Below are 141,401 nucleotides of genomic sequence, written 5' to 3'. Positions count from 1 at the left end.
GTGATGACAGTACAGGTAATATGAAAAAATTAATGAGTGCCACTCCCCCCCCCCCCGTACATCCACAGAAGTACTAAATTTAAAGAATGATCTCTTTTTTTTAAAAACACACACAATTTTGATGGGGAAATTGGGCCTCTTGGTAGCTTGTAAATGGCACTTCCTCTGATTTGTAACTTTTGGAAGTCTGGGAAATCTAAGACCTTGTGTTGGGAGTTCCTGTTCTGCATAAAGAGGCTTCCCATTCAGACTTTGCTCGGCTTGGGGAGCCAAAGAAATTGTCTGAATGCTCCAAGAGCGCTGGGAGAGACAGCGAAGCCACAGCAGCACAATGGCATGTTGCTTCGCAAAGAAAGCCCAGCCTATTTTGGCTTGCGGTGGAGCTGTTTAAATGTGCGGAGACCAACTCCGGTTGCTTTGCCACATCCCAGGGAGCAAAGTTCTTTTAGCCTCTCTGTTTTTGCTGCTTTCCAAAATGTGCAGTGAAAGCTAACTATGTGTGGCAGGCATGCTACAGTTCACAAGGTTTTCTTTCACCATCAGAAAGCTACACTAACCTGGACATTTTTTTGTACTCTGCTTATCACTTTAAGCCGCAAAGCTCAGCTGCATTGGGAACCATAGAATCACAGATAATGCACAGCAAAATTCTGCTCAGCAGAAATTAATTCCCAGCCCTCGCAGATTCCAGCCCATCAGTCATACTGTTGCAGGCAACCATGTTGGACCTAAAGTCGTCATAATTCAGCAGAGAAACATTGGTCCGAGCAGTCAGAGGAGAGTCCTACCACCGGCCTGAAGATCCTACAAACCTGAAGTCTGTGCACTCTTGGCTTAAGGGTCAACAGAGTTTTTAGAGCTGGTCTAACATGGTGACTAATGCTGCAGTCATATGCACACACCTAGGAGACAAGCCCACAACTGGGCTGAATTCTGTGTAAATATGCCTAGGAGTACAAGCTAAAAGGTCTGCTTTTTGCACCCAGCATGCCATTTGAAATCCTTCACCAAGCTTATTGTTTCTCAGCTCCTCCTGCCCCCATATCTGCAAAATGGAGATACTACTAACTTACATTAAGGACAAAAAATAATAATCCTTCCAGTAGCACCTTAAAGGTAAAGGGACCCCTGACCATTAGGTCTAGTCGTAACCAACTCTGGGGTTGCGGCACTCATCTCGCTTTCTTGGCCGAGGGAGCCGGCGTACAGCTTCCAGGTCATGTGGCCAGCATGACTAAGCTGCTTCTGGCGAACCAGAGCAGTGCACGGAAACGCCGTTTACCTTCCCACTGGAGCAGTACCTATTTATCTGCTTGCACTTTGATGTACTTTCAAACTACTAGGTTGGCAGGAGCAGCGACTGAGCAACGGGAGCTCACCCGATCATGGGGATTTGAACAGCTGACCTTCTAATTGGCAAGTCCTAGACTCTGTGATTTAACCCACAGCGCCACCCGCGTCCCGTTAGTAGCACCTTAGAGACCAACTAAGTTTGTTATTGGTATGAGCTTTCGTGTGCATGCACACTTCTTCAGATACATTAAGGAGATCATGTAAGGATTAATGAGTGCTGGAATATTTTGAAATATGCCACCTGAATACTGGGTCATATTATGTTTTCCAGGGATGTTAGTTGCTATTTCGAGATGAGGAACCTACGGTCCTCCAGTTGTTTTTGGACTATGGACTCCCATCATCTCTGACCATACTGACTGGATGATAGCTCAGTTGGTTGGAGCAGGCATAGGCAAACTCGGCCTTCCATCATCCCTGACTACTGGTCCTGTTAGCTAGGGATGATGGAAGTTGTAGTCCCAAAACATCTGGAGGGCTGAGTTTGCCTATGTGTGCGTTAGGGCATGGTGCTGATAAAGCCAGGGTTGCAAATTTGATCCCCATACGGGACAGCTGCATATTCCAGCATTGCAGGTCTGGCTTGGACTAGATGATTCTCAGGTTCCTTTCCAACTCTACAATTCTATGATTCTGAGATTAAAGTTGGGAGTCCAGAAACATCTGGAGGGCTGCAGGCTCCCCATCTCTCTGCTGTCCTGAATGCATCATATTTAAAAGAATCTGCAGAGTGACATTTGCTTCTCAGTTCTGCAGTTTTGTTTTTACTGAAAGTGCTGGCTATCCACAAAACAGCAGGATTTTCTGCATAGCTTAACACCCACTTGAGCCTCTGTTTACGCATACTAAGGTATAGGACAGGACTGGCCAAAGTCCCAAAGCTTAAGAAATATGAATCCAAAAATCTGATGGCCAAAAGTGTCCATCAGTTCTTCCTCTCCTACAACTGTCATATACTCAGTGAGTTCTGCCTGCTGCCATTATTAGCAGCAGGTAACAACATCTCTTAACTCTCTGGCATTTGACAGGTATTGATGTTTTTGCTGTTTGTTGGTTGAATATTTCAGCTGCTGCAGTTGTTGCTGTTTTATTGGGTTTGTTGGCTTTTATTGCAATGTTCTTTTTTCCAACTTTATGCCATGTTTTATGCTTTTAAAATATTGTACTTTGCTCGAAGTCTTCTTTTTTTAATCTTGTATTCGTTCCTTTATATTTTATACATTTATTTACATTTTATACATTCTTTTTAATTTATTTTTTACAAAGTAATAATAATAAATAAATAAGAATAAAAATGTGCACCCCACCACCAAGACCATTCCATTGTAACCTCCCAAAATTTCAACACCTCTTGCGATGGTTTGACCCCTTTCCGTTTTAACAGTACAAATTCTACAAACACCCTCCATATCTCCTCAAAACCATTTCTCCTGCTTGGAGCCTCCTTAGGTGGCAAGTGACTAAACAAACATAATAAATAATTATATTCCGGCTTCATTTCCTCTCTGGCCAGCCCAAGGCAGCTTGCTGCAGAATGGCACTCCCCTCTCAGTCATAGTGGATAATAATAATAGTACCAGTCAAGTTATATTGGCTGAAAATCTCACAAGGACCAGTTTTCCCCCTGACCCCCCCCCCTGTAGTAAAAATACACCAAGAATAAATAAAAGGACTGGCAACTTGCTGCTACTCCATGACACCTGAAACCAGCTGTCTGATGTTACATTATGTAAAATCTTCCATTGTCTGCCTTGCATTAATTGCCTAAACTCAATAACAAATTGTGGGGGTGAGGAGGGAATCAGCTATCTGAGACTCTTGCCTCACTCTGCCTTTGGGGAGGGCCAGCCCAGTACTTTTCACCTCATTGGTCAGAACACCCCAGCCCCTTTTATCTCTTACCTTATAATAGTGTGGGCACAGAAAATGGTGTGCTTCTCTATTAATCTTTTCCTGTGCCAGCTTGTAGCTGAGAAAGTGTGCGTTTGCACTTCCTCAAACAGAGAGCCTTGCACTAGTGTCTCCACCAGTGGCGTAGCGTGGGGGGTGCAGGGGGGGCGGCTGTACTGGGCGCAACATCCGGGGGTTAGGGTTAGGGGCGCAAATCCACGGGTTAGGGGGCGCAAATTACTTGCCTTGCCCCGGGTACTGACAACCCACGCTACGCCACTGGTCTCCACCATCTGAAGTGGGCACAGCTGGCTACTGAAAAGAGGGGCACCTGAATTAATGGGACTTCTCAAAGATACTTGCCCTCATCTTGTTATTATCAGGCAAGGCTCTCCTTATTTTCCCAAGCCTTTTGTTTTGTTTTATACCACTTGGATTCTACTGCTTTATTAGTTTTTTTGCAGTTTCTTTTACCTGAATTTGGGGTTTTTCCAAAGGAATGTTTGTAAAAGGCAGCATATAAATAGCCATAATAAATAAGATGGACTGCATATCCTTAGCTGTCTTTTGAAAACATCGTTGTCACCAAACCCAGCGACCTTTCTTCTTCCGGAAGTGGGAGATTTGGAGCATGAGAGCTCATGAATCAACAAGATCAACCCAGGTGCACCAAGACCGTTTTCAGTTGTGGCTTCAGGGTCACAAAAGCAGTCCATCCCCATTCCATTCCTGGATAAGGCCCAGCACATGCGCAGCCACAGCACCTGCAAAATGAGCATTGGATGCTGCCGAACATCTATGGCTCTAGCAGTGTGCAGTAATGTGCCTCGGGTGCCAAGAACAATCACTCTGTCCCCAAATAAATCCAGCAGCTGGCATTATAAAGACCTCTAAACGTATATTTGAAATCAAGACAATACACTATTTCAGGTTTGTCCTCCCCCATCCCTTCAAAGCAGAATGGGGAATCTGGGACTAGCTAGATGTTGTTGAACTACAACTCCCATTATCCTTTACCGTTGGCCATCTTTGCTGGGGCTGATGGAAACTGTGGTCCAAGAATAACTGGAAGGCCACAGGTTCTCAACCACTGCGTTGAATAAGGTTTGAAAACCAGAGACCGGGCCTTTTCTGCAGTGGTACCCAGACTGTAAAACTTCCTCCCTGAGAAAACCCATCAAGCCTCCTTTTTATGAAATCTTAGGTGTGATCAGAAAGTATTTTTAGATTCTGGACTTGATCGTCTCATGTCTCCGTACCCTTGAGATGGCAATATGTATTGCTTCAGCTACTTGAAAATTTGGCAAGTCAGCCTCAGAAGGTAGGGAAAAATTCGAAACAAATGTTCCACAGAAGAGACCACTATGCATGTTTAATATACAGTGGTACCTCGGGTTAAGAACTTAATTCGTTTTGGAGGTCTGTTCTTAACCTGAAACTGTTCTTAACTTGAGGTACCACTTTAGCTAATAGGGTCTCCTGCTGCCACCACGCCACCACCACGCAATTTCTGTTCTCACCCTGAAGCAAAGTTCTTAACCCGAGGTCCTACTTTTGAGTTAGCAGAGTCTGTAACCTGAAGCGTCTGTAACCCGAGGTACCACTGTATATTCTAATAATACAAGGAGCATGTCACTTGCAGCTGGGCAGCAATCCTGACTAGAAAGAGGGTGGTTAAAGTGCAAACTGCAAAAAAATAATCCATCTTCTCTGGCCACCTTTTCCTCATCAGAAACCTCTGGTTCAGATTCCCCTTCTTTTTCACTTTGTGCCCCTGGAGGGAAAAAAAAAGATTGCATCACTGAAACATGACCCAGGGGAGAGTGGAGGAGTGGTTTCCGGTCAGACTGTTACAAATTACGTTTGTTTATCTCCGGTATCGGTTATCACTGGCTCACCAGGGAGAGGAAAATTCCTTCTTTGTGCAAGAGCCAACATTCTCCCCCCTCACCCCCGGGTCTTCCAGAGCAAATGGTGCAACACCTTCTCCACCCCACCACCCCAAGGCTCCTAGGGCATTCCCAGGAAAGGCCTCTGATTTCTCCCCACCATGTCAGCACAAGGGAGGAAACGTTGACAATGTCTCCTGCTGCTTTGGGAGGTGTGGGTATGTGTGTCTGCTGCGGTGGTGAGGAGATTTTGGTGAGATTTTCACATGTGGGAGCTGGAACTTTGCACTTAACCCATTTAACTTTGTGAGGTTGCCATGGCATCTCATCTTTTAAACACCAACATCACACACACAAAGCCTTGTTTTGTGTCTGCTTGTGAGGCTCTCCAGAACCTCTTGCCTGATCACACTTCCTAGAATATCCGCAATACAACATCAGACCTTCCAAGTCTATTTTCCAGGGACAACCCTGGATTTACAGAAGCTGTCCCAGCTTCTAATTTGATCCTGGAATGTCCCCCTTGGAAAGGTAAAGGTAAAGGATCCCTGACAGTTAAGTCCAGTCGCGAATGACTCTGGGGTTGCGGAACTCATCTCGCTTTACTGGCCAAGGGAGCCGACGTTTGTCCTCAGGCAGCTTTTCCGGGTCATGTGGCCAGCATGACTAAGCTGCTTCTGGCGAAACCAGAGCAGCACACGGAAATGCCGTTTACCTTCCCGCTGGAGCTGTACCTATTTATTTACTTGCACTTTGATGTGCTTTCGAACTGCTAGGTTGGCAGGAGCTGGGACTGAGCAGTGGGAGCTCACCCCGTCGTGGGGATTCAAACCACCAACCTTCTGATCTCAGTGGTTTAGACCACAGCATCACCCCCTTAGGACACCCCTATTTTCATCAGAGAAATGTTGGGGGGTATGGAGCTATCTTACCCCTGAGCCATCTGAAGGCAGCCCTGTATAGGGAAGTGTTTTTTTAATGTTTAATGTTTTGTTATGTTTTCATATACATTGGAAGCCTCCCAGAGTAGCTGGGGCAACCCAGTCAGATTGCTGGGGGATAAATAGTAAAATTATAATTACCACCATCATCATTATGGAATACCATGTCCCTATTTTCATCGGAGAAATGTTGGAGGGTATGCAGCATTACATCATGACACAATGTTGTCCCATGGAATTGCACCCAGGAATTGTGGTTGGCTGAGAAGCTTTGGAGAGTCTACCAACTTTTATGTACAGAGGCTCTGTGCCTTTAAGATGAGTTGGAAACCCATGACTCTCCTGACTCCAAACTCCCATTGGCCTCAGCCAGCATGGTTCATGACCAGGGATTATGGGACTTGGAGTCCCACAATACCTGAAGGTCCACAGGTTCCTCACCCCTTGCTTTATGAGAGGCACCACAGTCCAAAATCAACAGGGGAACTTTTTCTTTGTTATTGCAGGAAATAATTCATCCATTGTTTTCTACTTGTTGTGACATCAGCTTTTACGTCACGTAGCTTCTGTGGAGGAATTGGAGACAATTCCAGCAAGAACACGAGAAGATGCTGCTGGATCAGGCCAACCAGATCTAGCTCAGCATCCTGTTCTCACAGTGGCCGACCAGATGCCTATCAGAAGCCTGCAAGCAGGACCAGAGTGCAAGTGCAAGCTCCCCTCCAGCTGTTTCCAGCACCTGACAGTCAGAAGGATACAGTACTGCCTCTGACCAGGGAGGCAGCTGATAGCCATTGTTTTAGCCATTGATAGTCCAATTCCCCATGAATTTGCCTAAGCCTCTTTTTAAAGCCATCCAAGCTGGTGGCCATCATTCCATAGCTGAACTGTGACACCGCGTGAAGAAATACTTTCTTAATTCTTCAATATTCAGCTTCATATGATGTCTGCAAGTCCTATTGTTATAACAGGATAAAAAGTTTCCTCTATCCACTTCCTCCATGCCATGCAAAATAATTTTGTACATTTCTACCATGCCATCTCTTACTTGCATTTTCTCTGAATTAAAAAGCCCCGGATGCTTGTGGAGAACTTGCTCCATACCCTTCTTATTCATTACAGTGGAACCTTGGGTTACATACGCTTCAGGTTACATACGCTTCAGGTTACAGACTCCACTAGCCCAGAAATATTACCTCGGGTTAAGAACTTTGCTTCAGGATAAGAACAGAAATCGTGCTTCGGCAGTGCAGCGGCAGCGGGAGGCCCCATTAGCTAAAGTGGTGCCTCAGGTTAAGAACAGTTTCAGGTTAAGAACGGACCTCCGGAACGAATTAAGTTCTTAACCCGAGGTACCACTGTATATACATTTAATAAATAGTAATAATATCGCCCTTGGTCTGGAAATCTCAGGGCGGTTCCCAAGATTTTTCGTTTTGGTTGCCCTTTTGCAACTCTGCAATATCCTTGAGTTGAGGTGTCCAGAACTGTACACAGTATTCCGAATGTGGCTGCATCCTAAATCTGTGCCATGATATCAGCAGTTTTGTTTTCTGTTCCTTTCCTAATGATCTCTAGCGTGGAATTTGCCTCTTTCACAACTATGGCACACTGGGGTGACATCTTCATCAAGCTTGTTTTAACAAGTTGGTATCCCCTGCGAACTTGGCCACCTCACTGCGCACCCCAGGCATTATTAATTCCTGGTGTTGTCATTCACTGGCAACATGGGCCCAGCTGTGCAAATTCCCCTTCAGAGAGAACCATGGCAAAGGGCTTCATCTCAGTGGTAGGGTACATGCTTTGTATCGAACATGGGTGGCATTGTGGTCTAAACCACTGAGCCTCTTGGGCTTGCCAATCGGAAAGTCGGCGGTTCGAATCCCGGCAACAGAGTGAGCTCCCGTTGCTCTGTTCCAGCTCCTGCCAACCTAGCAGTTCGAAAGCATGCCAGTGCAAGTAGATAAATAGGTATCACTGTGGTGGGAAGGTAAACTGCGTTTCTGTGAGCTCTGGTTTCTGTCACGGTGTTCCGTTGCGCCAGAAGCAGTTTAGTCATGCTGGCCACATGGCCCGGAAAGCTGCCTGTGGACAAACACTGGCTCCCTCAGCCTTAAGCGAGATGAGCGCTGCACCCCATAGGCACCTTTGACTGGACTTAACCGTTCAGGGGTCCTTTTATCTTTTACATGCTTTGTATCCAAAAGGTTCCAGGTTCAATCCTGGGTGCATCCAGGTAGGGTCAGAAATGACTTCTGCCGAAAACCCTAGAAATCTACTATCAGACACAATACTGTGCTAGGTGAACCCAATTATCATACTTTGGCTGCATTCAGATAGCAGTTTATTCAATTTCCCAGACATTTCCCCCATTGTTAATTTCTGCATTGTATTTGAGCTTTCACATAAAAAACACTTCTGGTAATCTATTGGAATCTCAAGTTGAGGTTTAGCCCTCATTTCTGTGTATAAAGAAAAGGAAAAAAAAAATTTGTAATGCCAATTCCTGGAGCAAAGTGGCGAAATGTGGGGCAGTATAGCAACACACAGTTCTTTCCCACTGATTTTGTCAGGGGAATATAGAGGGAACAGAAATGCACATGTGCAAAAAAGCATGGCGTGTTAACAACACGTCCCATGATATTTGTCGTTGTGTCATGCTGTTATGTACTGAGTTGACTAGGATCCAAACTGCAGCAGTCTGATTGGTCCTAGAACAATAGGATTCAAATTGCAGCAATCTGATTAGTCCTAGAACAATAGGATTCAGAATGCAGCAGTCTGATTGGTCCTAGAACAATGCAGCAGTATGATTGGTTGGCAGGAACCACCCAATCCTGCTCCAGATAGAAGTGAATCCACAACCTGATTGGCTTACAGTAGAATTCCGGAATTAGTCAATCATGTGCAGCCCATTGTGTAAATAATGTATATAAAGCAGATACTGTGAGGGGACTTTCATTCATTCCTCCTCACCACTATGAGCTGAATAAAGAGCATGAAATCACTGTGCGACGAAGGTGGGATCCCGCTGAGCTGACTGCCACACACAGCACCGCAGCACCGCCACCTGCCGCACCGCTGCCTCGCACCGTGTATCCAGGCTTCAGCTCCGGGACACAAGGAACTCAGAATGGCAGCCAACAGCAGCTTCTCGCCATTCAACCCAGCATCTGGAGACTGGGAAGCGTACGCCTCCCGTGTCACCTTCCTCCTAGAAGCCAAAGGGGTCACCGACGAAGAAGATGCCAAGAAGAGGGCGATATTTTTCAGCGTCTGCGGAGAGGAGACGTTTGAAATCGCCCGGGCTCTCCTTGCGCCTGAAGACGTCGCTACTGTTCCATACAAAACAATAATGGAACAGCTGAAGGGGCACTTTTCGCCGCAGCCCTCAGTGGTGGCTCGTCGAAATGCCTTCTACGCAAAGCGACAAGCCCCTGGGGAAACCATAACTGGGTTTGTGACCTCTCTTCGCCAAGCCGCCCGGTTCTGCAACTTCTCAGAGCTGGAGAACATGCTTCGTGACCGCCTCGTCGGTGGCCTGAAGGATGAGAAGCTGCAACGACGCCTCTACGCTAAGAAGGACCTAACGTTCCAGGTTGCTCTGGAGGAGGCCCTGGCAACGGAAGCTGCCGAGAGGTCGACGCAAGAGGCACGGCCGAGCCTGCCATCCCAACCGAGGGTCCACCACGAAGACCTCACCGACGCCTCAGGATCCAACAGGGAGGAGGTGCACCGAGTACAGCAGCGCACTCAAGCAGCGCACAGACCACAGCTGCCTCGACGAGAAGGAGGAAACTGCGCAAGCTGCGGGGAGAGTCACGAGAGGAGGACCTGCCGTTTCCGCAACGCAGAGTGCAGGCAGTGCAGAAAATTGGGACACATCGCCCGGGTGTGTCGGGCTCGGCCCACCCGACACCAGGCATCAGATGACCAACCCAAGAGCCCCAGGTCCCGGGGCCCAACGCACCAAGGCAACTCGACGGAGCTCACGGACTGCCAGGTATACCAGTTGCCCCACCCCAACGTAGAGAAAATTTATGTAGAGGTACAGATAGAGGGGGCCCCATGCCGCATGGAGCTTGACACGGGTTCAACTCTATCCATAATCTCGGCAAAGACCTTAAGGAAACTGTGTCCTACTGGGGGTCCCAAACTCAGGCCGGCCCCATTCACCCTACGGGACTTCCAGAAACGTAAGGTCCCCACAATGGGGGTGGGGACCTTCAGGGTGCAATACTGAGGGCGAACGCGGCAACTGGACTTGCTTGTGGTCAAGGGCCCCTACATTAGCTTACTGGGATTGGCATGGTTCGGACCACTGGGGCTAGCTGTCACCGGGGTGAACCACACTAGCTTACAAGTGGACGTGGACGCCATATGCAAGGAATTTCCAGGGGTTTTCGACGGGAAATTGGGACAGTATACGGGGCCCCCCATTGCGCTACAGCTTGACCCCGCAGTACGACCGGTCAGGCTCAAGGCCCGTCGGGTCCCGTTCGCCTTGAAACCCCGTATAGACGAGGAATTGGACCGACTCGTGGAGCAAGGAGTGCTGGAGCCGGTACCTAATGCCCCCTGGGAAACTCCAATCGTCACACCCGTCAAGCCTAATGGTTCGGTCCGCATCTGCGCAGACTACAAATGTACCATAAACAAGGCCCTCACGGCCCACGCATACCCAGTGCCAGTGGTCAGCCATGTCCTTGCCACCCTGGCTGGGTCGAAAATTTTTGGCAAGCTGGACTTGGCCCAAGCATATCAACAGCTGCCAGTAGATGAGGCCACAGCAGAGGCACAGACGATTGTGACGCACAGAGGAGCGTTCAGGGTAAAGCGGCTGCAATTCGGGGTCAGCGTGGCACCAGGCATATTCCAGAATCTAATGGACTCTCTCCTTAAAGGGATTCCTGGTGTCACCCCCTTCTTCGATGATGTGTTGATTGCCGGGCCCACACCAGAGGAGTTTGAGGACCGCCTCCGCACCGTTCTGCACCGTTTCCAGACGGCGGGTCTCAAGGTGAAACGGGAAAAATGTCTACTAGGAGTGCCTCAGGTGGACTTTCTGGGATTTATGGTGGACGCAGAAGGGGTCCACCCAACTGGGGACAAGGTACGGGCCATTTGTGATGCCCCAGCGCCCAAGAGCAAGACTGAACTTCAGGCCTTCTTGGGACTATTGAACTTTTACCATTCCTTCCTTCCCCACAAGGCGGCGGTAGCGGAGCCCCTACACAGACTCCTGGACAAGCGGGCCCCTTGGGTGTGGGGCCAGCGCCAGGAGGCCGCATTCCAGGCAGTCAAGGACTTGCTTGTCTCAAACTCTGTCTTGGCACACTTCGACGAGAGGCTGCCGGTGGTGCTAGCATGCGATGCCTCACCCTATGGCATTGGCGCTGTCCTGGGGCACCAACTCCCGGATGGAAGAGAGGTACCGGTGGCGTACTTTTCCCAGACACTCAACGCAACCGAGCGGAACTACTCGCAAATTGACAAGGAGGGTCTGGCAATCGTGAAGGGAGTAAAAAAATTCCATGATTTCTTGTACGGGCGGCCCTTCACCGTGGTGACTGACCACAAGCCGTTGCTTGGCTTGTTTGCCCCCGAAAAGCAGACCCCCCAAGTGCTGTCTCCTCGCGTCCTCAGGTGGTCAATTTTCCTTGCCAGCTACCAGTATGCACTGATTCACCGACCTGGGAAGGCGATGGGCCATGCGGACGCCCTCAGCAGGCTACCACTACCGGAAACAGGCCCTGACCCAGCACCTGCACAAGAGGTTATGAGCCTGGAGCTGCTTCCCGACCGCCCCATTCAGGCACAAGAAGTTGCACACCATTCCAAGAAAGATAGGGTCATCTCCCGGGTCCTAGACTGGGTGTGGAGGGGATGGCCCAGCAGCAGCCCCGGGCCAGAATTCGCCGGCTACACAACCCGCAAACATGAACTGTCGGCCCACAAGGGGTGCCTGTTATGGGGAAGCAGAGTCGTTGTTCCCCAGCCCCTCCGCAAAAGGGTCCTCACAGCCCTACACGAGACACACCCAGGGGTAGTAAGAATGAAGGCCCTTGCCAGGAGTTATGTGTGGTGGCCGGGGATTGATGGAGAGATAGAGGCCTGGGTCAAACACTGCCAGGCCTGCCAAGAATCCCGCCCAGATCCCCCAAGGGCCCCAGTCCAGTCCTGGGAGTCCGCCCGAGCACCATGGTCACGCCTGCATGTGGATTTCGCTGGCCCCTTTCAGGGGAAAACATTCTTCATAGTGGTGGACTCCTACACCAAATGGCTGGAAGTCGCACTGGTACCGTCCACTTCCACGTCCGCAGCCATCCGGGTACTACGCAGGCTGTTTGCAACCCACGGGCTCCCTGACACTCTCGTCTCAGACAACGGGACTGCATTTACGTCAGGAGAATTCCAAACCTTCACAGCACAGAACGCCATCCGCCACATCCGTTTGGCGCCGTTCCACCCTGCCACCAATGGCCAAGCAGAACGCATGGTGCGGACCACCAAGGACACCCTTCGCCGCATGACGCAAGGGGACTGGGAGTACCGCCTTGCCACATTCCTTCTAGCACAGCACAGCACCCCCAGCTCAACGACTGGCCGGAGCCCTGCTGAACTACTAATGGGTCGGCGCCTTGCAATCAGATTGGACCGCCTTCACCCCGATAGAGCTCAGGATGAGGTAGTGGTGGGGGAAGGCAGGAACCCCCGGACCTTCGAGGCCCAGGACCCAGTGTACGCAAAGAATTTTGGGGCAGGCCCAGCATGGGTACCCGCCACAGTCACCAGGGTCACTGGCCCAGTGTCGTACGAGGTGCTAACGGATGGGGGGCAATGCTGGCGCCGCCACTGCGACCAGATACGGCGACGATTCCCGGGAGAAACCCAGGAGGAGGACAGGTCAGAGGAGTCCCAAGGGAACAGCGGGGCAGTGAGGCCCATAGAGCAGGAGGGGCCAGCAGGAGAGGCAGAATCAGTAAATACAGAGAGGACCCGTGAGGCCGAAAGGACACCAGAACCAGAACCACAACTGAGCGAGCCGGTTGCACCAGACCAAACAACCCCATCACAGCCAGCATCCTTGGAACACGAGCCAGAACCTGGAGCCCGGACCAGGGAACACCCCAGGCCGCAACGCACACGTAGGCCGCCGGTGTACCTTGAGGACTATGAATGCGACCTCCCGGGCAGGACTGGAACTTAGAGGGGAGGGGTGCTATGTACTGAGTTGACTAGGATCCAAACTGCAGCAGTCTGATTGGTCCTAGAACAATAGGATTCAAATTGCAGCAGTCTGATTAGTCCTAGAACAATAGGATTCAGAATGCAGCAGTCTGATTGGTCCTAGAACAATGCAGCAGTATGATTGGTTGGCAGGAACCACCCAATCCTGCTCCAGATAGAAGTGAATCCACAACCTGATTGGCTTACAGTAGAATTCCGGAATTAGCCAATCATGTGCAGCCCATTGTGTAAATAATGTATATAAAGCAGATACTGTGAGGGGACTTTCATTCATTCCTCCTCACCACTATGAGCTGAATAAAGAGCATGAAATCACTGTGCGACTCTGAGTATATTTCACATGCCATGTCCACTGGGGTTGATGAAATGCAATGCAACATGCCTGTATATCAGTAAAAAAAACCACACTTTTGGCACTGCAGTGTGGAAAGAACACTGGAAAGTGGGACAGAAGTACTAGCATTATAATCAGGAAAACTAATGTGATATTCTCCGCATCTGAATGTGCCATTGGAATAAGGTGGCTTCCTTGGATGTAGAAAACAAAGCATGCCTTGGTGGATGAGCTGCAGACCCCCCAAGTGTCCCTGTTTTCCAGGGGCATCTCCAGATTTACGGAAGCTGTTCCAGTTTCTGATTTGATCCCAGAATGTCCTGCTTTTCCTGAGGATGTCCCTATTTTAACTGGAGAAATCTTGGAGAGTAAGGAGTTATGTGACCCCTGAGCCAAGGAGATAAGTAACTATACAACCTTTAGAAGACATCTGAAGGCAGCCCTGGACAGGGAAGTTTTTTGTGTTTAATGGTTTATTATATTTTTAGATATGCTGGAAGCTACCCAGAGTGGCTGGGGCAACCCAGTCAGATGTGCGGGGTATTATTATTATTATTATTATTATTATTATTATTATTGAATAGGATGTCCCTACTTGGAACGGGTGGAATGCGGGTGGCGCTGTGGGTTAAACCACAGAGCCTAGGATTTGCAGATCAGAAGGTCGGCGGTTCGAATCCCCGCGATGGGGTGAGCTCCCGTTGCTCGGTCCCTGCTCCTGCCAACCTAGCAGTTCGAAAGCACATCAAAGTGCAAGTAGATAAATAGGTACCGCTCCGGCGGGAAGGTAAACAGTGTTTCTGTGCGCTGCTCTGGTTCGCCAGAAGCGGCATAGTCATGCTGGCCACATGACCCGGAAGCTGCACGCCGGCTCCCTCAGCCAATAAAGAGAGATGAGTGCCACAACCCCAGAGTCGGCCACGACTGGACCTAATGGTCAGGGGTCCCGTTACCTTTACCTTACTTGGAACGGGACTACAATGCAATAATGGTTCTGCTTCTTTGGGCCTTGTCAAACTGGATTTAAGAAGTCCAATTGCCTTTTACTTGATGGAGTTAAATCTATTTGGGGAGGGCAAGCTATGGGGCTGGGAGCGGAGGTGATATGCTCAGGTGTACAGCTGGTATGTGCCTCAAAGGAAGGAGGCTGCGTTTTAGGCCTGATTCCAAGCAGAGATTTCCCCCACCTCTTTTGCAAAACAAGTTCCAGGTGAAGCCAAACAGCTTCGTTCTGAGGTGAAAAGAAAACATGGCAGAGACTTGCGAGCAAGGAGGTGAATAGCCCACGACAAGAGATATTTATTTTGGCCTTCCATCTCCCATCTTATAAACTCCACATTTTAAAACAAGCCCAGGAGCTATCAACTAGCAGAATCGGAATGAAGTATACAAAACAGGCAAGTCTTTGAGGGGTTTTTTTTAAACTGCTTTGAGGTTTGTGCTTTAAACAATCAAAAGGCATATAAATTATATTAAATAAACAAATAAACAAATAAGCTAGCTAGCTTATGGAAATATGCCTAATTTGCATAATTTATAAAGGTTGCAGAATTCATTCTTCGTGGTACAGAATGTAGCCATTTCAAGGCGCAAAATATACAAACTCTTGTACATAACAAGCCCCCCGACTTGTCAGAGCTCCCCCGCCTCCCAACGAGGGCTGTATATCTAAGGCAGTTATGTGGAGACAAAAAATAAAGGGGGGGGGGCTCCACAGAATGTGGCAGTAGTGGGCAGGGCTTAGCTTCTTGAGAATTTCAGCTTTCTTTTCAAAAAGCAAGTTTCTAGATCTCATGGATGCACAGAAGTGCTTGGAAATGTGAGAGCAGAGATACGGTTGAATACGATTTTCAATGCTTAGGAGTTTGACTCCAGTAACCGGCCACTCTGATTTGCAAAATCGGAATAAACATTTACAAAATAGTGTGCCTGTGCCTGTGTGTGTGAATGATGCAGAATAAATAGTATTAAAAATACATTGCATTAATTCAGACTTACATCAGTGTATACAGGTTGCGGAATTCTCTCCCCCCCCTCCTTCTTAGTGCTGAATTTTCTTACATGGATATCACTCCAAACTCTGACTTTTCTTGTGGTTGGGGCTGGGGAGATGAGATTCCTTTGCAGTTTACATTCGTTGCATGAATTGAGGATTTGGCTCCATAGACTACATTTCTTGGTCTGGCTTCATTGTGTCTGTTCCTTGGCCCCACCCCAGCCCTCCTCCCGCTTTTTGCCTTGTCCACTCATTGAATCCAAAGCTATGAATGGCCATGACTGTCTCTTCCTTAAGGCTGTGCTGGCCGAAGTGAAGCTTTGATCTTGGACTGCAATTATATAGGTGTTGCTCAAATAATATGTAATAAAAGTGGTTTTGCAAAGGGATGGGCAGCAATTGTTGTGAGCCCTGGACGAGCCTCCCAGTGTCCCAGGATGTAAACCACAAGTGACAATATTTGGAGGGTGGGGCAGAAATGAAACCAGGGGAAATCAGCAACGTGGAGAACCAGGACGTGGATAAGCTTGTGTAACCGGAGCTTGGGAACCCCTCCCAGAGCTTTGGGAACACTTAAGTGCTCGGCGCATGCAGCCTGCGGCACCTGCTATCTGTGCCAATGCAGGACCAGTTGCACAGGAAAGAGCAGTACAAAGGGGGCACCGCAATGTACAGCTAAACTATGGATTTCGCTCCCATAGGAGGCAGAGATGTCCACCAATGTAGATGGCTTTAAGAGAGGATTAGACATGGCTATCCTGGACCACTGGGACGCTGGTGGCGCTGTGGGTTAAACCACAGAGCCTAGGACTTGCCGATCAGAAGGTCGGCAGTTTGAATCCCCACGACGGGCTGAGTTGCCGTTTCTCGGTCCCTGCTCCTGCCAACCTAGCAGCTCGAAAGCACATCCAAGTGCAAGTAGATAAATAGGTACCGCTCCGGCGGGAAGGTAAACAGCGTTTCCATGCGCTGCTCTGGTTCACCAGAAGCGGCTTAGTCATGCTGGCCACATGACCTGGAAGCTGTACGCCAGCTCCCGCGGCCAATAAAGCGAGATGTGTGCCGCAACCCCAGAGTTGGCCACGACTGGACCTAATGGTCAGGGGTCCCTTTACCTTTACCTTTATCCTGGACCACTAGCCACAATGTTCTACCTCCGCTGTCAGAGCCATTATGCCTCTGAATACCTGGAAGTCAAGGGCATAGTCAGTGTGATGGCCTGGGGCTCGGGCTCGGACTCAGAACCAGAGCAGTCTCAGTCCGCACCGGATCTTTTGCCGCAGGTGGCGTCTGAACCTACTCTGGGGTTGATTCTGAGGAGCCCCAGTCTGCACAGGTTCCCCTGCAACAAGCACCAGCTGGGCCGAGTCAGGGGCCTGAGCCTGCCCTGGCTCCAGATTCGGGGATTATCTCGTTGCCTTCAGCTGGGCAATCACTTACAGCTGCTCCACTATCAGTTGGGTCAGGGGAGGCTGAGGCGGCCCCTGGGTCTAGTAACCCACTGACATCTCCCGAGCTGCAGAGACTAAGGTCTGAAAGAAGGAGAGACCTGAGTGCTCACAGGAGGAGTGCTCACCTTCAGGCGAAACAGGGAAGTGAGTCACCGGGGGATCAGGACCGGCTGTTACCCTGACAGAGATAAAAGGCTGCTGGACCCCGCCACAGGTTGCGGGAGCAACTTTGCTGTTTGCCAGAACCTGCCTGTGATCCTGTGCCTGACTTTGCCTGGTTTCCTGCCTCGTGTCCTGCCTTGGCCCTGTCGGACTGACTCCTCATGAAACCCTTGGATTCAGGACTGGACCTGGACTGCGTTACTCGGGTTACTCCCAGGCCCAGCACAGTCAGAGTGATGCATGCTCTGGTTATCTCCCACTTGGACTACTGCAATGCGCTCTACGTGGGGCTACCTTTGAAGGTGACCCGGAAACTACAACTAATCCAGAATGCGGCAGCTAGACTGGTGACTGGGGGCGGCCGCCGAGACCACATAACACCGGTCCTGAAAGACCTACATTGGCTTCCAGTATGTTTCCGAGCACAATTCAAAGTGTTGGTGCTGACCTTTAAAGCCCTAAATGGCCTCAGCCCTGTATACCTGAAGAAGCATCTCCACCCCCATCGTTCTGCCCAGACACTGAGGTCCAGCAGCGAGGGCCTTCTGGTGGTTTCCTCACTGTGAGAAGTGAGGTTACAGGCAACCAGGCAGAGGGCCTTCTCGGTAGTGGCGCCCGCCCTGTGGAATGCCCTCCCATCAGATGTCAAGGAAATAAACAACGATCTGACTTTTAGAAGACATCTGAAGGCAGCCCTGTTTAGGGAAGTTTTTAATGTTTGATGTTTTATCGTGTTTTTAATATTCTGTTGGGAGCCGCCCGGAGTGGCTGGGGAAACCCAGCCTGATGAGCGGGGTATAAATAATAAATTATTATAATTATATTATTTATTATTAGTTCTGATCCCTCCCTCAAATTTTGCCCCAAAGATCAAGCACCACTCTTATCTCAGCTCCGCAAGCAGAGGAAGAAAACACTCTGCAAAGGATGCGAGCAGATCCAGATTTACAGCGATGTAGGCAGCAGCACTAAAACAACCTAGGAAGAGATTTAAGGAAGAGTCCCTGGCAACCCTCTGGGCAGGGTAGCAGTAATGGGCATTTTCCTTGTGTCACTATTTCTTGGAACTCTGCTGAAGGGAGCATTGTGCAACTTAGTTTTCCAAGGAAGAAAGCAATCAGCGCCAAATCTAGAGCAAAATTAAAAGGAGCCAGAGGCAATGGGAGGTGGCAATAACATTCCAGGGCAAGGATGTTTGCGGATCCAGCCTTGCCAAGAGGCCAGCATCACTCAAGTCCTTACATGTGCCTTGGACCACTTTCTTAAACTATTGATCACACGAGTTACACTGAAAATCATACCTTTCCTTTTTTGGAACGAGCAATTATTTTTGAAGAACAGGAAGGAAAAACCACACAGCAAGGTTACTTATGGAGAGAAAAAGAGAATATTAATTTAGAAAGAGAATAATACTAGCAACAATTATTTATTATATTTATTAAAATTGTACGCCACCCTTCACCTGGAGATCACAGGGCAGTTCGCAATATAGAAATACAAAACAGTAACACAATATATATATATATATATATATATATATATATATATATATATATATATATGCAGGTTTTGGTGTCTTCGGGTGTCTTCCCGTGTAAGAGTTGGGGTGTCTAGGCGACGTTTCGACGAGGTCTCACTCGTCATCTTCAGGCTGGTGCTTTCGGCTTCTTGTTACTGGAACAGAGCAGGATCTCAGTGTTTGAGTTCCTATAAATACTGTTGAGGGGGTGTGGTGTATAGCCTCCAACGTTCTGGGCAGAGAGGAAGTTTCCAGGTTAGTGTGCCTTTTCTTCTTTTGTTCATTAATTACTTGAGGGATATCTTGAGTGATTTCTTGAGTGATATTCTGAGTACCACTTAGGAGGGTCATTAGGTGTGGATTAGTTGCTAAAGCTTTCGTGTCTTGACCTCTTGAGCTTGTGAAGAGTTTTTTCTGAGAAGATGGCTGTACTGCACTTAGTTGTGCTCTGGCTTGGCTTCGTGTATAGGGGCGAGCTGTGGTTTTGTGCCCTGTGCCAGCCAGATCTGTGTAGGGATTGCAGGGGGGTGCAGCATCCGGAGGTGCCACTATGGTTTGGATACTGGATGGTGTCTGTAATTTATCTGTGGAGAGGGTCTGGGTTTGGGTCTGGTGTGGTTGATTGGAGATGGCGTTCTGTGTGCCTCTGGTTCTGGTGTCGGTTTTTGTGGGGAGGGCTAATTTCCAGATGTCTGGCAGGCGGGACGTGTCGTCACGCTTGTTCATGTTGTGAGGGTGTTTCTCTATCTCGATGGCTTCCATGATTATTCTCTTGTGGTGATGTTCCATGTTAAAGAGCAATTTGGAATCTGCAAAATTAATTTCGTGTCCTGTTTCTTTCATGTGTTGGAACACATGAAAGAAACAGGACACGAAATTAATTTTGCAGATTCCAAATTGCTCTTTAACATGGAACATCACCACAAGAGAATAATCATGGAAGCCATCGAGATAGAGAAACACCCTCACAACATGAACAAGCGTGACGACACGTCCCGCCTGCCAGACATCTGGAAATTAGCCCTCCCCACAAAAACCGACACCAGAACCAGAGGCACACAGAACGCCATCTCCAATCAACCACACCAGACCCAAACCCAGACCCTCTCCACAGATAAATTACAGACACCATCCAGTATCCAAACCATAGTGGCACCTCCGGATGCTGCACCCCCCTGCAATCCCTACACAGATCTGGCTGGCACAGGGCACAAAACCACAGCTCGCCCCTATACACGAAGCCAAGCCAGAGCACAACTAAGTGCAGTACAGCCATCTTCTCAGAAAAAACTCTTCACAAGCTCAAGAGGTCAAGACACGAAAGCTTTAGCAACTAATCCACACCTAATGACCCTCCTAAGTGGTACTCAGAATATCACTCAAGAAATCACTCAAGATATCCCTCAAGTAATTAATGAACAAAAGAAGAAAAGGCACACTAACCTGGAAACTTCCTCTCTGCCCAGAACGTTGGAGGCTATACACCACACCCCCTCAACAGTATTTATAGGAACTCAAACACTGAGATCCTGCTCTGTTCCAGTAACAAGAAGCCGAAAGCACCAGCCTGAAGATGACGAGTGAGACCTCGTCGAAACGTCGCCTAGACACCCCAACTCTTACACGGGAAGACACCCGAAGACACCAAAACCTGCATTCCTGTACCCGTGAAAATCTACGAAAGCAAATATATATATATATATATATATATATATATATATATAAACAACCAACAAGCCCCCTTCACACAAACACATTTAAAAGACTGTAGAATATTAATCAACCAAAGGCCTAGTTGAGGAGGAAGGTTTTTGCCTGGCGCCTAAAGATATTGTTTTTAACACTTGATTGGAAGCCGCCCAGAGTGGCTGGGGAAATTCAGCCAGATGGGCAGGGTATAAATAAATAAATAAATAATAATATAGTGAAGGTGCCAGATGAACCTCCCTGGGGAGGGCATCCCAGAAACGGGGAGCCACCACAGAAAAGGTTGCCACCCTCCAGCTCTCTCATGGAGGAGGCACACGAAGAAGGGCCTCAGGTGATGATCGCAGGGTCTGAATGAAACTCACTTATTACAGTATTTAGTACAATATGGATGAGCATGTGAGACAGTTAAACAGTCTGAGGAAAGAACGACTCATTATTGAGATGGTTTAGAAGTCTACATTAATCTGTCAGAATATTAATATCTTTAATTGGGATACGGGCTTCCACATAGGAGATGAATGGAAACTATAGTACTGTAACATCTTTTCAAACACAGATGTGCTTGTTGAATGAGGTTGTACATAACTGTGGTCTCTCAGATTCTAGTAATCCTCTGATGTTTCTAGAACAAGGATTAGGAACCGCAGGGTAGCTCAATAAATATTCTCCAGACAGGCTTCAAAAATCCGAAATGTATTTCTTGAAAAACTAATTGTAAATTTCACAATAGAAACAATAACAAAGATGCCGCACAAAACAAAAGCTCAGTATTTGAAAATGCAGTAAACAGCATAAACACTATTCCGAAGTCCAGTGAAAACGCTGCATAGCCCAGTGGCTTTACCAGCCAAAAGAGCTTATATGATGTAGGTCAGCCCTTACTGACCATCTTAGACATATATGCCTGAGAGGCAGTGTGGTATAGTGGTTAGAGTGTCAGATTAGGACCTGAAAGACCAGGGTTCAAATCCCCGCTAAGCCATGAAGATCACTGGGTGACCTTGGGCCAGTCACTCTCAGCCTAACCTACCTCACAGGGTTGTTGTGAGAATAAAATGGAGAAGAGGAGAATAACGTATAAAGTGGTACCGCAGGTTACATACGCTTCAGGTTACATACGCCTCAGGTTACAGACTCCGCTAACCCAGAAATAGTGCTTCAGGTTAAGAACTTTGCTTCAGGATGAGAACAGAAATTGTGCTCCGGTGGCACGGCGGCAGCAGGAGGCCCCATTAGCTAAAATGGTGCTTCAGGTTAAGAACAGTTTCAGGTTAAGTACGGACCTCCGGAACAAATTAAGTACTTAACCTGAGGTACCACTGTACCACTTTGAGCTCCATAGAAGAAAGGTGAGATATAAATGTTATAAATAAACTAAAATAATCAGTAAGTAGAAGCAGGGGATCAGTACTGAATGTGACCTCATACTCCAGAGAGTATAGTGTTTGCAAATACACACTCCCTTGGCACCTAAATTTTTCCAGCCCTTGTTCAGCAGACATATGCACCCTGAATACTATTTGGGAATCTGTGCCAGGAGACGAGGCTTGCAGCAAAACAATTCAGGTTTTCTTTGATGGACCCATGCAAGGGCAAAAAACCCCCAAGATGCTTGTTTTGCACACATTCTCTCATGTGCGATATTACAGCCACCTCCTGCTATCTAGGCTGGGGTTGATTGAATTATCTCTTTTCGACAGTGGGACATTTCCAGTGACGGGGATTAGGTGAGACCTAACACTCTGCCGGGGTTTAGCTCCTGCTGGGGCTAAGCTGCCTCTGGATGTGACAGAGCCACAAATCACAAGAGGCAAACCTTTGTTTCTTCTAATCCTTTGTTATCCAAGGGTGTCATTGGCCTCTGCACTCATTTTCCCTCCTGCCCGGCTAACCCTGCACATTTTGCCTCTGAGGAATCTTTCGTTCCCTCCTGTTCCGATCCTGACCTTTTTTTCTTGCCTCGCTGCTCCTGCAGCAGCAGCTGAATGAACCTGTGAGTCAAGGGGAGGCGGCTGTCCAAAAGGGCAAGGCCTCAGCTTGAAGATCACGTGGGTGCCAAGCCTGGCAATTATTCTGTTCCACTTGGCACCAGCAGCGAGGCTTTGTGAGCAGCCCAGATTGAAGCAAGCTCTGAATTAGAGGAACTGAAAAGCGAGGGATCCAGCTGAAAAAAGATCTTGCAACATCCAGGGCTTACGCAAGTCTGTCCAACTATAGCGAGTTTAACTAAGGCTGCCTAGACCAGTGTTTCCCAACCGGTGTTCCGCGGCACACGAGTGTGCCGTGAGACATCGGCTGGTGTGCCGCGAGATGCCTGGAGGGAGGCGGGCGAGTCGGGCGGCGAGAGGCGGGGCGGGGGCGGCGAGGAGAGGCCGCGCCTCCTGCTGCTGCCTGGCGCTCCTCCTCGCAGCCGGCAGCGCTGCCTGGGCGCCTCCGCGCGACTCTGCCTCGCTGGGTTTGGTCTCCCAGCAGAGACGGGTCACACGCGCACCTCCCTCCCTCCCTCAGCCTGCGCGGAGGGAGAGCCAGAGAGAGGCATCGCTCCTGCGCGGCGGGAGAGGGAGCAGCCGGAGCGATGCCCCAAACGAGCTGAATTCCGAGCGAGGGACTGAGGGGGGAGGGAAAAAACTTTCACTTTCGTGCGTCCCTCCCGGCGTGACGCTGCGCGCTGACGTCACGGGGCGGGGCTTTAATGGTGGTGTGCCGCGAGATTTTTTTTCAGTAAACAGGTGTGCCGTTGCCCAAAAAAGTTTGGGAAACACTGGCCTAGACAACTATACCTTTAAAGCACGTTCAAATCGCACACACCTCCCTCAGAAGACTGTACTAAGTCAGGGGTTCCTGAGAATTGTACTTTTTAAGGGGTAAACTACAATGCCCAGAATTCTTTGAGGGGGGAGATGTGGTTTGAATGTGCTTTAAACGTACATGTGTGTATGATCAGCCTCGATCAGGAAAACCAATATACTCTAAAGAAGATACTCCCTCCCAGGGGTACACTGTCCAGAGTGGTTTAGCTCTCAATCGCTTTCCCCAGGAAACTCTGGGATTGCAGCCCAGGGGGTCTCCTTATATGTCTCAGGATGCTGAACAAACCACAGCTCCCAGAATTCTTTGGGGGAAGCCATGACTGTTTGAAGTGGTATCATGGAATATGGCCCGTGGAGGGTTGGCTGAGTGTGACTGCCGTTCTCATGTGAAAATAAGGTTGGTCACCCCCACTGTAATAACTGCAGGACATTGGACCTCCTTGGCTATCAAAAGGTTAAGGGAAAGGGAGGATGATCTTTCTTCAGGAGAGCAGAGATGTGTGGGAAGAGGTTGCTGTTTGCACTACTCAGAAATGAAGGAGCTGCTGCAAAGCCAGGCTTCTTGTCTGTGCAGGGTCCTGCCACCATCATTTTGATCTGCCAGCTCCTTTCTTTCTTCACTCTTAAGTAGCAATTCAAAGCAGCTGAGCTAACTCTCTTTTGCTGCTTTGTGAGCACTGTGGCGCAATGTAGTAGCCCTTGGATATTGTGGGCAAAGACAGAAGGCCAAGAAGGAAGACAGACAGACCCTTGCAAGTGCAATGAGAAACTAAACCCCCAAAATTTTAATAATTCTGACAATGAGCAAGCAGCATAGAGGTTCTTGTAAGAATGGTAGCACTGTAGGAGGGATGGGCTCCCTTTGCCCATCATGGGGATCCAGGCAAATCTATAGCCTTACCATTCCCTGCAGCTGGTCCTGACTGTTACTTGGTGAAAACAAAGCTGTACACAGATCAGAACTGGAATAGAAGTCTTATGGATTCATCAAAACCCTACTGGTGGGTTTCTTATGGCTACTGCTGAAGACAGGATGCTGCACTAGATAGGTCTCTGGGTTGATTCAGCTGAGTTTTCCTTATATTCTAAAAGGGAAGGGCTGTTGTTTAGTGGCAGGGCATTTACTGTCAGGAGCTCGTCCTACTCTCAAGTAGGACCCTGGCAGAGACACATGCCCGACTGGCATGTTCTCTCCCTCCTGGTCATTCGTTCGGGAGCTTCAAAAGCTTTCCTCTGCCTGAACATCATAGCGGCCGATGCCAACAGACACCGGCACACTTAGGGATCCGCAGAGTCTTTGCAGCTTGCGTAACAGACCTCAGCAACTCAGCATTTTGGCTAATCTACTTTATTTAAATATAAACACACACGGAGCACTGCAACACGGCTCCCTCTCTCTCTAGCATCAGACAGCAAAGAGGAAAAGAACAAAGGACAATAGTGCCACTTCATGGAACACAGTAACACAAACATCCTGTCTCCGTCACTTCCCATTCTGTGGAGTCAAAACATACACCGTCATGTGATAGATAACAATCCTATGACTGCAAACATGGAGCAGGAATTCTAACATTAACTGTGCCCTGGGTTCAATCCCTGGCATTTCCAGATAGGGCTTGGAGAGACTATTGCCTGTGCTGGAGACACTGCCAATGCAGTGAGCTATATGGACCCAAGGGTCTGAGTACTATAAGGCAGCTTCCTAGGTTCCTATCTCCTGTTGCTTCCAGGGGACTCATGGAATTAAAACCGTCTTCGTCTGAGAGAGACCTTGTGATGCTCAATAGCCTGGAGTTCTTTTCATGTTGCAATTCCTGCACTTTCTCCAAGGAACTCAGAACAGAAGTAGCATTGGACCAGCCAAACTTGCCGTTATAGGAGCTGGTATGCGGTACAAAAATAATGGTCTTTCCATCCCCCAGCCTTCTCTTAAGCAACTCTCCTTTCAAGGGCAAAACCTTTACAGGTTTATAAATTAATCAGTATCGTGTATTGGCAGGCAGTGCTTAGGGCCAAAACTGAAAACAATGCGGATGAAAGGCTTATTATGCAACCGTGAATTCCGAGACAAATTATGTTCCATGAGCAGCGTTATTAGGTTCCCCCCCTCTCTCAGTCATAAGATTCCCCAATGGGCTTTTTAAAAAGAAAAACTAACAAGTGGGAGCTGTGGAAGTTCTGAGTTTGATCAGAGTGGCCAGCTGTGCTAGGGAAGGGAGGTTAATTCTCTCTGTGTTTGTTTTTTCGCTAAAAGCAAGCATGGGCAGGCAGCTTCCTATGTACTGATGCCCACCTCTTAATTTCAAGCCTTTTGAAACCACCCTCTTTCAGTTGAAAAGGCTCTTGAAAGTGGCTTACCTAAGTTCCATAAGAAGGCAGACCCTATTAGGCTGCAGATTTGCAATCCAAAAGGCAGGGGAGAAAGGAGGAAAAGGAGGAGGAGGGAAGAGGAAAACAAGCGTCAATTCTTTAAATGAAAATTCTTTTAACAAGTAATTACACATTTTTGCATTTAACGTGTGTGTTACCTCCTAGAAACTGTGTAAACATTGGAAACTTTGCCTTTTACTGATTATCCACACTTACATTTCCTTTGCTATTTCCAGGCACGGTTAATGTTTTAAAGGTCTGTTGTCGGAGCTAAGCACCCCCTCTTTTTTTGTCCCCCACAAAAACTTGAAACAAACGTTAATCTGCAGAAAACCAGAATTGACATTTGTTCTGATTGAGCATTAAAGAGCATGTTTTCGTGGGGAAAGCTCTGGGATAAAATAAAATAAAATGCTCTGGCTCAGAGGTTTTAAGCATGGACCTGTGCCTGGAAAGAGTGAGGCCAAAGGTAAGTGTGGCTAAGCCCCCAGACCATTGGTCCAGCCATCTCCCTCAGAACTGTCTGCTTTGCACTGCGCAACAGAAGCTCTCCAGGATTTCAGAGAGTGCTCTCTCTTCCAGCCCTTCCAGAAAATCCCAGGCATTGAGAAGCTGGACCCTTCTTCACGCAAGGCAGCTGCTTCTGTCACTGGGCCACAGCCCTTCCCCCTAAATTATGCTAGCAGAGAGATCTGGATGAGATGCCCACGAGCTCCCTAATCTGATAGCCTCCTGCCCTGTGCCCCTAGGGGCACCAGAGGCTCCCACCTACCGCAGCACGCGCGGAAGAACAGCGAAAGCAGCTCTTCGCCCATTCTTCCCCAAGGAACCCGAAAATCCTTTGCTTATATACGGACAGACCCCAGTTGCCTCGCTCGTTTTGTAATCTGCCGCCACCTGCTGGCCAGGTTCATCACCTGCATCCCAGGAAGGTGTTCTGGACAAGGGAGGTTTGAGGAGGGGTGTGTGCGCGCGCGTTTGGCATTGTGTTTCTATTGCATGCTCGCGGCTTCATTATGACCCCCCCCCCGGGGAGGGTGGTGGAGGGCAAGGGCAAGGCATCTAATCCCACTTCATTCATCGGGACCTGGAATCAGCCTGATCGTCACAGATCACAGCCTCTTGCAGCGTCGGGTTGGTGCAGGTAAAGGTAAAGGTACCCCTGACCATTAGGTCCAGTCGTGGCCAACTCTGGGGTTGCGGTGCTCATCTCGCTTTACTGGCCGAGGGAGCCGGCGTACAGCTTCCGGGTCCTGTGGCTAGCATAACTAATCCGCTTCTGGCGAACCAGAGCAGCGCACGTAAACGCCGTTTACCTTCCCACCAGAGTGGTGCCTATTTATCTACTTGCACTTTGACGTGCTTTCGAACTGCTAAGTTGGCAGGAGCAGGGACCAAGCTACAGGAGCTAACCACCTTGCAGGGATTCAAACCGCCGACCTTCTGATCAGTAAGTCCTAGGCTCTGTGGTTTAACCCGGTGCAGGTGTCTGGAGGCAAATATCTCTCTCCCAAGCCAAGGTGCTGCTCCCAACCCAGCGTGGGCGGAGCCAGGATTTTTTTGGGGGGGCGGCGGCAGGACTTTTGTTGGGAGGGGGGACCCAGAATGGACGTGATTGTTCAGTTAGTTAAGTATTTCTGTTGTCTTACTTGATCTGCCCCCCCCCTGCTGCGTCCCTGCACCCCAGCGCACAGATTCTCCGCCAGATGATTCAGAGAGGGACAGGAAGGCGGGAGGGGTGCTTTCCAGACGGGAGTATTAGTGTTTGATCAGCGTCTCGGTTGTGCCCTTTTGGTAAACGGAGAAGAAAGAAGTGAGAGGCGTTTGGTTCCTTTTTCTAGATAACTCTTTTCTCCAGGGCCTTTCCATATAAAAAACCAAGCAAACCCCGAAGGTTACCCAGTTGTGAATCAGCACCAGGAAATTCCTCAGTCTGCAAATGGTAGATGGAGTTGTCCATGCTTCAGGAGAGCCATATTCATATGCAGTTCCCAGTACTCATAATCGTTAATCCTGCCTTCTCCTCTGTAAAACTTAAACTGTAAGCTCATCGGGGCAGGACTCTCCGTCTCTGCATATCCCTCAATAGCTTGGGACCAGTTTACTTGAAGGGTCGCTTTACGCCATTTGTGCTCACTGGCACCAACCTTTATGAGTGCCACATAATGTTCATTCTGCTTTTGCAACAAATCAAAGAGCCAGTGTGGTGTAGTGGTTAAGAGCGATAGACTCGTAATCTGGTGAACTGGGTTCGCATCCTCGCTCCTCCACATGCAGCTGCTGGGTGACCTTGGGCTAGTCACACTTCTCTGAAGTCTCTCAGCCCCACTCACCTCACAGAGTGTTTGTTGTGGGGGAGGAAGGGAAAGGAGAATGCTAGCCGCTTTGAGACTCCTTAAAGGGAGTGAAAGGCGGGATATCAACCAGATTATGGGGGGAGGGAGGGCACCAGATACGTGGAAAGAAGCATTCATCACTCTGATACCTAAAGTGGAAACTGAAAAGACTCAACTTAAGAATTACCGTCCCATCTCACTCCTGAACGTGGATTACAAAATATTTGCAGACATTTTGGCAAATAGACTTAAAAGGGTCTTAAATGAAGTAATTCATAAGGACCAAGCAGGCTTTCTCCCTGGTAGACATTTGTTTGATAACACCAGGAACATTATTGACATTCTGGAACTTTTACAAACAAATATTAACACTAAAGCAGTGTTAATTTTTATTGATGCGGAGAAAGCCTTTGACAATATTTCTTGGAAATTTATGAAGAGAAACTTGGAAGGGATGGGAGTGGGAAGGGGGTTTGAGAACGGAATAGAAGCAATCTATTCCGAACAAAAAGCTAAGTTGATAGTGAACAATGTGGTGACAGAAGAACTTCAGATTGAAAAAGGAACACGCCAGGGGTGCCCCCTGTCCCCTTTATTGTTTATTTCAGTCCTGGAGGTTTTGCTGAACATGATAAGGAAGGATCGGCAGGTACAAGGAATACGGGTCGGAGTGAAACAATATAAACTGAAAGCATTTGCAGATGACTTGGTTTTAACATTACAGGAGCCAGAATCTAGTACAAAAAGAGTTTTAGAACTGATACAGAAATTTGGTCGGGTGGCGGGTTTCAAGTTGAACAAACAAAAAACTAAGGTGTTAGGGAAAAATTTGACACCTACTGAAACAGAAGAGTTTCAGAAGGAAACAGAACTAAACATTGTTAAAAAAGTGAAATACCTGGGGGTTAATCTCTCTTCCAAGAACTTGAACCTATTTAAAGATAATTATGAGAAATGTTGGTTAGAAGTTAAAAAAGATTTAGAAATTTGGTCAAGACTGAAGTTATCCTTGTTAGGCCGAATTGCAGCTATAAAAATGAACGTTTTGCCAAAGATGTTGTTTTTGTTTCAGGCCTTACAGATTGTGGACAGAGTGGAATGTTTTGGAAAGTGGCAGAAGGATATCTCTAAATTTGTCTGGCAGGGCAAAAAGCCCCGAATAAAGTTTAAAATATTAACTGATGCAAAGGAGAGAGGGGGATTTGCCCTGCCGGACTTAAGGATATATTACGAAGCTGCAGCCTTCTGCTGGTTGAGAGATTGGATTTTGTTGGAAAACACTGATGTCCTGGATCTGGAAGGCTTTAATAACTCGTTAGGTTGGCATGCGTATTTGTGGTATGACAAGGCAAAAACACATGGAATGTTTAAAAACCATATTGTCAGGAGAGCAATATTTATGGTCTGGAAAAAATACAAAGACTTATTAGAAAGCAAAACTCCGAGGTGGGTATCACCAATAGAGGCCAAGGCTCGGAAAAAACCCAATATGGAGGCCGGATGGCCGAAATATTGGGAAATAATAGAGAACATTGGAGACAATTGGAGGTTGCAGAGCTTTGAAAGGTTAAAGGGTAAGGTGCAAGATTGGTTTCACTATGCCCAAATTAATGAGGTTTTTAAGCTAGATAAAAAAACAGGATTCCAGGTGGAAAAATCGAAACTTGAGACAGAATTGTTAGAACCAAAGACCAAGCTTGTGCTGGTCCCGGGGTAAGGTACCGTGAGTGTAGCAGAGTCCACACGAAGCGGGGCGAGGTCCGATGCAGAGAGACGGGCGGGGAACAGGAACGCTGGAACAGAAGGCTGAGCAGGTAACAGGAACACCGGATGGTCGGGAACAGGAGGCCGAGCAGGGAACAGGAGTACTGGATAGTCAGGAACAGGAAGCCGAGCAGGGAACAGGAGTACCGGTTAGTCAGGAACAGGAGGCCGAGCAAGGATCAGGATCACAGGAAGGTCCGAAGCCAACAACGACGTTGCTCCCGCAACCTGGGGCCGGGATGAGTGGGCTTTTATCCTCTTCTAAGGTCAGGGGCGGTCCCGACCCCCAGGAGCCCCGCCTACTCTGGCCTTAAGGCGAGCACTCCTCCTGGGGGCAACCAGTTCCCTTCGCCTCTCTGCCCTAAGCCTCTGCAGATCAGGAGAGGCCGAAGGGTTACTGGGCCCTGGAGGAGGCTCACCTGTGGCCACTGAGTCTTCCAGCACCTCTGGGGCCAGAATGGCTTCACCTGGTGCCTGCTCTTGAGTTTCCTCAGCATCTAGGCCTTGCCCCAGTTCAGCCGGCCCTGGAGGCGGGGACTCCTGTGCCAGCTGGGATTCCTCCGGATCGCTCTCAGACTCGGAATCCCAGGCCATCACAAAGCTATTATCGAGAATGTATAACTTGCTGCTTAAATGGAACACACAGGACGAGACAGTTAAATCAGCCATGATAAAATGGGCTCAGGACATTGGTTATAACATCATGTCTGAGGACTGGGAAAGGTTATGGACCACCGGTATGAAGTTTACGGCATGTAATGCCTTGAAAGAAAACATTATGAAAATGGTATACAGGTGGTACATGACCCCAGTCAAGCTTGCTAAGATTTACCATTTGTCCGATAATAAATGCTGGAAATGTAAGGAGGCTGAAGGGACATTCTTTCACCTCTGGTGGACCTGCCCAAGAGTGAAGGCCTTCTGGGAAATGATATATAACGAGTTAAAAAAGGTGTTTAAATACACCTTCCCTAAGAAACCGGAGGCATTCCTCTTGGGCATTGTCGGCCAGAAGGTGTCAAAGAAGGATAGAACTCTTTTCATGTACGCTACTACTGCAGCAAGGATTCTTATCGCTAAGCATTGGAAGACTCAAGATTTGCCCACACTGGAGGACTGGCAGACGCAACTGATGAACTACATGGAACTAGCCGAGATGACTGCAAGGATCCGAGATCTGGGAGAAGAAGCTATGGAGGAGGACTGGAAAAAATTTAAGGATTATTTGCAAAAGTATTATAAGCTATATGAACTTTAAGATGCCGTATGATTTGGAATGTTAGCCCCAGCAACAAAAGTGGATTATATAAGAAATTGGATAACTTTTATGAAAGAATTAAGGTTTAAATGGGTAAAAATGACAATATGCTATATTTTAAGAGTAAATAGAAAGTAAGAGATTTAAACTTAAACTGCAATTGAAAGTAAAAAAGAAACACATGAAACAAGGTTATAATTTGCTGATAAATTTTATTGTTAAGAATGCATTATGCGGGAGATGTGGGGAAGTCCGATGGAATTCTGAAATAAGTTGATGAAATGGTCGAGATTCTCTGTCTTTTTCTTTCTTTTTACTGTTTATGTTCTTTCTTTTCTATCTGTAATTTGGAAAAAACGCAATAAAAATTATTATTAAAAAAAAAACAAATCCAAACACTTCTTATTCTTCTTCAATCCTTCAGAGTGGCAGCACCTACTCTGTGGAACTCCTGCCTGTTGGCATTAGGCAGGCATCTTTGCTGTATTGTTTTAGCGCCTGGTAAAAACTTTTTTGTTTTCTTCTGGCAAGCCTACCCAAGTACAGTGGTACCTCGGGTTACATACGCTTCAGGTTACATACGCTTCAGGTTACAGACTCCACTAACCCAGAAATAGTATCTCGGGTTAAGAACTTTGCTTCAGGATAAGAACAGAAATTGTGCTTCGGCGGCAGGCAGCAGCGGAAGGCCCCATTAGCTAAAGTGGTACCTCAGGTTAAGAACAGTTTAAGGTTAAGAACGGACCTCCGGAACGAATTAAGTACTTAACCCGAGGTACCACTGTATGCAATTCTAACATGCCATTTTATTACATAGATTGCTGCTTTTATTTATACTTTGATAAAACGTTGTGTCTTATTTGTTTGTAATCTTTGCTTTTCTTAGTTATATTTAATAAATGTCTGAGAATCATCAAGTTGGAAGGGATCCCAAGGACATCTGCTCCAACCCCCTGCAAGGCATCCATGACAGATGGCCATCCAACATCTGCTTATAAACCTCCAATGAAGGAGAGTTCACAACCTCTTGAGCGAGACGGTTCCACTGTCAAACAGCTCTTATTGTCAGAAAGTTCTTCCTGATGTTCAGTCAGAACGTCCTTTCTTGTAACTTGAATCCATTGGTTTGAGTCCTACCCTCCAGAACAAGAGAAAACATGCTTGCTCCATGTGACAGCCCTTGAGATATTTTAATATGACTATCATCTCTCCTCTCAGTCTCCTCTTTTCCAAGCAAAACATACCCAGCTCCTTCAACCATTCCTCATAAGGCTTGGTTTCCAGACCCTTGATCATCTTGGTTGCCCTCCTCTGCACACGTTCCAGCTTGTCAACATCCATCTTAAATTGTGGTCCCCACAATTCGACAAAGTTTTCCAGGTGTGGTCTGACCAAGGCAGAATAGAGTGGGACTATTACTTCCCTTGATCCGGACACTAGACTTCTGTTGATGCAGCCTAGCATAGCATTAGCTTTTATTTGCTTCTGCAACCCACTGTTGCCTCATATTAAGCTTGTGGTCCACCAAGACCCCTAGATCCTTTTCACATCTAGTAATCCAGGTGTCCCCCATTCTACACTTGTGCATCTGGTTCTTCCTGCCTAAGTGCAGAACCTTACATTTGTCCTTACTGAAATCCATGTTGTCAGTTGGTGCCCAGTTCTCCAATCTGTTAAGGTCATTTTGAATCCCGATTCTATAATCTGCCTCAGGTGGCAGATGCTGTTCTTGAGCCGCCTAGCCACTCCCCTCAGTGGCAGATCAAAGCTATATGAACTAAGGCCGGTCATGCATCCCCTAAACCAGGAGCAGGGAACCTTGGGCTCTCCAGATGTTGCTGAACCACAGCTCCAATCTGCCGCAGTGTCACAGCAAGCAAGGCCAGGGACGATGGGAGTTGACATTCAGTAATATCTTTTAAAAATCAGCATTTTAAAAAGCAGAGACATCACCTTGCCAACAAAGGTCCATATAGTTAAAGCTATGGTTTTCCCAGTAGTGATGTATGGAAGTGAGAGCTGGACCATAAAGAAGGCTGATCGCCAAAGAATTGATGCTTTTGAATTATGGTGCTGGAGGAAACTCTTGAGAGTCTCATGGACTGCAAGAAGATCAAACCTCTCCATTCTGAAGGAAATCAGCCCTGAGTGCTCACTGGAAGGACATATCCTGAAGCTGAGGCTCCAATACTTTGGCCACCTCATGAGAAGAGAAGACTCCCTGGAAAAGACCCTGATGTTGGGAAAGATTGAGGGCACAAGGAGAAGGGGATGACAGAGGACGAGATAGTTGGACAGTGTTCTCGAAGCTACCAGCATGAGTTTGACCAAACTGCCTGGCGTTCTCTGGTCCATGGGGTCACAAAGAGTCGGACACGACTAAACGACTAAACAACAACAACAAATATCCGGAGGGCCAAAGGTTCCCTACACCTGCCCTAAACTAATCCTGCTACCAGCATTGGAGCAGGATTCAGCTGCCAGTCCAGTTTTTGTGCACGTGGATTTGTGTGTTTGTTTGTCTGTCCACCTTGTCCTTTGCCCCAGGCAGCGAAATACCTTCTGCCAACCCTGACCTTTCACTGTTATTTTCAGGAGACGATTGCATGAGCAATGCAAAGAATAACGAGAATGGGAATTCACAGGAACACTGAGTTGTGGGCGGAACAGAAACAGAAGAAGTTTGTGTAGGCAACAGTAAGTAAGCTAAACATGCCGTGCTCTCACTTCTCTAAAATCACCCCACTGCCCTCCTGGAAAATTTAATACTCTTCTCCTTCCCCGAAAACGTCAGATTTTACTACAATCTACATGTCGGAATACAGGAAACTGCCTTTTGCCAAGTCAGATCATTTGGGCATTTAGTGCAGTATTGTCTCTACCATGATGGACAGCAGCATTCCAGGAATTCCAACGAGGGTCCCCTTCAGTCTGACCTGCAGATGCTGAGTATTGAACCTGGAGCTTCTTCCATGCATAGCAGGCACTCTGCAGTGGAACTACAGGCCTTCCCCACTGGCTCAATGTTATGTTTTGTTTAAAACAGGGACGTGGCTAAAAAAAGAGAGAGAACACGAATCTGCACATCATTTTATATGCTAGCTGATGTGTAATAAATGCAAATTTAGAAATGATTACTGTGATTTAAACATAAATACAATACATGATCTCACCCAGGTTGGGACTCTGTACATTTTGAGCACCCTGCCCTGGCAAAGAATCCTGGGAACTGTAGTTTGTTAAGGGTGCTGGGAATTGTAGCTCTGGGGAGGGCAAAATCCCGTTTCCAAGGTGGTGGTGCTTCAGATGTGTTTTAAATGCATGGTGTGAACATAGACGATTTGTATAAGAACATGCGTTGTAGGGGGTTGGACTAGAGGATCTCGTGGTCCTGTTCCAGCTCTGCAGTTCTGTGATTCTATGATTCTAAGGATCTCTGGTAGATCAGACCAAAGGCCTATCTAGCCCAGGATTATATTCCCAGAATAGCCAAGCAGTTGCCTCTGGAAAGTCTGCAAGTAGGAGGCAATCACAATAGCACCCCCCCCCCCCATAAACACCCAGACATGATTTGGGCAACTGGTATTCAGAAACAGACTGTCGCAAGTTGTAGCCTGAGATAAGAAACTTTCACATTGCACAGAAATCTTCAGGACATTCTTCCCTGAAAAAAAAGAGAGTCTTCTCTCAACTCAAAACAACAACAACAACAACAACAACAACAACAACAACAATTTATTATTTATACCCCGCCCATCTGGCTGAGCTTCCCCAGCCACTCTGGGAAGCTTCCAACAAAATATTAAAATACTGTAATACATCAAACATTAAAAGCTTCCCTAAACAGGGCCATCTTCAGATGTCTTCTTAAAGTCTGGTATAGTTGTTCTCTTTGACATCTGATGGGAGGGCGTTCCACAGGGCAGGTGCCACGACCGAGAAGGCCCTCTGCCTGGTTCCCTGTAACTTGGCTTCTCGCAGTGAGGGAACCGCCAGAAGGCCCTTGGCGCTGGACCTCAGTGTCCGGGTAGAATGATGGGGGTGGAGATGCTCCTTCAGGTATACTGGACCGAGGTCTATCCTATCCTGATAACATTGATGGCCAAATAGCAGTTGGGGCTGGTACATATATTTATTTCCCCCAGCTTTTACAAGTTGTTACATTTAACAAGAGGAAGAGTCTACAATTCTTTTTTTGAAAAAGGGAGCAGGCACACCTTGAAATGTAACTCCTAGCTTGTCTTTGAACGAGGTATGCTAAGTGCTGGGTGGTGTCAGATAGTTTGTCATTGGAGGGTGACTCAGGTTAATTATTATCCAGTTGTCCATAAGGGTGGAAAAGACCATTGTGGCATCTGTGCTTGCCTCAACCTGCCATTGTTGGTAAACATTCACTGCATCTTGACTGTAGGAACGCAGCCAAACCCTGCCCTCAAGCTTCTATAGCCTGTCTAGGTCAAGAGACAATCTCACGGACGGAGGGTTATTCTGGGGCAATCCATAAAACATGTTAACAACAGTTAAAGAGCCATGACCTCTCGGAGCTAGTGTTTGCAAACAATAGATCACATGGGCAAACTGCTGCAATTATAACTAGGGAATGGCTTGACTGAGTTGCTCCTCTATATAAATATATGTATTCCAAATAAAGGAAAATGTGCTTCTGTGTTCTGTGGAAATAGAGCAAAAGGTACACTTGAAGGATATGTTAATTGCATCATTTCTAAAGAAAAAGGAAGGGAAAAACATAGAAAACTAGTGTGGTCATCGGCTCTACTTTATAGAAGACAGTCCTCTGTTTGAAGGAGTCCTGAAGGACTGGCTGGTTCAAGTCTGGGCTAAAGAACAATAAAAACAGAGAGCAGAGTTCTGGAAGTTACTGATCAACAGTAACTCCCAGAGTTACCATTTCCAATGAGCACTGGATAGCTCTGTTGGTTAGAGCATGGTGCCAATAACACTAAGGTTGCAGGTTCGATCCTCATACGGAACAGCTGCATATTCCTTCATGGTAGGGGATGGATGGGATAATCCTCAGGGTCCCTTCCAATTCTACAATTCTATGATTCCCCCCCAGAGCTACTATTCCCAGCACCCTGAACAAACTATACTTCCCAGGATTCTTTGGAGGGAATCATTTGCTTTAAAGCCGCTTTTGATGTGCTTTTAAATATCTGGTGTGGGTCTGCCCAATTGCTCTGGTCCTTTCTAGAAAAACCAGATTTTCTGACATTTGAAAGAGACCATGGGGGAAAAACACAGACCAAACAATCTGATGATGAATCAAATTTTTGAGGATGCCCAACAAAAAGGAAGTAAGCAAAAGTGTGGTTGTTCCAAAAGCAGGCACCTAGTGTGCAGCCAGTCCTTTCCCTGAAAACCAGCGCTAGGTTCAAGGAAAAGCAGCCAAGTTGTCTGTAAAGGAAGAGGAAATGTCCCAAATAATATCATTTTGTTATGGCTTAGGGCTGAGACGGAACAAAGAAACGCCATTCACTGGTTCTTGATTCTCCAACAATATGTGTACAAAGAGTTGCACTTATTATCATCAGCCTGTAAAGGTAGATTAAAGGGAAGTGCTTTAAAAAGACAGTTGCAGGCATGAACAAACACATTGATTGTTTACCAGAAAAGCTTGTTGATCAGGAAGGCTGATATCTGGCTGACAAAAGGAGCATTTTAGCTAAGCCAAGTTCGTGGAAATATGAAACTTAGGAGCGGAACAGGCTAAGCTATCACTGATACAGCACAAGGATTAAGCCTTACTTTCTTCCATACGCAAATGATGGGCAGACGTTCGGTGTCATTAAGTGTATGCAGGGAGGGAGGTGGGGAGTTGTAATGATTCAGATGTCCAGCTCTGCCTTTCCTCTCCGTGTGCCCAATGTCCACACAGAATGTATTCTCAGTGATCAATGCATGCATTGCATAGCCGCCTTATTCTGACTCAGATCAGTATCATCTACCATTGACGCTCCAGGATTTCACAGTTCTCAGGGTCCCCTGGAAAGAGGGGTTGGTGGCTAAACCACTATAGCTCTGTAAGGGAAAAGGGGTCTCCAAACAACTCTCAGCACTCTTAACAAACTACAGCTCCCAGAATTCTGTGCGGGGAGGGGAGCTATGACTATCAAAGCGACATAATAGTAATGTTATAGGTTTATGGGTGCTGAAATTTAATTAAGGTTTGGGGTGTTGAAGCCAATTTCCTTTGATGTGATATCCAATTCAATTTGTTTAATTTAAGCCTGACCTAGTGTGAATCTAAGTCGTGCACTAGACCTTGTTAATTCTTTAATGAAGCTAGTGTAAAAGCTAATTAACTCAGATAATTTCCTTTCGAGGTGCCTGCGGATGAGCCATTCAGGCAACAGAAAGGCTCAAAAGCGAACCTCATTTCCTCCCTCTCTCAACTGAGTGTTTAGTTTAGAAGACAATGGCAGTGTTTTAGGAAATGGCAGCTGGGAGTTAAGTAACAGAGTTACCATACTAAGCAGTGGGCTGGAGAGAGACTCAAAAAGCAGGATGGTGATGTCTGTTTTGAATCCAATGCTGTGGTTAGGGGAAATGCCAGAGCTTCTTGAAATGAACTGCTGGAAATCCCTCCATGGTTCTTTCTTCTTCTTTGGCGATCACTCGTAGCCGAGTAAGATTGTCTTCCATAAACATGGTTTTAACAGTGAGTAGGCTCAGGTTGTAAGGGAGGCGGGTGGCACTGTGGGTTAAACCACAGAGCCTAGGGCTTGCCGATCAGAAGGTCGGCAGTTCGAATCCCCGCGACAGGGTGAGCTCCCGTTGCTCGGTCCTTGCTCCTGCCAACCTAGCAGTTCGAAAGCACGTCAAAGTGCAAGTAGATAAATAGGTACCGCTCCGGCGGGAAGGTAAATGGTGTTTCTGTGCACTGCTCTGGTTCGCCAGAAGCGGCTTAGTCATGCTGGCCACATAACCCGGAAACTGTATGCCTGCTCCCTCGGCCAATAAAGCGAGATGAGCACCGCAACCCCAGAGTCGGCCACAACTGGACCTAGTGGCCAGGGGTCCCTTTACCGTTACCTTTAAGCTCAGGTTGTATGTTGGCATCTGTCAAAAGACAATGGTGTGCGCCTTCAGGGGTGACGTAAAAATGCTGCGTTAGCAGTACTGAAGGGACTTTCCTGGGGTGCAAGCCGGGGCAGTGTGTATGGAGGTCCTGGGCTGCCCGGACAACAAGACTCTCAGCCACGCTGATGTGATCCAAAGGAAAGCAGAGCAATATGTTTGGTATCAGCTTGGCTGCAGCAGTTGCTGGAATCCTGCAAGGCAGCAGAGGTTTAGGATCAGAGTTTTCTGTCTCCTAGATGGGATATCTTCCCCAGTTGATGAGCCCCATCTGCCCGTCACTTCCCTCTGCAACAGAGGCATCTCCTTCTTGACCATTGGACCCACTTTTGGTGTCATCCGCTTAATCCACCAGATTCTATCTTTGCATGCAGGTGAAGGTAAAGGGACCCGCATCCCCTTTGCATGCAGGGGAATTCCCTAACTCACAGAGGGTTTAAGACCCACTGGCTACCCTCACTGTCCACTAGGAAACACAGACCCTGGGTTAAAGTGCACCTGGTTTCCCTGGAATCTTAGGCTGCTTGGAGATTTGAGTGGTGTACTTTAAATGTGTGGTTCAGATACAGCTCAGGCAACAGGTGTCGAACCTGCTGTTCACGCAGTAGGTGGCTGGCAGCTCTTGTAGAAACAATGGGGCCCTGAAATTTACTTAGCCTTCAGCTGCACTACAATGGAACACTCACACGCACACACACACACACACACACAGTTTCATTTATTTGTTTACAAGAGGTTAGGTTACCTTCCTCTTGCTTTGTGCTCCACTGCATTTGAAAGCATTTTTTATTCTTATTATTCTGTCACTGCTTAATGTGCTGATTGCTGGTGCTGTTCTTTGTATGTAATTTGTTGTTTTAATGGATAATTTGTGTCCTAATGGCTGGATCGCTTTTGTTTTTCTGTTTGCAAGTCGCTCTGAGTAGTTCCTTTGTGGTGAAGGAGAATATCAAGTTTTTAAAACTAAAAACACACACGAATCCAACCCAATACTTAATGTTTTCCAACCTTAGGGAGATCAGAGTGGTGTACATTAGAAAGAGAAAAACCGTAACAGCTGCACTAACCAATAAAACGAGGAAAGTCTGTAGCTTAGGGGAAGAGTGTCTGCTTTGCATGCACAAGGTCCCCGGCTCAGTCCCCAGCATCCCTAGGTGGGGCTGAGAGAGATTCCTGCCTGAAACCCTGGAGATCTGCTGCCTGTCAGTGTCAACTGACATACCCTCCAACATGTTAAGGTGAAAATCTGGGGTGCCGCATACCAGGGCCATGCTCCTGTGCAAGTCATGTGATCCATGCAAGAGTACAGTCCCAAAAGACTAGCTTTTTTCAACCGCCGCCCAAAGACATGTGTTTTGGGGCAGGGGCGAACGAAGGCGTCGTGACACCCGGGGCGTGGCTTTGCTACATAGGGCACATGTGTGGCGTCGCTACGTATGATGCATGCACTGTACGTAGCGATGCCGGACATACGCTGTACATAGCAGTTTGCCGCCGCCGCTGCTCCAGCGCCGCACGGACGGTGCCAGGATCCTCTGCTTGTGGCTGCAGCCACGAACGGAGGATCCTTCATTCGCGGCTGTAGTGGCGACGGAGGGATTCCACCGCTGTCCGTACAGCGCTGGAACAGCGCCAGTGGCAAACCGCTATGTACTGCGCATGTTCGGCGGCGTTACGTACAGCGCATGTGTGTGATGCTGCACATGTGCTGTACATAGCGGTTTGCTGCTGGCGCCAGGATCCTCTGCTCACGGCTGCAGCCGTGAACGGAGAATCCTCCACATGTGGCTGCGGCGGCGCAATGGCTGCTCGTGCCCCTGCGAGCCCCCGTGGGGTGCCTTCATGTCACCCCCCCAGACATGGCACCTGGGGCGCACCGCCCCCCGCCTCCCATTGTGATACCACTTTTTTGGGGCACCCCATGAGATCATGGTGCCCCAAATGGTAGCAGTGTTCTCTCTTGAAGAAATGCGTAGTCCTGGTTTTATTGGGACAGTTTAGGGGTACGTTCTGAGCTATACAGACCATGAACATTTTAGTTGTGTCCAATTTATGTGCGACTGTGCATGCAAACACCGCACTGGTCCTGGAAGTGTCTGGAAAAGGGGGTAGAATGGGCTTGCATGCACTCCACCGATGCACGGGATGTGTGTCTGTGTCTCAGGAATGCAACCCCCTTGCAAAATGGTTGCTGCCTGAATGTACCAATGGTTTGACTTGGCCTCACTCAGCTTTCTGTGTTCCCAAATTCCATGTTTTCCTGCCCTTCTGGTTTAATGTGCAAGCATTTCGATTTTGGAGCACTCACGTAGATGCGCCCAAAGACCTTACCTACTGTCAAAGGGTTCTTTTGCACAACTTGGCTGCAAACTCCTGACATATAATCAGAAAATATGGCTTTTGTGCTTCTGGCACAGGTATAGTCTGGGGACAGGGCTGGGAGGAATATGTTTGTGTTACTCTCAGTAATCCTTCGTTAGCTTGTTTCCCAGTGGCATACGAACAAGAAGGTTTCAAGATGTTATTTGCCCTGTGATTGACTTATTTTTTTAATTTGCGAAGGAGACAAGGCCTGTTTTATCGCAACTGATTATTCCAGGTTAACTCTTGAAATCGGCTCCTGCGGGCCAGTGGGGAAACCAGCCCCCAAAGAGCTTTGGCGTGGCGTGGCGAGGGGGTGGGGTGGGAAAAACAAAGTCTTCAGTGTAATGTTTGAAGAACTGGGCTATTTGTTTCAGAAACCTTCGCGAGCAGCGAGAGGCTGCCCTTCAGTCAGGAGTTTTCAACACATTTTTATTCCCACTCTCCGATATAATTGCCCAGAGGAACAAAGAGCCTTTCACTCCCGTTGCTGAGAAGGGCGGGCCTGATTCTGATAGAGCCGTCAGGTGAGGTCTAAGCAAAGCGTTTCCTGGAAGGGGAGAGGTAGATTTGAGGGTGTGGGGTGTTGGGCGTGGCATCTGTACCTGGTAGCAAAGGGATCAGGTGACACAGCATTACACCTAGTCAACAAGAGTGAGCTCATGTCTCCAACGTCTTGGGCACCCTTTCCCCAGTTTACAAAGAAAGGCGCAAATCATGATTGGGTGTTATAAAGCCTCTCCTTTCCAATATACAAGGCGTGCTATGCCATAACTTATTTTATTGGGCTGAATTTTTAGCTTTCCAATAAAAGACAACACAGGCTGCCTGCACACCATACATTTAAAGCACATAACTAACCACCCCCCACCCCAGAATCATGGGAACTGTAGTTTAGGAGTGTTGTGAATATAGCTGTGTGTGGGAGCAGCAAACTACAGTTCCCAGGATGCTTTGAGGGAAGAACATGCTTTAAATGGATGGCATGTAGACAAAGTGACATTTGCCTCTTGATATGAGTCTCCCTGAGCAGGACTCTGTAAAAAATGGGGTATTGTGGTTCTCTTTCCAGTCACTCCTCGTTTTAAGCACCTGTGATATCTGAATGGTTTGTTTGCAATACAGTGGTGCAGAGGCTTCAGGTTACAGACTCCGCTAACCCAGAAATAGTACCTCTGGTTAAGAACTTTGCTTCAGGATGAGAACAGAAATTGCGCGGTGGCGGCTGAGCGGCTTCGGGAGGCCCCATTAGCTAAAGTGGTACCTCAGGTTAAGATCAGTTTCAGTTTAAGAACTGACCTCCAGAACGAATTAAGTTCTTAACCCGAGGTACCACTGTATTACCACATGCACCATTTTGAAGCACCCTTAGGTGGTACGGGTACAGTGTTCTGGGCAAACACTTGTTTCAGGTGAGTTTTGCTCCCAGCGTGTCTGTAATCCCACGGATGACCTTAAGGGGATTTCCCCCACCCTCCACCCCTGCAATAATAAGAAAAATCAACAACCGTACATTAAAGCATACAAAAGTTTAAATACCAAAACAGATTAAAATTACCTCAGCTTCTGCGTAGGCTTGTCTCAGCAAGAATATTTTTAGCAGGTGCCAAAAAGTACAGGCAGGGAGTTCCGAAGTGCAGTATTTCAGATGCCAGCTCCCACTGAAAACAGTTTTTGTGAAAGGCTATCTAAGTAGTGCTGCTTGCCATAGAGTTCTGTGGAACCCAGAAAGTTATGTATTGTGGAACTAAGAGATGTTTTCGCTCTGTTGGAAAAGAATCTCCTGCTTTTTGTTTGAAGCTGTGAGATTTCTGCATATAAACAGTTATGCGAATCCCAGAAGTTTTGCATGCTGTCATTGTTAGGTACCTTATGTATTACATATCCCGCAATACAGTCGTACCTCGGAAGTCGAATGGAATCTGTTCTGGAAGTCCAGAACATTTGGAAACCAAGGCCCGGCTTCCGATTGGCTGCCGGAAGCTCCTGCAGCCAATCAGAAGCCGAGGAAGCTGCGTCGGACGTTTGGGTTCCAAAGAACATTCGCGAACTGGAACACTTACTTGCGGGTTTGCAGCATTCAGGAGCCAAAATATTCAACATGCAAGGCGTTCGACTTCTGAGGTACAACTGTAATGCTTCCGTTAGACGTGAAAACACTGCTAGGCTGCCTGCCAACCTTTCCTCGCTCCTCGTCCTTTGCCCTGCAGGATATCCTTGTACGTACGGGATCTTCAGAAATTTTAGCCTGCAGTAACCAAAATGCATCTCAGGGAAGGAAGGGGGAGTGAAGCTTTAAATCAAGCCATGTGCTAATAATGAAGCACCTTTTCCTTTCACCCGCAACGTGTGGTGGTTTCATGCTTGAGAACCATTCAGAATTCTCCTGCTTCTCAAATGCTTTCTTTTTTCTTTCTTTTTTGCTTCACCGCATTGATCTGAACCTATAGGTGGAAGAGGCCACAGCATTCTTCTTACCATTCAGGCAGGTGGCTCCTGGCAGCCCATCTCTGCAAAGGGCTCTCTGTGTGCTACGCAGTGCCCAGGGAGCACAGAAAAGAGGAAATTACAACTCATGCACCATTAGTTCATTCAGCTGCTGTCAAAGACATCAGGAACTACCAATTAATTATGAACAGGCTGACCTCTCTCAAAGAGAAGAGAACTGTCCTCTGATGGGCGGCTCTTTATTGTCATTTTGCACTCAGGGCCAGTATAGTATTAGTAACAGGAGCAGCAGCAGCAGTAATAATAATAATAATAATAATAATAATAATAATAATAATAATAATATCCTGCTTGTCTGACTGGGTTGTCTCAGCCCACTCAGGCAGCTTCCAACAAATATAAAAGCATCATTTGGTCAGCTAGGCAGCCACCTAGGGCACAGACATCAGAGGGGTGCAGTACTGACCTTTGAGGGGCACAGTTTTATACAGATTAGTCTTTGTTATACAGTGGAAACTCTGTTGTCGAATGCTTCGGAAGTCGAACGTTTCGGCTTCTGAACGCCGACAACCCGGAAGTGAATGTTTCTGTTTTCGAACACGCCTCGAAAGTCGAACGGCTTCCGAGGTGCATTTCTCCATTTTTTCCAGTGGATTTTGCCGACCGAATTGTGCCTTGGTTGTCGAATGTTTCAGAAGTCGAATGGCCTTCCGGAATGGATTAAGGTCAACAACCGAGGTTCCACTGTATCATTTTGGAAGTAATTCATACATTAGTAATCTTTTTAAAATGTGTATATGAGATAGCTAGATGGTAGAGTTGATTGGAGGTTATTTTGTATTTACACACACACACACACACACACACACACAGAGAGAGAGAGAGAGAGAGAGAGAGAGAGAGAGAGAGTGGGGTGTGTGTTAGGGGAAGGGTAGTACCCCTGACGGGGGACCTGCTGTGCTCCTTCTGGGATAGTTTGTCCATTTTGGCCTCCACCCTGCACTTAGTAACTCACCTGCGGCTCCTGGAAGCTGCCAGCATGTGACAGGCACCCACACCCTGAGAAATGCCTTTGACTGGCCGGCTAAACCAGCTGAGGGTAGCCGATGGGTTTCAAGCCCTTGGTGAGTTAAGGACTTCCTCTGTTCTGGTGGACTGAGTGAGTCCAATGGTAAAGAAACTGGTTTCTGCATGTGCTGCAGAGGGAAACAAGGGGCTCATCAACCTGGGAAGGTAGCCCATCTAGGAGAAGGGAAACTCTGATCCCAAACCTCTGGTGCCTTGTGGCTATACTCGTCTGTGAGAAAGGCTTGGGGGGTGAACCCAAAGGAAAAATTGGTACCCACTGCCTCGTGGGTGCATCTTTGTGAGAAGAAAAGGCTAAGGAGCAAACCCCACACAAATCCAGAGTGGAGTCCCTAAGACGGATGGATGACACTTTGTACACTTCCTTCTGGCAACTCCTGCGGCCAGTAATATCCAAAGGCAACATGATGACCAAGTAAAACAATGTGATGTCAATATAAACTCTTTATATAATCTATGCAAAACATTGAACAATATGAAATATATGAAATATGCACTCTCTGCAAAACCAAATAAACAGAAATCTTCTAAATCTCTGAAAGTCACAAAATATGCACTCTTGATGGATTCTCTTGAAACCATAGACCCAAATAAACGTAAGTCTTAAAGGTCTCTGAAATATACTCAGAGTCGCAAAGTGATTTCATGCTCTTTATTCAGCTCATAGTGGTGAGGAGGAATGAATGAATGTCCCCTCACAGTATCTGCTTTATATACATTATTTACACAATGGGCTGCACATGATTGGCTAATTCCGGAATTCTACTGTAAGCCAATCAGGATGTGGATTCACTTATATCTGGAGCATGATTGGGTGGTTCCTGCCAACCAATCAGACTGCTGCATTCTGAATCCTATTGTTCTAGGACCAATCAGACTGCTGCAATTTGGATCCTATTGTTCTAGGACCAATCAGACTGCTGCAGTTTGGATCCTATTCAACTCAGTACATAACAGTCTCTGAAAGTCTTTGTGAGCTATGCAAGTCTCTGAGAAGCAATGGGTAAGATTCTTATCTGATGAAAACAAGCCATAAAGCTTTGTTTATGATGTCCAGCGCTGCCAAAGTGGTCCGCAAACAGACGTAGTGAACAGTGATTCCAGATATACCCACTGTTTCATGGAATTCTTCTTCGGCACCACAGAAGGATACAGAAGTGCTTCATAAACCCATCTATATGGTGAATGGAATTGTATAGCAACAATTACGGTACTAAGGAGCAGTGGTCATAAAGTTATGTAAGCACTGCTAGACAGGACTCAGGGAGAAATCTCTGGAGGTGGAAACAGGGCAGCCAAATGACATCTTCCTTGCCCTGCCCTCTCTACCTAATGCAAAGCTCAGACAGGTAGCCCTTGTGACCACCTGGCTTTTATTTCCATGAAAGTGGCTTTAGAGTCATAGGGAGCCTGCTTCTGCTCCTACCAGTGTGGTGTAGTGGTTAAGAGCAGTGGACTCGTAATCTGGGGAACCGGGTTCGATTCCCCGCTCCTCCACATGGAGCTGCTGGGTGACCTTGGGCCAGTCACACTTCTCTGAAGTCTCTCAGCCCCACTCACCTCACAGAGTGTTTGTTGTAGGGGAAGAAGGGAAAGGAGAATGTTAGCCGCTTTGAGACTCCTTCAGGTAGTGATAAAGCGGGATATCAAATCCAAACTCTTCTTCTTCTACCTGAAGGATGGTGCAATGCTCCTTGGAAACTTAATTAGCCCTTGAAGTGAGATTCTGGCTTGGTCTCTCTTTGGCTCCCATCCCTACCTAAGTCAGGACAAAAAGACAACACATTAACCAAAGGCTTCTCCCTTCTTCTGCTCTTGGGATTTATTATTTTGGTGCGAGTGCTTGCGGAAATAAAATCTCCAGTAAAAAAACTTTTTTTAAAAAAATAAAAAAGTTAGCACTTCTTTCAGCTATTTTTCCTTGGCTGGAAAATCTGCATATCAGTGGTATTCCTCTCCTTTCCAGCCAAATGAAAATAGGAAACTTTTTTTTTTTAAGTAGAGGACTTGGCACAATAACTTCCAGGAGGCGTGAAACCATTCCCTTCACTGCTACTCAATAAACCTAAAGCTTTCTCTGTGTTGGTTATAGCTTATTTGAAAACAGGTCTTCTTGCCATTAATAAACATTCCAAAATCCACATTGGTGTGATACATTTATTAGGCCAACCAACATGTTACTAAGTGATGTTCAAGCTTTAGAGTTCTCCAGAACTCTTCATTGGGCTATACGGTAAACAAAATGGAGGGGGAAAGGTTGGCTGGTGCTGAAGTCATGAATTGAGTCTGCGTTCAGTCACAGTCTGAAGAGGATAAGGAGGATTAATGGCTCCTGGATAGGATGTCTACGTTGTGCTTCCTCTGTTGGAGGAAGTATGCCTCTCTGAATATCACTTGACGGAATTCATAAGTGGTTCACAATTAGGGCTCTTCAGTGACGCTGATGCATTACTCTTCTGCAGTCAGCTGGAAAACAGAATTAAAGCAATGATTCCACAAGGACCTTTGGGCTTGCCCACATTTTAGCATGATTTAATCCATCTTTTGCCCATTAGAATTAGACCGGAGTAGACCACACCTGCATGTATTTGAATTTGTATACGAGGAGCAACTTCATTTTTTCCTGTTTGTACCAGAAGGTTTGTACCCTTTTGTGTTTATCCCTCCCTTCTGATTTGTTGATTATATTATGACGATTAAATACAGATAGGGCATGTGTACAGACAGCTGTGAGGCAATTATAAGTGATTAAAGCAATTGTAAATTCTCAGCACACACATTTTTGGGGGGTATCTGGCGTAGAAATTTTTAGTGTGGTTTCACTGTGGTTTTCTGGTTTTGTGCAAATCAGAGGGATCCAAAAGTGGTGGTGGTGGTGAATATAAACACATCTACATTTCTTTATTCAGGAAATAGTTATGAGCAAGACTGGTGCAGAAACTAAAGCACTGAGGAAGTAATATGTGATTCATTTCACTTAATTTATTTATTATAGAAATGGTGTGATCGCAATAGTATACAAAAATTAACAAGCAAATGATGGAGTCCTTTCCCATTCCCCTCATGGATGCATAAAGACCACCCCATTTTAAGACCACCGAAATCTGTCAAAATAGACTAACGGAGAGGTCTTGTGTGACATAACACCTGAAAACCGGAGAAGCTACTTTCTGAGCAGTGCCTTGTACAAAATGTTCCCATTCAAGCTATATCACATATCAAGGCAGCCACATTAGAGACAGGTTTGCGGTTTGTGTGGTTAAATATAGCCAAATTAGGGCTAATTATTTACTCCCCAAGCGCTGCGAGGTATAATAGTTTCTGAGCCAAGAAGGAAGACTCAGCTAGATCTAACTGTATTTAACTTGGCCACTGCTACTTATAAATGTGGGTGTTTCAGAGATTTCGCCTCTTTGTGTACATCCACCTCAATGACGCACCTACTGAAAGGGTTTCTCTGAAGCATCTAAACGTTTGGCTTCGGTACAGTTTACAGAGGGCACTGGGTGTGACACACGTGAGCAGGGACTATATATGTCTCTGCACATACATCTGTATGGCAGGGTTGTGCTAATTACATGGATATTGGGTGGGTATGGTCTCAAGAGGGAGAATGAAGGCAGGAGGAGGGGGAGCATCCAAAACAGTAAAGCAACAGAAGGAAGGGAGAGGCAAGCCGATTTTTAAATGTAACATTTGTTTATTTTATTTTTTTAAATTACAACCTACTTTCCACAACAGCTGGGTCTCAAAAATGGATATTATATTTATATAATACATTTATATACCAAAGGGTTTCATGTGTATGTTGCTATATACACTTCAGGCTCTTTCTTTTTAATGCCGAACATTCAGTCTGTGAAGGACTTGCCCAACAGGGGTATCAGTACTGGAGCACTGCTAGTGGGTTCCCACACACCCCTCACGCTTTCTGAGGGGAATTAGAATTAGAAGAATCATAGAATTGTAGAGTTGGAAGGGGTCATCTAGTCCAAATCCACGACCCTGAGATTAAGATTCTCACGCTTTACCGACTGAGCAGGTCTGCAGCATCTTTCTGAGGCAGGAAAGCCATTTCATTGGCTGCTCATCCATTGACCAAACACTGCTCTAGCAGCTCTAGAAAATTAAGTTGACCCTCCCTTTGCCCGTATTGTGCACAGAGATCTCATGCTAAGATGGTGTGCTGGTCCCAAGGGTTAACTGTGCGGCAAGGTCCAAGTCCAGTCCAAGGTCAAGGGTGCGGTATGGAGGCTGTCCGTCAAAGCTGAAGCGGGGTCCAAGGCAGGGAGTCGGGTGAGGTCAGGAACTCTGGCAGAAGCACAGGCAGGGGGACAAGCTACCAACAATGTTGTTCCTGCAACCTGGGACTGGGGCTGGCTGGCTTTTTTCTGCCCCGAGGCATAGGGCGGCCCCGGTCCACAGGTGACTCACCTCTCCTGGTCTGGAGGCGAGCATTCCTCCTGTGGGAACTTAGTTCCCTCCACCTCTCTGCCCTGACCCTCTGCAGCCCAGGAGAGGCTGGAGGGTTACCGGACCCAGAGGCAACCTCAGCTTCCCCTGACGGGGCTGAGAGTGGAGCACCTGCAGGCAATGGGTCCTCCATCACCTCAGGAGCCAGAGCAGACTCAGCTGGTGCCTGCACCTGAGGATCCAGCACAGGTGAGGACCCTTCAGGCTCAGGCCCCAGCCCCGGCTCAGCTGGTTCTGGAGGCGGGGACTCCTGTACAGGCTGGGATTCCTCAGGTTCAGCCTTCGATTCCAGATGGTTTCTGTCGTTGCTGATTGATGCTGGCCATTTAAGGTGACTATCATAAGAGCTTATGGCGTGACAGAGGATGTAGCCTCTGTTTTACGTCCCCTCCCCGTGGCATTCCACATTCCAGAGCTGGCAGTTAATAGAAAACCACTGGGATAAATTGGACCTCAACTGTGTCCCTGGGGTTGCTTGAATCCATTGCTAGAGGGCGGTGTGTTCGTAGCAAAACAGTGGCCATTGAATGCCAGGCATGGAGATGAACACATAGTCAGATTGTGGAAAGGGATCATCTGCCCAAAACTCTTTTCGACCAGCCCAGTGACTGACCTGGCAAGTGAGTTGCCCATTGCCGCCTTAGCAGACAGGTATGCAATGGAACCAAGGCGCCATCAGAGTGCCGGCGAAATCTCTGTTGTGAATGAGGCTAAAGAGAGGCTGCTGGCGAGCAGAGCTGGCAACGCCTGCCTGCCAGTGTTTACTCTGAAGGCATATTTAGTGCTGCTGCTCAGTGTGGTGATGGAGTGAAAAAGCCGTTATAACTGAGCTCACGCTGAAGCAGGGGAGAAATTGGATTCCGTTTGCATTTAAAGGCGAACTTACTTCATTTGCAAGGTTCCAAAATATAAATAAATGCGAAGATGGAAATGGGCAATTTGCACTTCTCTGAATTTTGCAGAGCGGTCCCCCAGCCAAGAGATGTGTACAAAAATGCATGCGCTGAGGTTAAAGTGTGCATAGAGGGAGCACTCAAGCCATCAGGCCCTGACAGGACCATCAGCGGCTCGATAGAGAGTTTGGGGCAGCCTCTCCCACAACTTCCCCGGGGCTGTTGAAAGACCTGCATGCCCTGAAAGAAGGTTGTTATGTACTGAGTTGAATAGGATCCAAAATGCAGCAGTCTGATTGGTCCTAGAACAGTAGGATCCAAAATGCAACAGTCTGATTGGTCCTAGAACAATACAGCAGTCTGATTGGCCCGCAAGAGCCAACCAATCCAGCTCCAGGTGGAGGTGAATCCGCAACCTGATAGGCCTACAGGAGAATCCCAGAATTAGCCAATCACGTGCAGCCCATTGTGTAAATAATGTATATAAAGCAGACATTCTGGGAGAACTTCCATTCCTCCTCACCACTATGAGCTGAATAAAGAGCATGAAATCTACTCTCGACTCCGAGTATATTTCAAAGGCAGAAGTGAAGGGAGCTCAGGCCAGGGAGCTCCTGGTTAGCCTGAGAGGACTGTGTCACCCTTCACTTTACATAATGATCTGGTTTAGTGTTTTAAAATGGTAAGCAGCCTTGGGTGCCTAGGCAGGAAGGCATTCTATAAATCCAATAAATAAATAAAATAGATCCAGCACAGATAAACATTGGGAGAAATTTGCATTTACATTGACTTTAACACACATACTGCAAACTGATGTGGAAATGTGGAGGAAAGGCACTCTGCACATGTTCAGGGACACTGACTCCGGATATTCCAGGACTCAACCTTGGAAATGAAAACAGATTTTGAAGGTTGGCTAAAAAGAAAAAAACGAAAAAGAGCTACCCTTTCAGGATAGAAAAGCTCGAAAAATTATTTGTATCTTAAAATGGAAAAACAAAGGAGTCGATTTCAGAACATGATTCTAAGACAGAGGTTTTCAACCTTTTTGAGTCCTTGGCTCCCTTGACCAGCTACATTCTTTCTGCGGCACCCCTGTGGGGCTCAGGAGCCCAGTTATGTCACCCCTTGCCTGCAGAGCTGGCAGCCTCTCACACTTTTTCAAATACTCCTTGTGGAGTGTGCCCTCATCCTCCTCTCCTCACCCCTCTCCTTGGGAGTCCTCTGTGCAGCACCTGCTGTTGCCCCTGATCTCTGAGCTGCTTCCTCCCACCCCAAAGAGAGGTGCCTCCTCACACTGCCCCACAGGGGCCTGGGAATCACTTGCTGGCCAGCCCCCAAGACACCATTCACCTGGGGAGCTTGTAGCCAGGGCTGCTGCAACAAACAACAACTGTGCAAGCCTTGGGGAGGCAGAGATGCAAGAGGGCATCAGAGGAGGGAAAGGGGGACAGAGGTCAGTGTTGCCCACGGCACCCCTGGCCATCAATCAAGGCACCCCAGGGTGCCAAGGCACACTGGTTGAAAACCATTGTTCTAAGAGCTGGTCATGAGCTTTAAAAGGCTTAGGCCTTTAGGACTTGGGTACCTTAGAGACAACTCGTTTTGTCAGATGGTGGATGAACCATTTATGTGAGTAAAAAGTGCATGTGACATTTCCCTCAATACAGGCAATGCTAAATAGCTTTGGAACGATCCCATAATATTGGAAACAACAGTATGTTGTGTATGGAAACACATTGTTGTGTACTCATTGGCTCAGATTTTTTATTCTACATTTGAAATCTGCAACAAAACATTGCAATGGATCCTAATCTCCTAACAAAACTTTTCTTCAGAGTTCCAGTGAATCAGTCATGCTCCTCCCCTTTCTTCATTTTCCCTTTATGACTCACACAGAATATTCTATTATTCCTGGCTAGGGATGAGGAAGAAATTAATTTTTGTTTGCATGTTAATGAGAGACTGCTTAATTCACACTTCTTGAACCAATAAGCAAACAAGCACAGCTGTCCTTAAAATTCATGCTTTCTGAATTTTGCGATGAAGCAAGGGACACGGGTGACACTGTGGGTTAAATCACAGAGCCTAGGACTTGCCGATCAGGAGGTCGGCGGTTCGAATCCCCGCGACGGGGTGAGCTCCCATTGCTCGGTCCCTGCTCCTGCTAACCTAGCAATTCGAAAGCACATCAAAGTGCAAGTAGATAAATAGATACCGCTCCAGCGGTAAGGTAAACAGCGTTTCCATGTGCTGCTCTGGTTCGCCAGAAGCGACTTAGTCATGCTGGCCACATGACCCGGAAGCTGTCTGCGGACAAATGCCGGCTCCCTCGGCCAATAAAGCGAGATGAGCGCGCAACCCCAGAGTCGGCCACGACTGGACCTAATAGTCAGGGGTCCCTTTACCTTTACCTTACTTCGACCAAGCAAAGTGTGAAAAAACGCTTTTATTGTGGGGAAATATGCATAAATTAAAGATAACATATAAAATGCACAGTATTAGGGGAAATTACTTGCATGTTGATCCTTCTCTCTTGTTTCTCAGTAATCTCATCAGCGCTCACATCCCAAGTTCTTTATTAGAGAGTGTGACCTCAAAATGTAAGATAAGATTCTCAGAAAGCAGAAGTCTTTGTCTGAGAATGATTCTTCAGAGTTTTTCTGCACTCCCACAGCACAGCCCTTCCGATAAGTGCTTGTGGGTGGCATTCAGGCAGTTGTATTCCATGTAGCAGTTGCAAAAGAAGTTGTGAGTGGAGAGAAATAATGTTGTCTCAGCGAGATTTACCATAAGTTAGATGCATCCCATGGCCCATATATCAACTCCATACCTATGTATGCAGACAAATCCTGTATTGGATGAGAATGGGCAAGGTCTGTAACTCAGTAGCAGAGCAGATGTTTCACAAGCAGAATGCCTTAAATCAGGGCTATGGGACCTTTGGTTCACCAGGTGTTGGTGGATTCCAAGTTCCATCAACCTCAGTCCTCATGGCCAAGGGGCAGGTATGACATGAACTGTAGTTCAACAACATCTGGAGAAGCCAAAGTTTCTTCCCCCCCATGTCCTGGGTTCAATCCCTGCTTTCTCCAATTACTGGGATCTCAGGGTGCAGAACTGGGTAAATCTATCTAGGGCAGCAACGGAGCAGATAATTTGGGCTTGATGGACCTAGTTGTCTGACCTCATATAAGGTAGTTCTTCACAGGACTCTTGTAGTTATTATACAGAAGGGTATTTCATTGAGACAACACAGACAACCACATAGGTTGGTCATGTAAGCCTCCGCTTTTGGAATACTACTTTTGGTATACTGTCCTCCTGACTTATGCTTAATGCTTTTTATGTTTGATTCTGGTTGGCAGTTATTTTAAAAAAAGCTCTTGGGCAGTTTATTCCAATCAGATAAATTGAAATTGTCGAAAGCAACAAAACCCTGCTTGTTTTGGCCTGTGTAATAGTATATTTCCAAGGGAAGCTGATTATAGCTGTTATATTAAAAAGGAGGGTGGAAATCCCTTTGGGCCGGACAGGCAGTGACATTACCTAAACTTACTTCAGTGTAAACACAACCAGGCTAATAGCCAATGGTCAGCTAGCATGAATGGGACATTCAGATGGTGGCTTGTCTCCAATGGTCTCCATTGCACTGATGGAAGGCTCTTTGATCCATCAGAGGCTTCTGTCAATGTAACAGGAAGAGAGATGATGTCCACAGCATCTCCCCTTCTCTGTGTAGCTCTCCATGCCACCCCCCACTAACTTCCGAAGGGTCCCCCAACACCCTGCAACAGATTTTGAGAGTGCATGGTAGAGGTTGCTTCAGGAAGCAGCAGTGTCAAAAATCACCTCTTGCCCTTTCTGTTGATAGAAACCTCTGCTAGACCCAAGAGCGTTGGGGTTCACCACTGGGTACAACCTGTAGTTCAACCAGTATGGTCTTAGCTTTCATGTACATGACTACTGTCATGGGCCAGGAGTCAGCTTCACCTGCAGAACAGCAGCCTGAAAGGGGAGAAGTCAGAGTGACTCCACCTGCAGCTGATCAGCCTTCAAGGACACACAGGAGAAGGTGCTGATGAGAACCAGCTGCCTTCAGCCTTCTTACGCAGAGCTTCCAGCAGCAGTCAGATGCTAGAAACAATGCTTATAGTTCCTGGCCCTATCTTCCTGCTTGTCTTGACCCTTGACCCCCATGATCATCAGATTCCCTGACCCCTGGACTGTCTGACTGTGGGGATTGCTGTCTGACCAACCCTAGGACTGGACCTAACTTTCGACACTGCCTCTGCCTCTAGGCAAGTACACCTGAGGTGCAGGCAGAGGGCATGGTGGCCCTGGGTGGGCAGAAAGGGGGAGCAGAGCGGTGTACAAGGAGTCTTAATTTTTCTTTAAGTGCAAACGTGTCTAATCTTTCCCCTTTCTAAAATTTATTTATTGGTTTGTTTGTTTTTTCTTTTTGTAAATCTACCAAAGAATAAAATACAGCCGTACCTTGGAAGTTGAACAGAATCTTTTTTCTGGAAGTCCGTTCAACTCCAAAATGTTCAGAAACTGAAGGGTGGCTTCTGATTAGCTGCAGGAAGCTCCAGCAGCCAATCGGAAGCTGCGGAAGCCCCGTTGGACATTCGGTTTCCAAAAATAGTTCACAAACCGGAACAGTCACTTCCAGGTTTGTGGCGTTCTGGAGCCAAAACGTTTGAGAACTAAGCTCTTTGAAAACCAAGGTACGACTATAATAAAATTGGAATAAGGAGTTTTCTCAGGATGGTGGAGGGCGTATGTGTTGTGTCCTGTTGGTGTCCTCCTTCTGATAGGAAATGCTCTGCGGGGAAAGGGAGGCAAAAATGGGAGGTTGAGGAGGGTCAGTTGTGTGGTAGAGTGAGCAATGCCCCTGTTTTCATCTGAGGAATGTTGGAGGGTATGGGAGAGAATGGGGCAAGGATGATAAGGGGTGGGACCTGGCAAGGAGGCATTACCTGGGGAGAGTGACAAGGGCCCAGGGTGGAGGGCTCCATTTGAGTCTGAGGTTCCCCACCTCTGCCCTAAAAGCAGGCCTAAATTCTAGCCAAGATGCATAAAATAAGCCCTCAGCCTCAAGCTGATTCTTTCACAAGTCTAGATCCCGTCTGCACTGCACCACAGTGACTTTCCTATGCATGGGTTGCAGTAGACTTGTCAATGGCAAAAGACAAAAAAAGAAATAAGCTAACCAGCTCAATCTGAGGAAATCAGCAGGTGGAGCTTTCAGCGCATGGAAACAAACATTATCACTTGCTCATGTTTGCAGATGAAACTGCTGTGAAAATCACAAAAATTAGAGGCTGGTTTCCCTATACAGTTTTGTCATGTGCAGCAAACAAATTTAGAGCATGAATACTAGGTTTTCACTGCACAGAGATTTTTTTAAAGCAAAAAACCAAACAAAAAACCCACTAAAAGCTCCAGTTTTCAGCATGGTTCCATTTTCTTTTATGCTCTCATCTGGCACAAAGAACAAACAGGCGCTTATTAAAACAAGACGGACGCTCAGTAAATTGGCAGGCAGACGCCGCAGTACATATGAGCAAACACTAGAGGGCAGCAGCTATTTACACAACAAAACCAGCACACGCTGTAGGCAAGCTGCGTCGAGTGGGTTGTAGCCGTCTCAGATTATTAAACAAACTAGTGATGGATTGGTATGGGGATGATACACCAGGGAAGCCTGTGATTATATATGTATTGCTCTGTTTACATGAATGGGCTCTGGCCCTACCTGCCCTTTTGGGGGCAGGACAGTGAAGCTGTAATTGAATTGCCTCAGTTATATTCAGAAATTACCTGAATCAGGGACAAATGAGATGTGAAATCAAGAGTTCTGTGACCAAATACCCCATGCTTTTTTAAACTGATTGAAGCAGCTACGGGGACACAGGCAGAATTGGATTGGGGCCATGGCACTGATGGAGGGGAAATTAACCTTGGGATAGATCACCTGGCAGTTTCGAGGGTGGCGTCACTTCCATGCTGGTAACACGAATCCTTGTTTGTGTTTTTCAGCTGAGCTAGGAAAAGCTGTTTTGCTTCCAGTTCACTTGAGCTGAGTCTGTCATACATATTTGTAATGTGTGAGGACATCTGGTTATTTGACCTACCGTATTTTTCGCTCCATAAGACACACCTGACCATAAGACGCATCTAGTTTTTAGAGTAGGAAAACAAGAAAAAAAATATTCTGAATGAAACAGTGGATGTATGATTTTTGTGGTTCATGCTGTGGCCACAGACATGTGATTTGATGGTGAGTTTGGGGTAGCCCAATGCAAAAATCCTGAGGATCCATGTGGATCCGTGCTTTGTAACCACGTTTTTGCGCCATTGCGGCCCCACGCAACAGTGGGTGCGTGATTTTTGGGGTGCAGGCTATAGACATGGACATGCTATGTGATCTGATGGTAAATTTGGGGTGACCCAATGCAAAAATCCTGAAGATCCATGGGCTTTTACCTCCCCGCTCCCAGGCAGCCTTCTTTATCTCTAGTGTCCCTTATCTCCCTCCCCGATCGCTTGCCAATCAGCTGCTCAGCGGCTTTGTTTCAACACCCCCTTCCCTCTTTCTAAAAAAAAAGAAAGCATGATCTGCTTTTTGCCCCTGGGCAATTCGGCTCCAGGGACCACACATTTGCTCCATAAGACGCACAGACATTTCCCCTTACTTTTTAGGAAGAAAAAAGTGCGTCTTACGGAGCAAAAAATACGGTATCTTTCCTGAGTGGCATTTTTAAGAGCAGGAGGCAAGGCCATGTCCGACTGATGAAAGCTAAGCGGGGTTGTATTCAATTTGATTGAGGCTTCATGTTCTTTAGGAAAAACACATGTGTTACACGCTGGCCATTTCCTTTCTCCTTTCTCAACACTGACCAATATGTGGAATTCCTTGGGAGGCAAATGAAATGCTTCACTTGTCACAGTATGTGCTCAAAACGTGCCCAAATTTCATTCTCTGGGGCCTTCTTTGCCTCTGGGGAAAACTCTTGCAATGCAGCAGAGAAGAGAGGAAGACACTCCTATACTAATAGCTTTGGTTCTTGAACCGTTCACTCTTTGTCAGAGAAATTCAGCAAGCAAGTCAAAATCCCTTTCCTTTCCGTCAGCCGAGAAAACGACTGTGACATTTTCCATGGAAAAAGCCTCAGCGGTTGCCAAGGGGTGCTGTCTTCTGCTGAATTCCTTTGGGATCAGCAGCAGCTGTGGGCTATGCCAGAGGTAACTTCAGGCCGGCCTTTGCCAACGTAAGCATGAACCATAAGGGCCGAATGGGCAAAGCAGATCCCATGCAGTTCTGGTAAATTGTATGAATGGGCAGTCAGGGCAACGTATATATGCTTCTTTTTAAAACAGAGATACATGCCCAGCAACACTTTGAAAACTCTCCTGGAGGCCTAGTGTCTCAAGGGGACACACCCACCCTTGTTGCACTTCCAAAGCCAGGCCCCCTGCATTGCTCACATGGAGGGCATCATCATGCCAGGGTTTGTAGGTTCAAGCCTCGCAATGGGCAAAATATTCCTGCTATTGCAGGGCGGTGGACTAGATTATCCTCGTGGTCCCTTCCAACTCTACAATTCTATAAAGAGTTTTGGGGGTGAGAAACCTTTTTGGAACCCAAGGGCCACATTTCCTCAAGAGTAACCTTCAGGGGGCCATATACCAGTAGCTGCTGGTAAGGGATGAGGCTAAAATTCGTTTCAGTACACCTTTGAAGCCAGGGGTCAGCAAACTTTTTCAGCAGGGGGATGGTCCACTGTCCCTCAGACCTTGTGGGGGGCCGGACTATATTGTAAAGGGGGGAAATGTAGCAAGAGCACCACGAGCCCCAGTGGCTGCTTACCTGTGTCTTGCGAGCGGCAGGGGCTGGCGGCGGCAGGACAATGAGCGGCGCGCGAAATTACTGCAGATGTTTGCTTAATCCATTAGGCTGTAAGGACCTCGCACTCTTTGCCTCCCTTCCAATAGTTTTTGCAGTAAACAAGTAAGGAGTAACATGGGCCCAAGAAAAGTAGTCTAACCTTGCATTTTGCACCAGCTGCAGATTCCAGAATAGACTCAGCACCCCATATGGGATGTTGGAAGGAAGCATCCACAGACTTAGGAGATGGAGGAAGCTTGTTTCTGGCTAGTTGTTCCTCTTCTTCATCCTAGGAAACTTCTGCAAGGGAGGAGGAATCATCTCAGTGAATGCTTTCCAAGGCCTGGATTCAGTGGCTAACAGCCCAATCCTACGCATGCCTAATCAGACATACGACTCATTGAGTTCAATGGAGCTGACTCTCAGGTAAGTGTGTATAGGATTGCAGCCTTAACCACACACCAGGGACAAATGATCACTGTGATGGGGATGCCTGAAAATGTATTCCCCCCCCTTCCTGCCCTCCCCAAAAATAAAAGCCTGTGTGCTTGTATGTGCTCTTGTGTGTGTGCGTGCAAGCAGGTATTTTCATTGGGAAATGCCATGGGTTAAACAGTTCAACGGCCCCGTGCCTTTGTCCCACAGCTGTTCCAGGCCAGAGATTTGCAATCAGCATGATAGGGATATGGGAGGCTGTGAATCGAAATAAGGAATTTTGTTTTCACAGTCCTTGGAGATCATGGAGTACAGGACAACTTGTGGCATTTTCTTCAGTGCAAGTCAGGCTGCAAAGTTTTCTTTGGATTGCTTACCCCTGTTACAGCTTCTGCACTTGTTCCAGTGTGATGTGCCATGGAAAACAGTGCTTGTTTTATTCATCTATAAAAGCAGAAATGGTGCTCACAACCTGTGGATGTGGGCATGGACGTAACCAGGCCTTTTGTTAGGCGGGGGCAGAACCTCAGTTAGCTATGTATTTTTATTGATTTGTATTGATTTCGGAGGGGCAGCTGCCCTTTCCTGCCCCCCTGGCTACGCCCATGGATGTGGGCAGGGGAGGGGATGTTCTGATATCACATCTTTGTTGATGTTCCTTGAATCCCGCTGCCGATTTGGCATTCAGGCTGGAAATGACAGAAGGCTGCTGAAGTACGACGTGTTGTGAGTGAGAAGGTTTTCTGGCTGGCACGAAGATGTCCACCGTGGGATCCTGTGTTGGCAGTTCCTTGTGCAAATAAACACTTTGCACTTTTCTCCCAGCTGTGCCAGTCTCTTTGTTGAGAGGCCAGGCACGTAATCTAGAAAGCGGCAAGGGTCGAGTCAATCCCTTTGTGAGTTGCAGATCTATATTTGCAGCCCATCTGTAGGGGCTGGCAGAACAATAATCGAATCAAATGAGAGGCCAGAATGTACAGAGGCTGCTGGCATTTCCGGCCGGTTTTAAGAGAAGAATGAAATCGATCCTGCCACAACCCGGTGACCTATTTGCGGTTCCTTCCAACTCAGAAGGAGCTGCTGTTTTTACTCCATTTCAGCATATGATATAAATTACTGCAGATGTTTGCTTAATCCATTAGGCTGTAAGGACCTCACACTCTTTGCCTCCCTTCCAATAGTTTTTGCAGTAAACAAAAGACGTTTGCTTATTTCAGACGATCGAACTGGGAGGAAAAGACATGCTGCCTCCTCCGCTTGAACTTCGAGACATGGGGAAAAGAAAAAGAGGGAGGCCTTCATTCATAAAATTAGAATTGCAAACGGTTCAGCTGGGCATTCTTCAGGAGGGCGGAGAATGGAATTTTTCATTCCATCCATTTGGCCTGTGACTGCGATAACGCCAAAGAAGCAAGGCAGGCACCCACTGATATATTTCCCTATCCCTTTATCCACTTGCAGTGCTTCCAAAAGAGGGGAGGACGAGATGCGTACAGAAGATGTATCGGAACCTGCCTCTAGAAAAAGCATCATGTCATGGGATCAACAACTGTATTCTCAACTCCTGGAATGTACCGTATTTTTCGCTCCATTGGACGCACCGGACCATAGGACGCACCGGACCATAGGAGGGGGAGAACAGGGAAATTCCCCCCTCTTGTTCTCCCCCTCTAAAACAAGGTGCGTTCAAGGTACATTCACCAGAGCTTGTGGGGCTGGCGGTGGGGGGAAGTGCTGCTTTCCCCCACCGCCAGCCTCAAAGATCCCTGAAGCCTTTGGAGCGCAGTGCCCCGCTGCCCTAAAGAGGTTTGTGCGCAGCCGTCCCCAAGCTAGAGCAGCGAGACGGAGCCCTCCGTCTCACTGTTCTGGCTTGGGAACAGCCTTGCTAGCTTCTGCAGGACAGCGAGGTGAAGGCACCCCGCTGCCCTGGAGAGGTTTGCGCGCAGCCGTTCCCAAGCTAGAGCAGCGAGACGGAGCCCTCCGTCTCACTGTTCTGGCTTGGGAACAGCCTTGCTAGCTTCTGCAGGACAGCGGGGTGAAGGCACCGTCCCCAAGCTAGAGCAGCGAGACGGAGCGCTCCGCAGTGCTCAGTCTTCCTGTTCTGGCTTTGGGCTTAGCGGCGCAGCCTGCATTCGCTCTATAGGACGCACACACATTTCCCCTTAATTTTTGGAGGGGGAAATGTGTGTCCTATAAAACGAAAAATACGGTATTCAAATGTTAGCCACATACAGTGAGCCAAGAATGTGGAGAGTTTTCCAAACAAAAGCGGGTATCTTCTGAGACAATCCTGGGGACACAGCCCACCAAGAATGTCCTGATCCTGTACTCATAAGCTGTGCCTGTGTTGAGGACACAAGCTGTAGCACATGCAAGTGTCTAGGGTTGTTACTTTTTAAAAATAGCTATTGGGTACTGTGATGGGATGATGAGCTGCTTGTGCGTAAAATCCTAGTCCCTCAGAGTTTGGTCAAGTCCGCAAACCTCTGTCTGTGACGGAGCGCCTTAAACATGGCTCCGTCAGTCACTGGCAGATTCCGACAGTGGTTGCTTTCGGAATCGCTTCCAACATAAAAGCTCCTTAACGGAAACACGTCTTCTGGACTCTCGGCGTGACAGTTTCCGGCGAGGAGTGGGTGTCCCTATGGGAGGTCCAGAAACCTCCCCACTGTTCTCGCTGGAAGTGTCTCTGAGCCATCCCTCCTGCTCACTTTCCCTCAGAGACCCTCCTCTCCACCTGCTGGTTCCCTCTTCAGCTGCCGAGTCTCTCCCAACCTCCGGGAGCCCTTCCACCACCTGTCCTTCCGATGGCAGTTCCCTGACAGGTACATGACAGGCAGTGAAGGAAATTTTACTCATTGCTCCATCTTCATGCTTGGAAAAAGGTTCACTTCTTGGTTTCTGTCCCATTATGAAACTATTACAGCAGGGGTGGGCAACCTGCTTTGCCCCCCAGTTGTTGTTGTTGAACTCCAACACCCATCTGCCCCAGCCAGCATCGACAATGGTCAGGGATGATGGGCATTGGTTGTTTGAGTAGACAGGCCTTGACATGTTTTCTCTGAAGTCTGTGTCTCCAAAGTCTACTGCCCAAAGGGGTCACCAGGGTCACTTTCCCCCAGATGTAGCCTCTGCTGAAGATGCCTTGCATCATGTGGAAACAATGTAGGAAGGAAATCTCATCTGTGCTATATCCTACAAAGTACAGTGGTACAGTGGTGCCTCGCAAGATGAAATTAATTCGTTCCGTGAGTTTTGTTTTTTTTTTATAAGATTTTTATTGGTTTTACAACATTTTTAAGAAAAACAAACAAACACAAAAAGTGACAGACATACATGAATAATTTCAAACATATTTTCATAAACCTCTTTTCTTGAACTTCCCCATACCCCCCCTCTCTGCATCCCAATGTCCATAATTCAACTAGCAACTCCCAGTTGTTGCTTTCTAATCTCTGTCATCTTAGTCCTCTTTTATAGTCTAGCCTTGTATCCCTGTACCCTTTTGCTTCTGGAAACCAGAACATTTTAGCATTCATTAAGTTTATAGTAGTCCTTAAGATAACTTTTAAATTTTCTCCATTCTTCTTCCACCGTCTCTTTTCGTTGATCACGGATTCTGCCTGTCATCTCGGCCAGTGTCATATAGTCCATCACTTTCATCTGCCATTCTTCCAAAGTGGGTAAATCTTGTGTCTTCCAATACTTTGCGATAAGTATTCTTGCTGCTGTTGTGGCATACATGAAGAAAGTTCTATCTTTCTTTGTCACCAATTGGCCGACAATGCCCAAGAGGAAGGCCTCTGGTTTTTTAGAAAAGGTACATTTAAGTACCTTTTTCATTTCATTATAGATCATTTCCCAGAAGGCCTTTATCTTCGGGCATGTCCACCAAAGGTGATAGAAAGTACCTTCAGTCTCTTTACACTTCCAACATTTATTGTCGGGCAAATGATAGATTTTTGCCAGTTTGACTGGGGTCATGTACCACCTGTAAACCATTTTCATAATGTTTTCCTTTAAGGCATTACATGCTGTAAATTTAATACCGGTGTTCCATAACCATTCCCAGTCAGCTGACATAATGTTATGTCCAACATCCTGGGCCCACTTAATCATAGCCGATTTAACTGTTTCATCCTGTGTGTTCCATTTCAACAACAAGTTGTACATTCTAGATAAATTCTTAGTATTGGGTTCTAACAATTCGGTCTCTAGTTTTGATTTTTCCACCTGGAAACCGATTTTCCTATCCTGTTTAAAAAATTCCATTATTTGGCGATATTGGAACCAATTTTCTACTTTATGCTTCAATTTCTCCTGACTTTGTAGTTTGAATTTATCTCCATCCTGTTCTAAGATTTCCCAATACTTCGGCCATCCGACCTCCATATTGAGTTTCTTCACTGCTTTAGCCTCCACTGGTGACACCCATCTAGGGGTTTTATTTTCCAATAGATCTTTATATCTTATCCAAACATTAAATAATGCTTTTCTAACAATGTGATTTTTAAAGGCACTGTTAACTTTATCGTACCAAAGATATGCATGCCAACCGAAAGCATTATTGAAACCTTCCAGATCCAAGATGTCCGTGTTCTCGAGGAGCATCCATTCTTTCAGCCAGCAAAAAGCTGCTGCCTCATAATACAATTTTAGGTCCGGCAGGGCAAAACCCCCTCTTTCTTTAGCGTCAGTCAATATTTTAAATTTAATTCGGGGCTTTTTGCCCTGCCAGACAAATTTCGAGATGTCTTTGTGCCACCTCTTAAAACATTCCATCTTGTCAAGAATCTGCAAGGTCTGAAACAAAAACAACATTCTAGGCAATACATTCATTTTAATTACTGCAATTCGGCCTAACATTGACAGTTTCAAATTTGACCATATTTCTAGATCTTTTTTAATTTCTGACCAACATTTTTCATAGTTGTCCTTATACAAATTCACATTCTTAGATGTTAAATAAACCCCTAGGTATTTCACCTTCTTGACCACAGTCAAACCTGTTTCCTCTTGAAATTTCTCCTTTTCCATATCTGTTAGATTTTTCCCTAAAACTTTAGTTTTTTGCTTATTCAACTTAAATCCAGCTACCTGGCCAAATTGTTGTATTATTTCTAGGACCTTTTTCGTACTAGTGTTTGGCTCTTGCAAAGTCAATACTAGGTCATCTGCATACGCTCTTAACTTATACTGTTTAGCTCCGACCTGCACACCTTTGACCTGCTGGTCATTTCTTATCATGTTCAGCAACACCTCCAGAACTGAAATAAAAAGTAATGGGGAAATTGGGCACCCCTGTCGTGTTCCTTTTTCTATCTTAAGTTCCTCAGTCACGACATTATTTACAATCAGTTTAGCTTTTTGTTCAGAATATATTGCAGCCATACCATTCTCAAAACCCTGGCCTACCCCCATCCCATGGAGATTCTTCCTCATAAAACTCCAAGAAACATTATCGAAGGCTTTCTCCGCATCCACAAAGATCAATACTGCTTTAGTGTTTATATTCACCTCTAGCTTTTCCAAAATGTCTATTACATTCCTTACATTATCTGCTAGGTGTCTCTTAGGGAGAAAGCCTGCTTGGTCTCTATGAATCTTCTCCATCAAAACTCTTTTAAGTCTTTTTGCCAAAATGTCTGCAAAAATTTTGTAATCCACATTAAGCAGTGATATTGGGCGGTAGTTCTTAAGTTGGGTCTTTTCAGTCTCTGACTTTGGTATGAGTGAAATATATGCCTCTTTCCACGATTCAGGTGCCCTTTTTCCCTCAAGGATCTCATTACAAACTTCTCTTAGTGGTTGAGTCAGCCATTCCTTCAGCGATTTGTAGTATCTGGAAGTCAGTCCATCTGGTCCCGGAGATTTGCCCAATTGCATATTCTGAATGGCAGCCTCTATCTCTTGTTCTGAGATTCTCTGGTTCAAATCCATCTTACTTTGATGAGAGATGTTTTGTAGTCCATATCTTCCAAGGAATTTATCTATATCTTCTTCATTTTGCGGGCCTTGAGTGTAAAGTTTTTTAAAGTAACTTAAAAAGCAATTTCTAATTTCATTGGGTTTAGATATGTTCTTTCCATCCACCTCTAGGCTTGTAACTGTATTTAGTTTCTGCCTTTTCTTCAGTTGCCATGCCAAAAGTTTACCACATTTATTTGCTGATTCAAAAGTCTTTTGCTTCATTTGCTTTATCTTCCATTCAATCTCTTGGTTCATCAATTCCATATATTGTGTTTGATATAACTTGATCTCTCTTAAAATATCATGAGACTTTGGTTTTGTTCTTAATTTCCTCTCTCCTTCCTTTATCATTTCCAAAATCTTCTCTTTTTTCTCATTTTGTTTTTTCCTCTTTATTGAATTTTGTTGAATCAAAAATCCTCTCATAACCGCTTTACTTGCGTCCCAGATCACTCTTTTCTCCACGTCGGTCCTCAAATTTATTTCAAAATAGTCTTTTAGGGTCTTTTGGGCCTTCGTGAGAATCTCCTTATCTCGAAAGAGGGTGTCATTCATTCTCCATCTAAATTGACCAGTTATTGTGGGTTTCATCTCCATCTTCACGGCGTTATGGTCGGAGCAAGTTTTTGGGCAGATTTCCACTTTCTTAATCTTTGGAGCCAGTCCACTAGTAACCCAGATTTGGTCAATTCTGGTCCAGGTCATCATTGCTTGGGAGAAAAAGGTTCCCTCTCTCTCCAGAGGGTTCCTTGTTCTCCAAATGTCTATCAAGTCCATGTTTTCTGTCATTTCGAAAAAAGTCTTAGGGAGTCTCCCTTCTTTAGTGACTGTTAGTCTTTGTGCCTTGTCCATATTAGTGGAGACCACGCCATTCATGTCTCCCATGATTATCATATTGTAATCCAGATAGTCCGTCAAAGTTTCATGAAGTCTCTTAAAGAAGTCAGATTTGCCTTCATTTGGTGCATAAATTCCAACAACTAGAAATTTTTCTCCTTGTACTTGTATCTCCACAGCCAGATATCTCCCTTGTTCATCTTTGAATATCATTTTTGGAGCCCATTTCTCCTTCACATATATTACCACTCCTCTCTTCTTAACTTTGTCTGATGAAATAAATTCTTGTCCTAGCCTTTTATTTGTGAGTAATCTCCTGTGGGCTCTGGTTATGTGAGTTTCTTGTAAACATATCAAGTCCAGTTGTTCTCTGTTCAAAATATGAAATACTTGTCTTCTCTTCAAAGGCCCATTCAGTCCATTACAATTCCAACTAAGGAATTGCAAAGCCATCTTGTTATTTTCTTAAGGCTCCTCCAACAGCTCCAAGTTGTTGCTCTTCTTCTGATGGTGGTGGTTTTTGTCCAAACGAGAGATTCAGGATATCCAGTGCTCTCCTCTGTTCTGCAAGTACGTCCACAGTCCCCTTCTGTAGGTCCTCCTGGTATCTTGCCAAAAATTTGTCTTTATCTTGAATTGTCTTTATTTTCACTTTCTTTGCCTTGTAGTCGAATGACAGTCCTTGTGGGAACTCCCACCTGAAACGGATAGAATTTTTCTTTAGCAAAAGAACCAAGTCCTTGTAGAAGTTTCTTAAATCCAAAATATATTTTGGGATGTCTTTAAAGATCTGTACAGCTGAATTTCCAATTTGCAAGGCCTTTTCAAAGTGTAGTCCTAATATTTTATCTCTTTCCTCCTTGGATCTGAGTGTAATCAAGCAGTCTCTCGGTGTCTTTCTATCTTGCTTTTTACCCAGTCTAAAGGCAGTCGTAATTTTAAATTCGTCTTCCTCAAGGTCCCAGCAATCCGCAAACTCCCGTGTCAAATATTCCACAAGGTTGTCTCTTTCATTCTCCGGAATCAGTCTTAATTTTAAATTTCTCTCTTTCCTCTGTAACTCCCACAAGGCCAAAGTTGGATCATGCTCATAGACCTTCTTGGCAAGTGGCTCTAATTTCTCCTGTGTCTCTCCGGCAGTGGCTTTTGCCTCTTCGGCAATTTGGCGCGTGGTGGCGTTTTCCTCCACCAATTTGTTTATAGATTCTGTATTCTGGTTTAATCTTGCTGATATTTCTGTTAATTTTTGTGTGTTCTCTGAAGTCTGTTTTGTCAAAGACTCCAGAGTTTGGTTTATCTTGAGCAAGGCCTCTGTCACAGCTTCCATAGAGACGGCTGCTCCTTTGTCTTGTCCTGTTGTTCCTGCTGATCCGGCTGTTGCGCCTGAAATTGAGCCTCTTTTCTTTGCCTGTTGCAGCTGCAGCTGTTGTTGTTGTTGTTGTTGCTTGATCTTGGCTCTTGTAACTATCTCTTCTTGTGGGCCACTCATGTCAAGGTCAATTCCCACGGGATTATTCTCCCTTGGAAAATTCCACTGTCTTAGGCCGTGCCAAGTTTTACTTTATCCTCTAGAGGGAGCAAATCAAAATGGCCATAGAACAGGATTTCCAAATACAAAAACAAAGGAGACAGTCCAAGATGTAAAAAAGAAGGAGATTAACACAGTCAAAGTCAATGTTGCTAAAGACTTATAACTTCAAATTGCCACAGTTGCCCAGTTTATACTGTTTCTTCTAATGATATACAGTGATCAGGCACTGTGGAAACTTTGTATCAAAGTATCACTTCACAGGAAAAAGTCAGTTCAGTGTACTAAAAAGGCAGACCGTTTCATGCTTTCAAATAGGTGAGATAGCAGAGGTTTTTTCCCCTCCAAATAGATCATGCAGTTGTTGGTCAGATTCACCTCCCCTCTGCCCTGCTTGCTGGAGGGGAGATCAAAGGTCTAAATGTCCGGTTTATATGATCAAAGAGCAGGTTTAAACGGATGCAAGTTTAGAGTTCCGTTGCTTTCACTTTCATGCAGTCGGGGGGAGGCAGACTTCCTTTGCTTAAATCTCCCCGTTTTTAGCCCAATTTCTAAAGTTTTAAAGGGTCCCGATTATTTTCCAGCTCTTACTCACGGGAATTCAGTCCAAATTTTCTTTTCAGGAAGAAATCGGCGCTCTCCGCTTATGGCGACGCGGCTTCACTTCGCAGGCTGGGTAGCGACTCTCAGCACCGCGCTCTCTCCCGATGTCGATCCGTAGCCTTTAAAAAGGCTCTTTCACGGTACCGGGGGGCGCGAAGGTGCCCACCGAGTCTCCTTGTTCTCAGGCTTCAGCGCCTGGGATTTTAGGGGTCCCCCGCTCGCCGTAGCGGGTAAGACCCGAACTTGCGAAGCAGTCCTTCTCCGGAGCTCGGAGGTAGGACCGCCATTAAGCGCTGGCACCGACCGGAAGTCAATTCGTTCCGTGAGTTTTGCCGTCTAGCGAATTTTTCGTCTTGCGAAGCACGGTTTTAACGATTTAACAAAGTCGCGAGACGTTTTCGTCTTGCGAAGCAAACCCATAGGGAAATTCGTCTTGCGAGGCAAATCGAAAACGGAAAAACCTTTCGTCTAGCGAGTTTTTTGTCTTGCGAGGCGTTCGTCTTGCGGGGCACCACTGTACCTCTGGATGCGAACAGGATCTGTTCTGGAGCCCCGTTCGCATCCTGAAGTGAACGCTACCCGCTTTCGTGTGCGCAGGTTGCGATTCGATGCTTCCACACATGTGCGTGATGTCATTTTGAGTGTCTGTGCATGCGCAAGCGGCGAAACCCGGAAGTAACATGCTCCGTTACTTTTGGGTCTCCATGGAGCGCAACCCGAAAATGCTTAACCTGAAGCTACTTCAACCCGAGGTATGACTGTAGTTGGTAAGCCATATTGAAGCCAGTTAAAGTCATCTCTGAATAAATAGGATTGGGTTGCTGGTGTATACATAACTAAACATGAGTTCTGACTTGTCCACTAAGGACAAGACGTTCTCTGAATTACTTTATTTTGTTTTTTTAAAACATACCTGGATCCGTGGATGAGAAATTCATCTCCAAAAATATATCAACAGTACTTTCTGAACTTCACACGGAAAAAATGATGTAGGTCAATGGGATCATCCTTTGATGTATGCTCTGGAGCAGGATGTACAGATGGAGTTTATCTGTACAACTGCTTCAGCTGAAACACTTCATCTGGATAGTACGAGGACCCAACGTAATATTGCCGTTCTTGCTTGCCTAAGATGATGAACAAACAAAACGAGAAGAAGAGAGAAATGGACAGGGGTATGTGTGCAGACAAAGCCTTCCTTTTGCTGTTCTTGGCCTCCTCCTGTTGATTTGAACCAGTTGTTCCCAGGGGGCACCGCCTTGAAAAGTTCTCTGAACATAATTTTCACATGGAGTCTGTGTTCCCAATGGGCAAATATTGATTTAGCTTGCCGCAGCATCTGAGCCAATTTCTTGAAGCATGTATAGCTTTTAACTATAAATGCTAGCAAAGCAGCTTTTTAGGGGCTTTGGAAATATTATCAGGGCAATAAAAGAACCTCTTCTAGGCTTCAGAGTGCCCGGTAGCTGAGTTGCACTCATTTTAGGGATGTTGCAAAAACCAAGCTCACTACAGGGAGTTGTAACGTTCAGTGTAGCTCTTTATATGTAGTTGTCACATATATACCCCTACTGGGACTCGGATAGACTGGTAAAGAAAAAGCGATTTGTATGTGCGATATAACATTGCGCCTCCAGATGGCGACGTGGAGTCCTGTTTTTCTCTACCTGATTTCCCTGTTTAAATTTACAACGCTTTAAACTGAAATGCTTCTTTGATGTGTCTAGATCCAGCCTCTCTTTTTTCTCTATTGTATTTCACAGTCGTCTTTGAGTGTCTAAGTTGTGCATGGCTATTGTTTGGCATGTTCACATTTAAAGCAAACAACGAAATGATGCCACCTCAAACTGAAGGCAACTCTTCCAGAGCACTTTTGAAAAAGTGAAATAGTGAGAGAACCCAGATGGGACAGGTAGAAGCCTGTTTGGAAGCAATTCTACTGTATTCAGTGCAAATGTACCTTTCCCCCTTTCATAGCAAGTTCTGAGAGATAAATGGATTGGAACATAGTTATCCTCCCATTTCCACTCTTCTCTGAATTTTGCAGTACAGATTTCTGGTCACAAAATGTGCCAAATGCACATATAGGGACTATTTTAGGTTAAAATGTTCATCAAATGGACATTTTAGGGTGATTTTTGTTCCGCCTTTGTTGCACTATAGGCCCTCCGGACAGCAATAATGTGGTAGGTTTGGGGAAGCATCACAGAACAAACCAAAGCAGAATAAATCCAACATAAATGTGTTGTCAATAACATTCTACAATACACTTGCAGTAAAATGGCTTTCTGGAGGTGCTCTGTGACTCATGTTTCAGTAATACATCTGTCTCCACCCATAGACATGGAGTTAAAGGAAGCAGAATGGAAATCTGGTGGACTCGGGTGCCGAAAAATCCACTTTGCATTATTGTACTGAAAGATAGATTATTCTGCCAACATACTTTGTTCTTTAGTCATTAGTCATGTCAGACTCTTCGTGACCCCATAGACCAGAGCACGCCAGGCACTCCTGTCTTCCACTACCTCCCGCAGTTTGGTCAAACTCATGCTGGTAGCGTCCCCTTCTCCTTGTGCCCTCCATCTTTCCCAACATCAGGGTCTTTTCCGGGGAGTCTTCTCTTCTCATGAGGTGGCCAAAGTATTGGAGCCTCAACTTCACGATCTGTCCTTCCAGTGAGCACTCAGGGTTGATTTCCTTAAGAATGAATAGGTTTGATCTTCTTGCAGTCCATGGGACTCTCAAGAGTCTCCTCCAGCACCATAACATACTACCCATAAAGAAAAAACAGAGTGGACTTTAAATTACTGCATGTTGCTTGTTCATCTCTTTTGCCCCTGTCTGGCAACTGAAACTAGCAATTATATTTGCTGCTACTAAACAGGCCAAGTCTTTATATGGTACTATTCATGGCTAATGCCCAAGGGGCCCCCCAAACAGCCAACATATTCTGGAGTTCCGCTCTGCAATATATCTGTCCTTGAATCTGAAGCAAAATCAACTTTGGCTGGGAGAGCTGGTGAGAGTGGCCTTATTTTCACTTCATAAGCTAAAAATGGAACACACCATGATGTAGGGCAGAATACAGGGAGCTAGTCTCGGGGGACCGTGATCCCTGCCAAAATGCAGGAGACACTCTCGTCTGATTCACAGAGTTCAGAGTCAGAACAGCAGTCTCATGGAATGGCAACATTCCCTAGGTTTATTGCAGATTGATTTATATAGCCCATCATTTCCTAAGGGGTGTGGATGGATTTCAGCCATGGTCAGTGAATAAAATACTAATGCGGGCCCACAGAAGCTGCTGGGTGGGTCTCTGTGTAATGCAGTGAGATCTTGAAGAGGGCTTTCAGCTGTCAGGCCCAGTGTTCTGCCTGTCAACCTTCAGTCAGCTGACACCAAGACCCCACCCTACGACACCAATTCCTTTAAAGCAGAGGTGAGGAAGTGGATCCAAAAGATGGGCTGGATCCTTATCTGCCCCTACATCTGGCTAGATTGGCATGTGGACAGACCAACCAGTCAGCAGAAGGGCATCAGTTGACCTATTCCCCCCCTTTACGTGTTTTGAAATAATATCTGACATCATATAGTTAGGTGGGGGTGGCTTGGCCAAGGAATGGGGAGTTAGGTCTGTGGGCCAGAGATGTCCCACAACTGCTACAAATAGGCAGCATTTGTTGCTGGCACCTGTCTGTCTCGAGAGACAATGGAGCTAGCCTCCAGGGGTGAAGCTAAACTGCTGCATTAGCAGTAATGGCGTGACCTCCCTGGGGCACAACAAGAAGAAGAGTTTGGATTTGATATCCTGCTTTATCACTACCCGAAGGAATCTCAAAGCGGCTAACATTCTCCTTTCCCCTCCTCCCCCACAACAAACACTCTGTGAGGTGAGTGAGGCTGAGAGACTTCAGAGAAGTGTGACTGGCCCAAGGTCACCCAGCAGCTGCATGTGGAGGAGCGGAGACGCGAACCCGGTTCCCCAGATTATGAGACTACCGCTCTTAACCACTACACCACACTGGCTCTCAGCAGTGTGTATGGAGGTTCTGGGCTGCCCAGACAACAAGACCCCCATCTCTGCCTCACTGATGTGCTCCAAGGGAAAGCAGAGCAATATGTTTGGCACCAGCTTGGAGTGCAGGAGTTGCCAGAAGGAGGCGTACAAGCCGCCATCCAACCATCTTAGCGACCCCACTTAGGGCTTATTCCTTAGCCCTTTCTTCTCCCAAATATATCCCGCAAGGCAGCAGAGGTCTAGGACCAGAGTTTTCCTTCTCCTAGATGGGCTTCCTTCCCAGGTTGGCGAAGCCCCATCTGCCTCTCGGAGCCCCTTATGCTGAACATATAACATAAAAATGTAGGGTTGCATTCAGCCTAAGGCGAACATTCCAGCAGCACAAGAACTTTCCTTGAGAAGTGGTATGTTCTCCCTTCTCCCTCTGAAATCTGTTCTAGGGGTTCCCCCAATCCTCTGGACCATATTTAGGGATGGTGTGGATTACACATAGGCAAAAGGTGTGTGTGTGTGTGTGTGTGTGTGTGTGTGTGTGTGTGAATACCATTCTGCTAGCAGTAACCTGTGCGAGTTCAATTATTTATTTGAATATCACCTCTAATAAGTAAGATTTTGACAGCCCCCTCCTATAAATGTCAGGTTCCTTATTTCTTTTGGCCATGGGTCTGCTGTTGAACTGGGCAACAGTTGGGAACAAAATAGCTGTGGGGCATCACTGGGGTTTCTTTGGAGTTGAAAGGGTGGACCAGGTGTTAACAAGGTCAGATTTTCATTTCATTTCATTTTTTCCTCTGAGCAAACGACTCTTTGACAACACCCACGTTGACACAAAGCAGCATGGAAGCCCATCTCTCTGAAACCACCGGCACAAAATAACCCGAAATGCGCCAGCCACAGCTTTCCACGGCACCCACAAGACACACTGATGTACAAGAGACTCTTCCAGCCTTGGAGTCATGAGTGGGGGAAGCAGAGAAAGGGCTTCTTGTTGGCATGACTCGCCTGGCACTTTGAGGATGCTGACGCTCGCTGGGCTGCGGTCTCTTTCCACCGGGCTCCTCTGTAGGCCTTCAGGAGTTCAACACAGGTTAAAAGCCAGTGTGTGGTTTTGGCACCGCACAGCTTTCTAAATAAGCTCCTAATGCTAAAGCAACATGCTTCAGAATCTATGATTGGCCCTTTGATGCTGCATTCGCCCGAAGGTTCTAAATTAATCTTCAAAGCCCGCAACATGTGTACAGTGGGTATCTTGTGCATCCATGGAATTTGGATGCCTCTTGAGGCCCTTCCAAAACCGCTAGGGACTCATTAATTAAAAAACAGCTATGTGTGTTTGCCTATAAGTGGGACTGGACAGGGAAGATGTAGGATTAGGCCCCACCTTAGGGGGCAGGTTGGGGGGGGTGCACCCAGGAATGAGAGAGGAATTGCCTGAAATTGGATTGCAAAACAAACTCGCCTGATTCGATCCAGGCAGATCTTGATGATATTGATGATCCAGGCAGATCCTGCTCTTGTAATCCAAAGCCCATGGCAGCAAGAAGCCATGTGGCCCCTGGGATTGACCTGTGCTGGAGCTTTTCTAAGAAATGATTAAAAGGATAGAGGGAGCACTGCAGCCCTCAAGTCGCCTTACAAGTACTTTAATTTTAATGTTATTTTTTTTAAATTAACATTTTATCTTGAAATGCAGGTGTCTGGTCATCTGAAAAAATTCTAACAACTGCTATATGTAATCCACTACTTTTTTTTAAATTTAATTAAGTTTCAGATAAATGCAACGTAACATATACAGCCCTGAATCCCCATTCCACAGATAGTGCAGCATATCATCTCCATAAGAAACAGTTCAAGTCCAGGTGACCATCAAATGAAAGTGTCTTTTCATATGAGATGCTGGCGCTCTGTAACTATGTTCTTTTGTCACTGCAGTCTAATAAGCACTATTTATTTATTCTTAACTTGTAATGTCGAAGAAATCCAGATTCTGTACTTGGAAAAGTTATGCACATTGAGCAATATTTCATGATTTCCACATAATGTATAATAGAATGCTATTTTGCACAATTTTTTCAGCCTTGACAGTCACAACAGGCCCATCTTATTCAGCCACCTCTCTGGTGTTGGCGGTTTTCAGGTGATATAGTTCACTTTTAGGTATATACATTAGGACTGAGTGATATATCAATATATTGTCCAAAACCTGTTTGAAGTCCATATTGTAATATCTGTTTCATAATTTTTGACCTGGCAATATATTGTGAATCATGATTGTATGTGTGTGCTATGCAAAAATCACAATGCAGGAAAAACTGTGAAGCCAGCCAATGCCTCTACATAGCTCCATCCTTATTTTAGACATCGTGGTATACTGGTATATCGTGATGTTTAGCTGGTGATATATCACGACGTTGAAAACCAGATATCGCCCAGTTCTAAATAAGACATGAGAATTAAAGCTAAGATTCACAGGAAGCCAAATCTTTTGCTCTGTCCTCTGCACCCCTGTTGAATCCTGGCATACACAGAACACCGGCTCTAACTTTCCATGAAGAGGTGAAAGTTGGTCTTCGTGAACTCCTGATGGATGGTATCAAGCAAGGTGTCGGAATCCTGGATCACCTTTGGCAGGATTGGCTGCCCAGTCAAGAAACTCTGCTCTGGTGTGTATGTGAAACTGAAAGTGCTGGAATAAATCAAGCCGTCATTCCTTAACAGTAGGAGAGGGACAGTGATGGGGTATCTCAGCCACCTCCAGTCACGGCTGAACGCAGAGATATCAGGAACAACGCATACTAAAGTCTTGGGACTCCTAAGGAGGAAAAGAATGCACAACACAAGAAAAATGTGGTTTCTTCCTCCTCCCCGCAGTGACTCAAAGGTTTACATTGGAGTCACTTCCAGACAGCCCATTTCACTGAGCATTCATCCTGATTTGCAGGGAAGTTATATGATGCCCATTGTTTATTGAACATTGGATTTGTTTGTGGGGAAGTTACTGTATTTTTCACTCTATAAGACGCACCAGGCCACAAGACGCACCTAGTTTTTGGAGGAGGAAAACAAGAAAAAAAATATTCTGAATCTCAGAAGCCAGAACAGCAAGAGGGATCGCTGCGCAGTGAAAGCAGCAATCCCTCTTGCTGTTCTGGCTTCTGGGATAGCTGTGCAGCCTGCATTCGCTCCATAAGACGCACACACATTTCCCCTTACTTTTTAGGAGGGGAAAAGTGAGTCTTATAGAGCAAAAAATACGGTATACAACACCACACCCAGCAATTACCCCACACTTTCCAGTACATCTTCCATGCAAAGACTTCTGCAAGAACAAGCGGGCTTTCTCCCTCCTCTCCTTGCATGCCCCATTCTCCCCAAATTGGCTTGGGTGGCGGTCAGGAGAATCCCTGGAACAGCACACAGGGGGAGGAAAAATGCTTGCGCTGATGGAGCGATCTGCTTAGCGCTATGTTGAATTCCTCCCTGTGAGTTTATAGCAAGTATACACTTGTTGAATGTAACGTGTGAACGCCCCAGTTGTCTGGAACATGCCCAAAGAATAGCGGTTGCGGAACTGCCCAGGTTAACATACCTTGTCTGCACAACAGATTGTCTCTCTGCTTTACCTGTACATGGTCTCTGCTTCCACATCTCCAAACCAAACCTTCAGGTTTGCATGCAAGCACTCGCCCTGCACTTCTAGCATCGCCACGTCCCCTCCACCTGCCAGCTGTGAGAAGCAGACCCAGTCGCAGGGAGAAAAGGTTACACACATCTCATCATGAAGTTAGAGCACAGCCTCGCATCCCTCTTCCCCTTCCACCTTCTGACATTAAAGCAAGCACGGGAGATTCCAGACTGGCTGCTTAATCGAGCATTCCTGCTGATATATTTGGACAAAATTGTGTGGCGGCTATGCAATGTCGCCTGTTCCTTGCACGTTCATCCTGATAAGGTGGTGTGGAGGTTACCTGACATCACTAGCTTGTTATCTCACATTTGAAACGTAAATTCCTGGGACATTTCTTATCTGACATAGAGCATATAAAACAGCGGTCTTCATATTTAGAGGACAGAAAATAGGCAACAGCCTTCCACCCAACATTTGTTAGATCTGAGTGACGTAGAGGCTGCAGAAGAGCACGTGGTGTCAATATACAGTGGTATCTTGGTTGTCGAATGGAATCCATTCTGGAAGTCTGTTTGACTTCCAAAAAATGTTTGACAACCAAGGCGCAGCTTCCACTTGGCTGCAGGAGCTTCCTGCACCCAATCGGAAGCCACAGAAGCCGTGCCAGACATTTAGGTTCCAAAGAACATTTGCAAACCAGAACACTCACTCCCAGGTTTGTAGCATTCAGGAACCAAAACGTTCAAGTCACAAGGCGTTCGGGATCTAAGGTACAACTGTAGTTCATTTATAAACCACAAGTTTACTTTTTGAACTTCTCAAAGTTGTCTTCCCTTCTCAAAGAGGCTACCATATTGCATACCCAAGTTTACACCCTTGTAGTCTACATTAAATCAGCCAGAAGAATTGCTATCTTCCAATTTCACAGTCAGAATGGCAAAACAGATGAGAAGCCCTCTGGCACCCATCAGCGTGTACTGAAAGAGTGAAAGAAGTGCACCTTCTGAGTATCCTGAGCATGGGAAGATGGGTTCGTGATTTAATCTCCAAGTAATCATGAGTGGCATCCCAGGAAATGGGGATATTTCCGTTTTCATTAAAGCAGTTTCGCCAAAAATTCTGCCAGATTTTTCTCTCTCCATCGCAGAGCAACCAGGCAGAAAAACTCGACTCACCTCCAGAGCTGTGATGAGAGGGACTGGGCTCACAGGATCCTGAATGCCAGTGAGGCAGTCACTGAATGTGTATTCTGCGGTTTCCGTCCCAATGATGGTCCAGCAAGAGCTGTCGTTCAGCAGCTCCCGGTTCACTTCCTTCGGACATGGTGATGCCTGTTTGAACCATCAACAACCTCACTGGGTACTTAGAAAAGAGGAGTTGAACTAAGCCCCAGTTCATGCTACCTGAAGAGTGTGGTTGGGGTCAACTTTCTACTTGGAATTATTAAGGATCGCATTGGCAGCTCCCACATCAGTGCTGGTGACCCCCCCTCCAGGAGGTGCATTTCTGATATGGGGGCTTTATGTCTGTGGCACTCCCAAGAGCTCATGGCACAGTCTATTTGTCAGTCTATTTGTCAAGGTGCCGTGTTGAGTTTAGTGTATTAGATTAATAAGACCAGCCATCTGGAAACTGTTCCAATTTCAGATGCTGCTGAAGTGATCGTCGGGACAGGTGGGTGACCCTGCTCACCTGTCAGAGTGGCCCATAGAGAGTTGGCTGCTTCTGGATCCAGTTCTCCCGACCAGATCCAGTTCTGGTGTATACAATGCTAAATGAAGTGGACCAATGGGCTGGCTCAATGAAAGGCAGGTTCCTACATTCGTACAAACGTTGCTGGACTCCAACTCCCATCAGCCCCATGTCTAATGGTCAGGGGTTGTGGGAGTTGTTGTCCAACATTATATTTGTGGACAGAGAAATAGGGATTTCTCAAAAAAAAAAATTCTAAGGGGAAGAGAAATTCTCCAACAGTTTCTCAATCCAGGGTTCACTCACCATTAGCAACAGCAGTGACATAGGTTATTTTCTAAGCATTTTCCTACCACCCTGCTGCAAGTAGCAACACCACCAGCACTGGTGGCAGCCAGGCCACCATTTTGCATCTTCCGCAATGTATGGGACTTGTCATTATTTGGGGCCCTGCATGTAGGAATGGCAACCACCACAAAAATGGTCCACAGAAAATTCTGCAACATTCTGTCTTCTTTTTCTCAGGGGCTTTGAAAATTCTGAAAGTTTCTCCCCCTTCTTGCGATGAAAAAAAGGAATTCTGAAATGATTTCAGCTCTGCTCTAGCCCTGTGGCACAGATTCCAACTTAAATAATACAGCAATATCTTGATACAGCTGGGGTGGAAGGTATCTCACTTGACCCCCCAGTTCTGCCCGCCATCCCTGTTACCTGGAACTGGACCACTTTCTCTGTGGAGAGGCTGAGGTACATCCGGTCAGTGCCATGCAGCTGGAATGCACATTTATGCAGCTGAGAGACAGGTTCGTTCACATCCAACATCACTGATTGCTTAGCAACTTTCCGAATGATCTGGGGAGATGAATATATGCCTGGATTAACAGCAGCTTGGCGGGGGGGACGGACCCTTCATGTTTTTTATTCTGGTATTGTCCTTAGGATACTGCTCTATTGAATTATCAGGATGGGGCTAGAAGGTTATCTCCAGATTTTGCTGTACAGTTCTCAGTTCAAAAGACGCATAAAATGTGCATTAAAATTGTACTTTAGTGCACAACACATATTTTGTGGAATATGACATTAAACGTAATACAGTGGTGCCCCGCAAGACGAATGCCTCGCAAGACGGAAAACTCGCTAGATGAAAGAGTTTTCCATTTTGGAGGTGCTTCGCAAAACGAATTTCCTATGGGCTTGCTTTGCAAGACGACAATGTCTTGCGAGTTCCTGCTGGTTTTTTCCCCCTCCCCCCCTTTTTCTAAGCCGCTAAGCCGCTTATCAGCTGATCCGATCAGCAGATAAGCCGCTAGAAGCCGCTAATAGCGCTAATCCGCTAATCTGTCAATGGGCTTGCTTCGCAAGACGAAAAAACTGCTAGACGAAGAGAATCACAGAACGGATTCTTTTTGTCTTGCGAGGCACCACTGTATGGATTTTCATGAAGGGTGTTTTTGTTTTTTTAACTGCAGATTGAATGCTGAACCTGGATGGAATGTATTTAAGACATGGACTACATAGGATGTGAAATGGACATGATGGGCTGAAAATATACTAATTGGTGGAATGTGGCAACCATGCCAAATTCCTGGGGACGGAAAGGAGCTAGAAGAGGAGGCAAAATTTGGTGAGGCACAGGAAGCATGGCATAGTGTATTGAATTTCAGATAATGAGAGAGAGAGAGAGAGAGAGAGAGAGAGAGAGAGAGAGAGTTAAGATGGATTCTTGGTTTTTGATTTCCAGTTGACTGCCAGTCCTTACCAGAGGGGGCAGGGCCATGCCGGTGGCAGTGCAGATGAGACGAATGGTGGAACCATAGTGAATGTATCCTTCTCGCAGGGGGAACTCACCCTGGGACTCACCCGCTCGATATAAACAAGGATGGGAGAAAAGAAAAGAGGGAAAAGTGAGAAAAAGTTGAAAAGCTAAATGCGAAGAGAGAGACTTAACAGGAGTGCCTTATTTGACAAAAAGTTTTAAGACAGGGGTGGGGAACCTCAGGCTTGGGGGCTGAGTGCGGCCCTCCAGACCCAGGCCACACCCCTCCCCAGGCCACACCCCTTCTTCCAAGGCTCCACCCCTCACTGGCCCTGCCCTATGGCCTCCTTGCCTGGCTGCAAAGCATCCTTGACCTGTGATAATGCCTTTTGCTTGCCTAGATGGAGGGGTGTGGGGAATGTGTAAACCTCTGGCCCTTGTGTCCCTGGAATGTAGCCTATTGTACAATGGTAAGAGTTCCACCTTTTTCTCCTCCCTCTTTTGTTTATGGTCCCCCCAGCTTTGGCCTGTGGCCCCCAGAATGCTGCATTTGAGGCATGTGGCCCTTGAACTGAAAAACATTCCCCATCCCTGTTTTAAGGCAATCCCATTGATATAGACTCACTTGCAGTACCCAGATAGCAATCACAAAACAGTGTCTCCTTACAAACCATATTTTATCCATTCCTTACACAAAACTGTCATCCCTTGGTCATTTTAACTCTTATGCAGCAGTCCACCCTGGCCCCAAACATATTTATAACTTCAACAGGGACATTACAACGGATGCTAATTTTCCTAGTTTGATTAATTGCCAAGCCTTAATTAGCTGCTTTTATTTTGGGCTAGGTTGCCACCCACTCCTGGGCACAGTGCCACCGAATGTTGCAATGCCACTGGTCAGAACCACCAACGTCCCCACATTATTAGTGATTAAAAATGAGCATGTCGTTAGCAAGCCTCACCCAGATGAAGTGTAAAGGCTGCCCACTGCCTGGCACTTGCTGTGAAGGCGCCACCCTCAAATGAAAGATACCGGGTGCTGACAGTCTGGGAGCGCAGGCGGTTGAAGAGGGAGACTTTGGACCCGGACGGAATGCACACTGTGGGGTGGCAGGGGGACAGGAAGGAGAGCATCAGGGAAGAGATTGATGTAAATGGCTAAGTCCAGGTTCAATGCTGCAGCCCTGTACATGCTTACATATGAATAGGCCCATGAACACAATGAGATTCGTGCAAGGAGTCAACATGTGCAGGATTCAGGGAAGCTGTTGCTGAAGACTCCACTTCTGCAACCCCAGATATTTTGTCCTACAGTAGCATTTTCCTCCTTTGCCAGATGTTCTGTCAGGGGCTGGACTGAGAAGAAATGGTGGGAGCCGCCCCCCCTTCTCCTGAATCTTCCCAAGGGCAGGAGGACAGCATTGATTTAGAACAGTGGTTTGCAGAGGGGCATAGTCCTGAGGGGAAAAGCTTGGAGATACTGGGTGAGGAACAGCTAGAAGAGGAAACACCAGGAGAGAGACAGCTTGCAGATTCAGTGTCTTTGGACAGCATTCCTGACCCCACTTCGCCTAGGACTAGGCGGGCTTTGAGGGTGATAGAACAGAGAGCACAACGGCAACAAGCTCAGATTACTTGACGTAAGAGTGACGTAGATTAATGGGGACGGAGGTGGTGAGATATGCATTCCTTTGCCTCTTGCTGTGATTATTAAAGAAACTAACTGGTAAGAACACTCCTTTCATTTGATCTGATTAATTACTGCCACCGGGGGAGGGATCTGATTCCCTGAAGCTGACACGTTCTTGCTTTAACATAGGAAGCTGCCTAATATCAGGTCAGAATATTTGTCCATTTGTTCCCCAGGGGTGGGAACCTCAGGCTTGATGGCTGATGGTGGCCCCTCCAAGCCTATCCATCTGACTCTTGGAACTCTCCCCAGGCCATACCCCTCAACAGCCCTGCTTCACACCTTCCTTGAGAGTTTTGCCTGGCTGGAATGTGTCCTTGAGCTCTGATAATGCCACTTGCTTTTCTGGATGGCACACCTGCCAACATTTCTCCACTGTTGTTGATGATGATGATTTACTATTTATCCCCCCCCCCCATCTGAAAGGGTTGCCTCAGCCACTCTGGGTGGCCTCCAACATATATAATAAAACATTAAAAAATGCTTCCCTATATAGTGGTACCTCGGGTTACAGACACTTCAGGTTACAGACTCCGCTAACCCAGAAATAGTACCTCGGGTTAAGAACTTTGCTTCAGGATGAGAACAGAAATTGCGTGGCGGCAGCACAGCGGCAATGGGAGGCCCCATTAGCTAAAGTGGTGCTTCAGGTTAAGAACAGTTTCAGGTTAAGAATGGACCTCCAGAACAAATTAAGTTCTTAACCCGAGGTACCACTGTACAGGTTTGCCTTCAGATGGCATGGGGGTCAGATAACTCCACACCCTCCGACATTCCTTTGATGAAAATAGGGACACCCTAAGGAAAAGCTGGACATTCTGGGTTCAAATCAGAAACCGGACAGCTTCTGTAAATCCGGGACTGTCCCTGGAAAACAGGGACACTTGGAGGGTCTGGGATGGAGGATACAGAGTAAGTGTGGAAGCTAGCCTACTGAACAAAGGAACATGATACATTGGTTGCTCTGCTCACTTTTGTCTTTGGCCTTCCTACCCGGCACATGGCCCTCAGAAGACTGCCCAGAAGAAGACGTGGCCCTTGAGCTGAGAAAGGTTCCCCACCTCTGGACTACTCTTACTTATTGGTAGCAGCCATCTAGGATCTCAGATTCAGGGTCTGAACCAGCTTCTCCCCTCTGCTCCTTTTAAGCATGTGCTCTACCTCCACGCTATGCCTCCTTCCTAGCCTGTTGCGTTACCTTCTCCAACTACAACCAGTCTACCATCCTATCTTGCGGCTTCCTGGCAAGGTGGCTGCCTCCAAAGACACAAGGAAGGCTCCTTCCGCTGGCACCCAGGAGCCCATGTCCACTTACAGTCTGTATTCTTCAGGGATTGCTTCTTCTGGGAGGGCTTGGAGATCACCTTGATCAGCTTGCTGTGGAACGTGCCGATCTCCAGCCCGTTGCTGAAGAAGAGATTGACGACCAGCCGGAAGTGCTTCCTTTTGTCTGAGTCTGAAATGTACAGAGCTTTGGCACAGCTGAACACCTGCATCAAAGAGGGGGATTGTTATGGCTACAATCCTGTACACCAGTGGTTCTCAAAGGGTGGAAGAGGCTTGTTTATACTTATATTTTGGAAACGATGCATGTTCTTGTGTAGCTACATTGCTTTATACTTTCTGGACATCCCATGATCAAATTATAAATCAGTTCTGTTCTATGTTATACATCAAGCAGTGCTAGCTGTTGCTTCTTTTTGTTTTCTAATGCATTTCTTATCAATAAAAAACCCATTTTTTTATCCTGAAAGTGGGGCCCAGAGGAAAAAAAGCTTGAGGACCACACTTACCTTGGTGTAAAGCCCATTGTACTCAAAGGGTCTTACTTACAGGTAGGCACAAACATGATCGAACTGTTAGCGTCTTCAAAGTGCAGAACAGGAAGACTTTAACAGCAACTGTGTAAATTGGATTACAAACCATCTTGCTTTGATAGAGAGACTAGCTTATACAACCCACAGAAAAAAGCAGCAATGTTTTAACAAGATGAAAGGAAGGGATGGTGGGGGAAAGGAACCTTCCAAGCAAGAAATACAAAGAAATGAGATGGCAAGGCATCGTTTTTGTCTCCGGGACCAATGAGCAGGAAAACAAACTGGCCTTCTCAGGGAATCACATCAGCGTGAACTATCATTAGCTCTGCTTGTCACCAGCAAGAATGAAATGTGGGACGAAGCAACTCTCAGCAGAACTCATAATGGTCACCATTCACAGCCCTTTGAGGTTCATTTAAAGGGGAATGTGATTAGAGATGTTATTACAGGTGGGATGAAAAACTTGGGGATGGGGAAAGCTTTATTTACTTTGGGGTTAGGGAAATCCAAATGGAAAATTAATGTTCACGTGCAATTGGCTGTGCACAGCACAAGGAATCTCCTAGGTTTACAGTTCCCAGTCATCTTGGCGCTCCCTCTCCCTCTCCCTCTCTTCTGATAGGCTTTGCTTTCACAATGAGTTAAGCATTGCAGAGACAAAGGTCCCTTCTGTAGCCTTCTTGGCCCTTCTCCTGGTCCCAGCATTCTTCCAAGGCTGGAGATAATGCCACAGACATTTTGGTTCTATAAAAAGGTGCCAAGCTATCGCTCTCGCTCTTGATCTTTTGGGACCATTTAGGGGTTTCTTTCACCGCTTATCTGCCAACGAAAGAAGGTACTTTCGCTTGGCAGCGAGCAATATCTATGTTCACCAGCAGAAACCTACAGCTTTGCAAGCTGCGTAATCCCTGGCAGATCACCAACCATGGAAAACCAGCTGTGGAAGGACAAAGGCAGTGATGAAGGCAGATGAGTTTCTTTGAAGCTCCGGAGAGTCTGGCTTTCTTTCTGGAGGCCGCATGCAAGAGGATAGAGATGTGAAGGAGTAAACAAAACTGACTTTTATGGAGGAAGAAATTGTGAATGCTGCAGAAGGCGGCAGAGGAGAACCAAGACATTTGATCGAGTCCTCTGGAAAATGGTCAACATTTGAGCATTTTTATGTGGATACCTGTAGCTATCCTTTGGGAGGTTGTGGACTCTTCTTCATTGGAGGTTTATTAAGCAGAATTTGGATGGCCATCTGAAATTAATGCTTTAGCTTAAGATTCCTGAATTGCAGAGGGTTTGACTAGATGGCCCCCGGGGTCATCCACAATTTTATTATTCTACCTGCATGATACATGCATTGGTGAACTCACAGTTGTCTCATTCACACTTATTTTAAGGTGCATGCCTAAAGCATCTTCAGTGTACAGCAAAACCGTGTGAAGGGAGCGGTGTGCAAAAATGTAAGGTGCCAGGCATTGAAGTACACATGTTAAACTCTTGAAATTTCAATAAAAAAATTATTAACAACAACAAAAAGTAAGGCCCTTTCTCTGTTAGCTCGTGTGATTGATCGAATGAACTAAGCTGCTGGCATTTGCCATGGTTTGCGTGGGAAGTGAATTGCCATCTCTTCCTCCTAGTGGGAGGCTCCTGTCCTAGGGCCCTGACATTTTGTAGGCTAGTCTCTATGTCATCTGACATGTATGCCCTTGCAGCACATGCCAGCCTGTAGCATGATGCTAGACTAGACTTCATCCAAGGGCAGTGTGCCTGTCCGGGGGAAGGCTTCCTGCCAGTTTCCGTTACAGGAACGCAAAAGACATTTGAGCAAACCAAAGGCCTTTTAGTCTCTCAAGCAATAGTCCCCTGAGGGATCATTCTCCTATCAAGACTTTACGATCCAAGATGGGTGTTGGCTCTTCCTGCTCAAGGCACTAGCTGATCTCCCTAGAGACTTAATTCCCCTACACCAAGCCCAGTATTTCATTTGCCTCTTGGCTGAGGCCATATTTAAGATGTCACAATGCTTGTTTATCCAATGGCAAAGGAGTGGTAATGGGAAATCACTTGGTGTTCCAATAACATCACACGTTTATTTTTAGGAATTGACCCCATATCCTTTTAATCTGGTGGCTATATTTTGGTGGCTCGGCTCCAAAGTGGCTCCACAGCTCATATAGAATCAGAACTGAGAAGGATGGTAAATGCGAGCACTGTGTCGAAATTTCACAGCATTCAGATTTCATATTGGATCGTGGCACTGCTTTTTCTTCCTAGCAATGGTACGCATTACTGCCACCTTTTTTGGGTGGTGGGGGAGGAAGCAGGAGGACTCTTGGGCTCCACTGGAGCATTGTGTCTTCTTCCCTAAGCTGGGCAAACACTTCCAGGGCTTGGGGGAAGGAGGCGTGAGCCTGTGTCCCGGCAGTCTGTAGGACTGTATAACCCTGTGGCCTGCATCGTCTGTTCTGTAACACCAATGGTGGATTCTCTCCCAATGCAAACAGCAGCTTCAGAGGAGGGATTTTTATCAAAACCACAGAAGGGGATTTGCAGTTTTAAAAAGAAACAAAGCTTACTCCTGTCAAACTGTCAAAAATGTATAGAACACGTGCTAATAAGTGCTGGAAGTGTAAAGAGATAGAAGGTACATTTTACCACATGTGGTGGAATTGTAAAATAATTAAAAGTTATTGGGAAATAATCTAAGATGAACTGAAGAAGATGTTTAAAATAACCTTTGTTAAAAAAACCAGAAGCTTTTCTGTTGGGTGTAATAGGACAGGAACTACCAAAAGAGCGGAAGAAGTTGTTTTTTTATTCTACAACGGCGGCTCGGATTCTACTAGCCCAGAAATGGAAGGATGAGAAGATACCAATGAAAGAAGAATGGCAAGTCAAGGTTATGGAATATGCAGAAATGGCAAAACTTACGGAAAGAACCAGAGACAATGATAATGATAATGAAGAATTTAAAAAAGACTGGGAACCTTTTATGTTGTATTTACAGAAATACTGTAAAGATATGGTCTCATTAGCAGGGTTTGATTAAACACAAGTAAGAAAATAAGATCAAAGGTTAAGTAAGGATAACATGGAATGAAATTGACTATAGGATGTGATCATGAAGGAAAATTTGGTATAAAACTGATAAGAAAATAAGAAAATAAAGGTATAATATTATAAAAATAAGGTAATAATTAAGCAGAAGTAGTAAATATTTAAAGAACCAGAAGGGGAAGTTGAGGGAAGTCATGGGGGTGTGTGTGTTCTTTTTCTTTTCTATGACAAATGTTATATTGTGTTGTTTGATTGAATACAAAACTGTAAAAATCCAATAAAATCTTTTTAAAAACCCCAAAAATACCAACAAAGTTTGCTTGTTCAATGAGATTGCCAACAACCTGGCAGCATTAGGGAAGGAAAAGGAAGGTATTCAGGGCTGTTATATTAGAGACCAGTGACTTTTGATGTCCCCTCTCTTTTCCATCCCAGCTTGTCATTAGAACTTACAACTAAAAACTTGAGCTGGAGTTTGCCTATTTCCTCCTCCCTTCCTGTTCATTTTCCTTTTGTGCCTTGCCTCTTAAAATTGTAAGCATCAGGGCAGGGAGTTGGGTGTGTGTGTTTTTTTAAAAAAAATCTGATCTGGGAGCCTTATCTGGCCAAGGAGTAGAATTTATAAAACACAAACAAACAACCAACAAATAAATGGATTCTAACTGCCATTGCATGGTAGATGGAAAGACCCAACTTCTAACTCACTGGCAGTCCCAGTGAGGATCACATTAGCTGGGTTGTATGATTCTGATCCCTGCTAATCTATACCTTTCATGCACATCGGCCATCATGATGACATAGTGCCAAGTTACACAAGTTATAGACCTTGCCTTTCTCCCTGTGCACAGTGGAACCCTGTGAATGGCTGTACACATAACACCACCTGCTGGATATGGATGACTGTACCTGAGTCCTTGGCTCAAACAATCCCTTTTGAGCTCTGTTTTCTTGCAAAATGTCACTGTTTGTGAGGCTTCAACTTGTTTGAACTCTCACTACGACTCGAGCCATGCTCCACATCTTTTTCCTCGGCATGTCTCAAGGCTGCATTTGGATTGTTTTGGCACTGATCAGTTGATAAGGAACAATTTCTAATATGTACCGTATTTTCCGCTCCATAGGGCGCACTGGACCATAGGGCGCACCTAGTTTTTAGGAGGGGAAATAAAGGGGGGGGATTATCCCCCCCAGCCCCAAAGAGCAAAGAAGCCAAGACAGCGAGTGGGATGGATCCCGCTCGCTGTCTTGGCTTCGTTTTTAGCTGCGGGGCTGGGGCGGGGGAAGCCCAAGCTTCCCCCGACCCCAGCCCCCAAAACAGGTCCAGGAGCGGCGGCAAGATTGCACGCAACCTCGCTGCCGCTCCTGGAGCTTGTGGGGCTGGGGAAGCCCGAGCTTCCCCCGACCCCAGCCCCCAGAAGAGTCTGCTATCCACAAGCCTTCGGAACTCCCGCTGTGGTCAGCGGGAACTCCCGCTGTGCTCAGAAGGCTTGCGGAAAGCTGCCTGAAGCCCAGGGAGTCAGCGGGAGTTGGCGCTGCGCTCCCCGGGCTTCAGGCTGCTATCCGCAAGCCTTCGGAGTGCTCCGAAGGCTTGCGGATAGGTGTCTGAAGCCTGGGGAGTGAGAGGGGTTGGTGCGGACTGACCCCTCTCGCTCTCCAGGCTTCAGCGAAAGCCTGCATTCGCTCCATAGGACGCACACACATTTCCCCTTCATTTCTGGAGGGGAAAAAGTGTGTCCTATAGAGCGAAAAATACGGTAATTGCCCTTGCGAGACGTAAAAGATTTCACTCTAAACTATAGCATTTAAAACACTGTAAAATACTGTAAAAGCAAACAGAGAAAAAGAATGGCAAAGAGGGCACAATCTAATGCATACCTACTCAGAAGTAAGCTCAGAGTTCAAGGGGACTTATTCTCAGGTAACTGTATAGGACGGCAGGCTTAAAGCCAAATAAATTTAAGCAGGTGTTTCTTGTGGGTTAAATTCAGTATAAACTGAAGTCTCCCATTGAAAACAATGAATTTGACTGGGCCATGCCTCAAATCACTGCAAAAATCAGGAAACAGCATCCCCACTCTGCAAAAAAAGCAGCAGCAGTTTTAAAAAAGAATGAGCATAAATATGTTCAGTGCAAGGCACAAATTATAATAACAGTAATAATTTATTATTTATACCCCGCCCATCTGGCTGGGTTTCCCCAGCCACTCTGGGCGGCTTCCAACTGAATATTAAAAACAGTACAGCATTGTTGTTGTTGTTATGTTTTGAGATCCATCATCCTCATTATTATTTTTAAGCGTGAGCTGAGTTTATTAACAATACATATCATAGCTGCCCTGAACAGATCCACCTTAGGAATATAGGGAGCTGCCTTAGACTGAGTCAGACCATTGGTCTCTCTAGTTCAGATGGTCCATCTAGCTAAGATGTGGTCCATCTAGCTCAGATCTAGCTGAGATGAGATGTAGAGCAGATGTAAATCAGATCTAGATCAGATGTGGTCCATCTAGCTCAGGCCATTGGTCCATCTAGCTCAGGTGTGTTTACAGTGACCTCAAGGGGCTCTCCAGGGTTTCAGACAAGGCTCTTTCCCAGCCCTACCTACAGATGTTGTAGATTGACCTGAGGCCTTCTGTGTGCAATGCAGATGTTCTATCACTGAGCCTTAATTTGCTGCTTACCTTGGAATCTAGCTGCTCCTCAAAGTTTAGCTTCTGGGTCTCCACGTGGCTGCTGCTTGTGCCATCGAGTCCTATATAGCCACATACTTTGGAACTGAAGTCTGTTGGATCTTTGGCAGGAAAAGGAAAGGAAGTGAAGCAGAGATCTCACGATGACCTCTAGGAAGTAGCAACATAGCTACACCTGATATGCAAAACCAACCCTGTCCACATGCTTGTTGATATTCTCAAAGAATTCTTTGTGGTCAGTTTTTATCTCCATCTAAAAAGAGGGTGTTGAAAAGAGATCATAGGAGCTCCTATGTTCCAGCATATCAGGGCTTATTCACACTGGAGTTTACTGTGTGCTTGCAGCTGTTTGTGTTCCCATTTAATTTGCACAGTGTTCAAGAAATTAACCTCAAACAGCACCAATCTCATTACTTTCCCCCTTGTAAATTCGGGTTCGCCTGATATGGGAAAAATCTGACAAATTGGGGAAAGTGGGGTTCCAAACTGCCCATGTGGGGTCGCAGATTCCCCCCCAGTGCTTTTGAGTGGGTGCCTCAATTGTCACTTTCTGCTCCTCCTCCTTCTATGCTTTCATTTCTCTTCTGGTTGTGCACTAGCCTATTTCCAGTATGCTCCTGGGCATAGGGATATATATTTTTCTTTTGATCCCTCTGATTTGCACAAACCCAGAAAACTGCACAAGCACATTTACAATTGCTTGGCTGGGTGCCTTTGCACACTTCTTGCCCGGGGATTTTTTAAAAAAATTAACACCCCCCCCCCCCGAAGATGCATGTCCTGTTCATACTTAACTGACATAACCAAATCAAGAATTAGAAAGCATTATAATTCTATTATTCGACCGCAAAAGAGAAATCCTGCAGGCAAGAACAGGGAAGACTGGAGTTGCTTCACATATACAAATTCCAAATACCTGCAGGTGTGGACTGCTCTGGTCTAATTTGAAGGAAGGGAAAGTGGATTAACAGGTAAATAATGTTCAAATGCAGACCCAGATCTCCCCTTTCAAAGCAATGCCGGTTTTTGTGTTATCACCTTTCCCTGCCCCTTGATGTGTCAGCAAATCCTGAGGCTGTAAAACTCTCCCTGTGGTCTGGACACATTTCCTGCAGTTGGCAGCCCAACCTGCAGCCCAACTGCTCCATATTTTGTGGTGTTTTTACAGGCTGATAGTCGGGTGGTGGTGGGCTTCTCTGTAGCCACTGCAGTCAATAATCTGTCAAGTCTACTAGGAAGCAGAGGCCAAGGTAAACCTTGACCTAAGTAGACACATGTCCTGTTGATTCCCCTCGGTGTCCTATGGCAAAGACTGATCAAAAGGAGCAGGGGTACTCTTAGGCTAAGAAAGGGAGGTATCAGCAGGGACTCTTCATGGCTCCAGATGAAAAGCATGGTTGCATGGCATGAGAACATAGTGGTGGCTCAGTTGAGAATGGGTAGCATTGAGCATGCTGCAATCTAGCTGCAATCTTTGCAAGAGCCCTGTGACTTGAGTAAATATTATTACGCACACACACCCTATTGCAGATGGAAGCAACTGGGGCTGAGCTTGCCGAAGACACATAGTGAGTTTAGGGCAGAGGTGAGATCCAAACTGGGCACCTACTGATTGTAAAGTAGGCACTTAGTCATTCATTGGGGGTGGGGGTGGGGGTGGGTTGGGGAGGAGCTACATCAACAAAAAAGAGAACAACAATTTGCCCATGATGGTGACTTTTATGTATACAGTAGATGCAAAAGTAAAACTAATTACTATAACTTAAATAGAAATATAGTGATATAAGAAACATCAAGTGTCTCCTAAGTCCATTATCGCTCAGAGAAGAATTAATGGCAATAGCGGAGAAGACTTCAGATGACATGTGATAGCAGGGCAATACCTTTCATGTCTTCCTTCTTCAACTTCCAGCCTGGTCCAGTCAGGTAAACGCAAGGCGGGGGGCAGAAAAACCTGAGAAGAAAAGAAAAAGTATTTTGTCAGTAGCAAAAATGATTAAGCTAAGAACACTTCTCTGACAAGAGTTGTGGGTCCCCCCCCCCGGAGAATTGTGATACAAAATACATCACCATTATTTTATAAAAAGATACAACAAAGGCTTGTACAAGGCAACACACAGAAAAAAATGGCGAGTGTGGAAATGTGTTTTTTTTTAAGCAACAAAATGGGGCAGGGGTGGGATAAGAACAACAACAAAAAAGCAAACAAAGAGAGCCATATATTAATTCCTTTCCTAAGTACATCCACAAGGTTAGAAAATATGAAGGGGCTGTTTAAACAGGTAAAATTGTTAGTAGGATTGGAATATCACTTGTAGGTGAATTCTGGACACAATGGAGATGTAAAAGATCTGGATCATCATAAAAGATGCAGGAGGAAATTATTAATAATAGGATCCACAAAAGGAGGATAGAAGTCCAGGAGATTCCTTGGAATCTTGTTTTTATGATTTATGTTTGATATAGTTCTAAGACATTAATTTGAAAGACCAAATCAATAAACTAAATAAAATAAAATACGAAGGGGCACCTATAAACAAAACTTTTCAGAAATCTTTTTTTCTTATTAATTTATATAAGATTTAATACCAAGATAGCACTGCTATGTATATTGTACAAGGATTTGTGTACAATATGCACACAGAATTCTTATTACAACCTTCTGGATAACTAAATGATCACCACTATTAAAGAGCGGTGGCATGGGAAAATGACTAAGCTGTCATGGTTCAATCTGGGACACACATGTTCCAATTCCTGATGAGCCATAACATTCGCAGGATAGCCTGGTCATTACATTGTATATGGAATTGTTTTTAATTGTTTCCAACATACGGAGTTGTTCTCATTGTTCATGTTTTTACCAAATTACTTTCCATAGTGCTGAACAGGCACAGGGGTCTCTTGTTATGATCTGGGCTCCAGACATCAACATGGAGCAGCCACATCTATCAGAGGCACAGAAAGCTCAACATGCCCCCCTACCGTGGAAGGTGGTGGTGATTATATAGAGGGGAAAGCTCTCGTTTCTTCACTTCTCCTTGAGCAGAGGGAGGACTTGTCCCTGTGACTGTCTCAGCCTGGAATGTGGAAGTTTCACAGGCTGGGAACAGAGTTTACATTCACAGCAAGATCCTTAGACCAACACAAATAAATTGAGGTCCAAAGGTTTGGAAACGTGTTTTCCTGTGTTTTATTTGGGTTTCCGCTGTCTTTAAACTCACGTGAATGGCTAGGATTCATGCTGCACTGGTAGTGCGTAAAAATGTTGGTAATAAAACACACCAGAATGGGTGGTTTTATACTCCGATGCCATAATAGTATTTTTTGAGGATGTTAATTACAGAATGGGGTCCCATCTGACTCATTTAGACTTTAGCCTAACAAGTTTATGGCCAGTTCTTTTGAAGGATAGCTGTGTTTCAGTTTATGTATTGTTACTGGAGGTACAAATTAGGGATTTTTGCATTAAAATTCAAAACATAGTAATAATAGCAATAATTCATAATAATGATGGTTTATTTCTTGTACCCCACCTATCTGACTGAGTTACCCCAGCCACTCTGGGTGGTTTCCAACAAAATATAAAGGAACAAAACAAAACTTCAAACATTAAAAGGTTCCTGAAACAGGGCTGCCTTCAGATGTGTATGAAAGGTCATATAAAACAATAATTTATCCTCCATTGCTAGTGGAAACGATTCAGGTTTCAACAACACAGTGTAGTAAGTATTAAGCAAGAACACGAGTTGGGGAATCTACCACAAATGTTATACATTGGCAACACTAGTGAATTCTGGCTCTATGCATTTCCTGGAAATGGTGATTCCACCAAAGAATCCTGTGAACTATAGTTTGCTATAGGTGATGGGAATTGTAGCTCCATGAGGAGGTAAACTACCACTTTCAGGATTCTTTGGGCGAAGCCACATGCCTTATATCAGTGGTGGCCAGACTTGGCCGTCCAGCTGTTTTTGGACTACAACTCCCATCATCCCTAGCTAACAGGACCAGTAGTCAGGGATGATGGGAATTTGTAGTCCCAAAACATCTGGAGGGCCAAGTTTGGCCACCGCTGCCTTATATGTTATAGTGTGGATGTGACCTGAGAAAGGGAATTGAATACCTTAGAAGCAGAGCTGGGTGTGCTTGAAAAACTACTGGAACACCATGAGACACACAATTCATTTCACGTAGAGCACATATGCACACACATGGCACCTGTTTAGTCTCTCTACTGTGGAGAGCCCCATTAAAATTCTGATTTTAACAGGAAGTTCAAGCTGATTTCCTACCTCTTTTCACTGCCATACGATTTCTGAGCAACTTTTGCATGGACTATCAGCACAGTCCGGTCAGATGGGAGCTGAAGGTACCTGCGCACTCCATTTCGGAGAGGGTCAGCTCGCTCTGGATTGGATCTACATTGGAGGCAGCAGAGGAGAACCACAGGTATAAGTAAAGGGAGCTCAGGTGTATCATTTGAAAAGCCAGAACACATGATCAGCAGCCTCATGTATCACATTGATTACTGGATTTCTCCACTGGCCTGTGATATTGTGCCGTTCAGCAACATACCTGTCTCTCTTTCTTTAGGTATACTTCCATAGTGTGAAATAACAAGGTGGTATAACACAATGATTTCTTATAGTGACCAACAGCCCAGGAGAAATTATTTCTTTGATTCAGCCCTTAAATTCCAGATGTGGTTATATAAACCTCCTATTGCATGTTGAATAACATAGCTTCGCAAAAATAGAAGAATAATAGCTGAATTGTACTCTATTAAATGAGAATCCCTTTAAGATGGCTCATCTACCAAGGATGTACTTTGGTTAAGGAAACATAAATCCAACAGGAAAGAACACTGTTTTTTGCAACATCCAACAATGTTATTAAGCCACTCGAAGGCTTTGGCCAACTGGCTTGTTATCTCCTCTTATTGTTCTCTTTTTGCTCAGTCCCCTGTCTCCTCTGCTCTTTTCCCAGGTTCCAGGTTCCTTGTCTGTTTTCTACTCCCTTTCTCAGCCATCTTTTCCTCTGGGCTTCCTTCTCCTTAACTGTCCTATCTCCTGTGATGTACTTCCAGTCCTCCAACTACCTCATAAACCACTTCTGTCCTTTGGGTCAGTGTGAGGCTTTATCCCAAGCAAAGCTGACAATGATGCTTGCCCTCACATAAACCAGACTGACAACATGCTGACAATTCTCTACTCCTTGAAGCTGAAACCTTTCGATTCCTAGACAATCCATACCAGGAGATTTACTGCAAAAGCACAAGATACCTTCCAAGAAAATGCCACTTGTGCAAAACTATTGCATTTGCCCAGGTATGGCATTTTAAAACTGACAGCCGTGGTGTGGTGTGGTGGGTATATTTGAGGGTAGCAGGTTATGTAGAAGCTCAACATCGATCACATTTCTGCTGATATATATAGGAACTGGGACGCCTGGTGGTGGAAAAACACTTCATGTTGCAGATCGCTCTGGTACAGAGCTATAAGCACTGAAGTGTCTTTTGCCTGTCTATTTTATGCATGTGTGTTCATTGCTGGAAGGAGGGAAAAGAAAGCCTGCAACAAGACTGCAATCCTGTAGATGCTTACCTGGGAGAAAACCTTGCTGAATACAATGGAACTTGCTTCCAAGTACTCATAAGCATGCACTTTGATCTGATAGGGCTTAGGAGCCTAAACGGCCAACAGCTGGGTAATTATGCAAGGACACAGAAATTGACTGAACTCTTTTTGGTATGTTTTGCAAATTACCCAGCATCTTAGCTCCTGTAATGACAGCTTTGATCCTAGCTCTATCTCTTTGCTGCATTCCTAGAACTGTACGGCACCTGAAGAGAATTCAGAAACAGCCCGTGCTTTATGAAAACAAAGCGTCTTAGATTTGAGCAAATGAGAAGAGAAGACTCCCTGGAAAAGACCCTGATGTTGGGAAAGATGGAGGGCACAAGGAGAAGAGGACGACAGAGGATGAGATGGTTGGATAGTGTTCTCGAAGCTACCAGCATGAGTTTGACCAAACTGTGGGAGGCAGTGGAAGACAGGAGTGCCTGGCGTGCTCCGGTCCATGGGGTCACGAAGAGTCGGACACGACTAAATGACTAAACAACAACAACAATTGTGGAATAGGTTTTGGTGTACAAGAGTGGCATAAGAGTGTTATTCTAAGATGACACACACACACACACAGAGAGAGAGAGAGAGAGAGAGAGAGCGCTCTCTGTGTGTACATTGTAAACAGTAAGGTTAGAGGGAAATGAAATGTAAAAGCTACAAACTGACAATTACATCAAAGCTTAAATCAGGGATGGTGAAACTAGCCCTCCAGATGTTGTTAAACTCCAATTCCCATCAGCTCCTGTCAGGAATGGTGGGAACTGTAGTCCACCTACATCTGGAGGGCCACAGGCTTAAAGGTCTGTAAAATAACCACAGCGAAAGCAGTGTTGATTATATAAGACAGGGATAGGGAAGGCTGTATTAGTGGAAGAGCCATAGCTCATTGGTAGAGCATCTGCTTTGCATGCAGAAGGTCCCAGGTTCAATCCCCAGCATCTCCAGGTAGGGCTGGGAAAAATTCATGCTTGAAAGCTTTGACAGTCACTGGCAGCTTATGCAAGCAATACTAGGCTAGATGGACCATGGGTCTGACTCAGTAGAAGGAAGCTTCCTATATTCCTTGTGCTTCTATCACACCACCTTTGCCTCACTGTAAAACTCTTGTCTCTTTCTGCTTTGTTTCACCTTGTGAAATGCAGTTTGGAAGCCCAGTCACTTGGCATGCTCAGCCCAGTGGACCACATCTACCCTGTTCTTACACCACAACAGTCTATTGTTCTTAAAATTTTTGTTGGCTGAACTATTTCCATGTTCCATCTTCAGATTTCAAATCTACTGGAGACCACCCAACGTCCATCATCTGGTTTAAATTTACATTCGTCAAAGTCCATTCAAAGTCCATGGGCAATGGCTTTCTGGCACATGGTATATGTTTAGGATTACAGGGAATTATTCGTTCCTTCTGACATTGATTATAGTGAATCCATACAAGGCTTTGAGTATTGTGTCACATTATTACTTGGTCATGTCTGCACCAATGTGTTGCGTTGTTAGCTGGGATGGAGCTTTAATGTCTCTAAAGCACTTCTCTTCCAGTGCTTGAGCTCCCATCCAGGATTCAGATGGCTCTGCAAAGCAGTGCTAGGAAATATAATATTATGAGTTTGGAGGAGTAGGCTGCATGTAAAGACCCTTCTAACTCCCGGATCCAGCAAGTGTTAAAATGTAAGCCAGGTAGCTTCCTGATGAGGCGATTGTTTTTCAGCCATGAATATTGCATGTCACAGAATCTTGGCCAGTGGCTACATGGGGTTCAGAACCATTTGGCCCTTTTCACGAATCTATAATTCACATGATGTTATGCAATATTTATCTATACATCTATTGACCAATCTGGTGACCTATTTATTAATTCATAATGTAACTTAATGTGGAACTGCCACTTTTGATCAAAATGCACAGCTCCACCATTTTTCTTCCCTTTGGTCCCATGTGAATGGTATGCCAACTGATAATTAACACACGAGTGGGGATTTCTGCAGCTGCAAGCCATTATCACTATCAGTATTAAAGGGTATTCGCAAACGGCTAATTTTAACTATAGAACTGTAGAGATGGAAAATATCTCAAAAGGTTCTCTAGTCTAACCCTCTGCCACTGTAGGGAAGCTGCTGCTATAAGATCCCTGATAGCTGGCCATCCAGTCTCTGCTTAAAAACAGCTAACGAAAGAGAATCTGCCACTTCCCAAGGCAGTCCATGTTTACTTCAAATCCCTTATCTTGTAAGTTGAACCTATTGGTCCAGGGCCTGCCCCCTAGAGCACCAGAGAACAACTTTCTCCATCATCTACGTGCCAGTCCTTCAAATATTTGAAAGCGGCTATTGTATCACCTCTTTATCATCTCATCTATCTTTGTTGCTCTCCTTTGAACCTCTTCGTTTGTTGATATCCTTCCTAAACTTCAGGGCCCATAACTGTACATAATACCTCCAGGTGAGGCCTGGTTGTACCAAGAATCAGGTTGTACCAAGTCCAAGAGACAACTTCCTTAGAGCAGATACTCTTCTTATCTCCTGGTAGTTTATTTGACATCTGAAAGTATCATCCTTGCCAGTTTCTACTCACTTGGCTAAGCTCTGGGTCCCCCCCTCCCCAGTCCAGCTCTGCACCAAACAGAAAGAATGTTTCCAAACACATACCAACAGTGGAATAAAGGAGAAAAACAAAACTCCTCCCTGGCTATTGATGACTGCGGATAAAATCCTCAGAACGTGTGAATAATTTTTCAATTATGTAAAGTCAGAATTTGATGGACATGTTTCATGATTGATATTTCTACCTGAACACAGCTGTCCTTACCACCCTCTTCTGGACAGGCAGCAACATGAAGCACTCAAGGCAAATTAAATGGAGGCATGATTGCTGTCCTGCCAAGGAAATTCCATGCAATTAAACACATCACTAACATAAAAAGCAATGAAATGCTATTAATGTCCAGTTCATGTGCTGGCCAGTCAAGCACTCTCAGGACAGTACGAGTCTAATCTGTGCCAAGATTCTTGTTTACATTTGTAGGAGTCACATGTACTTCAGCAGGTCTGATTTCCTTCACACGTCTACACTCGATTACTCCTGTTTACCCCAATTTAAGTGATGAAGCTTAAAGCCACCCAGAGCCAAATGTGGGTCATATATTCTTTGCACAGAAGGTGTACTAGAAGGCCCTAAATCTTTAAAAGGCCAATACAGATTGGATAGCTTAATACAGGCACCCCCAATCTTTAATAGGACCTGCAATGTTGACAACACCCATTGACTCTGTCCAACATCAGCCAAGACTTGGGCAAATAACTCTTTAGCCTCTTGTCCTATTTTAACTGCTGAGCTGCTTTAATGGGGCTGTTTTACGGTAGATTTAATAATGGGTGTTTATATTTTAATGTTTGGATGGGATCATTTTATTGTGTATGGTGTAACTGTTCTTAAAACATTTTTAAAATTGGTTTCAGATTAATATGAAAACAAGAACCATTCAACACTTATCCAGTAGCACATCTAATGCTATTCGTTCTGTCCATTGACTTTAGACTTTAGGCTTACACATTCAGCGTTCAAACACATTACTTAACGTCATCTATCCACGCAGAAGACTGAGCAGTTGGTTATAGCAAGATCTTGATTCTGGTCAATAATATAGTTAAAGAGAGGGGTCCACGTTTCTTGAAAGGTATCTCTTCATGCTTTGTCTTTAATTGCTCTCCTGTGTCTGGTGAGATGCTGAGACATTGTTGTATCCCAGATATTATTTTCCCATATATTCAGGAGTATTTCAGGGTGCAATATTAATTATTCTGTATTTTAACAATGCTGTGCAACTGTAAACCGCTTAGAAACCATATTGGTATCAAGTGGAATATAAATCCACACATAACAACAACAATAACAACAAGGATATTAACAACAGAGACTATGGTGGTGTGAGGGTCGAATTTAGGGGCAGGCAATCCAGGTGTTTGTCATGCTGTTATGTCTGTGTTGCGGGAAGGGTACCTATTGTTGCTTTTTAAAAAAAAAATCTGTGGGGAAATGTAGAATGTCAGTGCCCATTCAACAAACTTCCTGTGTCAGAGTGATGGCGATGAGATCCATGTATGCACATTTAAGATATTCTATGACAGGGATAGGTCCCATGTTCAAACTATCCATCAAATTTGCAAAAATAGGGTGTGTGGCATGAAACAAGTATCTGGTGATGGGAGCTAGGATAGTGATGCCTGCTTTAAGCCTTTCCCAACCTGGTGCCCTCTACTTCTGTCAGCACATCCCAATGGTGAGGGATGATGGAAGCTAGAAATCTGGAGGACATGTGGTTGGGCACAGCAGAAACCAGAGATAACCAACACTGCATCCTCTGGTTGCTATTAGATGCCAGCTCCCATCAGCCGCAGACAGCTGAACTACTGGCCAATGGGAATGGGAGTTGTAGCCCACCTTATCTAGAGGGCCCCAGGCTGACTGCCCCAGGCAGAGAACTTGTGTGAATGCAGTGGTACCTCGGGTTACATATGCTTCAGGTTACAGACTCTGCTAATCCAGAAATATTACCTTAGGTTAAGAACTTTGCTTCAGGATGAGAACAGAAATCATGCTCTGGCGGCGCAGCGGCAGCAGGAGGCCCCATAACTAAAGTGGTGCTTCTGGTTAAGAACAGTTTCAGGTTAAGAACGGACCTCCGGAACGAATTAAGTACTTAACCCAAGGTACCACTGTGCATGCATTTCCCTTTACATGCCATACTTTTAAATGTGTTTCTGAGAGGGGTTGGGGGTTACTGTTTTCTTTTCTTACTTTTCTTATGCATTGTGTGTTTTTATCTTGTGTTTTATGCTGGGCACCAATGAAGCGCGGCATGCAAATTTTTAATAAATAATTATAAATTCTCGTTCCTTTGAATGATCTTCAAATATCTAAAGGGCTGTCATCCAGTGGCGTAGCGTGGGGGGTGCAGGGGGGGGCCGGCCGCACTGGGCGCAACATCTGGGGGTTAGGGTTAGGGCGCGCAAATTACTTGCCTTGCCCAGGGTGCTGACAACCCACGCTACGTCACTGCTGTCATCATGTGGAAGATGGAGCATGCTCGTTTCCCCCTGCTCTGGAGGGTAAGACTCAAACCACTGGCTTCAAGCTACAGGGAAGAAGATTTCAATTAAACACCAGGAAGAACTTTCTAACAGTTAAGAGCCAACCAACCAACTCCCTGGGAAGGTGGTAGACTCTCCCTTCCTCGGAGGTTTCCAAGCAGAGGTTGGATGGCCATCTGCCATGCATGCTTTAGCTGAGATTCTTCCGTCGCAGAGGGTTGGACTAGATGATCCCTGAAGGTCCCTTCCAGCTCTACGATTCTATGAACTGCCAGCCTGACTGGACCGGTCTCTTCCTTGGAGACTCGGGCTCCTGTCTCTCCCGCCTTCCTTGACCTTGCGAGACAGCCTCGGGGACACACGCCCACCCCGAAGATCTTCGTGGGAGAGGGCGGGAAGGAGACGGCGCCACCCTGCGCGTTGCCAGGCGGCGGGGGCGTGGGTGGGGCCGGCCCCGCGCAGCCCCGCCACTCGCCATGGGGCTGCAGCCCCACTCTCTGCAGCCTCCAGGGGGAGGGCTCGGCCCCCAGCCGCTCCCCACGCCGCCCCGGTTAAATGCGGCGCCCGCCGCTCTGCCTCCTCTCAGTCCCCAGCCAGCGGCCAGAGCGCAACCGGCACCGCGAAGCAGCGGCCTCCCTTCTCTGCGCCCCGCCCCGCCGCCTTTACCTGCCCCAGGACCAGGGAGGCGTCGTCCGGCTGCCGCTCTCCTCGGCGTCGCGTGGATGCCCCTCTTCGCCTTCCAGACGGCCGAGGTGAGTGAGGGGCTCCGGGGAGAGCCGGGCACCTGAGGGCGAGAGAGCGCGGGGCTGAGGGAGCGCGTGACACCAGGATTCATGACTTTCCCCCTCCCCACGGGCAAGGGGGCAGGCTGGGTACCCTGCTGATAACGGGGCGCAGGGGGGAGGGCGGTGAGGAGGCGAGCCCCCTCAATCCTGAAAGTTTTTTTCTTCCTCATCCCCCAGGAACTGTTTTCCCGCCACTCCCTTAGCAAAAGGCAAAGCCAAGCTGGAGCATCTCCTCTGCTTGTTGCTTATAGCAGTAGGTAAAAGGTAAAGGACCCCTGGACGGTTAAGTCCAGTCAAAGGCGACTATGGGGTGCGGCGCTCATTTCGCTTTTCAGGCCAGAGTTTGTCCACAGACAGCTTTCTGGGCCATGTGGCCAGCATGACTAAACCGCTTCTGGTGCAACGGAAACGCCGTTTACCTTCCCGCCGTAGCGGTACCTATTTATCTACTTGTGCCGGTGTGCTTTCAAACTGCTAGGTTGGCAGAAGCTGGGTTCGAACCCCCGACCTTCTGATCAAGTGCAGCTGGAAGACTGGAGGGAGTGGGGAGATGCGTGTGCGCACCAAGGTGGGGATCCGGAAGCCATGTGGGGTTTTCACGTATTATTTATTTTATTAAATGTATTTCTACGCCACCCAAGGAGCTCAAGGTGGTCACATGGTTCTTCTCCCCATTTTATCCTCATAACAACCCTGTGAGGTAGGTTAGGCTGAGAGATGGTGACTGGCCCAAGGTCATGTTAATGCATAGGAAGAAGGGTGTGTGTCAGACAGACAGACAGAGAGGTTTTTGGAAAGAACACAAGGGATTGTCTCTCTCCCTACCCCAGGCATTCTACTTTTCCTTGACTTAAATACCATAATGGGGTATAGATAAACACCCAAGCCTTTTAAACCTCCATAAAAAGAGATTGCACACCTTTTCTGAGCAGGTCTCTCCCTCCTTATCCAATTCCTTGCAGCTTCATCCCAGTTGCTCCTCATATGTTTTTGTTTATCTTTTGGGGAAATTTCTGCTCCTCTGTTCATAAAATCTACCCCATCTTCTCTGGCAGAAGATCAGAATTGCAGAGTTCTTGTAATGAGTTCCTGCCATTCATATCCTTTTATAAATAATAATAATAGCAGTGTGTTTGTCGGGGGTGAGGTATGGTTTTTGTTTGTTATTATGGCATCCCTTTTCATGCTTTTATATTGTAAACTGCCCTGTGATCGTTGGATGAAGGGCGGTGCAGAAATTCAATTCAATAAATATTTATGATACCCAGAAATCTGTAGCTCCGTTCTGAGTTTTTGTATAGGGCAATAAATAGTGTAAGGCACATGGTCCCCAGGCCCCAGGAAATGGATGGCAGTATTGGGATAGAAGAGCCTATTGCCTTCTTATTATGCCATCCTCTCACTCATCTATGAATTCATTTGAGACTCTTAAATCTTAGGATTGTGGGTTTGAGTCTGACATTGGGCAAAAGATTCCTGCATTGCAGGGGGTTGGGCTAGATGACCCTTGTGGTTCCTTCCAATGCTATGCTATGATCTGCTCAGAGGAGCAAGCCTAGAGCCAGGTATTCTGCTCACTGCTATGAATAAGAATGTGGTCAGTTGGCTGGTCCATCTAGCCTAGTAAGCTGTACTTGTAGGTTTTTCTAAATTTACCTGGAGATGCCATAAACTGAACCTGGGACTTTTTATATTTTGATAAAGCATAGAGATCCTGCCAATAAATAAAGCTCCCTTTGACCACTCCTGTTCCTCACACAGAACCAGGGGATTGGTTTCTAAGAACTGTGGCTCCTTACAGAGCTCAGACCTCCCTTCACTTCTAAGCTCCCTCTGGCCTTGGACATTTCAGATCTTCAAGCAACATCCCAAGGGTTGTTGGGGGTAAATTTGGAAATGCAGGTGCTTGGCTCAGGGATGCTTCTGGCATGGTGATTTTCTTGCACAGGTATGACGCCTGAATAGGAAATGTGTGCCCCATCACATGCCATGAACGCACACACGCTTCTGTAAAATACATAAATGCATACCTGTGCATTGCACACGGTGGTGCACATGCAATGTACAAACTTTCCCCCAGAATTGTATAACTGTATAAAACTGTATAAAAAAGCATTAAGATTTTTGAGCCACCTTTGTTTTCTCTAGCCATTTTTCCTGTTGCAATCTGGAAAGTTTTCCTTATCACCCCAGGCCCAGTGGTGCTGGTGAGGAATTTCCTAACATCTCCTTGTTGGAGTTCAAGTAAGAAATGGTACCTACTTCTTAGTACGGTCCTGATTATCTAGAGCTGCTTACAGCAGTGGTTAGCAATCTGCTCTTAATCTTGAAGGTAACCAAACTTGTCTGGGACTGATACATGCTTCACTGCAGTGCTCTGAGCATGACAAGATCTGTCCAAGGCTATCATGTCTTCTTCCATGCCTGACTGTTTAGCTTTTACATCTGCTCTGCATTGGCTGAAATTGTACCTGCAATCAAGGTACACTGCACGTGGTAGGCAAGTTTGCACAGGCAGTCACTTGCTGCCTAGGTATGTGAGCAGGCGAAATCAAGTCAGCAGCTGTGAGTAGGGGATTGTTTGCTGTATCCGGCTCATATGTCACCGCAGTTTCTTGTTCTTATGTGTAGCATTGTGACCAAAGCAGTTGTTGGTAGGGGGCCGTGTGCCCTACACTATTTATTTCCTCTGTAGCAGATACAGTGGGATATTTAGCTGTGGAATCAGCCAAGAATGACTAGGGCTGCAATTTAATGCACACATGACTTTTGAGAAGACATGTATAGGATTGTGTAGTATGGCTCCTACCCTGTTACACAAAACATGTCAGTTCATAATGTGGGGTTTAACTAATCAATTATTGCAGCAACCCAAACCCAGGGTAAGTTAATTGTGTTTTAGACCCATTGGAATTGATGGGACAGAACTTTTACAATTGCAGATTAGTTTATTGCAATGGGATTTAAGCACAACTAACCTCTGGATTTGGGCCAATAAATCTGCATACATTTGCATATGTATAAACAGATCTGAAAATGGGGTACTCAGTTGCCTTCTGTTGTATGGGGGGGACAAAGGGTTGTATCTTCTAATATACCTATCTAGACGATACCTAGCACCTGTGATTTTTGTATGTACTTATATTTAAAATCGTATTATTCCTGTTAATAGGCTCACCATCATAAAAATTGCTTATTAATAACCAATCAATCAATCAAGTAATGGAGTGTTGCTATTTACACTTGAACACAGTGGGATTTCCTTACAAGTCAGTGTGCAGTGTCCAAGACTATAAATGTTGCAGACCTGAAACATTTTGACGAGGTTAGGACCTATAAAAGAATTCTCTGTAATTGGGCAAACTTGTTCCTGGAAGTAAACCGTTGCATGTATAATGGCAGCACAGAAAGAGCTCCTATGTAAGAGGTAGAAGCATGTTCTATAGGGGTCTTGCTTACCAGAAAAAGTCTAGTGGTTTTAGTGCCGAGAAGGCAGACAGGAAAGGCATGGCTCCATATTGCAGGAGTCAATGGGACTTTTGTCCCGTAAACCCGGTGGTTAAAAGCGGCACAATAAATTATCCTTCGAAAAACCTTGCCGGCATCTCACACTGGAATCGCCAAACCTCCAAGAATGAAATCTTGTAAAAGCCAGGGGAATAAGCTGCCTTGAGGATGGTGTTTAGGACCTGGCAGCAAAGAAAACTTTTGTGAAGCGAATCTTTATGGTTCGCTTGCAGAGCTCAGCTTTGGTATTTGCCTCTCAGAGGGTGGCTCTGTACAGTAAGTGGATTTGCTTCGGAGATGGAATTGGCCCCGCATGAAATATGAATTCCTGTCTGGAATGCGGGCAGGAGAGTTTGGTGTTTCGTTCCCCCCCCCCCAAAAAAGTAAAATGACACTATATACCTAAACTAATAGGCTTTTACTGAAGCCATCTGGAAGAACTGTTGTTCAAATCTTTAAAACCAAAAAAAAAAAAAGGAAGAAAAAAGAAATATATCTTTCCCTCCTTTAAAAAATTATTATTATTTCATCAGATGCCATTTGGTGAGAGAGTCTTTTCTTTTCTTTTGGATTCCTTTTTCAGCAGACAATTGTATTTCTTTAAAATAGAATTCTGTGTGAATTTGTCCTTCGGTTGTTCAGAACTCAATACGTCTCCTGAGGTTTCCTGCAAGGCTTCTCAAGCAAAGCTTAAAACATTCCTCACTGTCTCCAACAGGGGCCCTTTGCTAAAATTTCCTAGGTATGCATCTAACCTCATTTTGAGAGGTGGGAGGGGGGTTGCTCTGCTCTCAAGTGTGTGGCTGCAACATCTGAAGAAAGTAGCTGGCATAGATGAGTTATAGTCTGCTGCTGCTGGGAGAACAAATAAGAGATACTTGATCTGCTAAGTGCTTAGACTGGAGTGCTCTGATTTAGGGTGAGTTAATGGTGCAAAGCTTATGTATATTGACTTGGGAATAAGTCTCATCATATTTGGTGGTTCTTAATCCCAGGTAAGTGCACATAGAATAGCAGTCTCAGGCTTCTGTTCCATATTTTAAATGCCAATGGCACAGTCTGGCTTGGAATAAGACAACTTCCTATTGTTATGTAGTGAAGTTCTCACCCTGGGCCAGCAGGGGGATACTGTAGATAGTTATGCAAATGAAGGATCGAAAGTGACATTCAGTGATTGGATAGTTTTAGAAAGTTGTTACAGTAACAAGGTACTGGAGCTCTATATAAGCAGGCTGACTGAGCCCTTCAGCTCAGTTCAGTTCTGGCCTCAGAATAAAGAAGAGCCTGTTTGAAGAATCGCTGTGTCGGCTGATATGTTCGCCCACAACATAACACCTATGACCCTCTTCTTTGCCTCTGTCCCACTGCTGGCATTCCAAGACCTATTGCAAAAGTGGGTGGCATACGCCTCTCTCCAACTTCCATCTAGACAAGCAAGAGGGATGACCACTTTTCAAGCGCGCATTGCAGTTAGGCAAAAGCACTCAAAGTGGGTGTAGAACAAGACTGGGAAATGGGGAGCTGTCTTATACTGAGTCCGACCAGTGATAGCAATCCCCCAGGCATGGTTTGCAACTGGCACAGGTCCAGTTGCAACCACATGGAGATATCTGGGTGCCAGGTTGTCAACTGACATCTCTACCTGGCTGGCCCCTCCAGCTTTCTTAAGCAGGTAAGAAGAAGAGCTTAGTCACTGCATTTATACTCCATCTTTTCCTCCAAGGAGTACATGGTTTGCACCCCCCACCCACCCAAGTTAATCCCTACAGCGACCCTGTTAGGTAGGTTAAGAGACTGTGACTGGCCCATGGTCACCCAGTGAGCTTCATGATGGATGGAGAGTTGGACCCTCATCTCCCAGCCCTAGTCCAACACTCTAGCCCAGGCATAGGCAAATAGCTAACAGGACCAGTGGTCAGGGATGATGGGAGTTGTAGTCCCAAAACATCTGGAGGGCTGAGTTTGCCTATGCCTGCTCTAGCCACTTTGCCACACTGGTTTCCTAGAGTGCTTCTGCTGTATAAATTAACTAGGCAACTAAATATGGGAAAAGCAAACTATCACTTAGAGAAGGGTCTGAAATAGTTTACTTGAAGCTTGAATGTGTTTTATTCTGGTTTGTTTTATTTGATGTTTTAATGTGTTGTAAACCGCTTTGAGATTTTCTTATTTAAAATATAAAGTGGTAAGGAAATGATGATGATGATGATGATGATGATAATATAGTGGAACCTCAGGTTGCGAACGTGATCCATGAGGGAGGCACGTTCGCAACCCACAGCACTGCATCTGCGCACGCGCGGGTCACGACTCGGCGCTTCTGCACATGCGCAAAGCATGATTTAGTGCTTCTGCGCATGTGCGAGCGCCGAAACCCGGAAGTAACCCGTTCCGGTACTTCCAGGATCAGCGCGGTGCGCAACCCAAAATCACGTAACCTGAAGCGCCCGTAACCCGAGGTACCACTGTAACCGTAATAATAAATTTCACTGCAAAGAAAAGATGCCTAGACATTCTGTTGTGGTGACTGTAACCTCGGTTTAAGGTTCCATTTGGTGATTAGCTCATATATCTAAGCTTCTAACACTGAGTGAGACTACAAGTCAGTCTGGCTCAGTTTTGTTTGCACTGGCTGGCAGCGGCTCTCCAGGGTTTTTAGACAAGGCTCTCTTTCAGCCCTGCCTGGAGATGATGGGAATTGAACCCGGTGGCTCCTGCGTGTAAAGCAGGATGCTGTACCACTGAGCTACAGCCGTACTGCGAAGAAACAGTTGTTCATAAGTGGTTTACAAAGATACCATACCAAAAATAAGAATGTGCCTTGTTTCCACAAACCATAGTTGAGATTCACCACAGTTTGTTTGTTTAAAAAGCATTCGTATATTGCTCAATATTTCAAAAATCTCACGGATCAGACGTTAAAACTTCCCTGTAGCTAATTAAAATGAATGGAAGCTTCCAATCTCCTTATGGTTGTACAGGAAGAGTGGAGTAGGGGTGGGGGTGGGAATCATACAAGCGTAAGGCTTTTCTGTGCTTCTCCCTATAATGCCAAACCATGGTTTAATGTGAAGTGTGAACAATGCCAGTATTTAGGTTCCAGTTGCTCTGCATTGATTCTCCCTTCCTGAACTACTATGCCTTAGGTTTCCGCCTTGCAAGGTTTCTGCCTGTGGGTCTGCTTTACATCTCTGCTCTAGAACCCCTGGTGTTTTGTGTTGCAGAGGATTATGTAGGCATATTCTGGCAAGGGCATACTCTTAGGAGAGGCACTTGCAAAGCTTGGTGGCCCTCACTGACATCATTTACCCATAATGCTAAACGTTCTGATTAACTGAGAGATTGCCTGTGACAGCTTTGCTCCTATTCCTCTGATCTTGCTGCTGCCACACTGCTATGAGCTAAACCATGGTTTGGATTAGCACTGTGTCTGAATTCAAACTCATGCTTTGTCTTCCCCAGACAAACCGTGAGATGAAAACCAAGAACAGACCTTTGGTACAGGTCATGATTTATCTGGAGAAAGGCAGTCCATGAGCCCAATACCCTCCTGCAGTTGTACATTGCAGGGGAAGAATATTGGTAATGGTTTTCAGGAAAGTTGTATCTGCTATGTGTTATCATCTCACTGAGGAACTCTCCCGAATCCCTGGATGAGCTTTTGTGGAAACATAGGGTTCCCCCAGATATAGATCTATAATTATTGTAGAGCAATTAAGTTTTCCCTGCTTCTCCCTCAGCCTTCTTCCAGCTTCCTCCAGACAGAAGGAGCTTTGACTATGTGGGTTCAATCCACTGAATGTCTGTCACCAGATTTGGATCAGGGACTTCATAAAGGTTTCATTCAGAGGCTTGCCCCTACGACTCGCCCTTCACACTTCTATGTTACCCACTTGTGAGGTGGAAGAATTAGTCTTCTGTGGGTTTTTGCAACGCAGACATAGCTTTAAGTATCATATAACATTTTATATTTTAAAAGCGGTTGGAAGTCGTCTCCCCACTCCCCGCCTTCATGCATCTTGGCAAAATGGGCAGATTGTTTTGAAATAGCCTTGTTAAAACAGGGCTTGGAATAGAAATGGGTGTAGGAGGTGTTACATATATACTAAGAGCTTCATGCCCCCCCTTTCTTTCAGCAAGCGAACATGGCACAACAGTTATTCTGAGAACAGAATTGCATGCTACCTGGCAAATGGCTGCTTCCAGACCTTCTTTTGCCAAGATAATGCACAAGTCAGGAGGTAGACTTGCAGGGGAGAAATACCACGGATCCTTCCCTCCAACCCCAGTCTCGTTTCCCTCCTAGGTTGTTTCCTAGGGGACGTTGGAAGGGGAGAATTGGTGGGCAAGAAGAGCAATAAGTACTCCCTCCCAAAATTAGATTCTCCTGGGGCCAGCCCCAGCCCTACTATTAGGCAAAGCAAGGCGGCTGCCTCAGACAGAAGATGCTGAAGGGTGTGTGGGGTGGTGGTAGCCTGCGGGAGGGCAAATGTGTGTGCCACACAGCCCCATGCCTTCTAAGCTACTCTGCTGTCCTCAGATGTGCTGAAGGACAGCATCATGCTGCTAGGATTGAAAGAAAATAAGAAGAGCCTGCTGGATCAGGCCAATGGCCCATCTAGTCAGGCATCCTATTCTCATGGGATGGGAAGCATAGAAGAAGAACCTAAACATAACAGTTCTCTTTCTCTACTGATAATTCTCAGCAACTAGTACTCATAGAGGCATACTCCCTCTGACAGTGGAGGCAGAGTACTGCCATCCTCCATGAATTTCATAGAATCATAAAATTGTAGAGTTGGAAGGAGACCCTGAGGACAATCTAGTTCAATCCCTTGCAATGATAGAATATGCAGCTGTCCCATACGGGGATCGAACCTGTGGTGTTGGCATCATCAGCACCATGCTCTAACCCAGTGTTTCCCAACCTTTTTTGGGCAACGGCACACCTGTTTAATGAAAAAAATCTCGCGGCACACCACCATTACAGCCCCGTGACGTCAGCGCGCAGCGTCACGCCGGGAGGGACGCACGAAAGTGAAAGTTTTTAATTTTTCCCCCTCCCCCTTGCCGGGGAACCTCCAAGCTTTGGGGGTGGGGGGGGGAGGAGGCAGCAGAGCGAGGGACTGAGGGGCGGCGGCAGCTGAGGCGGCGGCGGCTGTTGTGGTGGTGGCGGCGATAGCGGGCGGAGGAGGGGGCGGCGGCGGGAGTTGCTGCTGCTGTTGTTGCTGCTGCTGCCCGGACATGCCGGCCTCCTCCTCCTCCGCTGTCTCGCGCTCCTCCCTTTTGCACGCGCTGCCCCGCCGCTCGGCACCACCACCGCGGAGCCGCCCCCGGCTCGACGCGGATCCTTGCCGCCACTGCCTCTCACCGCCCGACTCGCCCGCCTCCCTCCCACGGCACACCAGCCGACGTCTCACGGCACACTAGTGTGCCGTGGAACACCGGTTGGGAAACACTGCTCTAACCAACTGAGCTAAATGGGCAAGAAGCATCCAGTCCCGTTTTAAAGGCATCCAAGGTGGTGGACATCACTGCCTCTTGTGGGAGCACATTCCATCATTTAAGTATGCACCGCGTGAAGAAGTACTTTCTTTTGTCTGTCCTGAATTCTGCCCAAGTCCTAGTACTATGAGAGAGGAAAGATTCAGCTGCTGCCAGTCCAGACAGCTTCTCTGCAAGGAAGTGGCAGAGTGGCATATTGTCTGTTGTGCTTCTTTTTAAATTATTTCTAAATTTGCATCCATGCATGTAAATCATCAATGCATAACTGGCCACTCTAATTAGCAGTGGTAGCTGCCCAGCTCTCTTTCCCTACTACAACTTTCTGTCTGCCTGCCTGCTGTTGCAAGAGACAGTAGCGACAATGGTGTTGGCAACCTGGCTGCCATTTTGTAACCCCCCCCCCGGCAAATGCTCCCACAGTGCCCTGGACCTGTTGTTATTCTAAGGCTGTGCATATTGTGTGTGTGTGGTGGGCAACCAACCAACCAACCAACCAAACAAACAAACAAACTCAAATAAATTCTTTTAAAGTGGGCTTTTTCTGTGGAAGGGTAGAGAGAAAAACAAAACAGAATTTTTCTCATTAAAAAAACTTTCTCTGAGAACATTTGACTCAGCTCTAGTTCCAGTTGATTTGACAGCTCTCTCAGTGCAAACCTGGCATTGCCTAACTTCTTCTCCCTTTCCTCCATACCAGATATCTAATACATTGGCACTGGAGTATAGAGAAATGCCTCAAGCTTGCAGGGCTTTCTCATGGAGCTCCATTACATCTTCAGGAATTTAGTGGAGGCAGGTGGGAGAGAAATCTTGACCAGGGCATCTCTCCGTTATGTAAGGCAAAGATGGAGAATGAAAACTGTGCAGCCACTGATAGGGCCAGATCCGGGTGTGAGGGGGCTCTTAGCAAAGTGCTTTCTGGTTGGCCCTCTCTTATGTCAGTGGGCTTACTTGGTGACAGCAGCAGTGCTCCAATGGGTTTGCCATTTACATTTTCTGCAAGGCCCCAGAGCAACATTACATCAGGGCATTGTGAGAAATTAAAATGACTCTAGATTCAGCTGCCAGGCACTCAGATTTGAGCACTAGCTAAAGGGTCCCTCAGGACAGACATCAGCAGGGAGACCTTATGGAGCTGCCCAAGCAGGCCGTTTGCTGGTACCCATTGTGGCTCCTGGTGCAAGAGCTCTCCTGGGGATGCAGTGCTTTGTGCAGGATCACCTCTTGATCTCCAAAGGTTGTTCCCAAGGGAATTGACAATTCTGATGTCTAGCAGTGTATATCATTTGCAGAGTTAAATGCTATTTGTTCAAACTGTTCAAAACCTCAGAAATGCTTAGAAGAGAATTTAGGCTTTCAGTTGCTGCGCATGTGTGTTTCCAAAATTGCACGGGTTAGACAAGAGTCATGCTGCAGCTTAGGTCGGTCACAGGCAGATATTTGATAGGGAAGCAACTTTATCTTAGGCAAAACCCGCAAAAGCTCAGAAGAAGAGGAAACCCACTCAGAGTTTCACTGCTGAGATTCATTCCCTTTTCCAGAAGTACTGCAAACTTCACCCTTTACTTAAAAGCTAAAGGGCACAGAGTACAGTAAATTCACTCACAAAGCTGGCCTGAGACTGTGATTTAGATACTCCTCTCAGTCTGCAAAGGAACTTGGACAAGATGCCTGCATTCCTACCAGCTTACTGCACAGGGTCCCTGCGCCACGCTTTTGATCCCTGTAACCAGCAGAGATGTGTACACAAATGGAAAATCCAAATGTTCGTGGGAAGATCAAAGCAGCCAGTTCTAGTGACACCCCAGAACAGAAAATTAATGAGGCCAGTGTCCATCGAAATGTGCAAGTTAGGGTGGGTTTTTGGTAAGCATCAAACCATATTGCCCAAAGAGTTCTCACTGTTGAGAAGCATCTCTCCTTAATGCTTCTCTAGAGCTGCTTTGGTGTAGTAATTTAGAGTGCTGAACTATGACTTTGTAGACCTATGGTAGGACTAAGAAAGTTACCCATCTAAAACCTGAATGCCTTACTAAAGATTGTGAGCAAGCAGTTCAATTCTATGTTTGCTCTTAAGTAAGTCTTACTGTGTATATTGGGGCTTACTCCCAAGTAAGCACATTTAAAGCACATGGCTTACCCCAGATAATCTTGGGAACTCTATTTTACACTTCATAGAGCTACGATTCCCAGTTTTAAAGGTAAAGGTCCAGTCGTGAATGACTCTGGGGTTGCGGTGCTCATCTCACTTTACTGGCTGAGAGAGCTGGCGTTTGTCCGCAGACAGCTTCTGGGTTATGTGGCCAGCATGACTAAGCCGCATCTGGCGAACCAGAGCAGCACACGGAAGCGCCGTTTACGATTCCCAGTATAACTTGGGAATAAATTTCATTGAGCTAAATGGGACATAACTTTCGAGTAGACATCCATAGTCTTGTGCTGTAAGTCTCTTTGCATCTTCTTCTGGAGAGCCAACATCATTCCACCAGATACACATGGAAGCTTAATTCTTTGGGTTAGGAAAGCCAAATGTGAATGAATATGGTGCTCCCTAGCAAGACTTTGTGCTGAATTTTGACACCTGCTTATATGCACATTATCTTAACTCCATATTTACATATCCCAGCTTTGCATTTAAGTTGCTCCGGGTGGCTAACAGAATCAAAATGGCATAAAGCCATTGAATCAGTATGAAGTGATCGTGGGAATGATAAAGATTTGATGACAGGATAGTGGTGTTGACAGTTTTTACAGTAGCTGATAGAACACATGAGGGTGCTTTTCCAAACTACATTACTGTTATGTGTCTCCTCCGCACATCTGGGCCTACGGCTGCAATCCTAACTATGTCCCCTCAGAAGCAAACCCCATTAAATTTGGTAGGTTTTACTCCCAAGTAATTGGGATTAGGATTGCAGCCTTGTTGAATGTTGTAAGAACACAAGAAGAACCTTGCTGAATCAGACCAAAGGCCCATCAAGTTCAGTGTTTTGTTCTCACAGTAGCCAAGCTGATGCCTGTGGGAAAATCCACAAACCCACCCTTGAATGAATACAACGCTTGTAATAATTCCGACAGAAGAGAGGATCAGACGGGAGTTCCTGGCTGTGTGTCATGGAGAGTGAAACCTTCACACATGCGAGAAGCATTTTAGACATCTTCCTGCATGCTGGTATATTGGGAGTCCTGAAGACAGTTCAAGTCAGTGCTGAGCTCTGAGCTGAAGCAGGCATGTGTGCATATTGTGAACACTTCTTGAAATACCTACTTCCCAATTTCACCCAATTTTTAGGGGTGTGTATGACAAGTTGCAGAAGTGTCCATTTTTCTGCACCCCTAACACCTTCAGTATTCTTCTCTCAGGTGCCTGGCATTAGGTGGGTTCTACAGATCCTCTTTGAAGCCCCTGTTGATTGATACTTTCGCGATATTCTCTCCCTGCTGCATTTCCAACCAGCATACAATCATTCTGAAGGATTTAGTGATGGGCATCACATAGCCCAGCCATCTCCAACAGGATGCTCTCCAGATGGTATGGGGCTACAACTCCCAGCATCTATGACCATTGGGGCTGATGAGAGCTGGAACCCAGCTGTGTCTAGATAGCACCAGGATGGGGAAGGCCAACTTAGCTACATGGTGATTGCTTGTGTGATTACATCATTGTAGGGAGGAAGAAGGTTGATGGGAAACTCACACGAAACAGCACTGAACAACTACAGTAGCAGAGCATTTCCAGGCCCTCTGAAGCCCCCCACAAACTACAGTTCCCAGGATTCTTTGGGTGGGGAGAACCATATGCATTAAATGAATGCTGTGGATGTGACCTAGGTCCTTCAACATTGGTGTCACATGCATGCCGGTTACAGAGTACCGTTTTTAATCCTTCACTGGGGTAATAATTTGGCACACGTTAAAACAGGTTGGCTCGAAATCAGAAGAAATCAGCTCCTGCTCTGCAGAACATAAAAGGTAAAACGATCTCTCTGTTTTAATAAAGAGCTTTTTGTTCAGCTCTCTCACTCGCTGCTGATTCGGGCTGCGAGGGAGCTGAACCGCGGAGCCTAACTCAGGCTTTCCACGTGGGAAATAATTTGTCACTGTGTCAGGAAGGCAAAGGCAGGTTCATGTTTCAGCCGTTTGCAGTGGGTTTGCCAGGCTGGGGACGGGGCAAAGAGCAAAGAGGTATGGAAAAATAATTACCATGCCTGGTGGGAAGCATTCAGTGCCGTGTGTTGGGCTAAGCTAGTTGTCATTCCCCGCTGTGGCACTTTTAGAGGTCGAGAGGCAAAGCTGTTGCTGGCCATCCTCACAGCGCTTGTTCCTTTTTCTTTGTTTACATAACATCTCAAGCTGTGTGCCCAGCACAGCCCCTGGCCAGCTTTTCCTGAAACATTCTAACCTTGTTAAAGCACAGTAACACTCAGAAGAAGGTATAACCGCACTACCTAACATGAGGCAGGAGGTACTTAGGAATGCAGCTGTCCTGTGTCCAGAAGAGACTCACCTAGGTGAGCCAGCCCGGTGTGCCTGGTGCTCAACAGAATGGGCACCCAGAACCGGCACAGCCTAGGAAGCTACCAAGCAGGAGTTGGGTGACCTGCAGCAGGTGATTCTGGGTTGTATGCAGTGAAGTCATTGAGTTTGCGGAACAATTTCAATGCACAAAGGCATTGACTTTGCTGGAGTCGACCCTCTGCGTAGTGCTCATCAAGCCCTTTTCAGAAGCCAGAGCTTACACATTGATGAAATTGATGAGCGGGGCCTCGCTGGCTAGCCCAAACTCCATCACTGTGTGCCCGCACTGCCCCCTTCCCTCCCACTCGCTTCATATTAATTTGGCTAGCTACAAACGGGTGGCGCTGTGGTTTAAACCACTGAGCCTAGGGCTTGCCTATCAGAAGGTCGGCGGTTCGAATCCCCGTGACGGGGTGAGCTCCAGTTGCTAGGTCCCAGCTCCTGCCTACCTAGCAGCTTGAAAGCATGTCAAAGTGCAAGTAGATAAATAGGTACCACTCCAGCGGGAAGGTAAATGGCGTTTCCATGCACTGCTCTGGTTTTGCCAGAAGTGGCTTCATCATGCTGGCCACATGACCCGGAAAAACTGCGGACAAACGTCGGCTCCCTCGGCCAGTAAAGCAAGATGAGCGCCGCAACCCCAGAGTCGTTCGTGACTGTCAGGGGTCCTTTAGTTTTACCTTTGGAAGCCTTCACGCATGCAGCTATGCCTAAGCAGTGCTGGTTCTTCTTGTGGGAATGCAGGGACCCCTCCCACTGAGTCACTGGGCATTCAATCTGGGCCACCCCTCTTCCTTCTGTTGCATGTGCATTGAGGGTTTTATGTATTTATTTGTGTAGCTAAACTATTTCTAACCTAGTCTTCCATCCAAAACTACAGTGGTGCCTCGCAAGACGAAATTAATTCGTTCCGCAAGTCTCTTCGTCTTGCGGTTTTTTCGTCTTGCGATGCACGGTTTCCCATAGGAATGCATTGAAAATCAATTAATGCGTTCCTAGGGAAACCGCCTTCAGACCAGGTCCGGGGACAGTCTGTCCCCGGACCTCTTCTGAAGGCTGGGGGGGGGGACAAGGGCTTTTCTTCCCACCCCCAGCATTTTAAAAAACCCTGGGACAGCGGAGGACTTCTCCGCTGTCCGGGGCGATCTTAAAATGCTGGCGGGCGGCATTTTAAAATCGCCCCGGACAGCGGAGGACTTCTCCGCTGTCCGGGGCGATTTAAAAGCCCCTGGGAAGGCAGGCAGGGGGGACAAAGACTTTTGCCCCCCGCCAGCCTTCAGAAGAGGTCCTGGGGGCAGCGGGAAGCGAAGCGCTTCGCTTCCCCGCTTCCCCCCGACGTCTTTTGCAGCAAGGGGCTGCGGGGAGATCGCTATCTCCCCGCAACCCCTTGCTTCAGAAGAGGTCCGGGGGCAGCGGGAAGCGAAGCGCTTCGCTTCCCCACTTCCCCCGGTCTTTTGCAGCAAGGGGCTGCAGGGAGATCGCTATCTCCCCGCAACCCCTTGCTTCAGAAGAGGTCCGGGAGCAGCGGGAAGCGAAGCGCTTCGCTTCCCTGCTTCCCCCGGTCTTTTGCAGCAAGGGGCTGCAGGGAGATCGCTATCTCCCCGCAACCCCTTGCTTCAGAAGAGGTCCGGGAGCAGCGGGAAGCGAAGCGCTTCGCTTCCCCGCTTCCCCCGGTCTTTTGCAGCAAGGGGCTGCAGGGAGATCGCTATCTCCCCGCAACCCCTTGCTTCAGAAGAGGTCCGGGAGCAGCGGGAAGCGAAGCGCTTCGCTTCCCCGCTTCCCCCGGTCTTTTGCAGCAAGGGGCTGCAGGGAGATCGCTATCTCCCCCCAGCCCCCTGCGACCCTCCCCCGGCTGGAGAGGTGACACGCGCCTATGGCAGGAGCCTCCATAGGCGCACGTCACCTCTCCAGCTGGGAGAGCGCGCGCGGGGCTAAAGCAGCCCCCTGCGACCCTCCCCCGGCTGGAGAGGTGACACGCGCCTATGGCAGGAGCCTCCATAGGCGCACGTCACCTCTCCAGCTGGGAGAGCGCGCGCGGGGCTAAAGCAGCCCCCTGCGACCCTCCCCCGGCTGGAGAGGTGACGCGCGCCTATGGAGGCTCCTGCCCCGCTCGGGATGGCAGTCCCGGCAGGGCAGACAGCTCTGCGCCGCCATCCCGAGCGGGGCGGGACTTAGCGCCCCGCTCGGGATGGTGGCGCAGATCTGCCTGTAGTCCCAGGACGGCAGACAGCTCTGCGCCGCCATCCCGAGCGGAGCGGCGCAGATGTGCCTGCCGTCCCCGGACGGCAGACAGCTTTGCGCGGCCATCTGGAGCGGGGCGGGCTTCTCCCCCGGCTCCCGATGGCCGTGCAGAGCCCGCGCTGATCCCGGCACGGCAGACAGCTCTGCGCCGCCATCCCGAGCGGGGCGGGACTTAGCGCCCCGCTCGGGATGGTGGCGCAGATCTGCCTGCAGTCCCAGGACGGCAGACAGCTCTGCGCCGCCATCCCGAGCGGGGCGGGACTTAGCGCCCCGCTTGGGATGGCGGCGCAGATGTGCCTGCCGTCCCCGGACGGCAGACAGCTTTGCGCGGCCATCTGGAGCGGGGCGGGCTTCTCCCCCGGCTCCCGATGGCCGTGCAGAGCCCGCGCTGATCCCGGCACGGCAGACAGCTCTGCGCCGCCATCCCGAGCGGGGCGGGACTTCTCCGCTGTCCCGGGAAGGCAGGCGGGGGGAGCAAAGACTTTTGCCCCCCGCCGGCCTTCAGAAGAGGTCCAGGACCTCTTCTGAAGGCCGGCTGTGGGCGAAAGTCTTTGCTCCCGACCGCCAGCAATTTAAAACAGGTCCCCGGAGATTTCCCTATGGGCTTTCGTCTTGCGAAGCAAGCCCATAGGGAAATTCGTCTTGCGAAGTGCCTCCGAAACAGAAAACCCTTTCGTCTTGCGGGTTTTCCGTCTTGCGAGGCATTCGTCTTGCGGGGTACCACTGTATACCAGAGCTGGCTACGAAGCAGAGTAAAATACAGAACATAAAACCATAAATGCATTAAATTCCAGAAACTACCACAAATGCCACCAGGAATTGAAAACACAGTGAATAACAGCACTCTCCAGAAGCACTGAAGCGGCTTCATACTTCAAAATAATTTCACAGCTATCATCCTAAAAATGCCTTTAGTAAACTGATGAGTGAATTTTGAGCTGGCACTGGAAAAAAGCATGTGTGGAGGTGTTCATAATTGGGGTGCCACCACAGTGAAGGATTCTTCTGCATCCGAATCACTGTCCAAGAGACTGTCTAAGTATATTCCATGCAAAATATACTGTGGAATGTTTTAACTGAGGATAGCCTAGTCGGTAGAGCATGAGACTCCTACTCTCATGCTCAGGGTCGTGGGTTTGAGCCTGACGTTGGGTAAAAGATTCCTGCATTGCAGGGAGTTGGACTAGATCAGGCTTCCTCAACCTTGGCCCTCCAGATGTTTTGAGACTACAATTTCCATCATCCCTGACCACTGGTCCTGCTAGCTAGGGATCATGGGAGTTGTAGGCCAAAAACTTCTGGAGGGCCGAGGTTGAGGAAGCCTGGGCTAGATGATTCTATGAACTCTATGATTTTATGATTGTAACTTTCTTTACCAAAGAAGTGAGAGCCATAGATTAGTGGCAGAGCAGCTGCCATGTAAACAGATGTTCCCAGTTTTGATCCCTGGCATCTCCAGGTAGACCTGGAAGAGAATCCTGCCCAGAAACTTTGCTGTGTGTTATTCTGCTCTGCTCTGGGGCAGACAGTGTGTTCACCCATGTGATTCACAATTGGAATATTCAAAGCATTGCTATCCAGCAAAGGGGAGAAAAAAGATTAAAGAACTGACCAGGCAGGCTACACTGAAACCCAAAGCGGCTGCTTTTCTTGAAACTCAGGATTTGGCTGTTAGTCCAGACAGTACGAAATGGGAACAGGGCAAGACATTGCTGGGTAGAACAGTGAGAGGGAGAGAGCCAGGACTCCTCTTGGGTTTCACATTGACATACCTGGCTTCATTATGTGATCAGGGACCCCTTCTTCTAGCTTTTGATCATTCCAGGAACTGAAATGCACCACCTGCAGCCTCCATTCGCTCTTTGGCTTTCTCTGCCTTGGCTTCTTTTTATGCACTCGCAAGGGGACTGCTGGCTGAGATAAGCATTTTGGCTGCTTCCAAGTTCTGTGGAGTCCCCCCCCCCACCCTGCATCATGCCTTTTTAAAATTAGGAATCATAGGCTGCCTTTCCAGTGGAGCCACTTATCTCTTGACCGGCTTTGCCCAAACACAAATACCCTTATCCCCTCCGCACAGGTTGTGAAGGTCTTTGCTTTAGACAACCCATTGGAATATCCTTGGCTTTGCAGCAGAGCTCTTTTTTTTAACAATAAAAAAACAACAGCCCACAATCTCCAAGGCCTGTTGATCAAATGCTTCCACTGCTGCTCAATATTTGCACATCCTTTCCCCAGCTGCTTTCCTGCTCCTGGCTTCTCACATACCTCCCACTACTACCGAACAACGGCTGCAGCATTGGGGGCGGGGAGTTGAGGGCAATGCTGGTTCCAGGTTTTGTTTGGGATTCTTTTGGAGCAGGCTTGTGGGCAATAAGCGGGTCTCCTCCTTGTTCCCCTTCTTGCTGTTGCCCACTCACTCTGCCTCTGGGCCCAAATCCCCCTGCTGCTTAGAACAAGGGGTGAAGAGCCCTGGGGACTGGATGTGGCTCTCCAGGACTTCCTATTTGGCCCTTGGGACTGTCCTTGGGCTATCCCCTTATTCCCCTTCCTGTATGCTTTTTTCCTGGCTTGAGTGTGTCCTTGAACTGTGGAGTCCTTTGTTTGCCAGGACTGAGAGATACCTCTGGTGTATATAGATGTGTGTAGAAACGAATATGTTCAGAAACCTCTGGTCTTTTCATGGCTGGAAGGTAGCCCATTGCAAAGTTCAGAGCCATGTCTGATATGCCTCCCATTTTTCCATCTGACCCCCACCATCACCTGCATGCAGTCCGCCTGCAAGGGATGTGTCCCTTGGGCTACAGGATGGCTGTGTTTCAAGTCCCACATCTTTTCAAAAGTGCAAATTGAATAAATTGATCTTCAAAAGCGAATTGGATCAAGTTTCTCCCCCATCCCCATTGTCTACGCCAACTTGTGGTCCAAGGTTTCAGGAAGGAGTCTCCTAATCTTACCTGGAGACGCTGGGGATTGAACCTGGACCTTCTGCCTGACAGGAAATGTTGTAGCACTGAGCTATGGCCCTTCCCCAAATATAGTATGGTGCATCTGAGCAGTCAAATTGATTTATTTACTCATTCATTCATAAGCATCTATAGCTCACACTTCATAATGGGGTCCTAGATTGGGTTGCATGTAAATGGGAGGGATATACCAACCTCATCCCTCACCCCCGCCAAGGCCTGCTGAAAAAGCTGCATCTTGACCTTGTCACAGGGAAACTCATAGGGCCTCCCCTGCAGATTTTGATTCTGGGGCAGGTTTCTATGGGAAGAGGCACTCCTTGAGATATTTTGGACCAGTCCTGTCTGCCAGCATCCCGGCTACTGCATTCTGCACCATTTGCAGTTTTTGAACTGTCTTCAAGGGGCAGACCCACGTGGAGTGCATTGCAGTAGTCCATTCTTGAGGTTACCTGAGCATGGAGCACTACAGCCAAGCAAGGCCCATAATTTGAGACAGTCACTTGTAGCCAGTACTGAAGAAGAAGAAGAGGAGTTTGGATTTGATATCCCGCTTTATCACTACCCGAAGGAGTCTCAAAGCGGCTAACATTCTCCTTTCCCTTCCTCCCCCACAACAAACACTCTGTGAGGTGAGTGGGGCTGAGAGACTTCAGAGAAGTGTGACCAGCCCAATGTCACCCAGCAGCTGTATGTGGAGGAGCGGAGACACGAACCCAGTTCCCCAGATTACAAATCTACTGCTCTTAACCACTACACCACACTGGTTCCCACCTGAAGCCACCTGACCCTCAAGCAACATTAATTGGCCAAGAAGCATGCCCAGCCTACTGACCTAATCTGTCCGGGGGAGCACCACCTCCATTCATAACAGGTTGTCCACTCACTTTGCACACTTGAGAGCCTGCAACACACAGCACCTCTGTCTTGTCTGTATTCAGTTTCATTACACACACGCACATATATATTCACAGTAATGCTTACTATAATCCTGTAGGGATGGTCAGCAGTATTACCATGTGATTCCTCTCTGGTTAAAATAAATTGGTTCTCTCCTCATTTTTTAAGTAAACATCTCACTTCTCGCTTTTTCTCTCGTTTCTTTTTCTCAAGTTTTTCTTTCTCTAGTTGAGCTTTCGAAATGACCTGGACCCAGACAGAATCAGGCTGCTTGCCACCCTGTCACTGAAGCAAGGTTTGGACATGGTAGAATGCAAGAAATGTTATGCATGGCACAGCTGCCCAAAACAATTTTTGTGGTTATTGCTGCATTGCCAAAGAGAGAGAGAGAGGGAAATAATAATAATTTAAGAAGTGGTAAAAACAGTGCAGGGTTTTTTTAAAAGTAGAAAGTGTTCCATGCAAATGGCTTTTGTAGAAGCTGAGGTTTTCTCTCACTATGTGTGATTCCAAAATTAAGCTAATCCACATGACTTTTTGACTTGCTCTGTGGCTCATCACTCCATCCCTGGAGTGTCTGGGACAGAGGGGTAATGGAAGGTGAAGGTGCTGTTCTTTCAGTGATATTATGGCTTCAACTGGAAGTGAAGCTTTTTGTCATGTCCCTACAGTCCCTGGCTTTCCTTGACATCCAGTCTGACAAAGAGTTCTGCTGGATTTGAAAACTTGCTTGCTATTTTGTGACATTTCAATGGGATTTTAACCTTCAGCCTCATATCCCTCTTCCTCTGCTTAGCAGCAGTTTCTCTCTGAGAACAGCTTTAGTTGTATGACATGAAGAGGATTGGTATATATCTGCCCCACACCATTCACATTGGAGCAGGATAAGAGTCCTGCTCCTGTTGCTGTTCAGTGAGTCAGCACAGTCCAGTGGTTAGAGTGTCAGACTAGGAAATGGGAGACCCAGGTTCAAATCCCCACCCAGCCATGAAGTTCGCAGGGCGACCTTGGACCACTCCCTGCCTCTCTGCCTAACCTACCTCACAGGGTTGTTGGGCGGATAAGAAGAGGGGAGAACCATGCATACTGCCCTACCCTGCTTGGAGGGAAAGGCAGCAAACAAATAAGTAAATAAATAAATATTCCAGGGTGGCGCTAGAGGCTGGGCACAACTCCTTTCGAGGTGCAAGCAGCAAAGCTGCCTTCATGGTACTTTCTCCAGGGGATGCCAACAATGCCTTTGCCCCTGCATTCATTCATATTCCTTCATTGCAGGGGGTTGGACTAGATGATCCTCAGAGTCCCCTCCAACTCTATGATTCTTTGAAACGTTCATCCACAGGGTTAAATCAATAGGTGAGAGGAAGACTCTATATGGCTTCTGCTAGCTCTGTCCCCCTTCATCACTGCCCCCTTTGCCCTCTGAGATGGAGGGTGACTGCAGCAGGGAGCCTGCTGTTCTTATGTAGAGTCTTTGCACGAGATCGAATCCTGAAAATCAGGGTCCCTCCATGAGTAAACCGGGCTCTCCACAGCAGATGTTCCGAGGGATGGTGGTGATGGGGGAATCTAGAATGCTCTTCCCTGCCTGCATGTTGATTTAACCCAGAAGACAAATGTCCGAATAGCGCTTTAGTTCAGCTCTGAGGTACTTACACAAAGCAGATGTGGATGTGCTTTGATGCGGCTTGCAACGGGGGAAGCTTCCACATGTGTTAATTTGAACAAGGATGCCTAGAAACATCGCCACACAGTCCAGACGATCTGTTGGGCCATTATTTTCCTCATACCAAGAATCTGGCTCAAAGAGTGTGAATTTAGGTGACTGGGGCGGGGGGAGCCATAACAGAGGGATAGAAAAGAAATGTGGAGTAAGGAGGAAGAAAGGGCCTCATGTAAGAGGGGAGCTTGGAGGAAGGCTTTGAACAGAGAGAAAAAAGCTGTGGCACCAAGTTGGTATTCCGGGAGGAAATTCCAGGCACAAAGGGCAGCAGGTCTAGTGGGTGGAGCTGTTTAAGAGTTGCTGACTTCAGGGCAGAACTAGAGTATATTCCAGGGTTTTTTAACTGAAGGGGCAGAGAGGAAAGAGACAGGTTTTTGCCGTGTTCTCTGGAGTCAAGTGACATTATACATTTAAAATTTATTATTATGTTACGTCCCACCTTTCTTCCAAGGAGCTCAAGTGGTGTTCCTGGTTCTCCCCCTCCCCAGTTACAAACAAGTCATGTCCCTCTGGTCCTAGTTTAACATTCTAAGCACCACACCTGATGACCAGTCAGATCAGATATGGGGAAGGAAAGAGATAGGAAGAATCAAAGACAGGCGGGAGACTTTTCCTTCATGGATGGTGCTAGTATCAATAGTAAATGAGGCCCCAAGGGGGGTGGGGAAATCTAATGATTTGCACTTAATATATATCATTTGTACCTTGCATCGGGTGGCTCTGTGGTTTAAACCACTGAGCCTAGGGCTTGCCGATCTGAAGGTCAGCGGTTCGAATCCCCGCGACAGTGTGAGCTCCCGTTGCTCGGTCCCAGCTCCTGCCAACCCAGTAGTTTTAAAGCACGTCAAAGTGCAAGTAGATAAATAGGTACCGCTCCGGCAGGAAGGTAAATGGCGTTTCCATGTACTGCTCTGGTTTCGCCAGAGCATGAGCCAGAAAAACTGCCTGCGGACAAATGTCAGCTCCCTCGGCCAGTAAAGCAAGATGAGCACCGCAACCGCAGAGTCGTTTGCGACTGAACTTAAGTGCCAGGGGTCCTTTACCTTTACCTAAATAATAGAAGTCACTGTAGACTTAGAGTATTCTTGATTACTGGATAATATATTTTGTGAACTTCTTGGTTCTATAGAGACTTACTCAACACACTGATTTCAAAGGGACTTAGGTTGCAATCTTATAAAAAATTACATGGTAATAAGCCCCAATAATAAGTCGCTGGAGCTTACTTTTGAGCAGACATGCATAGGGCCCTACTGTTGTTTAGGATCACAGCCTAAGATAGCGCAATCTTGACTATGTCCACTCAGAAATGAGTCCTATTGAATGCAAACATACTTACTCCCAGGTAAGTGGGGTTAAGATTGCAATTGTATACACTAACTTAGAAGTAAACTCTATTGAAGAATGGGATAAGATGTTTAGGATTGCAGCTTCATTCGTAGAGGAATAAAAACACAGTCCAAGCATTTAATTAGCATTTAATCTAAGTATTTAATTAGCCGACAAGACTTATTCTTAAGTAAACATGGGTAGGATTGGTTTGTGAATGTATGTTTTAGTCTTCCTGCTTGTAGTTCAAGAGTCCTGATAAATGTCACTGGATCTGCTAATGGATAGGGGGCCAGATCATGAATGTAAGCAACCTTGTCTGATTCTTTTTGTGTCTGCGAGACCTTAAGACTTCCAAAAAAATCTTTTGCAAAGGCAGTTTTTCTCCTTCTCAAAAATGGCTTGCCTGAGTAAAGTCTTACTGGTTAGAATAGTTCAGATGTGATTTCCTTAATTGCTTTTTTGGCATGTTTTCCTTAGCATATATTTGCATTTTAAACCCCATTTGACTAGAATCTTTTGATGCTCAGAAGGAACCGGGATCACCTGGCATCCCCTTGGGGAGCATTCAGTTCCCAATGAATGAAAAATTGCCAATTTTCTTAACTGACAGCCGTATGAATGGAGGTGTTTGGGTTTGCTTTTTGGCTCAGAGACAAATTTGTGTCAAACTTTGAAGACGCATGAAGGAGGAAAGCTTTCTGGTGCAAAGAGAGAATATTGTATGCGTACAAAGAGAGCCTTTAGATTAACTGTAGGTGCTCGATACAAATTCTTAGAAATGAGGAAATGGCATGAAGTGACAAGGTGTAAAATGATTAGGAGCAGTGAACAAAATCTTGTTTAGCTTGCGGTCATTTGAAGGGTAATTTTGAATGCTGTTTTATGGATGATGGGGAAAATCTGTAGAATGGGCCACTGTTCAGAGTTAATAGCCTAGTTGCCTGTGGAGGATAAAATTCACCTCTTGGTGACCAGGCAGCGTTTGAACACTGAGAAAGATTAGCGGAGCAAATCTATGTATATTTACTCAGGAGTTGGCACCATTGTGCTCAGTGATGCTTATATCCCAGTAAATACGTTTAGATTGCAGTCTAAAGAACTGATCGCTCCCCCTTTTCAGGTGACCAGTCTAGGGATGGACAATTTTTTGTTAGTTCTGGTTTCTCTCAGGCTGCGCACACATTACTATTTACTTTGGCTTCAGTCTGCTCCCATCACTAGCATTGGAAGCTGTAAAGACATGGTGTTAGCCACAATCTGTAGGCTACAATTCTGCAGTTTCTTGAGAAATGCTCCAGCGTTTTCCATCTAAAAGCTGCAATTAAAAGTGAGGCGTGTGCAGTTCAGACAGCCACTGCAAGTGCACAGAGGACAGCTTCATTGCATTTGCTTCACTCCAAAGGATTCTGGGAACTTCGTTTGTTAAGGGCACTGAGAGTTGTTAAAGGTAAAGGTAAAGGGACCGCTGACCATTAGGTCCAGTCGTGACCGACTCTGGGGTTGCGGCGCTCATCTCTCTTTATTGGCCGAGGGAGCCGGTGTACAGCGTCCGGGTCATGTGGCCAGCATGACTAAGCCGCTTCTGGCAAACCAGAGCAGCACACGGAAACACCGTTTACCTTCCCGCCAGAGTGGTACCTATTGATCTACTTGCACTTTGACGTGCTTTCGAACTGCTAGGTTGGCAGGAGCAGGGACCGAGCAACGGGAGCTCACCCCGTCACGGGGATTTGAACCGGCGACCTTCCAATCGACAAGTCCTAGGCTCAGAGGTTTAACCCACAGCGCCTCCCGCGTCCCTCTTGAGAGTTGTTAGGAGACCCTTATTTCCCTCATGGAGCTACAGTTCGCAAGAGTTCCCTGGGAAAAGAGGGATTGATTGTAAATGTAAAACCATTCTGGAAACTGTAGCTCACTGAGGGGAAAGAGGGCAGGGAGGTATGTCCTAACAACTCTTCAGCATCCTTAATAAAACAGCAGATCCCAGGATCCTTTGCGGGGAAGCCATGACTGTTTAAAGTGGTATGATGCTACTTTAAATGTATAGTGCAGATCGGACCTAGTTTAAGATCCACGGAAGGTTGCCCAGGCCTGCCAGATAGCCACCTTACACCCCCATTTCCAAGCAAATACAAAGAAAGTTTGCTTTTCTTCATTATTTTCCTTTCCAGAAGGGGCTGCCTCCTTTCTCTTGTTCTCTCTCCCCGCTCCTCCTCTGCCCTTGATGCACAGCTGATTCCCATCAGTTTACCTTCTGAGACAGGCGGATGCCAACAATAACATTTGGGTGGCATGGATAGCTAGTTTCACCCCATCTCTCAACCTGCGGTGCCTTCCATGATTCGGGGCCCATAACTCTTTTGATGGTAATGCATCATGGGGAGTGCAATTGTTTTCAAGATTGCAGCAGGAGGAGTGTTTTAAACCTTCCCTTCCCAACTATCTCCTCGTGGGGGAAAGCAGAAGCTCCCTTTGACTGCCTTTTGCCAAGGTTGTCACTCTTCTTTCCCCATTCACAAATCCTCCCTAGAGCCAGTAAGGAAACCAGCAGGCTAAGCTGCTTTGCATTGCAGTGGCCCCTGGTGGATATATCAAAACACCACATCTTTTTTTTTCTTTTTTAGAATTCAAAGCTTATCCCTCTTATTAGAAAGCTGGAAAACCGTTTCCCAACCTCATGGGTTTGCAAGCAATTTCAGCCATGATTTTTGGCCAAAGCCCCTATTTCCATAATGTCATTAAACTTTGGGAGTCTTTTGGGGACAATTTGCAGTTATCCTAAATATTAGCAGCTTCTGTGGGGAGCAATCTGGGTCATTTCTCCAGATGCTTCTGTTGTAGCAAAATTGCATTCCCCCCCCTGCTCTTAGATATCAAATGTTTTTTCTGCTGAAAATGCAATGCTTCCCCCCCAAGCTGCAGCTACCATTGCTATGTGAATTGTGGTTTCGTGAGTATTGCACAATGCTGTGTTGCACAATTCTTCGGTGAATTTATTTAGCAGGAAGAGCTAATAAAACAACCCAAATGAATTTGTTCACCATGCTGCGGAACAGTTACATAAGAACATAAGAAGAGCCTCCTGGATCAGGCCAATGGTCCATCTACTCCAGCACTTTGTTCTCAGATGCCTATAGTTAACCTTCCAAGTTCCAAACGCTACAACTTTTCCACATAGGAGAGTAGCTCCAACCCTTGATCTTTTGGTTGTCCTTTTCTGAACCTTTCCCAACTCTGCAATTTAGGTAGGTAAAGCCTAGTAGGATTCAGCTGCTACATGCAGGCACATAGCTCATTCTTGGTCCCACAAACTGGGCCTTAGAATGGCTATCTGTCTGTTTCTATCCCCCAAAGAGCCTGAAATGCTTGGTTGCTGTCTGTGAGTCCATTGAGAGCAGCACCCTGGATATGCTTCCATGAAAACCATCCAAGGTCATCTAGCAAGAGACTTAGAAGCTTATCCTGAATTTGATCACAGGAGAGCTATGCCTCTGTGGTGGAGAGAGTGTGATTCTTGGCCCAGGGGCATGACCTTAACAATCGGTAGAGTTGTATCCTTGAAAGCAAAGAGCTGGGGCCATCCAATTTCTCTTTTATCTCTGTCACATTTCATCTCCAGAGCTCTGCTCTTTATTTGCTTTCTGCTGCTCCAGATCAGATAACCTATCTACTCTTGCCAAGCTGGGCATGGTGCCCATCCTTGCATTGTCCTCACCTCGGTATGTCTCAAATTGCTCAAATTGCTCCCCTTGCTAGCCCTTCTTTTCCCACTGAAAGTTCCTCTTCTCGGAAGGGTCTGATGCTGATCCTGTTCCTTGCTTTGGGTTGCTCTGTGGCTTGATTTACAGCATGGGGAAGGATTACCAGCCCATGGACCAAATTAGGCCTGCCAGGGTTAATACAACATCTGGTGTGGGGCAGGCAAAGTGTGCTCCCAGCTTGTGCTCAGTGCCATTTAAGTTTGGTGCCAAATGCAAGCCACATGGCTTTGGCCAGGGTCATATCTGCCTGGCATCGCACAATGTTAGCTAAGGGAGGGGAGTGCAAAGGATGGGTTAAATCACTGTATTCCCCTCACTAGGGATCAGGTAACCCATGCTAGCTATTTGCCAAAACACCAACAGCCCCCGCACTTAAGAGCACAGCTACGTACGTGACCAACATTATGTGCAGTTTGGCTCTGATACTCAAGGGTGGTAACTTCCTTCCATAGCATCTTGAGTATAGGGCTGACAGTTGGGCTTTTCCTTTTTGTAGTCTTCTTCTGCCCTTCAGAAGCCTAAGCAAGATGCTTGGCTCAAAGGAAGCTGAAAAGAGTGCCTGTCCTCAATAAATTGTTCCCGGTTTATATGCTGAAACAAGGTTTGTCCAGCTGCCAGGACAGCTCTGTGTCTGAAAGGCAGACTGCCGTTTCACAGTGCCTTATGGATGTGGAACTGTAACACAGTATTTCTGCAGCAATACTACTAAACCACAAAATTTGGGGGGCGGTGCTGGTGCTGGTGAAATGCCCTTGCATTAAGAGTACTTTGTTCAGTAACTTGGAGCTCAACGTGCTGAAATTTGCAAAGTTGCTGAAAGGATGTGGAGACTTATGTTGTGTTCCAAAATGGATCCAGGCACTGGATCTGTGTCTGCTTGTTTTCCCCAGCACAGATCAAAAGCAGATGATGGTGGTGGTCTCAATCCTAAGCACACACTCACCAGGAAGTAAGGCCTTCTGAACTCCGTGGGGCTTCCTTCTGAGTAAAACATCCTTAGGATTGTGCTGTTGTTTGTACTTGCACAGTTCACTATTTCACATAGCAAGTTGGAATGCTTACCTTCAAAATTCTGATTTGGGAGTTGGGCTGCAGTCCTTATTCTCCCACTTACCTGGGAGCAAGCCCCATTGACTTGAATAGGATTCACTTCTGAGTAGACGTGGTAAGGATTGCAGCCTAAAACAGCGCAGAGTGCAGAAAAAGTGAAGGAAACATTGCAGAATCTCATTGGATGTTCTCTCTTTCCCCCCAGAAAATCCTCTAGACTTCTTCCTGGGATTCTGCAGTCTCGAAACTGAATGATGAAGCTGCTATATATTGCCCCTCTCCTCCTCCTTGCCTTTACAGCATTGGAAGCCCGACCGAAACTCCTAGGTAAGCTGCCAGTCGAAAAGATATATAGACAACAGATACCAATTGAATCAGAGCTGTATTAAGCATAGCAAGGAGTAGCCTGTGAATTTATTCTCACAAAAGGAACATAATAACTTCTGGGTTTTTTGAGGGGGTATTCTGCAGCATGTCATTGATGTTGGATTTACACTGGACCATGCACACATGAGAGACCATGAAGCTCACTGGGTGACCTTGGACCTTTCACTGCCCCTTAGCCTAACCTACCTCACAGGGTTTTTGTGGGGATTAAATGAGGAGGGGGGCAAACCATGTACACCACCCAGAGCTCCTTAGAGGAAGAAGGTGGCATACAAAAGTGATAAGTAAATAGTAAATGTTGCTCCCGTCAGTCTCAGCCAGCATGGCCAATAGTCAGGGATGATGGGAGCTGGAGTCCAACAAATACTTGGAGGGCCAGAAGTTTTCTCCACCTTGGTAGAGAAAGTTGTGAAATGAGATCTCTCTTATTTCCCTCCTCCAGGGACGACAAAGTGTAAGACTGGCCCCCTGGACATTGTCTTTGTGATTGACAGCTCACGCAGCGTCCGCCCCTTTGAGTTCGAGACCATGCGGCGCTTCATGATTGACATCATTCACAACCTGGATATCGGGCCCAACGCCACCCGGGTAGGGGTGATCCAGTATTCCAGCCAGGTCCAGAACGTCTTCTCCCTCAAGTCCTTCTTCACCCGGGCGGACATGGAGAAGGCCATCAACGCCATTGTCCCCTTGGCTCAAGGCACCATGACGGGGCTGGCAATCCAGTATGCCATGAACGTGGCCTTTACCACCCAGGAGGGGGCACGGCCGCTGCACAAGAAAATCCCTCGTGTGGCAGTGATCGTCACTGATGGGCGGCCTCAGGACCGTGTGACAGATGTGGCAGCTCAGGCAAGAGCGGCCGGCATTGAAATCTATGCCGTGGGTGTGCAGCGGGCAGACATGAACTCCCTCCGGGCCATGGCTTCTCCCCCACTGGAGGAGCATGTGTTCTTGGTGGAGTCCTTTGACCTCATCCAACAGTTCGGCAAGCAATTCCAGGACAAGCTGTGTGGTGAGTGATGGTGGCAGTGGCAGGACAGTCAAGCCACCTCCCATGGCCATTGTTGACATTCAAAAGTGATTCAGTGAGAGATCAGAACATGAGGGGAAAGGTGGCATGTTCCCCCTTTGAGGTTACCAGGATAGAAGATAGCTCAAGCGTTGTTCATGTGTTCTTGCTTCTTGTGTTGCCTGCAACCTGTAATGGAGGTGGAGATTGGGTGGATGTGAGCCCGTGAATTGATTCACAGTTTATGAAATGCTGGTTCGTCCATCAGTCTTGGCCGCTCTCTGCGAGTTTTGGACAATCTGCCTTCCCCTTTTATAAATGTGAATTTAAAGCAATTGCGAGGGTTTATCCATTCATCCATTTTATTATTAAGTTTTTAAAACATGTTGAAGTGTACATAATGCTCTGGGGATTGCTGCATGTACAAGGGAGCAAGAGACAAAACTGGTTGCGTCACTGGCACCAGCCAATCAGTGTTGTGCACAGCCAGCTTCTGCTACCAGCCTGTAATACCATCCCTCACCCACACTGCATTGCGTAGCCCGGAGAGAGATATGCATCCAAACTTCCAAATTAGCCCCACTAACTAAAAACATTACACTGTCTTCACCCTGGTATAGCCATTCTCATGTGTAATGTAAGTGGGCGAACCCTTATTTACCTTGTGCCATCTTGCATCTTCCAGGTGTTGATATGTGTACAGAACTGGATCATGGCTGCCAGCACACTTGTGTCAGTGTCCCAGGCTCCTTCTATTGTCAGTGTAACCCAGGATACAAGCTCAATGCTGATGGAAAGACGTGCTCCAGTAAGTAAGATCAGTACGTTCAGTCAGACAGTTATTAGGGCTGATGAGATGGACAGCAGTTCTCCCAGTTCCTAAGCCTAGATTACAATGCAACTTGCACATTGGATGAATTTTATTTTGCAACCGTGTCATTGCTGATCTGCCAACGAGTAATAAGGTTCGACAATGAACCATCTGCATAATGTGGATGCATGCTGAACATGTGCCGATATGGAAAAAATGTGGTGTTCATTAGCCGACACTGTTTATTCTGTGTAAGAATCCCTTGTAAAACAAGCAGTGCTGGGTGGGAAGGAGACTAAGAAATGGATCTGTAGATAATAGATTCTACATAGATAATTGAATTGTAGAGGTGGAGCGGATCCCAAGGGTCATCTAATCCAACCTCCTGAAATACTGGAATCACAGCTAAAGAATCTTTTGACAGATGACCATCCAACCTCTGTTTAAAAACCTCCAGTGAAGGAAAGTTCACCACCTTCTAAGGTGGACAGTAGAACAGTTCTTACTGTCAGGAAGTTCTTTCTCATGTTTAGTTGGAGCCTCCTTTCTTGTAACTTGAATCCATTGATCTGGATCGTGTCCCTGGAGCAGCAGAAAACAAGCTTGCTCTTATCTTGCATGCAACAGCCCTTGAGATATTTGAAGATGGCTATCATACCACTCTCCATAGTCTTCTCCAGGCTACACATCCCCAACTCCCTCAACTGTTCCTCACAAGGCTTGGATTCCAGACTCTTTATCATCTTGTGCAGGAAACAAATAAGAGAAACCGCTGTGATACCTGCATTGCAGGTTGTGATGCTGGATCACTGGACTTCAGCTGGTGGGTCGGGACCCTCATGGATCACTGACTGGTCCCAGGCGGGTTGCAACAGCAGCACTACCAACATGCAAATATAGGGTAAAAGACTGAGAAGTGTTTTCCCAAATGCATGTTTTGGTTAAAAGTGGGTCCTGAGTCTGAAAAGGTTAAAGATTCCTGGTGACACTTGGGTTCCCATCCCACTCTACAATTTTGTGATTCTGTGAAAGTGACAATGTGCCTGTGCCTGTGACCTCTTATAAGGATGGGAGAGAAACTGGGTTCAGTTAACATTTAAGGAGGAACCTGCAGTTCTAATCTGCAGTTTCCAAAACAACGTATAAATGAAAACACAGCCATCCTTCAACATTTGCGCTTCTCTGGATTTTGCAATGTAGCTTTCTGGCTAAGCAATGTGTACAAAAACGCATATCCTGGAGTATAAGGGGAAATAGCATACGAATGTGCATTGGATTTGGGTAAATTGCTTTGCAGAAATGCATATTTTGGGCAAAATTTGCATAAGAAAGTGTATATACAGTCATACCTCATGTTACGGATGCTTCAGGTTACATGTCTTCGGGTTGCGGACTGTGGGAAACCCGGAAATACTGGAATGGGTTACTTCCGGGTTTTGCCGCTCGCGCATGTGCAGAAGTGCTAAATCGCTCTTTGTGCATGCGCAGAAGCGCCAAATCGCGCTGGCGCCTGTGCAGATGCGGCGCTTCAGGATGCAAATGCTGCAGGTTGCGGACATGCTTCCATCACGGATCACGTCCGCAACCCGAGGTTCCATTGTATTAGGAGAAATCCTAGCAAAAATGCTGATGAATTTTCACAAAGACTTCAAAAATAAATGACTTGCAAAATGAAGAAGAAATGTGGAAGACTGAACTGGAAAAATGAGAAGCCAAAAACCAACAGGATCTGCCTACCCCCTAGCTTCTTGTCAACATGAGTCGCTGTACCTGATATCCTCTGATAGCAGTCCCAGTGCCCAAGTATGCAAGAGTGGACAAGCCTTACCTATGGCTTTTGTTTGCCCAGTCCATGACGTGTCCTTTTTTTAAAACCTCTGCAGTCATCGATGCCTGTGCTGATGGGAGACACGGCTGCGAGCATCAATGCGTCAGCTCTCTCGGCTCCTACACTTGCCGCTGCCGGACAGGCTATCAGCTCAACCAAGACAAGAAGACATGTAGCAGTGAGTAATCTCCATCTAAGGGCGTAAGACGAGTTCTGCTGGATCAGATAAGAAACCTCTCTAGATCTGGATCTTCTTTCACACAGTGGCTGATCAGGTTCCCCTGCGAAGCCCACAGGCAGGACGCTCCCCACTGTCACCCCCCAGCAACTGGTATCAAGAGGCATGGAACTAGTATATTGCCATCATGATAGATCACGTCACCTCTTACTCTCTTTTTCTCTGAATGAAAAAGCCCCCGTCATTGTGGTCATTCCTGATAGGGGAGTTTCTCCAGCCCCCTGTTAATTTTGGCTGCCCTTTTCTGCCTCTGTATTCCATAATATTGGGGAAGGGGTGGTGGGTTGGTAGCTATTAAATGGGAACTGGGATCTCGGAGGAATAGAGGCATTTTGCTGGAGGGAAGAGCAATGGGTCCTGATCACCTCAAAATCATTCCCCACCCCCCTCTATTTCTTCCAGTGATCAATTTCTGCAACTTTGGCAACCACAGCTGCCAGCATGATTGTGTGAATATCCTCAACGGGTACTATTGTCGCTGCCGCGATGGTTACACCCTGCAGGCTGATGGCAGGTCATGCCAGGGTAAGTGTTGCATTGTGTGGCTGTGGCGGAGAACAGCATATGCATTGGTGCGGAGGGGGGAGCAAAAAAGAAAAGCAAACAAGTGAGCTAAAACATAGAGTACAACATCTGGCTATGATTCATTACTAGGTTTGCCAAATGACTGTTTTGAAAATGAGTTGGGATGTCTCAAAAGAAGACACCCATAGAGTCGGTGGAAGGGACTGTGATGCACTGGATTTATGGGCTGTGACTTCAGTATAAAACATGTTCCTTAGAGTGCTGGAGAATCCTGGTGATCAACATAACCAAAGGCAATATTGCCTTTCTAATTTGCCTTAGAACCATAGAATTATGGAATTGGAAGGGACCACAAGGGCCATTTAGTCCAGCCCCCTGCAATGGAGGAATTACAACCAAAGAATCCAGCTGGTTAAAAAACCTCCAATGAAGGAGAGTCAATCACCTTCCATGCTGACCTATTACTCTTTTGAACAGCTTTTACTGTCAGAACGTAAATCCTAATATTTAGTTGGAATTGCCTTTCTTGCCATTTGATTCCGTTGGTTCGGCTCCTCCCCTCTGGAGCAGCAGAAAACATAGTTTATAGTTTCTTCACCATATAGTCCTAATGGTTCTCCGCCTGGTGCAACATGCTGAACTCCGTAGCTAGATGAAATTATCCCCATGATTTGTGTTTCAGCCAGCGACCTCTGCAACAGCGTAGAGCATGGATGTGAATTTAAGTGTGTCAGCACTGCAGGCTCTTACCACTGTCTTTGCCCAGAGGGTCAGCAGCTCCAGGCAGACAAGAAGACATGCAACAGTGAGTATTAGGGGTTTTCCTTGCTATGGAATGTTCTTCATGCATGGCTCCTCTTTGATACCTGAAACAGATTCCTAGCCTTGACCTCTCACATGACACAGAATATTTCAAATAGATGGCAGGCAGGTAAGTGGTGATGTCTTGATCCTGACTGATCACTATTCCTGATATCTCTTAGATGGACACACATTCAGAGATACTGTTTCTGCTTTTGAAAATACAACAAAAAGTGTCCCAGTTGGCACATAACATAAATGCATGATTGGTTAGGAGGGATGCATTAGTTGCTGTGCGTTATTAGACTGGATTTGCCGAGTTGGGTGGCAATGGCCTCAGAGGAGACAGAATTCCTCCTGTATCATGGGATCTAAGGTTACAATGGAGGAGTTTGTGTATTATTTGCAAAAATATGTGACAGGAAGCAAAAGACTAAATAAAAGAAGTGAATACGAGGTGTTCAGAATAGTGAGATCATTAAAATACTAAGCAGAATCCTGAATTGTGATGTACTACTAGTTCTTGCATTGGTACTGTTGTTCTCTCTCTCTCTCTCTCTCTCTCTCTCTCTCTCTCTCTCTCTCTCTCTGACACACACACACACACACACACACACACACACACACACACCACTTCCTATATAGAAGGAACACATAGTACTTGCTTCTCATATTTTAACAACTGCACAAAAATTATTTGCCCAAAGATGGAAAGACATAGTACTCCCTCGTTGGAAAGAGCAGTTTATCAAAGTTTAGCATTTTGCTATAAAGACAAAATTAACATCTTATCTAAGAGCAAGAGTACCTGATGATTATAGGAACAAATTCCGGGGGAGCTGGTCTCCTTTCGTACAGTTCTGCCAAGAGAACTGCTACCTTCCGGAACCTCAGGTTGGCTTTAACTTTCTAAAGTTGTGCTTACCATAATCTCTTACTGAAAAACATTGGATAAAATGTAGAGACGAACAGTGTTGTATTTGTATGAAATTTGCTTCATGTTCATTTTCAAGTTTTTTTTAATGATGTTGTTAAAAGTAGCTTTAAAAGGAGTAATAATTATAATAACAATATCTGGGATGTCAGGTTGTAACCCAATCTTACAAAGGGATTTGCATGTCCTAATTAGGCTGTGGTGTCAGTTGGTAGCAAGAGGGCACTGTTGACCCACAGTTTGTCTGTGTGATTTGCTGAGGAACCAGAATGCTGGTGATGCAAGAGGCAAGGCACAAGAGATTGCCTACTGAAAATCATGTGTGTGAGAGGTACATTGTAGTTGTCTAGAAACAGTACTGGGATTGGGTTTCCAAAGGTCTTGTAAAGTGTAGCAAAAGAGCTACAGGATTTTGAGGGAATTCTCCAACTGTGTGAAGCTGGGATCCTCACAGCTTGGAGGTGCCCAGTCTGGACTTTTCAGCAACTCGAGGGTGATGGCCCAATATCCATCATATATCTCACTTTGCTGCTATTTCAGAAGACAAGGCTAACACTCGTCTCCCTTCACCTCCCCTTTTTTCCTTGGGCTATAGAGTGTAAAGCTGGGCACATCGACTTGGTGCTGGTGATCGATGGCTCCAAGAGCGTCCGGCCTCAGAACTTCGAGCTGGTGAAGCAGTTTGTGAACCAGATTGTGGACTTCCTGGACGTGTCCCCTCACGGCACGCGCGTGGGGCTGGTCCAGTACTCGAGCCGAGTGCGCACGGAGTTCCCTCTCAACAAGTACACGACAGTGGCTGATGTCAAGAAAGCGGTGCAGAGAGTGCAGTACATGGAGAAGGGCACCATGACAGGCCTGGCCCTCAAGCACATGCTGGAGCACAGCTTCTCGGAGGCGGAAGGGGCCCGGCCCCTTTCCCAGAATGTGCCCAGAGTAGGCCTGGTCTTCACGGACGGCCGTTCTCAAGACGACATCTCCGAGTGGGCGAGAAGAGCAAAGGAGTCAGGTGAGGGTGCAGCAGGGATGTGTAATTGGGATCTGTCTATAGGTATTGCGGAGCTTTTATTCATGGGTGAGGAGCTGAAAGGAGGTTGCTTCTGAATTTCTCCAGTCAGTAAAGCACTTGATCTCTAACTGTACGCATTTTGCCATACAACTCTTTTCTCTAGGTATGTTCTGACCATAGAGGTTGGGTTATGAATTGCCGCTGTGTCTCAGTGGTAAGACACCTGCTTTGCATGCAGAAGGTCCCAGGTTCAGTCTCCTTTATCTCCAGATAGGGCTGTCTGAAAGGAACCCTGGAAAGCCAGTGCCAGGAGAGATGTAAGATTTCTGGAAATTTTGAAGCTGCTGGAGATAATATCTTTTTTTATATATAAACTTTTTTATTGGTTTTTCACAGTTTTTATAAACACAAACAATACACAATACAAACAAACAAATGCACAAACAAACATGTATAATTTCATATCCCTTTTTCTTAAACCTTACTTCGCCGACTTCCCCATACCTCCCCTTTCTACATCCCAATTTCCAAAATTATTTCAGCAAATCCTAACCTGCTAGAGATAATATCCCCCCCCCCAGCTAGCCCCTTAGAAGTTGTCACCTGATGTCCTTGTGAAGCCCGGTGATTGACAGATAGGCAGCCCCTCTCCCATGTGGCAACATGGTCCATCAAGGGTAGAGGAGTGTGGGATCCATCCAGTTGGCAGGAAAAGATTCCTGACTCGTGTGCTAAGGATTGAACCTGGAGTTTCTGCATGCAGACATGATGTACCTACCAAGAGATGCTCCCCTCTCTATCCTTCCAGCACCTACAAATTCTAATTGGTTTCTTTCATGAGCTGCCATGGTTTCCCTTAAAGGATGCTGGGAATTGTAGCCAGTTGGGCTTGCTGAGGATTCTGCTAGAGACCCCTTCATCACAGAACTACAGTTCTCAGGATCTCATGGGGAGAGGGAATGTTTATTTATTTTAAACCGGTTTGAAAGCTGCAGTGCAGACAGGGGCTGAGCCACTCTGTAGGCAGACTGTCTGGGATGGCAATGCCTGCATTCTAAGAGTTTGAGCCAAATAACTCCTTTGCTCTTGGCACCAGGGCGGCCAGAGGTTTGCTGGAGCATTCCAGCCAGTTTGTTCTGCCTCTGTTTCTGGGCAGTGTCAGGAATTTGTGGCTAATTAGCGAATTCTCTCGTTTCCTCCTGTTATTGCCAAAAGGAAAATGCAGAGGAGTGTCAAATTACAGGGCCTAGAAAAATCAAGGCGGTTATGCTTCTTTCTAGTCAGTTGCTGAACTCCCAAGAGATGAGGAAAAGGGAAGGTACAGCGGCCTTTCTTATCCCTGGCCAGAAGAGGACAGGCAGCTTAAACCCAGAACAAGAAATGGAGGAAAAAGAAGTTTTCATCCTTTGCCAATGTTATGCCTGGAAGCTGCAGCTTACTTCTCATTGAAAGTTGTGTCTTCTTCTGTTTTTCAGTCATCTGGTTCCAGATTTTCAAGACTTGTTCTTTCCCCATAGGTGGATAAGAGCACGATCATGATGGGACAGAGCAGGGCAGATAAAATTGAACACACAGTATTATTTAATCCCGTGTTCTCCTGTCTATAACTCTCTCTTCTTCCATGATATCCCACTTCATTGCCTACATGACAGGGATCAGCCATTTTGTATCCTGGGACCTCAAGGGCTCCTAATCTGGACCCAACTATTGACCCAGTCTCATAGAACTCCCATGATTCTCTCCCACTTCAGTTGTTTTCTGTCATGAACCCTTCCCTCACGTTGTGGGCAGAAGTTTTGGAAGAGCGCTCTGTGGTTGGCGCAAGACCTGAGGTTAAAACTACTCTGGGAGAAGAAGGGGAAGGGGGTTATTATTTGTCCCATCCTAATTATGACCAGCTTGTGGTGATGCGGAGGCAGGCTTGTTTACTGGTAGCACTGGTGTTATAGAACACATGTCCTACGGAAACAAGAGAGGCCTCATCTTGTATTGACTTTCCACCAGCTATCGATGATGCACCTCATTGCCCAGTCATCCCCTTGGTCTCTTGACCTGAGTCTCCTGTTTTAATTGCTGTGTTGCTTTAATGGAATTGTTTTATTGCATATTTCAGCGATGGATGTTCATATTTTAATGGGATGGTTTTATTGTGTATTTTAATTATGGATCTTTGCGTTTTAATGTTTGAGCCTTTGGTTTCTGTACTTCTAAACTGTGTAGAAGCCTAGTTTGGCATTAAGCAGTATAGAAATCCACAAATTATAGTGATAATAATAGTGACTACTAATACCTGAAAGACCTACTTCCATGCAGACCTCACCAACTATGAAGACTGGTCAGAAAGGCTCTCATGGCTGCATCATCAGCCTAGGCTTGCTATTCAAAGGAGAGCCTTCTTGGTGGTGGTACCCCAGCTCTGGAACTCCTCCCTCAATCTCAGAAACGATTGGTTCTGTCTTCATGCACTGTGTATGAATGGCATCCCATAACACTGGCTATTGAGATTCAAACAAATTGCCTGAGTTCCCAAAAACTGAAACCCTTGTATCCTATACATGTTGCCGGTTCTGCAGGAATTACCATGTTTGCGGTCGGAGTCGGCAAAGCTGTTGAAGAGGAACTGAGAGCGATTGCTTCTGAGCCAGTAGATCAGCACTTCTCATACTCTGCAGATTTCAACACCATGACGAACATTGTGGACAATCTCAAAGTCAACATCTGTCCTGGTAAGCGATGGCGGAATCTAGGCAACAACCTTTACCACTATGCTTCTACCGTCAGATATTTGAATGCCGTGTTCCAGTAAATCCTGTAAGCAAATAGGTCATTCTGCACATGATTCTGTGTCTTGCCTCACATTACATCACTTTCCAGGTCATTTAATGCTAAATTTAGTATCCCCCTAAAAGAAAGGGGGAAGCTGTGTAGAGACATCCTGAACCTGTGTTCAGTGTGTATCGTGTGAACAGGTCTAGTAGTTGAGCTGCGGTACAGTTCTTCACTTGTGGTGCTCCACAGGTGTGGAATCTGTGTGGCCATGCGCACAACAATTGAGCACAACAATTGAGCTGTACAAATCAACAAGCACACACTTGGTCACATTAACAATTCTACACCTGCAGAGGCAGCTTATATATCTGTTCAGTGCATGTGTGAATAAGTCTCATAGCACAGAGACTTGGAGATGGTAAGGGGTAGACTTTCAACAATAATAAATATAAATAAGGCTTTTCCCTATCAGAAAGTTAGAGCATTGCATATATCGTATGCAGTATGTCAATTAAGGTCACAACAGGAGCCTGTGGAAATTTGAGAATTGTTCCCCTGACTCCTTTCAGTTCTTCATTGCAGCCCTTGGGCAATTTTTTTATCACAGAAAGCTAACTGCATTTCACATTTTGGTTGCCTTCACTTAACCAACTTAGCCCAGAGTGCAGGAGTCAGTGGCAAGGTGATGGTCACATCAGATCAAAGGTTTTTTATGGAATCAGGGGCCTCTGGTGCTATTAAGTGTCAATAGTGCTAAACTGAATATGTTTCTAATATATTTTATGTTATTTCAGAGGAAGGCAAGGGAGAAACTGAATTCCGCAACCCGTGTGAATGTGAGGCCCTGGTTCAGTTCCAGACAAACAGTCTTGCAATCCTGGAAGACCTCACTGATAAAAATATCCTTTTTGGTATAACCTTCACGAAAAGTAAAAGCGGGCAGGAACATTTGTTATGTTGCCTTCCCCCCCCCCTTTCTTGGAAGGATTTAGATTCTCATTTTAAGCATCCCATTCTCCAGGGTTTCAGAGGGCAAATTGTAGCTAAAAGGGCAGAGTCTTGGGGGGAGTGCTCAGCAGGCGCAACAGAGCTTATGTGCAAAGTGTCTGCTGGAGTTCAGTGCTCTTGATGCCGCCTTTGTGACAAGCAATAACTTCAGGGGTGGGAATGTGGTCCAGCAGCTAGAATGGATGAGTTTGGGTGTGAGGAAAGCCAAGCCCAAAGCCCCATTCAACAATGAAGCTTACTTGATGGCCTATGCAAGTCATTGTCACTCATTCTGATGATGTTAGGCTAAAATCGTGCTCTTGGGGTGGAAGTAGGGATGAGTGAATCTGTTACTTTCACTTTTCTCATTTTTATAACCTTAAATTCTGGTCTCCGCATTTTTGCATCGTTTTGTGGATTCTTTTTTTAAAAAAGGCATGAAAATTTGCCAGCATTTCTGTGTGAATTTCTTCCAATATAGACACTTTTTTTTTTTTGCAAGGAGTTTTCCGCAAGGTAATGCATTTCTGCACGCTATCCTAATGAGATTTTGAATTGTCTTCAGGGTTTATCCCAAAGCCAGCTGCCTGAAACGGCAAAGACTCTACCGTGAAGGGGAAAAGCCCCTTCAGGGTGAACATTCACCCTTGGCCAACCCTGCAGGGTTCACATGTCAGTGGTGGGTGTGGCCATGCCACACTCAGGGGCACACTTTCACACGCCTGCATGCACACTCAGGCAGGCATATGTACACAGGTACACGGACCCCATTTAGCTGAGCTGAGAAAGGGAGGGGAGGGGGGTTGTGCCTCTCCATTCATCATATAATTAGCTGATTACCCAGAGAGAAGGGGGGATTTGCATACCCATCAGCACTCTGTGTCTAACCAGTGTTCAAATCCCCACTTGGCCATGAAGCTCACTGGGTGACTTTGGTTCAGGCTTGCTGCCTTTCAGCCTAACCTGCCTCACAGGGAGGTTGTGGGGATTAAATGAGGAGGGTGAGATAACCATGTAAGTGTCAGGGTGTCACTACATTCCTTCGTCACTCTCTGTGAATTATTGAATAAATTGCTTGGTTATAACTTTTATCGTTTCTCTGCTTCAAGTTCTAACCAAGCAATTTATTCAATAATTCACAGAGAGTGACGAAGGAATGTAGTCTTCCCCAAATAATGGGATTGCTCCAAGTAAAGTCCCACCCTCCTACGTCTTTCCTATTCTACGTCACCCCTGCATCAGTTAATCTGATCTTTCTGCCTCTGAGCTCTCTGTTCTGCTACCCGCAATGCACGCCTGGTCCTGGGAGGGGGGTCAGGAATGCTTTCCAAGGACGCTGTCATCTGTCTCTCCCCTGGTGCTTCTTCTTCCTGCTGTTCCTCTTCCAGTATTTCCCAGCTTCTGCCCTCTGCAGACTATGTCCTTCTGCAAACCACTGTTCTAAATCTATACTATCCTCCTGTTCTCGGGGAGGTCCCCACCATTCCTCATCAGTCCAGCCCCTGACACTAAGCCAACTTGAGAGTTCCTTCCTTGGAGAAAAAGGTCAGGTAGAAATGCAGGCGGCAAATAAATAAATAATAATTGGGAGACAGAAAAAAATTGTTGCCAGTGTGTTTGTGTGTGTGTGTGTGTATCAGGCACCAAACTGGGGGGTTAGTTGCCCCTGCCTTAAGTTGTGAATGACCGTTTGCACAATCTTGCATGTGCTGCTTTCCTTAATGCAACCACTTGCTCAGATGACTGCCAGAATTGACCAGCTGGAAAACCAGGTTGGCAGAAAATGATCGGGGCTGAGAGACACCTCACCTTATGGGCGCAGACACATCCTGTTAACTCATCGTTGGCATTCCTGTTGTAAATGGTTGTTGGTTTTCCTATAACACGAGCCCGAGGGGGGAGCTGAAACTGCTCCCTACATGCCTAGATAAAAAAAAAGAAAAACAAAAAACTTTTAAAAAAAACAAAGACACCATATGTTGGAACACTTTCCCTCCCTTGGCTTGAAATGGATGGTTGGGCTGAGCCATTTGTTGAAACTGGTTGAGCTGCAACAGGTGGATGGTTCAGAGAAGATGCAGGAAGTGAGGCAGACATTATCTTCAAGAGCGACCGGGGTTAGTTGGCAGCCAATGAACTCTTTCCTGGGGCTTTGCGGGGCACTCAAGAGCCTCAGACATCAACATGCCTGGCTGAAAAAAGAAATCCCTTTCCTTGCTAAATTTCATTTTTATTTTCATTTTCATTTTTTTTAAAAAGGCTTGCTTATGGAGGGAGAGACATTGGCAGCTTCTCACATTTCCAAGCTGAAGACTGTGCTGTTTTCTCCCTTGTTATCCTCCACTGTGAAAAGCAGCGCCAGCAGCTCCTTTGTCTACAGCTTTCTGCTTCCGTTGCACACAAATACCTGCTTTTCAAAAAAAAAGGAAATATTATTTTAAAATATGTAAGTTAGAATAAGATGCTCCAAACCCCCCCCCCCCCCACCAAACTGGGGCATCTCTGATTGGAATACTCTGCTCCCACCCCACAACTTGACTTTGAGAGTATTGATGGAGAATTTGTTGTTTTCCCTCCTCTTTTAAAAAAAGTTATATATATAAATATATGTGTGTGTGTGTGTGTGTATCTTTCTTTCTGAAAAGCAGGGCAGGATAGTCTTATTTTTAAACAATCTTTTTTATATGTAAATTTTTAATAAACAGACCCAATAAACTTGCTGAAGATTTCTAATTGGCTTCTGTTGTCTTTTCAAGTGTGGACCCTTGGAAAATAATAAGCAAGCCGGTACCTACAGCAAGGGAAAGGGGGACATGAGATCTTCCAGATTTTGCTAGATTCCAACTCACATCAGTCTAAATTCTATTGCAATAGCTGATGGATGATGTCCTTTAGTCTCTTGCTAAGTCACGATTCCCCACTTACCCCTTAAAGGAGAAAGTCTCTTAACTGCTTTTGCTCAATCCTTATCTCACCAGTTGTGCAAACTTGGCAGTAAAGTGAATACAGTGGTACCTTGGGTTACATACATTTCAGGTTACATACGCTTCAGGTTACAGATTCCGCTAACCCAGAAATGGTACCTTGGGTTAAGAACTTTGCTTCAGGATGAGAACAGAAATCGTGCTCCAGCGGTGCGGCGGCAGCGGGAGGCCCCATTAGCTAAAGTGGTGCTTCAGGTTAAGAACAGTTTCAGGTTAAGAACAGACCTCTGGAACGAATTAAGTACTTAACCTGAGGTACCACTGTACAGTAAACTGAAAACTACTCCTAGAAGTAAGACATAGTGAATTCAGTGGGGCTTACTTCAAAGTAGCTGCTACTATAATCATTCCATCAATTTCTGATGCTAGGCTGTGAATGTTGCCTCTTAGGTAACCAAAATGGTGTCGCCCATGCTTAAGAGGGAGTCATTGGCAGTCATGCTGGTGGGGGAAGCCCATGACTTACAGAAGTAGAATGGGGAATCTCCCCTACAAACAGCCCAATGAGGATTGTGCACTCACTCAGTGGTTCATAGAATTGTAGAGTTGAAGGGACCCAATAGTCATCTAGTCTACCCCCTGCAATGCAAGAATCTCAGCTAAAGCATCCATGACAGATGGTCATTAACCTCTGCTTAAAAACCTTCAAGGAAGGAGCGTCCACAACTTCCCAAGGAAGACCATTCCACTGTCAAACATCTCTTACTGTCAGAAAGCTTTTCCTGATGTTTTGGCAGAGCAAAGGGTTTGTGGGGAAATCTGCTGCCAAAATGGCAATTACGTTTACTAAATAAGCATATGAAGCGGTTAAGGCTCAGAGACTTCCTCTATTTTTAGAGAAGACAGGACTGTTTGATGTCATGTCCCCTATTCCTGTGGTGGGAAATAGGACAAAGGATCTTAATCTTTTCTGCTTCCTCTTTGTCTCGGTCTCTCTGATGAAGCAGAAAAGTGGATGGGAGGGAAGGGGATAGAACAGAGTGGCTGGAATCTCAAACGGAGATCTCACTGCAACATTTTATGCAGTCCCACTTGTATTGTTAAAAATTCACACATACACTAGGGTCGCCATCTTTGTTCCGGCAAAATACAGGGTGGGGCAGTTTGGG

The 141,401-nt window shown here is 46.4% G+C and overlaps 2 protein-coding genes and 2 long non-coding RNA genes across 5 annotated transcripts; 2 read left to right on the top strand and 2 right to left on the bottom strand.

Moving 5' to 3' along the window:
* The first annotated feature begins 27,481 nt into the window (after positions 1-27,481).
* On the top strand, positions 27,482-34,167 carry LOC308588449. Its single transcript, XR_014008775.1, has 3 exons — positions 27,482-27,618; positions 33,630-33,731; positions 33,829-34,167. It is a non-coding gene; the product is annotated as an uncharacterized lncRNA (long non-coding RNA).
* A 12,003-nt stretch (positions 34,168-46,170) lies between these two features.
* LOC308588473 lies at positions 46,171-50,310 on the bottom strand. The gene is made up of 3 exons (XR_014008801.1): positions 50,239-50,310; positions 49,114-49,449; positions 46,171-46,493 (listed from the first exon to the last, which is right to left on the bottom strand). It is a non-coding gene; the product is annotated as an uncharacterized lncRNA (long non-coding RNA).
* A 22,120-nt stretch (positions 50,311-72,430) lies between these two features.
* On the bottom strand, positions 72,431-116,098 carry RBPJL (recombination signal binding protein for immunoglobulin kappa J region like). The gene is made up of 12 exons (XM_081196382.1): positions 116,051-116,098; positions 98,389-98,506; positions 91,301-91,426; positions 88,889-88,959; positions 86,997-87,106; positions 80,763-80,937; positions 78,720-78,857; positions 77,758-77,861; positions 76,710-76,850; positions 75,482-75,637; positions 74,302-74,405; positions 72,431-73,490 (listed from the first exon to the last, which is right to left on the bottom strand). The coding sequence occupies exons 1-12, from the start codon at positions 116,058-116,060 to the stop codon at positions 73,217-73,219; spliced, it is 1,527 nt and encodes a 508-aa protein (XP_081052508.1). The 5' UTR covers positions 116,061-116,098; the 3' UTR covers positions 72,431-73,216.
* MATN4 (matrilin 4) lies at positions 98,355-139,893 on the top strand. Of its 2 annotated transcripts, none has more exons than XM_081196239.1 (11): positions 98,355-98,474; positions 126,213-126,334; positions 126,837-127,409; positions 128,092-128,214; positions 130,101-130,223; positions 130,686-130,808; positions 131,491-131,613; positions 133,139-133,552; positions 136,126-136,278; positions 137,116-137,220; positions 139,040-139,893. In XM_081196239.1, exons 2-11 carry the CDS (start codon positions 126,259-126,261, stop codon positions 139,093-139,095), a joined length of 1,869 nt encoding a protein of 622 aa, XP_081052365.1. In that variant the 5' UTR covers positions 98,355-98,474; positions 126,213-126,258; the 3' UTR covers positions 139,096-139,893. The 2 variants fall into 2 exon arrangements, with proteins under 2 accessions (XP_081052365.1, XP_081052366.1); XM_081196240.1 differs by having other exon boundaries at positions 98,367-98,474; positions 126,225-126,334.
* Positions 139,894-141,401: the final 1,508 nt, after the last annotated feature.

Source organism: Podarcis bocagei, assembly GCF_964188305.1.
Source record: "Podarcis bocagei genome assembly, chromosome: 5".
Classification (NCBI taxonomy): Eukaryota; Metazoa; Chordata; class Lepidosauria; order Squamata; family Lacertidae; genus Podarcis; species Podarcis bocagei.
Note: the sequence above shows the minus strand (reverse complement) of the source record. Positions and strands in the feature narration are given on the sequence as shown.

Excerpts from the sequence above, each read along its gene's own strand:
- RBPJL (XM_081196382.1), bottom strand. Across the intron at positions 77,862-78,719 it reads AGCCTTTACACTTCATCTGG|CGGGTGAGTCCCAGGGTGAG; the intron begins GTGAGGCTTGCT and ends GTTTATATCGAG. Across the intron at positions 74,406-75,481 it reads CTCTCATCACAGCTCTGGAG|CTGGCAGGTGGAGGGGACGT; the intron begins GTGAGTCGAGTT and ends TGCTTCTCACAG.
- MATN4 (XM_081196239.1), top strand. The coding sequence starts at position 126,259 with ATGATGAAGCTGCTATATATTGCCCCTCTCCTCCTCCTTGCCTTTACA. Across the intron at positions 126,335-126,836 it reads AGCCCGACCGAAACTCCTAG|GGACGACAAAGTGTAAGACT; the intron begins GTAAGCTGCCAG and ends TCCCTCCTCCAG. Across the intron at positions 133,553-136,125 it reads GAGAAGAGCAAAGGAGTCAG|GAATTACCATGTTTGCGGTC; the intron begins GTGAGGGTGCAG and ends CCGGTTCTGCAG.